This window comes from Myotis myotis, unplaced genomic scaffold (genome assembly GCF_014108235.1).
Source record: "Myotis myotis isolate mMyoMyo1 unplaced genomic scaffold, mMyoMyo1.p scaffold_m19_p_7, whole genome shotgun sequence".
Classification (NCBI taxonomy): domain Eukaryota; kingdom Metazoa; phylum Chordata; class Mammalia; order Chiroptera; family Vespertilionidae; genus Myotis; species Myotis myotis.
The window spans coordinates 21,535,799-21,646,306 of NW_023416379.1; the positions used below are offsets into that span (position 1 = coordinate 21,535,799).

At 38.3% G+C, this 110,508-nt stretch overlaps 1 protein-coding gene across 1 annotated transcript; it reads right to left on the reverse strand.

Annotated features, from left to right (window-relative positions):
* Window positions 1-1,605: 1,605 nt before the first annotated feature.
* On the reverse strand, window positions 1,606-81,350 carry MOXD1 (monooxygenase DBH like 1). The gene is made up of 12 exons (XM_036317960.1): window positions 81,024-81,350; window positions 58,821-58,967; window positions 56,725-56,892; window positions 56,513-56,596; window positions 23,885-24,064; window positions 23,267-23,369; window positions 21,501-21,667; window positions 19,312-19,503; window positions 17,752-17,811; window positions 13,601-13,743; window positions 3,476-3,644; window positions 1,606-2,996 (listed from the first exon to the last, which is right to left on the reverse strand). Exons 1-12 carry the CDS (start codon window positions 81,285-81,287, stop codon window positions 2,829-2,831), a joined length of 1,845 nt encoding a protein of 614 aa, XP_036173853.1. The 5' UTR covers window positions 81,288-81,350; the 3' UTR covers window positions 1,606-2,828.
* Between the last annotated feature and the right edge of the window lie 29,158 nt (window positions 81,351-110,508).

A 110,508-nucleotide genomic window follows, 5' to 3' on the forward strand; every position in this document is an offset into this window, starting at 1 on the left:
AGAAGTTCTACAGTAAGCCTGCTAAACTTTGTAACAGTTTTCCAGGACTCTTTATATTTTCCATGCAACACAGCTCTGGCCAAGGGAGTTAAGAATGCTGCCATGAGTCTGTGCAATTGACCACTTTCTGCTCATAAATTGCCAGTTTGACTCTGCTGGATTTGGATACAACTGTCGATCAAGGTCTTGCAGGGCTAAGATGGTCAAACTAACATATAAGCGAGGTTCCTGGTCCAAATAGTCTATGGAAAAGTGATGGTCCATGATGATGAATAAGCTTTTCATTAGCTGAAAGGTTGCAAGAATAGTATTTAAAAAACAAACAAACTCCTATATCCTTCATCCAGAGTCAATTGTCATGATTTTACCATATTTGAATTATCATATTCTCTTTGTAGACAGACAATAGATATAGATTGAATTCTTTTCTAAACTCTTTGAGAATAATTTGAACAAGTTGAAGACATCTAGCAATAATCATCAAAATTCTCAAATATTTATAATTATTAAATAAAAATTCTCAAAAATATATAATTATTACATCTGTACTTGCACTTATGGTAACTTATTGTGAGGAAATATTTATAGATATGAAAGTTTTAATTATAAGAATGCTACCCATAGCAATGTTGATCATATTGAAAAACTGGAAATGGCCAGTATAGCCAACAATAAGCATTTGGTTGAGCAAATTGTATCAGGCAAGTAGATACTACTTGTAAACATCCTCCTGTCTGCCACTCCTCACTGGCCTCTGCAGCCATTAGGGGAAAGTTCAAAACCCCGAATATGTCTGCTGCTGCTGACTGTACCACTCTTCTCACTCCCAGGACTCCTTTGATCCTGTTTGATACCCTTCAGAGAAACTGATCACTCAAGACACCCCCAACCTCACAGGGCCTTGATGAACATTGGTTTCATCATATGTAGGTCTCTCCTCTCCCCACCCTACCTGCTTTAACAATCAAACTGCGGACCATTGTACGTGGAGGCTCCGTTTCCCCTCAGGACCCAGGCACTCAGCCCAGGACAGATGTGACTGGATCCAGCGCAGCAATGACAAGCCTGGGCTGTTCAGGAAGGTCTTCCAATGTTAAGAGCAAACTCAGAATATAATCAGAATCTTACCAAGTCTTCAATAGATAACTTATTCCAATTTCAAATAGAGTCAATTTCTCAAAATTCTATATATTCATAAGAATTTGTAGCAGAACAATGACAGCTTTATTCTTAGCAACATCAACTGAAAAAATCGATTCCCATTTCTCCAAAAAAATGCAAGCTTCCAAAAGCTATGTATCCTTTTCTAGCCAGTATGTTTACCTTCCTTACCAAGAACAATGAAAGCAGATAATATTACATAATTTCCAAAGGAAATCATTCTACTTTGACATCTTAGGTTCAGACGTCCTGAAGGAAAAACAAACATAAAATTTCAGATAGGGAATGTCTGGGATTATCATATTTCTTATATAAATATTTGGATGGAAAAATAATAAAGTCTAATATAGCAGTTATAAAATAAAAAGAAGAAAAGCTAACTATAATATATGCCTCATAAATATTACAGACATTTCATTATGTGGACAAAATTCTTAGAATCAGGAAGGAAACACACCAAAACATAACATTTATTTAAAGGACAATATAGTTGGTATTGAAGACATTGTTTGCTGGGGAGAAAGGGCTTAAACACAGGATAGAAAATGCAAAGTGCTTAATTGATGTGACTGAAAACATCCGTACAAAATCACTTCTCTCTAGGAGTGTACAAGATGCCACACAAAAAGTTACTTTCATTTGGTTTATTCATATGATCCAACTTAAGAAATGAGGAGAGAACACTTAACAAGATTTAGCTGAACTCTACAGAGAGAACCCAAAAACTCAAGATTGTCAGTTGGTAGCAACTGCATTACGGAAAGTTAGTCTGTTACTTAATATAAAAATAAATCTACAATAGCAAGTGTGACTCGGATTGAGCCAGTAGGCAACACGTGTGACCCTGACCGCAGTCAGTGAGGTGCTACGTGGACCTCACACCCTCCTCGGCTGGCTCACACTGTCTGGCCTTTGACCTGGACCCCCAAAAGGACCCGACAGCACAGGGTTGCAGCCAACTACATTTTTTCCTCAGCCTACAATCAGTTAGGTACCAGTTCTCTGTTTCCCACAGCCTCTTTCCTTTCTTCCTTTTTGGTGCCAGAGCTCACGAAAACACTCACCTGGCCAGCGCTGAGCAGGATGCAGACGCACTCTGAGATGGGTTCGGGGTTGTACCAACAGACTCAGATAAATGAAGACATGAAAATGGGCATCATCAAAAAGCACCGAGGTCTGGGGCCCTCGGGGAATTCCCAGAAAAGGACAGGACTGGGTCACACTGAAAGGCAGGGGACCGTTGTTTATGCTCCGGAAGTCACACCCAAAGAGCAATAAAGGGGAAGAAAACTGGAGTGGAGAGCACTTCCTTTGACAGTTTTTAAAAGGAATATAGAAGCCAAGCCAACATTTAAAAATTAAAATAGCAATTACACATGTTTGCATAAATGTAATGCAGAAGGAAATAAAGAATTCTTCTACTTCCGCTTGACTTGGTCCACATTTTGGTCAGGCCAGTTTTGCTTTATTGGTAATGGATACATTTTATCAGCCATGTCTGAGGAAGAGGAGAGAACCCATGCCATCTCTCAGGGAGACTGGGAGAGTGGGGAGGGAGGGAGTAGATGAAAGGGAAGTCTCCACACTCCTCATGCCCCAAGTGTCTTTCACCCGCACATTAAACGAGTTTCCAATCAGAGAAAACATCGTCACCAAGGACCACAGAACTAGGACCAGGAGTGTAGGCCGCTCAGCATGCTGCCCAGGACTGTGAGGCACACCAGCAGCTGAAGAGAGAGGCTTCTGTGCAGGGAAGAGGAAGGAGAGGTGCACACCAAGGGCTCTGTTTTAGAAGGTCTTTCTATATCTGGAGGCAAGGCCGTCATCCCTTGGATCTGAGAGGGAAAGAGCAGACAACGCCAATGAGTGTGTGATCCAAGAGCAGGACTGTGGCCACGCGTGCTCAGTCCTTGCACTTCTGCAGGAATCAAAGGGGCGGGGGCGGGGCACAGAGGGCTGCTGAGGCTGTCAAACATGAGGACAGTCACAACCTTAAGGATTCCGAGGGGGGAAGTGGGGAAGAGGGCCAGGCAGGCTTCTGGGACAGGGGGGATACAAAACAGGCTCCATCGCTTTTTGTAATTCTCATCTCATCCTATTCCTGCTTCACTACAAGTTTAGTTTTAGAATAAATTTTCTCTTTAAAAGGAAAGAAATCAGGAGTTTTTGGTCAACCCCAGGTAACCATAAAACAAATTATCGATGGATCGTTGGATTTATGGGTATTCACCTGTTCCCTAGATTTCACCTGTTGTGGATTCAGGTAAAATGTGACATCTGGTTTCCCCCGAAGATGAAAACAAGCAGGGCTTACCGACCACTCTGCATTGTCGGTCTTGGAGCATCTCACGTTCACCGGCAGGCTCAGGACAAGCTTGTTGAAGGACAGACCTTCCTTTTTAGTCCACTTAAACTTATTCATCGCATCCATGAAGGAAAGGTTTTTATATTGCTTGGGGCTTTTGATAATGAAAGGCCAGGTCCTGAATTTAAAATTAAAAAAAAAACACCCACAATTAGTAATATTCAGAATAAAAGCATTACATGTTTCCATTACTTTTCACTAGATATCATGCTTGTTCATTTTTACAAACAAAGTTGATCTAATGCAACAGCAGTTACTAGAGGAAATACATACCAAATAAGGAGGATGACATGTAAAAAAAATGAAAGTCCCTGTTTTATTGGCAGATGGGTATTACTTTTAGACAATTTTAGCTCTGAAAGCTTCCCCAGAGTCTCACAATTCCTCGCTTATGTGTTTTGGCTCTTGTTAACAATATAACTGCTAACAAACAGTTCTAAATATTAAAATGCTAGTAGTGAAATAAAGAAATGTGTTAGTCCCGGCTGGCATGGCTCAGTGATTGAATGTTGACCTATGAACCGGGAGGTCACTGTTCAATTCCCCATCAGGGTACAGGCCGGAGTTGCGGGATACAGGCCGGAGTTTCGGGCTTCATCCCCAGTGGGGGTTGTGCAGGAGGCAGCCAATCAATGATTCTCTCTCATCATTGATGTTTCTATCTCTCTCTCCCTCTCCCTTCCTCTCTGAAATCAATAAAGATATGTTTAAAAAAAAGAAATGTGTAGCATCTTAAAAAGTACCGTAACTGAGATGGACATTTCAGTTCCATAGAGTTGAGAAGCCTGACCCCTAGTGGCCGCCCTATTCTGGCTTGCTGACCTGGAGATAAATTCAAAAGATTTGAAATTGAAACAATGTTTTTACAATTTTACTGAGAAAAGAAATATTCTTCAGCAATGAGCTTTGCTTCTACTTGCTGCTCTAATAAAACAAACCTGTTAAATGTCCAAGAAAGAAAGAACAAATCAAGAAGAATGGCAAGACCTGCTTGAAAAGTTACTCTTCGTTAAATATATTTATATTATTGATTCCTGAAAGAAGGAAAAGTGTAAGTGCTGATATATAAACAAATTTACATAAATGAATCCATGGGCCTTCCAGTAGATTATCATGGTAACCATCAGGTCTCTGGCTCCCATGATGTTCCAATAATTACCAAATAATTAACCTCCAACTGAGGAATCTATATTTTCATATTTTATCTTCACAACTCCTTCTTTTAAACACATAAACTATTCAGGCACATTGAGTATTATTTTATTAAGGAAATTAAACATCCTTTATTAATTTTTTAGATTTATAAAGTCTTAATGTCTAAAATTGTTTCCTCTATACTCTGGTAAATAATAACAATAAAAAACAATGCATACCAAACGATGATGTTTCTATTCTTCAGTCCTAACTTCCTTTTTACCTTTAATTAAAGTCAATATATCTTTGTTGAGTTTTAAATGCACTATTTTGTACAGAGACTCTAAGGTTAAATGCTATAAAGGAGGAGCAGTCAGCATCACTCTACATTAAGCATATCTATCGATGACCTAGAACCCGTCGCATTTTAATATTTAAACATGCTGTGAAGATTTGTAGGGATGCAATTCAGAATCAGTATAAAGTAAAAACTTGACTTGAAAAGTGCCTATTATGTTTATGTACAATGTCATTTTAAATACAATAAAAGCTACATATAGGTTTTATTGAATATATAATAATTTTAAAATCAAATACTGAAAATTAAATTTACTTTTCAAAAGGTAAGGTGTCTAGCTGGAAAAAAAGAAAATCAACTTCATAGCTAGGGGAATACGGGGCGGGGCGGGAGGGGGGAGGGGTGGTCATAACACACCGCAAGGTGGCACTGGAATCTCTGCTAAGGATCTGAGGTGGCCTAACCCCTCTGAGCTCTCAGCAGACTTGCTGATGAGAATGAATACTGTATTATTGTACTTTGATAAGATCTTAAAAAGCTTTGCTGCTAGGATACATCAGAAAACTAGTATTTCTTGACATGAGGTATAAACACATTTGTTAACTTACTTTTAATAAATGGAAAGGATTTTAAAGGAGAAGCCCAGTGGTTCATATGTGGGAAACAAACAGCATAGCACGACTGAGTAACCTGGGGATGGAGTCACCAACCTCTCTGAGATGGCATCCCTGGCTCACGTTTACTGCCTCCTTTCCATTCCTACTGACTTTGTGCAGGCCCCTACTCTATGACAACATCACACCATCACTTTCAGCCTATCCTACACCACACGTTCAGGTTACCTCTGGAGAAAAGAGGACAAAACAGAAAGAGGAGAAATCCTGAAAAAGTGAACATTTATCCTGAGTACTTTTCCTTATAAGACTAAACCAGAAATAGTTGACCTTGAAATAGCAAGTTCTTCTGCTATCACTGGGACTGGGAATTAGTTAGGAAGACTAGGAATGTTCTAGAAATTAAAACAATTAAATTTCTACACATCTTGGCATACTGTAAATGTCTACCCAGATAAAAATTTGTAAAAGGGTATTATTTATATATTACTGTAGTTGATTAAAATAAATTACATTATATTGTTTAATAATGAGTAATTTTTCTTTGTAAGTTTAATCTAATTGATAAGTTGATTAAAAATGTATACAAAAAAGAAATAAACTTAGACTATCCATAACAATTTGGAGGAAGAAAAAAATGACAATGTTTAGGGATTTACACCCTCTTATTTAAAGTTATACTATTATAAAACTATAATAATTGAATGTGGTATTATATTAAGGCTAAACATGTATAACCATGATACAGAATTCAGAGTCCAGAAATAGTTCATGGTCAAATGATTTTAAACAAACATTCCAGTATAATTCAATGGGAAACGGGTGGGTTTTTTCATCAAATGGTTCTTAAACAACTTGATATCCATAGGAAAAACAATGAACCTTAGTATTTAGCTCATACCACACACAGATATTTATTTAAAATATATCATCAACCAAAATGTAAAACCTAAAACTATAAACTTCTTAGGAAAATAAAACACAGGAGAAAATCTTCATGACCGTGGGTAGGCACAGATTTCTTACACAGGATACCAAAAGCACAAAACAAACCATAAATGATTAAATTGACTTCAAAAATAGAGCTAAAAAAAGAAAATCAAAACACAAAATGGAGGATATTATTTGCAAAAATATACATGACAAAGGACTTATATCCAAAGTATAAAGAACTCTTTAAAAATCTAAAAAAGTCTGATACGTCAATAATAAAATAAATAACCCAACTAAACAATAGACAAAAATTTGAAAAATTAAAGAGGATCATATATAAAAGACCAATAATCATGTGAAAAGAGGCTCACCATTGTTAGTCACAAGGGAAATGGAAAATAAAACCAAAATAAGATATCATACGACATACACATTAAAATAGATGAAATTTAAAATATTGTAAATATTGAAAGAATGTTAAGCCATAGGAGTTCTTGTATATTAATGGTGAGAACATAAAAAGGTCCACCATTTTGTAGAAAATGATGAAAGTCTTATTAAATAAATGTAAACTCTGTATACAATCCAGTGGTTCCACCACTAGGCATTAACTCAGAAAATTGAAGACATATGTCCATACAAAGTCAAATACAGTAATGTTCACAGCAGCTTTCTTCATAATAGCCAGAAACAGAAAACAATACAAATGTCTTTTAACTGGTGAACTGATAAACAAACTTGGGTGTATCCACACAGGGGAATACTGCTCAGCAACAGAAAGGAACGGACTGCTGATACATGTACCAGCGTAGATGAATCTCAGAAACCTCTAGGTCAAGACAACAACAACAAACAAATAAACAAACAAAAAAACAGGCATAAAAGAGCACATACTATATGATCACATTTTTATAAAATCTAGAAAAAATCAAGCTAGTATAGTGACATAAAGCAGATTCACAGTTCCATGGGATTGTCTCCAGATGGGCCTAACAGTGGTCAGCAAACTGTGGCTCGCAAGCCACATGCGGCTCTTTGGCCCCTTGAGTGTGGCTCTTCCACAAAATACCACGTGCGGACGCACACGTACAGTGCGATTGAAACTTCGTGGCCCATGCACATAAGTCTGTATTTTGTGGAAGAGCCACACTCAAGGGGTCAAAGAGCCGCTTGTGGCTCGTGAGCTGCGGTTTGCCGAGCCGCGGTTTGCCGACCACTGCTAGGGGAATGGGTGTTGGGAAGTGCACCGTGAGGCAGTCTCCCTAGTAAGAAGTGAGGGCTGCGGGCTGCAGTGGCTTTGCAGTGGCTGGGACATTCCTCCATGGAGAGGGATGTGGTCCTTACCAGTTAGAAAACTTCCTTGAATAGATTTTTAACAAAATCTGAGGAATGGTGAATCCATGCATTGTAATATAGAGTACACAGCCCCACCTCTATACCCACAGCCCTTTACCATCAAAATATATAAAAGTAGGCACACAATATATATCACCTAAACCTCTAACTGTGGTGTGGCAAGAAAGAAAGCTACTCTCAGATTTTCTTAGAAGGAAGTCAAGAATTCACCTACATTGTGTCAAAGATAAGTTTTAGGGAAAACTGACTCCTCAGAAGTAAGAAATGACATAACCATGCAAACACGGGGAGAAAAGGAAAGTATTTCACACTTCATGCAAAGAGACAGAAAAAGAAACTGACTCTAGAAGAAAATATAAACCAATTATACTGGAGAAAATTCCTACAAGTGTTTCATGTTATTAGCTCATTTAATAAGAACATGAATTCGATTAAACAAGAGCTCAAATAAAAGATGATGAAACAACAGAGTGAGATGAACAGGAAGATAGCAGAACAAAGGAAATAAATTTAGGACAAAACAACTTTAGTAGCAAATACATTTTTAAAAAGCAAGATGCAAAAGAGCACTTCTGAAAAATTATAAAATTCTTGAAAAAAAATCTAAAGTAGATTAGAAAAAAATGTGTAGCTACACTAAAACTTCCCTGAAATGCAAAAAAAGGGGGGGGGGCGGGGGGAGTGAATGTATGCACTGAAAGAACACTTTGTGTCTCAGGAAAATTTGATTCAGATGCTCAACACTGGAATATGTTCAAGTTAACTTATGTGTTCTACAGGTAAAGGACGAATGCTCCCATTCATCCCAAGAGATCTTCTAAGGGGCGGGGAGAGGGGGAGAAGTGAACCCAAAATATCTCCACCCAAATGCTGTCTAAATATAAGTGCAGGAATTCAAAAAATGTAAAAGAACTCAGGGCATAAAGCACCTGGAACCCCTTCTTGATTAAACAACTTGAGAAGAAAATATGATGAATCAAATTAAAGAACTCAAAAATGTAGAAATGAGATAAAGGTTGTGAATTATCACTGAATCTATTTTAAAAGTATAGTTACCTTAAATATTGTTAGAATTGGCTTTTAAAATTAAATGTGAAAATTAAAAATCTTGAAAATACAAAAATTATAACAAATATTTGGAGTTATAGAAAAGGGTGGTTGGAGACAATGTGAAAGTATGAGTGTCCTCTTTATCTTTTACGATCTAAAATTAAAACATGTAGTTTGGGGGAGGGGGAGAGAAAGAAAAAAGATAATAATAACAAAACAAATATAAGAAAATAATCAACAACAAAAAACCCAAAATTTAAAAAATAAGGGGAAAAATGCTAAAAAAACCCCAATCATGTAGTTTTTAAAAAGTGAGTGTGACATTGTAATGCTTTTTACAATCTATTTTCTCAACATTTGTGAGCTCCTTTATTAAATACTGCCTCTTGTGGTTAAAAACAACAGCAACATTTATTTGAAGTTCAACAACTGTTCAGTATCTTTTTCTTCTGATAAAGTAAAACAAAATTAAATGTTAATGTTTTTGTTTAAAACATTGAACAAGTTATAATCTTTATAATAATAAAGATTATATCAATACCTACATAGAAAGATTCTGCAATAACTTTCAATTAATGTTAGTATTTAGTATATTTTTTTTCTACCAGAAGTTGAGGTGATGGCTTTTATCTTCTTTTTGAAACTTTTTCTGCATTACCTAAACTCTTTAATAATAAGCATTTGTGATTTTTACACATTATAAACATAAAGTGATTTTGCCTATAAAGAAAAAGAGAAACACCTCTCTCGGTTCTTTTACAAATAACACAGGAACTTTGCAGCATATGAACCTGCCTGGAACTGCATGGATGTGTGGTGCTGCAGAAAATAGAGAATTCATATAAACTCATTATCTATTCTGTTATCTAATCTTTGTAACTTTTTGCTCTTCTTTAAGCCTTGCCAGATCTGTAGGAGGCAAAGAAAAACTGCATCCTCCAGAACAGACAAATCCTGTAACAGGATATAGTTGTCTCTATTTTCCTACCAAGTCATCCTCTAATCTTAGGATGGCTATGGGATGTTTAAAATGAAATAGGGCACCTAACAAATTATTATATTAAAAGCACAAAATAAGAGATTTAAGGTTACATGTTATATGATATTCCTTTTTAGTACTGTATCCTGAAACCAAATTAGCAATTTTCTTTTAAGTAAAACAGAAAAATCACCCAGACCATTCCTCTCTTTCTGATCTTTTAACCAGTACCTTGTTAGTTTGGCCTCCAATAATATTTATGTCACGGTGATGATGAAAAATATGAAAGTTTGATTTAAAGTCCTGAGGCTTTTTTTCACTCAGAATTTTGAAGAATATTTAACCTGTAGTTAAATGGTTTTAGGTGGGCAATGACATCTCAAAAGTGACCTTGTTCTGTGAAGCCATTTCCCTGTCTCTCCAAGTAATGAAAAACTCCACTTCCTGGGGGTAACCTAAGGCATGGGTATGACCGAGCTTGCTGGGACATGGAAACAGGGCATTTGCAGAGGCTTTACACAGATAAATGCAAAAGAAAATATAAGACTATATCCCAGTGTTTCTAACATGACATTTTATGTATTGTTTTGATTTTTACTATTTTACTAGAGGCCCAGGGCACGAATTCCTGCACAGGTGGGGTCCCTCGGTGTGGCCTGTGGGGATTGGGCGGAAACTGGCAGTCCAACACCACCTGCCACTCCTGCCTGCCACCCCTGCTCATTCCAGCCCCACTGCACCTGCTGCGGGCTTGCACCCAGTCAGTCCTGATCGGGAGAGGCTCACGTCTGTCACCCATCCTGAAGGGCTGTGGTGGGGGGAGGCCGGGATGCAATCAGCCCTCCTGGCGAGCAGTGGGACACCCTTGCCAGCCCAGGACTCAGATCCATCCCATTGATGTTCCCACAGGAGCCACCTGGCGGCTGCTTTTATATTGTTTCTTTCTTGCAGAGCGTCTAGGGAGGGAAAGTGACCGTGGTGCCCTAGGCTGACTTCCAGGAAGCCGGCAGCACTGTCGGGATCCTGCTGGTGGTGCTGGTCCATCGGTGCCTGGCCCATTCTCCAAAGATTGGACTTGCAGGACTACTGAGGGAGGGAGTGGCTGCCGCCTGGTGGTCAGTGTGCATCATAGCAACCGGTTGACCAGTCATTTGGTCATTCGGTCGTTCAGTTGCTTAGGCTTATATATATAGAGATTTCTTTTTAACAAAAGGCATATCCTATAAAATAAAAACCTAATATGCAAATTGACCAAATGGCAAAACGACAGGTGGAATGAAGGGGAGTGGGCCTAAGCCAGCAGTTGGACATCCCCCAAGGGCTCCCGGACTGTGAGAGGGTGCAAGCTGGGCTGAGGGACCTCTCCCCCGCCACCCTACCCGCCCCCCCCCCGTGTGCATGAATTTCATGCAACAGGCGATATATACATATATATATATATATATATATATATATATGTATATATATAATCATAGACCACAATACAAACAGTTTATTGTGAATTACAGAATGTCTTAATTCTCTCAGTTTCCATTTCCTGCCCTATAAAACCAGGATTGCCAAGTCCCGCTCTACCTATTGAAATTGTGTGAAAATAACTTACATGAAATCATGCATCTAAAAATACTTCATAACTACAAACTAATTTACATAAGCATTTTGTTATTTGTATTTTAGTAGATCCAGATTTCTGTTTTGATGGTCACTGGGTTAGGTAAATAGGAACTCAGTACAACACATCTACAAATAATAAGTTTAATTTTTTTTTAAAAGAGTCTTTTTAGTTCATAATTTCTAATCCCTATAATACTTAGAAATAAAAAGTAGACCATAATTGTAGTCTCCATCAGCATCTGAATTGTACCACATCTTCATTGTTTTTTTACCCTCTTCTTAAATATACCCCCTCAAAAATCTATGCATAACTTTTGCCTAATTATACCAGTCTCTTTTAAAAAGTCCTAAGCATTAGAAAATCTTTCCTTATATTAAATAAAATATACACTCCAAAATTTCCACTAGGCACCCTAATTCTTCTCCATTATTTTTTCTACATCTACCTTAATATATCCAAAACAGAATTTTCAATTTTTTCTTCAAACAAGTTTCCCTACACCTATACCAATAGACCATTCACACATCGTCATGTTTCCTTCACTCGTCTTCTTCTATAACCAATTCCTTGTGATGCAATCAAGCAATTCCAGCGAGTGCTACCTTCAAAAGGTAACCTGAAGGTAACCATTTCTCACTAACTCTACTGCCACCACCTTGGTCCAAGGTACCCTTACCTCTCACCTGAGCAACCACAATAGTCCCCAGATTGGTATTATTCTGTCCAATCTTTTCTCAACACAGTAGCCAAATTGACTTTTAAAAAACACACTGCAATGGCTTCTTTTTGCACTTAAAACCCTAAGTTCTTATGCTGCCTATAAAGTCCTACATGATCTGGTCCCACTTGCTGTCAGACCTCCTCACTCATTCCCTACCATATTTCATCTGCTCCAGCCAAACCCACCTTCTTGTTGCTCTTTGAACATGCTAGCTTCATACCCACCATAAGGTCATTACCTGACTCTTCTCTTTGCATAGAGTATACTTGGATATGTTTGCATGGCTGGCTTCTCATCACTTAGGTTTCTGCTCAAAGGTCACTTCCAGCCATAGAGATTGAATGTGTGTGTCCACCCAAAATCCATTATGTTGAAATCCTAACACCCAAGGTGATGTTATTAGGAGATGAGGCCTTTGGAGTCTCTGCCCTCATTTATGGGATTAGTGCCCCTATAAAAGCAGCCCGAGAAAGCCCTCTTGCTCCTTCTGCCCCATGAGGTTACTGCGAAAGGATGACTGTCCATGAGGAAATGGGGCTTCACCAAACACTGATTCTGCCCCGGCTTTGATCTTGGACTTCCCAGCCTCCTGGGCTGTGAGAAATCAGTTTCTGGAGTTGATAAGCCACCCGAACAGACCTAGACTGTTTGTTCAAATGGTGTAGTTTATATTGAACACCGTTTTCCTCCCGGGAGTCTGGAATTTAGGTAATTTGCTAAGGAGACTAGCCCCCAATAAAAACTCTGAGTGCCCAGTCTCTAGTGAGCATACATGTTGTCATAATTTTTTTGTTAATCCTTACCTGAGGATATTTTTCCATTGATTTTTTAGAGGGAGTGGAAGGGAGAGAGAGAGACGGAGAGAAACATCGATGTGAGAGAGACACATCTATAGGTTTGCCTCCTGCATGTACCCTGACCAGGGCCAGGGAACCTGCCACCAAGGTACGTGCTCTTGACCAGAATAGAACCCAGGACCCTTCAGTCCACGGGCCGTGTTGCCATAATTTGATGCTGGTAGAATTAAGTACATTCTGTGTGACTCCACCAGAAAGGGTTTCTTGGGAACTTGCACCTGTTTTCCTGTTGACTTTACCCCATATGCTTTTTTCCTTTTGTTAATGTTCCTTTATATGATTTCACTGTAATTAATATTAGCCATGAGTACAACTATAAATATCTCTGAATCTGGGGGTAGTCCTGGGGACCCTGGACAAAGCAACCAAGAAGCTCACCTGGCCTTCCCAGTTGAAAATACTCAAATAGAACAACACTTAAAGGAATTCCATAACATGGTTATAGATCCAGTATAAAAATAATGTCATCCTGTTCTGAATTATATTGTCCCGACCATGAGCTTCATTTATTACTTACGTGACTGGCCTATAGATCTCCTTAACACCAATGAACTGAAGTTGCTCCATAATGTCTGGGATACTTGCACATCGAGCAAGATTAATTCTTGGGTAATAAAGAAGGTATGAGAGACACATTTCATTCCTGGTGCTTAGTCCTCCCTGCAAATGGAGATGTTTTATTTAGAAAAGTATGTTTGACTAATTGACACTTAGAGCACAGAAACCACCAAGATCATACAGTTCCTTCCAATGCTAAAATGTAATAAATCTTAAAGCTGAAAAATAATCTAAGTGACTATTTATAAATTAATGTGGTGGCTATTATACAATGACTTTACAAATTGCAAAAATATAATGTCTTACTTAATGAGCAAGTCAGGATTGAGTAAAGGGAGAAGCCATTCTACTAATGAGGCTGCAACTAATGCCTCAGTAAATATCATATTTAAATTATTCTTGAGCTGAGGGGGCTATTAGAATTTTACCAAATTGTAGGAAGAAAGCTGGGCCTTTGTAACCTCACATCAACCAGTCACTGCTGGCCGCCCCACTGGAGGGAGTGTAACTTTAAGGGAGGCATTCCCTGACTCCAAGGGCAAGGCCCAATGAGGGATACAGTTGTGAGCTCTTATCGTCTGATATTTTCAGTGGCTGAGGTGTAGCTGTATTGGCCCTGAAAAGGGAGAGTATCCAATCAGAACACCAAAATATACACTAAAATAATAATTTATTATATATTTAGTAAAATATGTTATGAAAACAAAATTATATACAAGGCATACCTTTTGTATGCTAATCTTCAATTCTCCTCTTCCCCACACTAAACAAAGATGATCATCTTGATATTCTGTTTATTATTTTATTGCTTTCATCACACTTTACATTCAGTTCACTGATGTATGTATCCCGAACAATATAATGTTTCCTTTTGTATGTTCTTGAACTTTAGATACATGATAGTCTGGTGCAAATATGCTCTTTTCAAGCAACATTATGTCCTTCAGAATGGCTTTAGTTCATTGATTTTCGTAACTATATACTATTCATATATTATATGAACATATTATGATATATTTATTTGTTTTCCTTTTGATAAATAATTAAGCTGTTCCCCAGTTTTTGTTCCTGGGTTGTTGCATGTTACTATGAATATTTTATATATTCCTCTCCTGGAACACTTCCCACAAAAGTAACCTCAAGGTTAAGTCCACATAGGAATGGAACTGGTTAGAGCATATATCAATCTTCAACTTTACTAAAGAATGCCATTTTTTCCCCCCAAAGTGGTTTTATAAATTTATATTCATCAGCATATGAGGGGTCCAATTTCAGTACATTGGAATTACAATTTTAAATATTGCCAAACTGGTAAGTATAAAATTTCTCATTCTGGTTTACATTTGCATGACCTTGGTTTCAAATGAAACAGAGGATCCTTTCATATGTTTATTATCTGTTTGGGCTTTTATTTTTTGTTCTTTTTCTATTGTATATTTGTTTATGTTACAGATTAATGAAATTTCTTTCAAATGCTGGATAGTAATGCTGTTTTAATCTATGTATTGCAAATTTTTTTTTCGTTTAAAACTTCTTTTCACCTACCTAACCATGATTTTTATAACCAAAAGCTTTAATGTAGTCAAATTAATCAATGTTTTAATTCATAGTTTGTGCTTTTTATGTTTTGTTACAGAGCTCTTACCTACACCAAGTCATAATGATATATTTATATATTTTTCTCCTAAATGTTTTTAAATTTTTCTCTTCACATTTAAATATTTTTAATCTATCTAGAATTGATTTTCTGTATATTGTGCAAGACAAAGACATAATTCTATTTTTTTCATTTGGATACCTAATTGTGTCAGTATTCTTTAATGAAAAGTCCATCCTTTTTTACTTATCGAAATGCCATGTCTATCTTAAACCAAGTTTCCATATAAAGGATTCGTAGGTTTGTTTCCAGGATCTCTACTCTGTTCCACTCTTCTAACTCTGGACCCAAAACACACGAAGAATCCCCATAGCTTTAAAATAAGCCTTCAGAGGTTTGACGTTCTGATCGATGATTCCTCTCTCTGGATCTGTTTTTGTTCACCAGTTTATGTTGTTCATTATATTCTATAAATGAGTGAGATATGTGATATTTACCTTTCTCTGACTGAGGGAAGGTAGGGGAGGGCGGGGGTAAGGAGGGGAGACCAACTAAAGGACTTGTATGCATGCATATAAGCCTAACCAATGGACACAGACAACAGGGGGGTGAGGGCATGAGTGGGGTAGTAATGGGAGGATAAGGACACATATGTAATATCTTAATCAATAAAGAAATTAAAAGTAAAAAAATAATAATAAATAAATAAATAAATAAATAAAATAAAATAAGCCTTCACCTCCAATAGTTTGTTTCTCATCTTGTTCTTTTTAGTACTGTCCTGCCTATAATTAACACTTTGCTATTCTATGTAGGTTTTAGAATCAACTTTCTTTATGTAAAAGCTAAAACTGTAAAATATTTAGAAAATTAAACTAGGAGAACAACTGTTGTTATGGCTAGGTGAAGATTTCTTAATACCAAAATCCCAAATCATAAAATCTCTCTGAACTTTTTACTGAAATTGTATCAAATTTATAGACAAATTTAAATAGAAGAATTATTTTTATTTTTTAAAGGGATGATTTTCTTAAAAAAAAGATTTTTATTGATTTCAAAGAGGAAGGGAGAGAGAGAGAGAGAAAGAGTGAGAGAGAGAGAGAAACATCAATGAAAAGAGATGAGAGAACCATTGTTTGGCTGCCTCCTGCATGCCCCTTCCACCTGATCGGGGTCGAGCACACAACCCAGGCATGTGCCCTGACCAGGAACTGAATTGTGACCTCCTTGTTCATAGGTCGACAATCAACCACAGAGCCACCGAGGATGGGAAAGAATTATTTTTATTTTACTAAGTTTTTCTATCCATGAACACAGTGCCTCTTAATTTCTTTAGGTGTTTCTTTAATGTCTTGCAATACAGATTTATAATTTTCTCCAGAGAGATCAAAGATAGCTAACGTTAGATTTTATTTCTATAGAACTTAAGAGTTTTTAATCATATTTTCTTAAATACTAAAGTATAATTAATTTTAGATATTACCAAGTTTGAGATTTTTGATGTAGAAAATTACATATCTGTGAATAAAGTGTTTTTCGCCTCTTGGCTTCTTTTCTAGCCTTGTCTCTCATTTTCTTCTTTCTCGGTGCAATTTTGAATGGAAATAGTGATAATGAATATCCTTGTCATCCTGATTTTCAACAAATACTTCATCAAATTCTTCATTTAGTTTTATATTTGCTATAGATTTTTCATAACCAATTTTTATCTTAAGAAAATTCTCTCTCTTACTCTTGGTTTGCTAAATGTTCCTCTCTTCCCCATGGCTGACTTAAATATTAAACTGAGGCATCTTTTTCCTTCAATATCTTAATTGAAGAATGGCACTAATATATTTTCTAATTTAAAACAATTTGATATTTCTTGGCAAAACCCAAATTGGTCCTAACATTATATTTTTACATAATGCATTTTTTTATAACGCAGGACCTGACAATACTTTGTCAAAGAGATTTCCATCAGGTACATATTGTTGACCTCATACTGCCATTCTTAAGTTTAAGATTACGCTAACTTCATAAAATGAGTTGGTGAGAGATGTTTCCCCAGAAAAGATAAGTAAACCATGAATGATCTAATTATTTAATGTTTAGCAGAACTCCCCAGTAAATCTGTTGGGATGGAATTGCTCTTTGTGTCAGAAACCCCAAGGTCATGCAATTTGTTCTTCCTTTAAGAGTCTTGATTCATCTAAGTCCAGATTCATGTAGATGGTCATTAGTAACCACAGGTATTTTATTAATAATATTTGGTGAGGAAAAATTAAAAGACTAAGGGTATCTTTTCATGAAAGAGTCAATAAATTACAATGCAAATATGACCATAGTATCATTAGTTATTCTGATAAAATGCTAAAACAGGTCTGATTTCGCTTTTATGATGTTTCACGTTCAAGACATTCAGGAATTTTGCTTCCCAATGGGAATGTTTTTTAGCTCTTTTCCTTCTAAAACCAAAGTTTATTGCTTCCTCTCTCTCCACAGATAAATTTTAATAATAAAAAATTTCTTACCCAAGTCATCCGGTCTCTATCTTTTGTGTTGTACCGACATTCGGTAATTAGATTATCTCCCTAAAACATAAAAGAATGAGCTTTCAGATTGCAGTTTTGGGCTGTTTTACTTATCTAATACATTTGTAGGCCAACAGTTTAACTTGCTATATGAAGGGATGCATTAAGTAATTTGATTCAAAAGAAGACCCTTGATTATTAAATTCTAGAATAATAAGCAAGCAAACAAGCAAGGTGCGCTGGGTTCAGGCAGGGCTCCCCCATGTTCTAGCTGCATGACCTTAGGTCAGGAAATGAGTCACTGGCTATAATGTGCTCATCTAAAAAATAATAATAAAAATAGCACTTGTTTTTCACAGCTGTTGCAAGGGGATTAAGTGACAAAACACACATTTAATTTTTAGGAGAGATTAAACACTTCATAAATGTTAGCTATAGCTACTAGCTATTGTGATTATCTCTTCATTTACATTATTTTCTTTAAAGGTCTTTAGTCATGTATTTCCTTACAACACAATTATGAGGCAAATTAATAGTAATGTACTTTTCCAGTGTTTTTCAATCTTTTGGACAATTCAGCACACATGGAAAAGAATGATTTTTTAGGCCACCCACTCAGGAAAGTGAACAGGCTACTTACGAACCAAACACAGCACGCCCTCAGGCCTGCTCTCCGTGCCCTGCTCCTCAGGGGGACCAGGGATCAGTATCCCAACACACTTAGACCCTACTCCCAGCACACCAGTTGGGAGACTCTGAGATAACACAATAAAACTGGTTGGAAAGCCTGAGACAAAACAACACAATAAGAGTGTGTAGGATCTTGATAATATCAGTGTTTCTCACACTACATCTTTCTATCCTCAGGGTGTAGCAAGGAAGCTCTGCATGCAGAAATCTCTCATTTCAAAAATAGTATATCAGAACTGTACTTTCAAGAATGAAATAAGGGTAGGAAATTGTATGACGATCTTGATAGTCACGGGATAAAAATTTTTGAAAAAAATGATTGCAAAAAAATTTTTTTAAGCCTTCATTATTGTAGGGCATAAAATTCTCTTCTGCTTCCTCCTGCCATGACCGCAAGTATTGTTGCAAGCAGATTACACAGCACAGCATAATTAGCTATGTCCCAAACACCTTTGCCAAATGAAAGAATTATCCTTATGATGATGTTTACTAAAATGAAACTTCTAAAAAAATATCCTATGGGGTAAGGAATCCCCTGATTTTCCCTTTACCATACTTGCAGCCAAAAGTTTCAACTGGGGAGTCAAATAAGAAAAGAGCAACGCTAATGCTCAGAACCTGATTTTTATATTCTTCTTAAATCAACTTGAAGCGCCCCTGGGAATAGTAAGAAAAATGAGTTTTGATTTTGGAAAACAGATCAAACACATTCCATCTGGGTTGTGCAACACCCGTGGTGGGTGGCTTTAGGAATAAGGATACCATGCACAATTCATTTCACCACTAGAAACCTTGCTAATTATCAGCAGATATATGTCTCGTGACTTTTATAAATTCAGTGGAAAAAAACCAACAATACAACATTCATACTGGTAAGATGGTTCGTTCTTCCTTTAGGTACTGAAACTCCTGGAAATTGAAGTCAAAACTGTCATCATAAGCAAGTAATTTCATTTCTTCCCCTTTGCGAAAGTGACGGAGCCTGATGCCTCTGCCAGCCAGGTGAGCGTGGAGCAGAACAGCAAACACGTGGATCCCGCTTGGCTTTTCAGCTTCCAGAGCCTGCGGGGTGGGGAGTGAGGAGTGGGGAGAGTGGAAAACTTGATTAGCCCAAACAAGTGTGTATTCAGACAGTTCTCATTCAAAGAGACTTGGAGAGACAACTGAGAAGAAAAGCTAAAGCAATTTAAGCGAATGCTTGAGCCACCAAACATGTTGAATTTGGATTTTTCATGACATTCCTATCAGTATTATCATTAGGAAACAATATTTGCTGGAAGAAAAGTAAAGCACTAATGCTACCCAGCTGGCATGGCTCAGTGGTTGAGTGTCAACCAATGAACTAGGAGGCCACTGTTCAATTCCCAGTCAGGGCACATGTCCAGGTTATGGGCTCGATCAGAGAGAGAATCACGGATGGGCAAGAGGCAGCCCATCCGTGATTCTCTCTCACCATTGATGTTTCTATTTCTCTTTCCCTCTCTAAAATCAATAAAAATATCCTATATAATAAAAGGCTAATATGCAAATCAACCGAACAGCAGAATGACCGGTCGCTATGATGTGCAATGACCACCAGGGGGCAGACGATCAACGCAGGAGCTGCCCCCTGGTGGTGAGTTCCCACAGGGGGAGTGTTGCTCAGCCAGAAGCCAGTCTCATGGCTGGTGAGTGCAGCGGCGGTGGCACTCACCTCCACAGTAGTGCTAAGGACCCCTCGGAGGATGTCTGCCTGCCGGCTTAGGCCTGCTACCAGCCTAAGCTGGCAGGCGGACATACCCCAAGGGGTCCTGGGACTGCTAGAGGGCACAGGCCAAGCTGAGCCTCCCCCCCCCCCCCACAGTGCACGAATGTTGTTCACCGGGCCTCTAATTTAAGAAAAAAAAGAACTAATTCTGACTGAAGATTTACCAGATCACTCTTAAATGTTATCTTTCTTTTTCCTTCTTTTAGGAGCTAAAGAGGAAGTCAAGACTCCTGGCAAAAATATCCCAGTATGTTAGTAACCTGCAAATTCAAACTCTTAAAAGGAGAAATTATTCCACACTAACAGATAAGAAAACCAAGCGGGAGAGGGGCATTAAATGACTTGCCCATGGTCCTACAGCTAGTAAGTGATGCCATGGCTATCTGAATTCTGGTCAAAATAACTCAGAAGAATATGTTTCCACTTTATCAGCCTGCCACACTCCCTACAACTATGCCAGCTTTTAATTCATAAAGAATACGATCCATCTTGAAGCACTTTCATTGAAAAGAACTATACATGGAAGCAGCCATTGTTAAATATTTATACACTAGAGGCCCAATGCATGAAATCCGTGCACGAGTAGCTTCCCTAATGGCTGCCTGCTGCCGGCAAGGGCCTCCCTTCATTCCGCGCTGCCCCCTGGTGGTCAGTGCACATCATAGCGAGCAATTGAACTCCCGGTCAGTCAAACTCCTGAGGGGACACTCTGCATATTAGGCTTTTATATATAAAGATGTACTTGTCTTGTCCAATATGTATTTTATGTTAGTTATTCTTGCTCTTTGGATAAAGAAGGGGGGAAAACGATGAAGCAAAGAAAAGAGAAAAAAATTGAAAATGGATAATGAAAAAAACAAATAGAGATGAAAGGTAAAGTTGACAAATGAAAACTACACAAATGGAAAAAGAAATTTTAAAGGATAAAGTAAAGTGTCCAATATGAAATAAACAAAAGAGGTGGGGCTAGAAAGGAAAACACACTGAAAGTCATCCTTGTCTTTAGAATTCTATTCCTGTAGCCTTCAAGATTTAAAAAAGCAATCAAAGTAAAAAAGCAATCATACTACTGGTAAGTAGTATGAAAATGGTTTTTTAAGATTAGTGACCACAAGGCCCATCTGCCTTGTTCATCACTAGTAATGACTACTGTCCCAGTTTAATTATTAATACTACCCCCATTTACTCTAAAAGGTACCCTAATTTGAATCACAAGAAAAATATTAATAATGAACAAGCATGGAATTTTCCAGTTTTCTAAGAGCATTGATTAATCTGTAAAGAGCAGCACATAGATGAAGATGAAGCATACCTCTTCCAGGCATTCCAGAGTGCAGTGACCCTCGGACTGGAACTCGGGCATACCGGGAGGGATCGTGTGGAAGAGGCTTACCCAGAGGCCAGCCTCTATCACCCCGGCATCATATTTCCTTGTATCTATTGTGTGAAATAACCTCAGTCCCGAATTATCTATTAAGCCTAAAACAAGAGCAAATAAATAAAAGTGAGTTTTCATTCTTAAAAGTAATTCCCTATATTTAGTTGAAGTGGTTCCTTCATTTTCCCTAAAAATCTCACAAGGAAAAGGAATATAAGCAAAGATTGATGGAAGACAACATTCGGCTTCACAAATGGAAATTGAAAGTCAAGTTGCCATATTGCCTGCATACCACAGGAGAAATGTTTGCGTTGTCTATCTGACATATTCCACAATTATCTAACATGAAGACAGAATCCTAAGGTCATTCATTAAAATGTAGAAGAACTCAATAAAAGTCTTATATTGTTTTCAGGTGCCGTTCAGTGATATTTACATAAAGGTGAAAATTGTTTGGTCCAGAAGCCATCTGCTGATGGAGAAAACTATTAATTGCTAACTTTCTTTATAGTGTGTCATCATTCTTTCAGTTGTTCAACAGTTATTCAATCAACATTAATGGAGACTTTATTATGTAAAAAGCACTACAATAAGCATTGTGGAATGAAAGACGAATAACGCACATTCCTCGCTGTGACATAGTTAAAAGGAGGGAAATTATGAATCCCAAACTTCATAAATCTGTCCCATTAATTTTGAAATTAGTTGACTCCTTCCTATAGTGGCAATGTACTACCTATAAGTACTAAATTGACCCTTTGGATCAATTAGCATATATATATTTTATTATTAATTGGTATGATTATTTTATTATTTTTCTTTATACTATAATTTCCACAGATGGAAACAGTGTCTGTTTTTCACAAACATTATATCATTAAGCACAGACCCAGCACATAGTTGGTGGTCAGTATTTGCTGAATAATTGCATGAATCAGTGTATAATGAAAACTTTATTAACTTGCAATTTTTGGTTTTGGAATATTACATAAGTGAATTCAGAAATCAAATGTAAATAATTGCTGCTCTTCATTTTAATATCCTATCGCACAGTATTTCTGTATAATTACTTTTTGCGTATACTTATGGTTTCCTATCACATAAAAAAATACTATTTTCGCCGTAACTGGTTTGGCTCAGTGGATAGAGCGTCGGCCTGTGGACTCAAGGGTCCCAGGTTCGATTCCGGTCAAGGGCATGTACCTTGGTTCAGGCACATCCCCAGTAGGAGGTGTGCAGGAGGCAGCTGATCGATGTTTCTAACTCTCTATCCCTCTTCCTTCCTCTCTGTAAAAAAAATCAATAAAATATATTTAAAAAAAAATACTATTTTCTAGTGTGATGAATGGTAGTTTTACATATGTATAGATAGAAAATGTTTCACAAGCATCCTCTATTTGGAGCTAATTTACATGACAAAGGGGGGGGAAAGTCTATTCTTCTACTTCCTGGTATTATGAAAATGGTTTTTTAAGATTAGTGACCACAAGGCCCATCTGCCTTGTTCATCACTAGTAATGACTATTGTCCCCGTTTAATTATTATTAGTACCCCCATTTACTCTATAAAGTACCCTAATTTGAATCACAACATATAAGTTAATTCTTTCTAACAATGGATGCTATTTTGTTTCAACTCTAAGACAGAAGTTACAAAACTTTGTAAAAATCATAGGTAGAATATATAAAAAATAAACTCACCTTCCTCATATGTCGGATTGTCATAATGAACTTCCAGAAGCACATAACGAGGATCTAACGGAGTGCCGAGGGACAACCCAACATGAGGTGGATAGGAAAAAGCCTAAATTAGGAAAATTTCATGAGAAATTGCCCTGTGAAAGTCCCTGAAAGTTCTACTCTTCTCAAAAATCAACTATTCTCAAAGAGATTTCAACATACTGAAACTCCAACAATCTATCGTTGATAAAATAAAATGACTTAAAAAAAATTACTTTCCTTGGAAAGGAGAATAAGCCACCCTCATATCAAAAATAGTGTATGGAACTCTAGCCAGTTTTGCTCAGGGGATAGAGCATCAGCTTGCAAGTCCCGGGTTTGATTCTGGTCAGGGGCACATGCCCGGGGTTGTGGGCTCGATCCCCAGTAGGGAGTGTGCAGGAGACAGTCGATCAATGATTCTCTCTCATTATTGATGTTTCTATCTCTCTCCCCCTCACCCTTCCTCTCTGAAATCAATAAAAATATATATTTTTAAAAAGAATAGTGTATAAAGCTTTACTTATAAGCACATATTGGAATCATAGCGGGAAAAATGATCACTTAAGTGTGTTACATCTCAGTAATCATTAGCCCCACCTCTCCACCAATGGCCCAGGCAAAAATCACGGTCTCGCAGGTGTGGAAGGCGTCGGGCATGTTAGGGTGGTAGCACTCATGGCCGTAGTCCAGAACACTGTCGTTCAAGTTGCTGTTGCACTGATAGACCAGGATGTGATGGACCAGACTCTCATGGCCTCTCTGTATCACTGGCTCAACCTACACATGCACAAAGCAGAGGGAGGATGGGATGAATTAAATCTGTAATACTACCAACAGTAAAAAGTATATACCATTTGCAACAGCATGGATGGAACTGGAGAGCATTATGCTAAGTGAAATAAGCCAGTCAGAGAAAGATAAATATCGCATGATCTCACTCATTTATGGAATTTAATGAACAACATAAACTGATGAACAAAAACAGATCTAGAGACAGAGAAGCATCGATCAGACTGTCAAACCTCAGAGGGAAGGTAGGGGAGGGTGGGGATAAGGGGGAGAGATCAACCAAAGGGACTTGCATGCACGCATATAAGCCCAACCAATGGACACAAACAACAGGGGGGTGAGGGCATGAATGGGGGGGTGGGGGGCAATGGAGGGAAAAGAACACATATGTAATACTTTAATCAATAAAGAAAAAATAATAGTAAAATAAAATAATAAAAAAGTATATGGAAACTCTTTGTACTTTCTGTGTTATTTTCTGTAAACCTAAGCTCTAAGAAATAAAGTCTATTAATTAAAACAAAAATAAATAAATAAATAAATAAATAAATAAATAAATAAATAAATAAGTAAATCTGCCTACCACATCACAAAAACATCAAATTAGCATAAATGATTATCAGTTTTCAAGAAATGGTGTTCTCCAAGCATGTAAAGGTTATATGGTTCAGGAATAATTTGTTGTGAAGATGATAATGACGATGATGATGATGATGATGATGATGATGACAACCATGGCAACAGTACAGAGGAGATAAGCGTTTATCCAAGAATCATAGGACTTGACTAATCTGTTGTTTCTTTAACTCACCTTTGTTTCCCTTGCCACTCTGCATAATAGATGTTTCAAAACTTGCTTTCCCTCTTCTAGGCCAAACTTTTTCCTGGCTCTTCTTTAGCCTCCCTCTCTCCCACCTCAAAATGTTATCTTCACTAATCCCTACTGGAGATGATAGATATCTCATTCATCTATTTATCTATCTTTCTGATGCTGAGCATAGAGCTGGACACAAAGTAAAGCTCAATAATGGATATTTTTATTTTAGGATTTAGAAACAAATTCTATTTTCTCTAATAGTAAAATTAGAATGTGGGAGAGATGCAAAAGAAAACATTGTCGTGATGTGCTCCTGTGATACCTCTCAAATCAGAAGAGGGGAGGTAGAAACCAGTGAAAATAGAATAAGCAAGGAAGCTAGCCCTCAGGGTGAAAGCACGGTCCATGAGAGCATGCTCCTTCCATCCTCCCTTCTGTGAGTTCCCCTCGTAACCCTCTCCCACTTCAGTCCAGGAGCTCGGAGAGAGCAAGCATATCCTCACCTCACAAAGAGCCTTATATCCAGGGCAAGTGCGTGAACCCTGTACTCAGCCTGGCTGCGTCGCTGGTGTTCCAATCGGTCACATGGTCCTCTAAGCCTTCTGTTTGTCTGACACAGAGTCCCCGCTGTGCTCCTAAATTTCCAAAAGGCTCTCTGTGTTAGGGCTCATCCACATTTATGCTTGTAGCCTCCACTACCCAAATGCAGGTAATGCATTTTGAAACTCTTGCTTGTTCTCTGCTTCAGACATGCATGCAAAGATGAAGTGTGTTCAGCTATTTTCTCCTAAGGCTTTCCTACAGAGTTTTCTACAGAGTTTTTACCATTTTTAAAAAATAGTAAAATCCAAGCAGCAGAAGAGGGAAATGGTACATAGTAGGTAGAGATCTGAATTAAGGCAGTCAGGGACTTGAGTTTTTAAATCCAATTTTATTTTGTGTTGCAAGTAAGTCATGCCGTACTTAACATATCACATTTTTAACATCACATACACAGAAATGACATTGTGCATGGCTTTGTCAGCACTTGTCTTTAAAACACTGTGTGTCCTGAAGGCAGAAACAATTTTTTTTTTGCTTGGAAATGACAGTTATGATTCAAGCATGGTTGCATAATACACAATGATTACACAAAAGGGTAACCCAGAATGTCCATTGGATTTTAGTTTCCACATGTAGTTTAAGCTTTCTTGTGAGACTTGGTTTATTTGGCCACCTCAGTACTCCAAGGGGGACAGGGCCCTGCTAATACGTACACAGTAAGATATTTAGGCACATGCGAGCTTTTTGCTAAGTGTCTTAAAAGTTCAGGAAGAACCTGTAGGTTGTACTGCGTTCTACAAGGTAGGTCCTGGGAAGGAGTTGTTAGGACAAAATAGTTGGCTGTTGCCAAGGCAGCCACAGAAACTAGTAGTCTTCATTGAGGCAAGAGTGAGCTAAGAGTGCATGCAGAAATGTGAGGCTGGGTGGTGCCTGACATTAAGATGCTTAAAAAATGGGCGAGGAGCCTAAATAGGCACTTCTCCAAAGAGGACATACAGATTGCCAATAGGCATATGAAAAGATGCTCAATGTCACTAATCATCAGAGAAATGCAAATTTAAAGCACAATGAGATATTACCTCACACCTGTCAGAACGGCAACCATCAATAAATCAACCAACAACAAGTACTGGCGCGAATGTGGAGAAAAGGGAACCCTTGTGCACTGCTGGTGGGAATGCAGACTGGTGCAGCCACTGTGGAAAGCAGTACAGAGTTACCTCCAAAAATTAAAAATGGAACCTCCTTATGACCCAATGATTCTACTACTGGGAACTTACCCTAAGAAACTTGAAACACTAATTCGAATTAATATATGCATCCCTATGTTCATTGCAGTGTTATTTACAATAACCAAGATTTGGAAGCAGCCCAAGCCCCCATCAGCAGATGAGTGGATAAAAAAAAGCTATGGTACATTTGCACAATGGAATACTACTTGGCCATAAAAAGAACATCTTACCCTTTGCAACAGCATGGGTGGACCTGGAGAGCATTATGCAAAGTGAAATAAGCCAGTGAGAGAAAGACAAGTACCATATGATTTCGCTCATATGTGGAATCTAAAGAACAAAATGAACCAGCAAGACAAACAGTGACAGACTCATAAAGGACAGGCTGACAGCTATTGGGGGGGAGGGAGGATGTTATAGGGGGGATAAATGGTAATGTATGGAGACTTGACTTGGGGTGTTGAACACACAATACATTCTACAGATGATGTGTTGTAGAACTGTGCACCTGAAACCTGTATAATTTTGTTAACCAATGTCCCCCCCCCCAAGTAAATTCAATAAAAAGAAAAGAAAAAAGATGCCGCAAATAAACTTCTTCTTCTTCTTTTTTTTTTTTTCAGAGAAAGGCTTCTCTTATTCATGAAAGATGGAGAAAACGTAGATGAAATGTTCCATAAACACCAATAAAGAGGAAAAGAGTATTCTGTCCCTATTATGTTACAACTGGTTTCATCTCTTTTCTCTCATTACTCTGAATGACAGCTTGAATTTCACTGAACAATCATAATAGAATGCTTGAAAATTAACATATACCATAGCTGCAAAATTAATACTTTTTCATCTCAGCCCCAGGTAAAAAAACTGCAAAAATACAAAGCAAACCTTACATGTAATGACAGTGCAAGATAAGAGCTTCAACACCGTTTATAAGATTGTGCTAATTCTTTTAACTCTAAAGAAATGCATAGAAGAGTAAATAAATTAAATTACACTTATATAAGAAACTATCTTGTTATTTAAACTTGCATATATAGAGTTCAAAGGTGTAAGACAAACTATTTAATTTTGCTTTATATAAACACAAAAATGGTAAATATATTTGGGAGCAAAAGAAGCTTTTGCTAAGTACCAACATAATGGACTAAATCAACCAGATTGCATATAAAAGAGTTTCTTTCAAAAGTTCCATTAAAAGTAAAGGCACAAGTAACCTTAATTAAATAAGAAGCATACAGTCCCACAGAGCTTTTTTCCAGGCTTACAGTCTGGGGATGCCAGTGGATCACTCCCAGTCCCCAAATGATGGCTGCTAGTTACCTTCTGCTTCCTCAACCAGTTCCACAAACATCGGAAGCAGTCCTGGCCCTGGGCTGATATTCTTCTTCAGCTCAAGTAACTTTGAGCACTGTCTGAGGAAGGAGAGGGTGGCACACAAGTGCTCCCCAGCACATCCTACTCGTTGGCTGCATGCAAGTGTTAAACACCATTCTTTCTTGTCTACTCAGTACCTGTCCGTGGGAAACAGACTTTCCCTTTTGCATCACTGTGGTGTTTGAAACAATGGTGCAGCTGTGCATTTTTGTATTCAAAATATTTCTGAGAAAAATAAGGCTGCGATGAACCCGTGCTATAAGGAGCAGCACTTCAAAAGGGTGCCCTATTTTGCTCACTTCGCAGATGTCACATTATTATCACAATCAAGTGCGAATGCCAAGGGCTGCTTCTTTTCAAAAAATACGAAACTTACAGAAATTGTCAAAAAAGGTATGGCAACATAAAGTATATAAATATAGATAAACTGGTCTTTCTGGGGCTGAAATGCACATTTCAATTTTTTTTTAGGCTGCCTCTAGGATTGCAGAAGAAATAAATACCAATGAATATAAAGCAGTGCATGAAGTGGGTGGTAATGACACAAACACCTGATGACGTATTGAAGCATGTTACTCATCACTGTGTTCTTGAGCACATAAGTGGGATTTACAGGCCCATCTTCGTATGCAACAGATGCCAGGCGAGGATGGCTTGGCCGCTGGAGGTTAGCTATTAACCTCGGTGCATAGTAAAGGAACAGCCCAGGAACCAAAACAGATGAAAGAGAAGGAGAGAAAAGAAGAGCTGCTAAGAATGGCCATGACCAAGGTGGAAATTAACATTGACCATAAAACTGAACCTGGAAAGTGAAAAGCTCCAATATGTATACTGTTCCCTGTGACCCGTCCTCTTCTCTTACCCTCTTTATCCAGGTCAAATGTGTCTAGCACACTCCCTGTGACACAAACCCTGCTTAATGACTGTTTATTGAATGGAAGTGAGTAAATACTCCCCTTTCTCTGAAGCCTTCATCAATAAGCCAAGTCATCAAATTCAAATTCATTCATTTCTTGATTGTCTCAATTCCTTAGACCAACCCTGCGTTGCACTTCAGCAACCCCACTGTCACTGTCCCACCCGGGGCTACACTCCTGAAATTCTCTTTCCATCCTGCTTCCCTGCTCTTTTAGTTCTTTCACCCCTTCCAGTCACTCAATCTCCCACTTTTTCCTAGGAGACAACTTGAACTACTTACTCACCAGGTCCTCACAATTGACCCAGGTACTCACAACTGTGAATCAATCCTGTAATCTGCCCCTTCTGAAGGGGTATTGAAGATACTTTCACAACCATGCATATAAGACCTCAAAACTCCGGATTCGCACTTGAGGCCTCCATGCATCAGTCTTTCTTTCTTTTGCTCTGCCTTCTGTTCCTTGGGCATAACCTGTTTGGTGCAGGATACAATTTCCAGGGAATGGGAGAACTTTGTTCCCATTGCAAGCCTTTAAAAATCTGTACATACTTCCTAATCAGCTCTCAGTAAATGACTCAATTATTTTGGTGAGAGAGGAAGGAATGTCTATCTACTCTAGCTACATGAGGCTAGTTGGGTTCACAGGCCAATGCTCTAATCACTGAGCCAAACCAGCCAGTGCCAAATATGTATATTTTATACGTAGGTCATAATTGTCCCTCCATTTGTTTGTGACATGAACTTATCACAAATATCCATGCTCCCCTTTAAATGATTGAGATTAAGTAGGTTTCATTATCTATAGCTAAATACATGTGTACTAGTATTTTGCTTTTGTTTTTATTTTGTGGAGCAAAAAAGGGGGGAAATCTCTTTCTTGACTTGTTTAAATACACTAAACTCAGCGTGAGAAAAACAGGAGGTTATTAGAGGACTTACAAACAATTTCCCTATACTTATTTTCCAGGTCTACCCATTTAAGATGTTGCTTGTTGAAACATGAGTGGAACATAGCTCTCCACAAACAACTTGCAATTCAATAACTTAAAATTAAAACAAAAGGAGAGAAGTGATGGGTGGACTCTGTAATGAGCTGGAAATTTTGTAAATTCCCATCACTTTTATTCCTGTCTGTTCTTGTTCCTGGCATCAGGCTTTACACAGTCACCTGAGGCACAGGTTGCTATCCAAGTAAGAGCCAGTAAACCATTTCCCACAGAGGTTATCCAAAGAGCAGCTGGCTTATTATACATTTTATAGATGCAGAAAATTAAATACATGTAAGTTAAGAAACTTGCCCAAGTGTCAGAGGCCAGATCCTGACCACTGGTGGCACTGGCTCAGGCGTCAGTGCTCCTAACCACACACTGACACAGGCGTATCTTTACTAACAGGATCATAGGTGGGGCAGTGCCAGTGCTCCACCAAGATCACTTCAGTGTACCCATCACCCATAAATGAATGAATGAATGAATGAATAAGATTTATTTATTCATTAATTTATGGGTGCCTTATTTCTAATCACTTGCACCTTGACTCTCCTCAGAGGCCTGGTCTTGGGCTCACCTCGCAGAGAGCAAGAAGTACTAGAAAATGTATATTCCTCTGGGGAAGAGGAAAGGTAAGGGAGTATGAGTGTCCAGTGATCCTGTGTCAGAGGAGGCAAATTCTAAACATATTTTATGTTATCCATCTGTGCTATGGACTGAATATTTGTGTCCACCCCCAGAAGATGTATATTGAAATTCTAACCCTCAAGGTGATGGTATTAGAAGATGAAGCCAGTGGTAGGGCATGAAGGCAGATCCTTCATAAGCAGGGTTAGTATCCTTACAAAAGAGAGTCCAGAGAGCTCCCCCACCCCTTCTACCAAGTGAAGACCCGGTGAGAAGACAGCCATTGATGAGGAAGCAGTCCTCACTTGACACCAAATCTGCAGGTGACTTGATCTTGGACCCCAGTCTCCAGAACTCTGAGAAATCCATTTCTGTTGTTTATAAGCCACCAAGTCTGTCCTACTTCAGTTTTAGCAGCTTGGACAGACTAAGACAATGAGATTAGTTTGAAGCCGAAACTACCATGCCATCACACCCTTGCTCTACATTCTTCCCTTCCCTGGCCTTTCCCTCCCCACAAGTGTTTTCTCCTGGCACTTCCTCAATCAATCATTTGTACATAAATCCTTGTCTCGAGGGACTGTATCTGGGAACCCAACCTGAGACAAGTAACTTCATGAAAAAGCATTTTTAAATCACATTTTCTTGGGTTTCAATCTTGCTCCATTTCATTCATTCACTCACTCACTCACTCATTTATGCATTTACATATTCTCAACAAATATATCTGCAAATATTATTATTACAAGTTGGATTCTGGATTTATTAATACATTTTTGTAATACTGTGTGCATATAGATAACAAACATGTCTATACAAGTAATCCATTCACAAGTTCCAGTCGTTTAAAAATCTAAGTTTAAGGTGTGAATGTTACATTGAGACAAAGAATATTGCCATGATCAAATCTTTTATTGCCAAGCATGAAATATAGTATATTTATGTGTGCCATGTCAATTTATTTCAGATTTGATTTTCAAATTTGTATGTATAAGACTGAGATGTATTTTCTCTAGAGATCTTTTCCTGAACTATGACCCTTTCTCCAAAAGAAATTTAGCTACATTGACACTTCTTATGTGTGTGTACAATTCTAAATATAAACTCTCCGTATCATTTTGATCTGAAAATCTTCTCTCTCAGTAAATGTCATTCATTCATGCACTCAACTAACAAACAAAAAAACAAAACAAATAGTAACACCTATATATCTACCTACAATGTGTTCTTTGTTAGGTGCCAAGGGAGGAAATAAAAAATGCATCCACCATGAATCTGACAGTCATACAGTTCATATTCTAGAGCAGTAGAAAAGCTCAAGCCAGAGAATGGTACTTTCTGGTCGCCTTTCAGCATCAATTTCCCAGAAAGCCTTCCTACCAGGATCCTGAATTTCTTAGTCATACCATTCGACTAAGAATGATTCCCCCTTCTCTTGATTGGCCTAAACCCATCTATGTGATTCCATCTTGACATGAGCTTAAATTGGCCCAATCACAGGACTTTTATGTGGTGGCTCATGGGAGAGCTGTCCTCTCCTGGCCCCTGGATGTGAGAGTTGGGGCTGCCATTTCTCTACCATAAGAGAAGACAAATTAAGGGTGAAGAAAACACAATGTTAAGGGCAAAGCTGAAAATGAAGTTGCAGCTCTTGAAACATGTAAACCTCTGGACAAAAGGATTTGTTTGAAATAAACCCAAACAACACTCAGGTGAAATAAAAATGGGTTTGGTGCTGATAGTAATTACCGACAATTATGTTCTTCAGTCACCTTTTGTTTCTTTCCTCTCTTTAGACAAATAATGAAAACTGAAATAAGTACCCAAATTTGGATTAAGTTAGAAGCTTTGTTATTTCAGACTTCTGAAAATAATATAAAAAAGAGTTCCCAATAAATAGCTAAGTTCTATAATGTGTTTGAAAACTGAATTTTTTTCTTGAGAAAGCAGACTATTTAAAACATGTCAAAGTAATATGACTCATTCTGTTTCATATTTTTCATCTTCAAAATGTCCTCAGGTTAGTCTCCAGTCATAGCAATCAACTAGTCCACACCTCCTATTCATCCTACCTGAATCATACATACTAAGAGCCACCTGCTAATCTTCTTGGGTGTTTAGATGCTCCATTTGGACAATGCTTCTGGACAATACTCTGTATTCCAAACAGACAACTTCCCCAAATCAGAACTTTTTACCTTGTTAATCTGACTGATAATATTCAGTGGATTCACACCACCCATCCTGTAGTTGATCAAGTTCACACTTTTTTTTCTGAGACTCGGGGCTCCCTGCCACTGGCTGTGTGTAACCTACACAGTCCCATATGCATGAATTCTCAGTCACGGGAATCCCTTCCCTTTATACACCATGTTCAGTCTGACCTCCATGATTTCTTTCACACTGTTTCTCCACCCAATAATCCTCTTATTCAACTTTGCTTATTAAAATCCTACTCATTCTTGAAAGCCCAGGTTTTGTTTTCACTGGATGCTCTCTCTGATTATTTTGGCTCACATTTGCCTTGCTTCTCTGAACTTCTTTCAGGAGGCAGTACTATGTGGTAGCTTGAAACCAAAGACTTGGTTTGGAATCCAACCTCTGGTGCTCACAAGCTGTGTGACCTGAGGCAAATCGCTTAACCTTACTGAAACTCCATTGTTCTTTAAAATTTATAAGATGGAAATACAAATCAACTCAATCTATTATAAAAAAAATAAAGGGGAAAATGTGTCCAGCATATAATAATTTATAGTAAGCAGTTGAAAACTATACTCAGTTCTATACAGTTAGCACATATATATTTTTTTATTGAATGCAATTATTTCATATGTGAATTTTTTTCTCCTTAATTGGAGTAGCAACTCATTGTTTCACCACTTGCTGACAACTCATTACCTGAAGCAGACTTTTTCAAAGCCTTTATTATTTGTGTGTTATAATTAGGAATATATATAATATCAAGACTAGATCTTGCTTGTTATTCTTTTACATGCTATTGCTTACATCTTTATAGGTGCAAGCTGCTTTTAAGTAAAAATTTGAATTATTTTTGCCCAGCCTCAGTGGCTCAGTGGTTGTACATTGACCTAAGAACCAGGAGGTCAAAGTTCAATTTTTGGTCAGGGCATATGCCCGGGTTGCGGGCTCAATCAGTAGATAACCAATCAATGATTCTCGCTCAACATTGATGTTTCTCTCTCTCTCCCTCTGAAATCAATAAAAATTTCAATTCTTTTTAAGGTTAACCTGCATGTCAAAATCTGGTAACTCGTGGCATTAGAAGTACATACAGTTCAAAAGCATATAAAGTAGGCATGACTTTGCTGTTTCATACTGCAGAGAAATGGTTCGGAGAACTTTCCCAATAGTTTTATTGGTCACATGCTCTTTAATGAACAACACCTACCTCAAAGGTGTGAGTATATCTGGATTTCTGCCAGTCCTATGCAAGGTACCGAGACTGCATGGTCCAACATGTTTTATGGAGAATGAAAATTGCAGAAATGGGAAACATCTTACAGGATTATCATTCCACATCTCAGAATAACAGGCAAAACAGACTGTGCAGTAAAATGCATGCACACTTCAATTCCATTTTACGTGACCCATTCTCTCATCCGAGAGAAGTGATATAAAAATTGAGAGAAAAGAATTAGAAGCAACACTCCGATGAGCTAAGAAAAGTAAACACTAAATTACCAAAACAGTGGAGAAAATATTTGCAGCATTTATGTCAAACAAAGGGCTAATACCCTTAACACAAAAAACCATCAGCGAAAATGGACAAAGTACATGAACAAAAAGTTCATAGCAAAGAGATTACAGAGAAAAAGATGTTAAAAGTCATTCATAATCAAATAAATGAAAAATGAAAAGGACATGCATTTTCCACTTATCAGATTGACAATATTTTAAAAGTTTGTTAATAGGCAATGTTGGAGATTGTTAGGGGCTGAATGTTATATCTCCCAAATTAATATATTGAAGCCCCAACCATCTACAAGCCAAGAGAAGAGACCTCAAAATGAAACCTATCATACTGGCACCTTGAGCTTGGACTTCCCAGCCTCCAAAACATGAGAAATAAATTTCTGTAGTTTAAAGCCACCTAGTCTTTGGAATTTTGTTATGGCAGCCTAAGCAAACTAATATAGAGAGAAAGTATGTATTGGCATAAAACTTGAAATTAACGGGTGCTGATTAAATTATGTTTACATTCAGATAATGGACTACCACACAATCATAAAAGAATAAGATAGATCTATACATAATGAAGTACACTATTTCCAAAGAGATACTGCTAAGTAAAAGGAAGTATCAAAATATATAGTGTAATCCCATTAGGGTCTAAAAACCAAACAAGAAATAACCACACAAAGACATAAAGGTACGTGATTGCATATATATAGAAAATTTCAGAAAAAAATATGTTTTTGGGAAGTGAAATGTGAGTGCTAGAAGTTAGAGATATTTGCTTTTCACTTTGTGGCTTTCTATATTTGAATTTTTTACAGTGAACAAATATTAATTTTAGAATATATTTTTAAATTCTGGTTTCATCACTTACTAGTTGACTGGCCTCTGACAAGTTAATTAAACATGAATCTCTAATTTCCTACCTCACAATGTGATCATGAGAATTACATGAGATATTAGAAAACCCCCCACAGTGCATGGTATATACAAAGTATTCATCAAATATAGTTCTTGTATTTCCCATCTATAATGCTGTTACATGTGTATTGTATTTATGCTATTCTATCATACTTAATTTTATAATACAGTCTCCAAAAACCTTTGAAATTTTTTTCTCTCCATATAGTATAATATGATCTCTTTTCTTTCATAATATTTTAAATTAAAATTGTTATTTCGAGCAATAAATGACCAAGATGGATTTGGGACCAGGTTTCCAGATCAACATGTTGTTACTCTGAACACTCAATTATATCCATTGAGTTTTTAGGCCCTTAAAATAATTTTAAACGTTTTCTTCCCCAAACTGCTCTCAAGACTTCACAGCCAATGGCAGATGTCACCCCTGAGCAGGCACAGCTCCTGCTGGGAAGGTCCCAGAAATGACACCAAGACCTTTCCTTGGTTCTGCATCAAACATTTTCTATCTCTCTGGATTGTTTTTTGCTTTTTGGTCTCCTTTGAAGTTACAGTCTGCTTTTGTTGTTGTTGTGTACGGGGTTCTTCTTTTTTTATGGTTTAAAGGCCTAATAATTCCATCTACGAAAGGACAGAAACTCAATTACTAACAGATGATCCTCATGATAAAACTCCACAGACCCAAATTAGAGGAAAGAAAAAAAATAGTTTTTAATTTAGCCCAATATCACTTACATATAAAAATAGCCAATTTAATCTTGCATATTTTTTTTAATCTTGCATATTTTAAATCTAACTTTACAAAACCTATTTTCACATCCTGAAACTTCTAATGCCCGTGTTTATATATAATTTATCATAATAATTTTGGCAGTTTAAAATAAAGCATATTATTTTAGCATTTATTCATCATAATTTAAGGATTGTATTTCCTGATGAAATTTAATAAATGGGCCATCTTCTTTGTCTTCTGAGAGAAGGAAAATAATCATTCTCTAAGCCACAACATAGCATTGCTTTAGAACTGGTAATAAACGCAGGTCTTCAAATCATGATTTACTACACTGAATTTTGTATCCTTCTATGAAGTGTCTACAAGTAGCACAGCAAAACTGTTCTGTTCAGCCCTTAAATTAGATAACTAATCCACAGTGCCACAAGTTCAAAGTTCATGTGTTACAGGGATAAGATAGATGTTTCTGAAAATTGTTTAAAGCTCGCCATCATTGACTTGAGTCTAGATTTGAATCATTCATTCAACAAACATTCAGTAGGCAGCACGGTTAGGAACTGTGCCCAGGGCTGAAGACCCAAGGCTGAGAGGGGCACAAGCGTCAGGGGGCTCAAGTTTTATGGTCAGGTAGAAAGATGAGTCCTATGGAAAATGTATGGGTGCTATGGTATCAATAATAGCTACCATTTGTATTTATATGTACCATGCCCGTTACACATGCTATCACATTTCATTTCATCTTTATACACTCCTAAGGCAGGCATCACTGCCTTCTTTTCACAGACAAGAAAATTGAGACACAGTTAAGTACACTGAGCATACTCACACAGCTGCTGAGTGGCAGACTTGAGTTTGCACCTAAGGTTAACTGGCTTCAGTCCCGTTCTCTGGGGAACTGTGCTTGCCTCACTTTCTTATCTGTACCGGCCACAGTGGGAGTGTATAGATGGGAGGTATGATTAAAACAGGATTGGAATAAGGCTCAAAATAACTTGGCACTTTAATGTTATAGTGTTTTTATGGGAATTTTGCCCTCTGGTTGTAAAAGGAATGATAAAGAAATGAGAAAAACTATGCTTGGTCTCACAGAATTTGTGACTAATCGTTACTCCAATTAAGAAATACTGTCATTTAGTGATGCCCTCATGGCTCAGTGGTTGAGTGTCGACCTATGGTTCAATTCCCAGTCAGGGCACATGCCCGGGCTCAACCCCATGTGGGGCATGCAGGAGGCAGCTGATCAATGATTCTCTCTCATCATTGATGTTTCTAACTCCTTCTCCCTCTCCCTTCCTCTCTGAAATCAATAAAAATATATTTTTAAAAATTTATACATATAAAGAAGTAAATAGTCTTTTATACGTCAGGAAAGTTAAACAAATAAATGAATACCAGTGGATGACTTCTGTAATTCTATCTCCTCTCTTTTTATCTGTGTATGTAAACATGAGGCCTCCATAAAAGAAGTCCTCATTTGTAAGGCAATTCCATGAAAAAGTGCCAACAACAAACTGAACTCTGTCTGAGGCTATGACTGAGTTAAACCGTGGTCTTCTGTGGGTGAATCGCACTATAGGTAGATAACTCCATTCAAGGAAGTCTTTGCTTAGCTTCATAAAGAGGCGCACACCTAATTCTCCTGCTGCCTTCCAGCTATTTGAATAAGTAAGTCTTCTCTAGATGTGGGTTCCTGGAGAACAAAGCAAATGACTTATTAAGCTTTGGGGTTATTTGTTTGCTTTTGATTTAATTTGAAAAGTTCATAGCCAGAGAAAATAACATAACACCATATATCAACTACACAGAATTAATTAACATCTTGTTATTTTTACTCTGTTCTTCAACTTTGCCCCCACTAACCCAGCACATTTCTCTGTTTCACTAGGTACTCGATGGTGACCAGAATCGCCAAACTCCTACATGGAGGTGGCTCTCAAGGACAAACTCAGCGGTCATTAGTCTGAATAGGTTTAATCTGTTATTGATTTTTCCTATATATATGTCAGCCATCACCTTCAAATTAAACTGAAAATGACTTTTGTGATTAATATTTTTTATCAGAGTTTAAATATTCTCAGGTCTGCAGTCATAGAAATCACACTAAAAATGGATTTACTTATGAAGGAAACATAAAAAGCATGGGTGATTTATTTCAGATTTTTCTCCATCAGATAAAAGCTACACTCAATCTAAACTTCCTAATTTACAACCTTCATAGGTATTCAAAGAGAAATTTGTGGTTTACGAAATGTGGCCAATCTCTTTTCTTGGCAGTTGAAAGAAGAAACCTACAAATGATCTGATAAATGAGTTATAAAATGGTTCCAAAAGAGACCTCATCATCTTCTCTACCCCATAAACCATTACTTCCTTTAGATTTTTATTAAAGTTCTAACCCCTAAAATCAAATGTTTTGCCAAGTGTTTGAACTTCTACCTCCAGAACAACCCTGTGTGCATTCTTTCCTTACTTCCAAGGCCACTGTTCTAGTTGAGACTGCCTTTTCCTCTCATATATACTGTCCTAATATGTCCTGGATAATGTCTTGGCTCTAATTTTCTGTACCCTAAACTCTACAATGAATCATGCCATTCCTCCCACAAAACCCAATAGTTCCACTTTGCCTCAAGAGAAACTTGCTTCTTGGCCTACTATCCATGCTCTCAGCAATCCTGTTACAAGACCCTGCGCCCCCCCCCCCCCACACACACACACACCAAATTACCAAGAGTATCTGTTCTCTGTGCCTTTGATCATGGCATTCCAGGCTTCTCAGATCTGAATGTGGCAAAACGGAACTTTATCTATCAGAACTTGAGCTGTCACCAGAAGGATAGCTAGATGTTCTGAACGCCCCTTCCTTGAAAAACACCTGGATTCTCAAAACTTAAAACAAATATGCCTTGATATGTATTGATCAGTTCAGTAAGAAAGTAAGGAAAATTTCCCGAACTAAAAATAAAAAAAAATTAAAATTGAAATCAAAGTGATAAACAAAAACAGAAACTAAGGCTCCTGTGAGAATGTGTATCTACTGGTCACAAGGATAGGTTGATCCAATGATGGGGGGTGGGGGAGACTTAACTTGACACACACCCCCTCTCCTTGCACCCTTCATTTACACATAGAACCTGGGCCCTCCAAGTTGATACAACTCCAGTGAAGTGGTGGACTAAAAAAACAAAACAACAACAACAACAACAAAAAAACCTCAACTGCTAGTAAAGGTAGACAATGAAAAAAAATCTGTCTGTCTCCTTCACAGTTCTCAGTTACTGGTGGACTGAATATTTATGCTCCCCCCAAATCCATATGCTGAAGACCTAGCTTCCAATGTGATAGTATTTAAAAATGGAGGGGGTAAAAATAAAGATGGGGCTTTTGAGAGGTAATTAAGATTAGATGAGGTCATAAGGGTGGGGCCCTCATGATGGGATTTATGCCTTAATAAGAAACCAGACAGCTTGCCCTCCACTCTCACACAAAGAGGTCATATAGGCACACAGTGAAATGGTACCCACCTATAAGCCAAGAAGAGCCTCAGAATGAAACCTATCTGGCCAGCACCTTAATCTTTGTTCCAACATAGGTTAATCTGAAAATAATCATGCTGCATGAAACCAGCCAGACAATACAAAGTATATATAATATGATTTCATTTTTTAAATAAAATTCTGTCTAGCCTACAGAACAGTAAGATATATTTTCTGTTGTTTACCAGTCTATGGTATTTTGTTAAGGTAACCAAGCTGACTAAGAGCTGGGTAGAAAAAAATAATAACAAAATTCTCCCCTGGAGATGTGTAAACATAGGTCCACCCTATGTGACAGTAGGATTTGAATTTATAGGCCCGAATGGTTAGGGAAATTCAAACCAAGAAAATAAAGAATCTGCCCTAACCAGTTTGGCTCAGTGGATAGAGTGTCAGCCTGCGGACTGAAAGCTCCCAGGTTCGATTCCAGTCAAGGGCATGTACCTTGGTTGCAGGCACATCCCCAGTAGGAGGGGTGCAGGAGGCAGCTGATCGATGTTTCTCTCTCATCAATGTTACTAACTCTCTATCTCTCTCCCTTCCTCTCTGTAAAAAATCAATAAAATACACTAAAAAAAAAAAGAAAAGAAAATAAAGAATCCCTCATGGGTTACCTCCCCTGGCTTTTGGCAAAAGCACATACAAATATAATACTTCCTGGAAGAAGTGTCCTCAGTTCAGTATCTTGTGATTCCCATAAATTAGGTTGATTTGGTAAAACTTATCAAGCACTTGGGGAAACAGGAGACTATCTACAACATATTTAAATTTCCAAGGACTTGAGTTATTGAAATTATCAAACATAAAATAGACAATAACTATATATACATATATCATAAATGTTCTTTTCTTTAAATTATTTTTTTAAAAAGGATTTGGAAAGATAAGCAAGAAATATGAAGACTGACAGCATATTTGAAAAAACAGAATATAATTTCTAAAAATACAAAATAATTGGAATTTAAAACTCTATGATTTGAATATCATATTAAAAGCCATTTAAGGAAGAATTAGTAAATATGATAGTAGCATTCTGACCTCAAAGTTCTCCAAGACAATACAATTAGCAGAAGGGCTAAAATTTTAGAAGACTGACTATTCCAAGTGTTGAGGAGAACAAAAGCACCTGAAACAACCCTACATCATGGCCGGAAATGTAAAATGGTGCAACTACTTTGGAAAACAGTTTGGCAGTTTTTAAAAATGTTAAAAACATTGAATACCCTCTGACCCAGCAGTTCCATTCCTAGGTATACACCCAAGAGAAAAGAAAGCATACAGTCATAGAAAGACTTGTACACAAATGTTCACAGCAGCTTTATTATAACAGCTCCAAAGTAAAAACTGCATAAGTATCCATCAAGTGAATGGATAAACAGACTGTGCTATATCCATATAATGGAATTCGATTCAACAATAAAAGAATTAACTATTAAAACATATGAGCATGCTGTTACATTGTTTTGAATAAACCTCAAGATAATTATACTGAATAAAAGGAAGCAGACTAGACAAAGTACATTATGATTCTATTATATAAAATTATACAAAACTAATCTATAGTGACAGAAAGCAGATATATGGTTGTGTGGGAATAGAGGGAGGAAGGAATGAGAGAGATTACAGAGCCATGGTGATATTTGGGGGACGTGCTTACATTTTTAGTGTGATGATAATTTCAGAAGTGAACACATAGATCAGAACTTATCAATTATACATTTAAATATGTACAATTTGTAATCCATATACTTGAACAAAACTGTTAAAAATAACACCGGATAATAACACTCTGCTCCCTTTAGAATGGCTAAAACATAAAGCACTGGTAATATCAAGGACACAGGGCAACTCAAACTGTTGGAAAACTGTATTGTTTCTGGGCTCAGCCTGTTTCTTGGGCCAATCCCAAGACCAGGCCTCAACTGGCCGTCTAGTTTCTATCCTCTCATTTGGAACCTTGCTACCACCATTTGAACGAGCTCAATCTAGGCTTCTGGAAAATGGGATACTATACAGGAGAGCCCACTTCCCAGGGAGGCCTTCTAGACCAGCTTACAAAGGGCTGACTCCCAACCCAATGAAAGATCTCAGCCATCAGTAAAGAACTGCCTACACAACCCAGGCTGATTATAGACCTACTAGAGCAGTGGTTCTCAACCTCCTGGCCCTTTAAATACAGTTCCTCAAGTTGTGACCCAACAGTAAAATTATTTTTGTTGCTACTTCATAACTGTAATGTTGCTACTGTTATGAATCGTAATGTAAATATCTGATATGCAGGATGGTCTTAGGCGACCCCTGTGAAAGGGCCGTTCGACCGCCAAAGGGGTCACAACCCACAGGTTGAGAACCGCTGTACTAGAGGCTAGAAGCCCAGTGTACGAAATTCGTGCACAGGAGGGTGGGGGTCCCTCAGCCTGGCATGCACCCTCTTGAAATCCGGGACCCCTTGGGGGATGTTGAACTGCCGGCAGTCGGACATCCCTCTCACAATCCGGGACGCTGGCCCCTAACTGCTCTCCTGCCTGCCTGATCGCCCCTAACCACTCACCTGCCTGCCTGATTGCCCTTAACTGCCTCTGCCTGCCCGCCTGATCACCCTTAACCACTTGCCTACCTGATCGCCCCTAACTGCCTCTGCCTGCCTCTCTGATTGCCCCTAACCACTTGCTGGGGGGCTGCCGGCCAGGGTGAGGGGCCGTGGTCATTCTGGTCTCTGATCATTCTGGTCGTTCCACCATTTCGGTTGCTGGTCTTTTATTATATAGGATTTTATTATATAGGATGAGTAAGTAAAGCAATAAACATAAGCCCCTGGCCAATCTGTAAACTATAATACATGTGCATTTACTTAAAGCCTTTAAATTGGGGGTGGTTTGGTAAATAGCAATAACTCACTGATATAAATGAATAAAAAATTATGGTATAATCACTATACAAAGATGAAAATGCACACACTATTTTCTACCCACAACAGCATGGGTGACTCACATATCGTGTTGAGCAAAAGATGCCACACACTGAAGAGCACTATTGTCTGATTCTCTCTACATAAAGTTCACAACTGGCAAAATTAATAAAAGGATTTTTAAAAGAGGAATTGGTAAAGAATTGAACAGTAAATTCTCCAAAGAGGAAATATAAATGAAAAGAGCCCCAGTCTTACTAGCAGTCTGCAAAAACCAAGCCAAAACTATCTTAAATATTTATTTCACCCATCAGTAGGCAATAAGTTGAAAAGACTGAAATATTCAGTATTTGAGAGGGAATGAGGAAATATGTACACAGTTACTAGAGTGTGAATTTTAGAAAGTAATCTGATCAATATATTAAAATTTGGAATGTATATAACCTTTACTCAATGCATTTAGGAATCTATCCTACAGAAATGAAACCACTAATACATTAGAGCATACTTACAAGAATATTTACTGTTTACAGCAGCAAAAAATAAAATCACCAATATGTGTATCAGTGTGGATGGCTGCAAAAATTGTGCTTTTTTAATACATAATAAGGGAATTATGTAAATATTAAAATAAATGTGTTATTATGTTTTGACTTATAATGATAGGAGTGGTAATTTCAAAAAGCAAATTTCAAAGTAATATATGTAGTGATCTTTTGTTTTTAAAAAAGAAGAGAGATTTACTCAATAAAATCCTATATAATTTTATAAATGTTTTCTTGAGCATAAAGTTATAAAAGATTACAAATTCATCTATTGACATTGGTTACCTCAGGGAAGTAAAATTTGGAGGAAGGAGGATGCCATAATTTATTTTATACACTTTTCACTTTTTTCTTGTAGCAAGTACCTATTACATTGAAAATTAAAGAAAAACACAAGTTACCAAGTGCTTCTAAAAAATTCCCAGAATTTTCAATAAAATAAAAATAAGAATATCAATTGCTTGATTAAACACAGTTTTCAAATCTTATGTCAAATCAGCACAGGTAGACACACACATCACACATCATACAAAATAGACCAAAGAAAAGGAGAAAAAAAATAAGCATTCTCTTGAGAAACAGTGTACAGAACAAATTCCTTAATCTCTCACATGATGAGACAAATTAAACCACTGTGATCTCTTTTCAAGATAAGTGAAAGCCAGTCCAGGAGACTATCATATCACATATGAATTTCATATGATTATTAATTCAAGCTGAAGAAGAAATTAATTATTCCATAAAATATTTTTTAGCACTTGGAATAAATATACTTGGAAATTATGTGACCAAACCAACAATCTGTTGGAAAATTTAATTTGCTATATGGGTGGAAAAAATTACTCAGAGTACTGACATTTCCTGTTTATCATAAAAAAGGAACTTAGTTCTCTAACCTTATAAATTTAATTCAATTGTGTCTCTTATGACATCTTGCCTTACATAACAAATAAGACACATTTGGCAGGCCAGCTTACAAGAGCTAAGCTTTATCTTAAAGGTAAATATAGAAATAAAAAGCTAACATAGTGAAAATAGTTAAAGTTATAAAGGAACTATTATGGCATATAAAAATCCAGTTGGATATAAACAAATATATTTCAATGTTTACCTCTTTTTAATGTCTCAAAAAATCAGTGAAATCAAAGTGAGTTTCACAACTGCTTTAAGTTACTAAATAATTACAAACACTCTAAAAATTCTTTCATTGTAGATTATTAGAGGATGACAGAGTAGAAAGGGATATAAAGTTTGGGTAAGTTATTTGCCTTGATATGGTTTTACATTTCACATGTTGAAAGAGAGGTACCAACAGGTAATAGCAATTTGGAATTTATGACCTAAACTTGAATCCCAGTTTCAATTAATTAACTGGATAAAAAGGGCAGTTTTTTCAATAGCCCTCATTTTCTGTAGCAATAGTATCAAGTTGACAAAAGCAAACAGAAGGTTTAGAGTATCAGAGTAAAAACAAAAAAGTTACTATTGAATGATAATATTTCACGTCTATCTTGCCTCGGATGCATTATGACCATTTCAAATAATTTTCACAGTAATCTTATGAATGAAATTGATAGTATATCAATTTTGCCAATAAGCAAATGGAGAATCCAAGTTCTACAGAGTATTTAAGTTACTCGAGGTCACATACGTGGTAAATGACAGAGCCAGGATTTACTAGTAAAACCAGCTCTAAGTGACCAGAAAGACAGGGCTCTCCAAACTTAGGCCCATGGAAGTTAAGTAAATTGTGCAAGTCCCCACTGCTAGACTAAGTAAATGATGCTTTATAATACTAAATCCTCTGTGACATTAGGAAAGACTTATTTTCTGAGCCTGTTTCCTCATCTGCGAAATGGCATTAGTAGTGAATAAAGCACTTACATAATGAGCAATCAGCAAATATTTGCTTTCTAAAATTCAAATTTTTAAAGTACTTTCAGAGTAATTTTGTTATTTCCATTTTATGTGGATATATGCTGATACCAAGTTCACAACAACCAATACTATGACCTGTTATTGAATGTGCCCATTGTTATGATGAACTGTGTTCAGTTTCCACCCAAAAGAACTGATTTTGCCTTGAAGTCAAAATTAGCTATTATGGAGAAGATGCCCAATTTCATTAATAAAGATGGTTTTAGAAAACCTATGGAATTGTTTTGTAATTACAAAAAGCATACCTCTTTGGAGGGTGGTTGTAAAACAGCATTTTTTTTTCAAATCTTGGGCCATAAATAAATAAATGATATCTTGAAATAGATCTTTATTAGGCCCATGATTCAATAAACCAAAAAGCTAAAAGATACAAATCTCTTCTATAAAGAATCCTACATACATTGCATATATTTAAACTATTAAAACACATGACTAACATTGACAATGGGAATGGACAAACTCAATAGTCCAATCACTTCTAGAGAACACGCCTTGATTGCCACAAGGACTCTGAGGCCATCTCTCTCTTCGGAGGAACTGCTTGCAGCTTTTCTTTAAAGAACTAAATGGTTACATGCATATGTGTGCAATTAAGAGGTAGCCTGGATTTCTATTTCGGAGAGTATGACGCAACTTGCCAGAGTATTAACGTGAAGGAAAACTGGTAAATTCATGTTGAGGGATAAAGCTACACAATGGTATCATTCAAGATGAAATCAGTGACCCATTTAGGTACTAAACACCACAGTCTGCAGTCCCTTTCAATATTTCACACTAGGGGCTTTGGTATGGATAAGGCATTCTCCCATCAAAAAATGCAGTTGCCCTGACAACAAGTCACTGCAGGGATTCTGCATTCTCATCTGACATAACTAGACTGTGGATTTAAAGTTCAGCCGGCAGCTGCTGGCTGGCTCTAGCACAAGCAGATGCTGCTCGTAGCATCAAGTATTCTTTGCCACATGTGCGACCATATGGAGCTTCGGCACACACCAATGTGTAATACTTCCGAACTTTAACAAGGAAGCCAGGTTCCTGTTTTTCCATGTTTTCCGCATACCTAAAAGTCATATTTTGAGGTTAAGCCAGCAAACATGCTCATTCGTGTTTATTTTTAAAATATATGACATTCCTCAGGGAAAAGTATACAAATAAACTATCAACATTGGGCAAGTGACTGAACCTCCCTGGGCTTCAGTGTCCTTGTCTGCAAAACGAGGATAATACCACCTGCTTCCTGCGGGTTTTATAAAGATTGACGATGCACAAAACATACAGGGCTCTCATAAACATTGTCTTATCATCTGATTTTACTTTTGCACTTAAATGCATAAACAGAGAGGTGGCCTCCTAGCCATCCTCACCACACACCTCAGATTCATCTAGTGGTACTTTCCCCAAATGATTTTTCCCATATGGCATGGGACTGCCCTCCACTGTCCTCTCCTTTCTTTTTGCCTATACTATGTACTTTCATGCCAATGTTTGCTCTCTAGCTTTAAGGTTTCTCTATTACTCAGTGTACCTCTTCTCCCCATCTAGACAGAAAGGTCCTGGGGGGAGTAGGGGGCGGAGAAGCCTATGTCTTATATTGCCTCATATATGACAGAAGACATAGCACTGAGCACTGTCCATAGCAGGCACTCACTAGACACTCACTGTTCATTCTTCTTTGTAATTTAGAAGTAGTGTGAAGGGGTATTTTCAGCAGCTTTAGCTATATAGTGTATGAAGTGCACATCTGATTTCTGAAAAATACCACAAAGCAAGCGCTTTTCCTATATTCTCAGTATTTCCTCACACTAAGCTAAAGGCTGAGAGGCTATGGGTAGCATTTCTATTCTGATTAATAGTTATTTACATGGTTTTACCTTCACTTAATATTTAAAATTCCACATTCAGAGAAATCCAGTGAGACTTCAGTGATGAAAAGATCTCTTTATTGGCAATGGAATGCATTTAAAGTGAGCAAGGTCGCCTTCAGTATACAATTTCTAAAATAGGTCCATTACATTATAAGCATTAACGTGTAGAGTTAACTTTGATGTATATATTTCACTAGAACACAAATCTTTTTCCCTTCATAAAAGTATCCCTTATATCTGAATTAGTTCATGGTGAAATTTTATAATGAAAGTCAGCTGCAACTCCAGGAAACAGCTGGTGTTTTGCCTCTTCAATTCCACAAAGAAATATGCAATGCATCAAGGAATAAACTGTCTCAAAACCATAAATTGCTTAAATCTTCTTCATGTGCAGACAACTAACAGTGCATCTTATGGTCGATGTTCAATGTGTGTTCAATTTTACAATATTTTTTGAATTAAAAAAAACAATGTATTACTCAAAAAATGTGTATTCATGCTACTAAAAATATAAAGGGTGTTTTGCTAGATGCTATAAAATAGAACTTAAATACAGTATCCTGGGAAATTATAGTAAATATAAAACAATGATTCTCAACCAGGGAGTTTGTAATAAAATCACTTGGGGAACTTTTCCAAAAGACAGCAACAACCAACACCAATGGAAAGGCTTTGACCCCACACCTAAAGATTCTTTTCAGGTGAGTATGATGTACACCCTAGGTTAAGAATCAAGATAAATAGCCTGGCCAGCATGGCTCAGTGGTTAAGCATTAGCCTATGAACCAAAAGGTCTCTGTTCGATTCCGGGTCATAGCACATTCCTGGGTTGCACTCGATCCCCAGTAGGGGGTGTGCAGGAGTCAGCTGATCAATGATTCTCTCTCATCATTGATGTTTCTATCTCTCACTCCCTCCTTATCTGAAATCAATAGAAATGTATTTTTAAAAAAGAATCAAGAAAAACACAATGACTCAAAAAAACAAGACTCAACCATAACATTTTTGACATGTGAGTGCAATATTTTTCTTCATAAAATAGATATCCAAGGTGTCCCTCCAAAAATATATTCACACTTAACAGCTGATAGCTCAATTGATGTTTATTTTCAGATTTAACCCATTGGCCCCTTTGAGATGCCAACACTCCTAGTTCCCTTTCCAACAACATGGTTCTTGTTTTTATGGTACTTTCTCAGGAATTTTGCCAAAAATTAACTTCCAAGTGAAAATGCTAGTATTTTTTCTCAAAATTCCCTTTTTATAGACCCTTTTGGTGAAGGGGAACAAAATAGGTCATTACTATTATTTTCACTTAACTCCAAAGAGGATTATAATTCAGTTTAAACAGAAGGCTATGAATTGTTTCCAATGACGTGTCCAATACAAGACGTGTCCTTAGCAGGCTATCTTCTTGCCACTGAAATTACTTCCAAATCTTTTCTCCCTCATGTCATTTTGTAGCCATATGTATAATTTTTTGCCTAATCATCCTAATTCTAATTTTATTTAACTGACTTTCTAAATCACAAGTGAAACAGTATGTATCAGCCCTTGTTAACAAGCATTTTCTATCCCCACGAGTGAAGAGAGCAGGCTCTGTGTGCTCAAATACCATCTGACTAGATTTAGGTTAATTCGCAGTATCTCTGAGCTGGATATACCTCTGCAAGGTTCTGGTGGGATCTGTTCATGTAGCCATTGGTCTATGTGCTGATTCTGTAGGACACACAGTAGCCTGGATTCTGAGAAGCATATTCAAAGGGCCAGTGGCCGGATATAAGCTATCAGACATTTCCCACGTAAATGATTTTTCATTGTAGCATATATCATCTGGAAAAATCATAAGGCTTGAACTAGTAGAAATTGTATAGAGAAAGGTCCAGCAGTTTTGCTAAGAAGATCTGTGTCCACTCTTAGCTCTGCTTCACATAATTTGTGTAATATTAAGCAATTCACTTACTAACGCCATGTCTCAGTGTGTGCATCTGGAAAGTGGTGGTAATTCAACTGACCTCGTGGGAGGCTGTGAAACTCTAGCAAGATAATGTATTAAAGTAGCAAAAAAACTTTCATACTTCCCTGTATGAAAGTAAGTCATTCATATCTTAATATTACCAAACTTCTTAATCTTATTACACCATCAACATCTAGAATTCAACATAAATGTCTTAACACTCTTTCAATAAAATTGTTAATAAAATGATTTACAATTTTTATACTTAATAATTATTAATAAATGTGCTAATGCTTTTCAATCTAGTCATCCAACCTTTGAACTACTTTAAAAAGATGTACTAAATTAGGGAGAGAGTTCAGTGGTAAAAGAAGAATAAACAAAAGTAAATATATATTTTTATGTCTGTTGAAAATGGCATTATGAAAGGCCATAGAGTGGAAGGCTAATGGGTGAGCTTGGAATGAGAAAGAATATTTCCCAGAGGATAGTCACCAGCTGGGTTTTATCCTCACTTAGACAAGAACAGGAGGAAATTAGCTTAAATTTCATTTGGTTTATAACAATGGAAGCAAGCTATGAAATCTAACTCCCAAGGAATCTTTTCTTCAAAATAAAATAGAGACTTACTGCCTACCATAGTTTCAATGCAGTCCTATTCAAAGTATGAGAAAATACTAGATGGAGTTTAAGTTGTCCATCTCTATAATCCCCATCGAGAGAAGAAAACAAGCAATTACAAGCCTATTACGTAACAGGTGTTTTCACTTGTATTCATTTCATCTTCACTGGAAATTATTTTTCATACTTCACAAATGAAGACACAAACTCTGAGAATTTAGCTCGCCCAGGGTAATTGAGCCAATAGAAAGCAGAGTTAGACTATACCCCTACTTATCTTCAGAGCCCATCCTGGACACTATACCAACCTGTAAGCCTTGCTCACCTTGGCACTCTTAATTTCTATTCTATATAAAATTACATTATTTTGAAGATTTAGATTATTTACTTATTTATTTAGATTTATGTTATTTAAATTATTTCCAAGATTTAGAGGTACATGAAGCCAACATAAATTGGGAATATAGCTAGTACTTACTGAGCTATCTAATAATACTAGAGGCCCAGCACACAATTAAAATCACATGAGGAGGCACCCCGCAGGTCGTCGCGGGAGTCAGGCTGGATTGGTGCCGTGGGCGGCTGGGACCCGCGCCTGACTTCCACCGCAGGCCTGCCCTGCCCCCCTGCCTGTGTTCACTCCAGAGCTCTCTGAGCCGGCACGATGCAAGCCTCACCTGTGTGCACAACCTCCTCCTGTCTGGTCGTGACCCGTTACAGCCTAATTTGAATATTACCTCTTTATAGATAAAGATAGAGATAGAGGTAGAGATAGAGATGATAGAGATAGAGATAGAGATAGAGATAGAGATAGAGATAGAGATAGATAGATAGATAGATAGATGAAAGATAGATAGATAGATAGATAGATAGATAGATAGATAGATAGATAGATAGATAGATGATAGATAGATAGATAGATATAGATAGAAAGATAGATATGCCAAACATAGAACTCTAAAAGATATCTAATTTAATGATGACTGCCACCAGTTGAGACAAGTTATTACTATTATTATTATTCCCATTTTCAGGTGGAAATAAAAGCCTCAGAACATATGCTAAGAAAGCCCATGCCCAAGAGACTAAAGAAGGAGGCCTTTTAACCCAAGGGAGGCAGTGGAGTCCTATGCATTTCACCCTGCCATGCCCAGGGACAGCGAAAAGCAAGCATATCAGGAACTCAGACCACAGAGCATCCAAACCACAACACAGATTTCACTTCTAGTTTGTAGCAAGTCATAAATATTTACAAGTGAAAAGAGCCAATGGAAATCATCTGGTCCAGTCCCTTTATTTTACAGACAGGGAATTGGAGAACCAGTGTGAGGTTAAGCACTTTCTCTAGGGTCAGAAAGATAATTAGTGACAGAGTTAACAATAAATCACTTCCATGAAAAGACATGCTTTCAACGTGAATTCAATTACCTTGTACCCTCAAGTGGTTATTAAGAACACCCATGTAGCTAGACAATCGCCAGTATTTCTGTGAAGTAGATGTAACCCAAGAGAATCTAAAAAGAACTTTGCAAAATTGAGCAAGCTAAGTCAACAATTTTTAAAATGTGCTAATTTTAGTCAACCCAAAGTTACAGTATCAGCCATGTAAATGCCCAAGTATTTTCATCTCTTCTCTAGCAGATAAAAGAAATATAAAATTTCATTCACACTTGGATATAAGGGTATAATTATTTTTGTTTTTATAAACTGTGGATGACAAATTCCCAAAGAAGAGGATTCTTTTGCATTTATAGCATAACTTTTCCTAGAGGTCAATAATGACAAAATCACAGGTGCCAGTGGTAATGAATTGGTATTAAGAATTCAATAACCAAATAGAGTGTTACAAATGCTTAAAGGGAGTGGGAAAGTATTTTCACATGAGGCCTCTTTGAAAGTTAATTCCTTTCAACAAACTAAATAAATCTGCCTAAAGATTCACAGATTTGCCTTTAGGAAATACTAAATTAGTAAAAGACAGAGAGGAAATATCGGTAAGCCAAAAGAAGTCATACAAAGTTAAAATGGAAATGGGTAAAAATACAAACAACCACTCAGTCAAGAGTCAATAGCAAATACCTACTAATCTGCCACATAATAAAGTGAAACAGAAGGTGAACACATGAAAAAACAACGAGAACTAAAGAGGAGAGTCTGTGGAAATGCATCCTGATGACAAACAGAAAAGCTATTTCCCTCAGGGGGAAAAGCACATCAATTAAAATATATTTTGCAGTATTTCATGGGGGTGGGGAGGAAGAAGATATACTGACAGAGAAGAGATGATTCTAACAGTTGTCAAATCATGTAGTTTGAAATTTAGAATTCCCACAACTTGCTAAGTTTAACCCTGAAATCTTATACATTTTCAGAAATAGAAACCCTCTCTCATACTTGACATTTCAGAATGTGTCAATGCTAAAATTTGGCATTTAATGGTGTCATTTTAGTAAAAAGAAGAGAAACTGGGCTGGGCTGCAATGTCCATTTAACGTAGCATCTAAAGTCAAGTGTTCATACTATGAGTCTCGTATAGGAAAATCAATTTTGAATGACTATTTCATGGATATATAGTACCCTGCTTCAAGGACATTTCATGGTTATTCAATGACAATTATGCTTAGATTTCCTTGTCCTAGGAACTGTTCCCCAATTAAATCATTCAGATTTATGAATGCCACCAACAGAAAAGAATAGTAGCATCTAATTTCGTGGCAAGAAAGACGTTCTGTTCAGTAGCAAGTAGAAAGCATAGCCATTTCTTTCCTTCCTGCATCTATTGGTGAGGATGATTGACAGTGTTTGTTCACCTCAACTTCAGATTTCTCCACAACAGGTGATTCTCAAGATGGTCTCCCTAAATGCAATGAGTGACATTCTAGGTTTTATTTGAAACTCTGACTGTCTGGAAAGTGTTGGCTTGTTTAAGATTCCTCAGCAACCAGAGACCTAACAAGATGATCAACAGATTAACAATTGTGTATTGTTAGTGATTTGCATAAATTTATTTAATTACTTTATTTAACAAACACTGTGTACCAGACACTGTTCTAATTACTTACAAACATTAAACCTCTTTGACTCACTTAATGCTCATAAGAACTCTATTGGGTAAGAACTATTATGCCCATGTTCCAGATGAGAAAAACTGAGGTTCAGGGAAGTAAATAATTTTCCCTAGGATACAGCTGATAAAAGTAACCCTGTCTTAAAACTCAGTAATGGTCAGTCAACCTTTTTGCATGATGCTCTATCCTTTTCTGGGCCTCCTCACTAAATAATTCTCAATGAAAAATCATTCAGCATGCAACACTGAAGACAAATGGCCTAAATAATAATAGTTGGACTTATTAAGAGCTTTCTGTGTGTCAGATACTGTGCTTAGTGTTAACAATTTTATAAAAAAGAACTGATGTTTATTCTTCAGGATAAACAATCATATAAAGAAGGTACCATTACCATTTAAATGACAAAGTTAAGCTGTGGATGACAGTTAACTTTCCACAGTTAAACAACTAATAAAGGAAAGAGAGGATTCAACCCTGGCTCTTTGGAATGAAGAACCCACCTACTTACCATGAATCTGTTCCTTTAAGAAGAGATGACTAAGAAATGGTGATTCAGTCTGGCTATTTTTCCTTTTTTCCTCTTTAACATCATATGCCATAAACAACTATTTATTATTATTGAATAGGACATATCATGTTAAAACAGATGAGTTAGGTGTTTACTTTATCTCTGAGAATTTCCTAATAATTATCTTCAAAAAAAAGGAGTGTGCTAAACTAATTGATAACCCCAGCTTCTATCAGAGGATACCCAATCCTTACTGGTAGGTGATAACAATAATAATATTACTAAAGAAAATGGAAATAATCACTTCCCTCCAAAATTTTAAATTTAGGGTAAAGTCCCATATTTGGCAAAGCTTAATTAGGGTCATGTTTATTGCATAGGAAGAGATCAGCTGGACAGTGGGTCTCATGACAGAGAGACAGAGATGAGCTCATATTAGAAGTGTGGTTTTAATATAAATTACCAAGAATTTTCAGTTTTACAATATCTATATCTGTATGCAAGTGGTCCATGCTGTCATATGACAATACAAACATTTTCAAGTCACAATTTTAAACATTTGTACAAGATCAAAATACAAATCAAAAACTAGGAGTCTCAAGTAAATAGAAATCACCAATAATTTTTATTATAATACCGTCTTTAGTGCAGATGAAAGTATTTATCTTTGTCATTTTATAATTTTAGAAATTATTTACCATATATCATACTTTTAGTAGTAAATATTTTTTATCATTACATGATTAAAATTTAAATTAATAATGTAATGAATATTTTGAATTTTAGTAATTTCATTAAATATATTCATGATCATGGCACTGATTTTTTAATCTGCTTAGCTTTATAATTTTTATTACAACTAAAAAGTGTACTATCAACATTAAACTGCAATTACAAACTTTTTCTTGGTTTGAAATAGAGTGCAGACAATAAAATTGATTTCTCACAATACTACTCTAATCAGTATGTTCTTGAAACTCACTTCAAGTGACATACAACATAATATAATATGAAAACAATATTCTTTTTTCTGAGAAAGTACCTTGGTTTGTATCAGAGAAGGACGGAGGCTTTTGGATATAGCGATCTGTAAGACCTATGCTAAGGAATAATTAGCATTTAGCGAATGGCTTTTCAAAACATAGGAGTCTTTAATTCTATGAAAAAGATATACTTTTCTTATATTTTATAAATCATCTCTGCTAAGGAAAAAAGAATGAAAAGGAGGTAAGTTCTTAAGATAACTTCTAAATCTATGAATTTTACTATAGAAATTCATTAAAATTATTGTCAACTGCCATAGGCTACAAATTAAAACTCAAAAGTTACACAACCTAAATGTTGGAATTTACTTTTCCAGTAAACCTTCTTGGTCTTTTTTGTATATTATCCTACTTGAATTCATTTTTAAATTAAATGTCTCATAAAACTTAATGAACTTTAAGATATTTTAGGGTTTAACAAGCTCAGGAATTTATTATAAGCAGTATTCTTAAATAATAATAGAACTTTAAAATCTGGCCACCAACCCTCTGCCCTGCAAAAATGAAGGCTCATCTCTGACCTGTTGCCCTTCCCTCAAATCCCCTTTGCTGGGGTAAAGAACTTTTGCCCTTTTATAAACTTCCAAACACTGCAAAAGATGTTCCAAAGCCTTTCAAGTCACTGAGAGTCCTCTTGATACCTAGTAAAGACAGCAATGTAGACCAAAGAAATACTTAATTCTAAGCACACCCTTAGATATAGATGCTCACACATCTGAGTATTACTAGGATGTGCTTGTCAAGGGACATCTACTAAAAATTCTTAGATGAGATACCAAGCAAATGTCCTACGTGGAGGTCAGAATACATGCTCCCTTAAATGTAGACAATTATTTTTATTTCATTCAACTTAATCATGAACATTAATAAGGAAAGGATAAAAATGAATTAGTTTAAGTGATTAAAGACTTTGCATCCTATCAAATGAATCAAGCACTTATTTTGTGAAACATTTGTTCTTATTTCTGAACCTATGGTTTTTTATATGTCCCTTAAGTGAGGTTCCAGTTAAATTTACTGCAAATGACACACAGTAGTATATGCTTACAGTTTATAAAGTGTGGGGCAAAAGTAAGTTTATAGTCATTCGTATGGAAAATAACACAATAATTAATAAATAATAATACAAGAATACATTCTGTGTTTTGTGGATTCACAACTGTAAGCCTACTTTTGCCCCACACTGTATAACTACAGCATTCTCTTTTCTAAGAAAGACTTTTCCTTGGTATCAGGAAAGAACTTAGGCACTGTATTAATATGTAAAGCTAGAATTTGCATTTCCCTTTTACAAGTAAGAAGCAGAAAAATTACATTGTACAGAGGTAAATGACTCATCTGCAGTCATATCAATGCTGTCTTCTGGTGGCAAAAATATTCTACGAATATTTAGATCAACTTACTAATTCAGTAAACATTTCTCAACCTGCTCCTCTTGCCTCTCTAAGTAGTTATGAATCATTCTGTAAATGAAAAGCAGGTATGTGCCACAGGACCAATATATTAGAAAATGACAAATTTATGTCATTTCTTAGAATACACTCAGTATTTCCATTCTTACCAAAATGCTTTGAGGTTGGTAGGGAAAGTGTTATAACTGACCACACCTTTTGCAGATGAAGAAATCGGGGCCTACAATGCACATTACCTCAGAGAGAATTACCTGAGACACAGTTAATTAAAGAGTCGACCTGCGAATCATACCTATATATTTCCCTCTAGATTCCAGAATCGACAAGTTTACTCCTTTCTCACATCCACACTATTTCATTACCTAGTCTGAGGGCTGGCAAAAAGTTGGCAATGTCTGGCCTCCCAAATGTTTACAGTGTTTGATATGCACTATTTCATTCTATCTTATTCCTTCCTGTGTCTTGGTCCTGACTCCTACCAAGTCAGTTTGGTTGAGACCATGGATATCTTCAGCCACCGTGGAAGAGCCAAATAGTTACCTAGCACAGAGCCAAGGACCTGTGGGGGTTTTTAAATACTTGTTCATTCACCAACTACAGGCAAAAGTTTTGGGAGATCTATCCCTGAGGGAGTGGGGGGAATTATATGCCACAGGCAAACTAGGCTTATTTACTACACAATTCTGTATTTTTTAACTTCTGTATAAATTCACTAATTTTCTTGTTTTCCTAGTTTCAAAAATACTGTAACTGTTATTTTTATGAGAATATTCAGTATTTTCAATGAAGCAGATATTCTCAAACAATTTTGGTGGGGAATGGAACCTTCCTGGATATAATTTATCAATGCATAAATATATTATTTTAAATTGGAATTCCAACAAATCCAATTTTAGAAGTGTTGTCTAAGAAATAACTAGAGCTGTTTAAATGCATCCCAAAACTTTTCCTTCAACATGTATAATTTAGGACAAAAATCCAGAAGACTAGCTACAATCCAGGCCTTCTCCTTAAATTCAGTGACTCTCAAGGCAGTGTGTGTGTGTCAGATAAGCCAGTTCCTTGTTCTCTGAATAACTTTCACAAAATGGAAAACCACTTCTGTATATGTTTTACCATTGTCATTTTTAGAACAATTTCTACTCCATTCAAACAAATTCAGTTTAGCCTGTGAGTGAGTCACATACCTTTATTACATGATGCTTTTCCTGAAACACAGGAATCTTAAACATTTGGCACCAATATGTTGTACCTTTGTTTGGGACGGGGACCTGTCTTAATAAAAAGGGGGGGAGAACACAAAGTCACATTCTCTTGACAAGCGATTAAATACAAGTAAAAGTTCTTCTACACTTTCAATAATCCCACTCCTACAGTCATAAAACCTGAAGTAACTTACGTTCTGATTTACCAGCTCAAAGTATGGTATGGCTGTAGGCAACACATTGGTTTTCTCAGGATTCAGCAGCCGCAGACTCTTGGTGCCACGATTGGAGCTGTGGTACTTGGGACCGTCTTCTCCCACGTCTTCATGGTGGTAGGCCCAGATCACTTTCACAGTGCTCTCCTGCGATCAGACATGGACACAATTATCTCAGGAGAAGTGAATAAAAGAGAACAATAACATTTGGAATTCTCTACCATTAATTGTGTAAATCTAATTTGATCATTAAGTATCCAAATAGACAAGTGTGTGCGTGTGTGTGTGTGTGTGTGTGTGTGTGTGTGTGTGTGTGTGTGTGTGTGTGTGTTTGGGGGCGGGGAGGGAGGGGACAGAAATTGTCTCTCTCAACAGGCAAGATTATGTGTTCCAAAGCACAGTGAAAGACAACTGACAAGTAGGTATGCTTTCACGCATTCAGAAACTACAAATCATTGTCATGCTAAACCTCCAAACCAGCAATTGGTAGTTACCAAGCAAATATTCTTGTTAACCAGCAGAGATTTTGGAAAATTAAAAGCTGTTTTGATGCCACAGACAATTTAGGGAAAATAAATAAATATAATGGAAATTAAAATTATTTTCCAGGTCAGAGTTTTTACTTTCACAGGCACTAGCCCAGTTATATGTGTGAATTTACATAAAATGCAAATACAGGAGGAACTTCTGATTCTGAGTTTGTTTGTTAACCTTGAATCTATTTAATAGTCACTTTATGAATCTTGGGACTTTCTAAGGAATCAGTCCATTATTCATTTTGATTTTAGAAGTTCATGAAGGTGAATCAGTTACAAATCAGATGAACTGCTGTATTCCAACTAAAGGAAGTACTGTCATAGGACATTGGTTTCCATTTAGTAACCAAGAGAGATTGCCCAAAAAGTGGTGGGGCTGGAAGGAGGGTTTGCTGGGTATAAAGGAATTATTTAGTTATTCCCCACCCCCGCCCCCCGTAGATAAAGGTGTCTTTGTCAGATCTTTGTAATAAGAACTTTGAAAATAAATAATACAGCAAATGCTATTTATTTTAAAAGTTATATTCTTGCTCTAGCAGCTTTGTCTCAGGGGATAGAACATCAGTCTGTGAACTGAGGGGTCCCAGGTTCGATTCCAGGCAAGGGCATATACCTCGGTTGCAGGTTTAATCCCGAGCCCTGGTGGGGCACATGCAGGAGGCAACCAATCTATGTGTCTCTCTCACATCGATGTTTCTCTTTCTGTTTCTCCCACTCTCTGCTAGTCTCTCTTGAAATCAACAGAAAAATATCCTTGGGTAAGGATAAAAAAAAGCTATATTCTTTCTTAATAAGTCAAATGACTATGATTATTATTCCATTAAAGTATAAAAAGTGATCCATGTCTTTGCATGTGTTTTTTCTTCCTCTTTTACTCTTTAAGCTGGATGTTAACCAAAACAGCTTCAGATTTTTACATTCCTATTTGTAAAGCTTTGATTTACCAAATAAAAGAGATAATTTTACTGGTCCTTACAAAGTGAAATTGATCTAAGATATTTGTGGAAACTCCCAAAGTACCACATGAATTATATAGCCTCTAAATATTTAATTTTCATATGTATAAAGATATTACTTTTTGCATGAGATCTGCCAATAAGAAATCTTGTGTAATATGTTGATAGGCAATTTTAATCAGTTTACTATTCATCTTAATTTTAGAAGTTTACTAAGATGAACCAGTTACAAATCAGAGGAATTATATTCAGGATCATATTTCTCTCTCCTGTAATACATTTCTCACAATCCTTATTGTCTATTTTCAAACATGATAGAGAAGCAAAAACTCTTTTGAAAGTCAATACACTCTTCATACAGCTCTTCAAAGTTTGAGATTAACACAAAAATTGCCTTTATTGATATTTATAGTCTTAGATTTTGGGCGGCTAAGAAAGAGAATTCTAGAACATTCCCCCAAAGACTATGTGACTTAGTTATCAAAGATAATTTTTAAATATTTGTTCCTTTTATTCTGGAAAGGGTTTTACAACTGTAAGTGTACAATTTATTCATGCATGCATTCCCTTGGAGACTCCTTACCGTTATGGTCTTGTCATTGATGTCACATGTATGCAGTTCTCTGGTAAATTCAATTACTGTGTGTGTGCTATTTTCCATGGCATAGTCTAGGTGATAATCTTGCTGTGCATCTTTTTTCAACTCTCTATTTTCATTTGTGAAATAATCCTGTAGAAAATATGGGGGGGAAGTCAGTATATCCTAAATTCAGAAAGAAACGCGTTTAGATTAAGAGAACCTTTAAAAACTGATTCTGGGTTTGCCTATTACATAATCCTGTATCTGTAGGCATTTTCTAAGTCCTGGAATTTTCTAAGGGTCTGGGGGGGGTCCCAATTAGAGAATCAATTCCCTAGGAAATTGGCCCATTTTCAACTTCTGGACCTTCAGGAAAAGGCAGTATGGATGTATAATACCATAAAGCATCAAAAGAGATGGAACATTCGAGATCACTAAGTGTGAAATTGTTTGCCCCAAAGTGAAATAGCTAGTTCATGGCAAAGCAAGAACTAGCCCTACTATTTTCCTGGATGGAGTGTCCCTTCTGCACTTAAGCAAGGAGACCCATCCTTACAATGATAGGCTGTTTTAGTGTGAGCTTTAATGGTATATTAAAATGAAATATAATGAAAAGTAAAACAAATAAACTAGCTGAATTATAAGATATTGAAAAACTAGGGAAGTTTTGTTTTTGTGGATCAGCTGTAACTTTTGTACTAAACTTCTTCAATGGTATACAGTTCACTTCTAGGAGGCAGACAGATGCATCAGAGAGGGCATGAACTTTGAAAACAAATGACTAGGAGTTGACCCCAGCCCTCCCTTAAATGCCTGAAGAACTGTTAAAGTCAAACTGTGAGCTCTTATTCTAACATTAGTAAAAGGGGGATAATATATAATATGCCCCACTTTATGGATTTTGAAAGATAAATAAATGAAATAGCATATGAGGGTGTGTGTGAATGCCTACCATGGTTAGTGCCCATTTAATGACATTTCCTTCCCTCTTCTAAATTGTAATTTTTCCCCCAAAATATTTCCCTATGCCTTTTACCATTAGCTTACTATATTGAGAGTTACAAAGATCGTATTGTTAATTTTCATCACTTATAGACACAAATTTTGCCTTAACTATTCTGGTTTTTCAGTACATAATGATGCTTTATTTTTGGTAAATCACTAAGAATTTTTTTAGAATATACATAATGAAATATAATTATACTAACCTTTACTAACACTAAAATTAAATTTGAAGAAATGATTGCTATGTTTGGGAGAGAAGATACAGTATACAAGGAAAAACACCTTAAACCATCAATAAATTTGGAACTTTTATTCCTACTACCTTAATATCATGTGTGTGTAAATTTGACATCCAGGATCCCAGATCTAGACATTGTTCAAATCCAACATTATTGGCAATGCTCAGAGCCTAACTTTTTCACTCTAGTAACAACTATAATTTATTGAGAACATACTATGCCCTGAGCCCACTTTAAGCATTTTACATGCATTAACTCATTTAATCTTCATATCAAGTCTATAAGATAAAACTCTATTTCACAAACGAAGACACTGAAGCACAAAGAGGTGAAGCATCTTGCCCAGGACCACATAGTGGGTAAGTGGTAGTAAAGCCAGTATTCAAACGCAGGCAGCCTGTTCTAACTGTAGCAACCACTTTTGGAAGAGTATAGCTTAGTTCATTTTTCTATGAAAAAAAATGTACATATCAGGTTTTTCACATAAAACCTTACTTTTCCTACTGCTAAAGTTGGGGTTTGTAAAAAACATATATATTTTGAGAACTGGCTGCAATTGTGAAAGCAATTCAAATGAAATATTACTATGAAACTGTGATTTTTCCCACTTTTAATTACACAGATTTTCAATATGTAAATGAAACAACAGTGTCTATAGACAACATGGAATTTAGAGAAATGAACTGTGCTTTATACTAAGCTCACATTTCATTACATGAATCAAGCAATCACAGTTTCACAAACAAAAAGAATACAGTACAAAATGTAATCAGTTTGAAGAGTAGAATAATTACCCTTGTCTTACAAACATGTTTCCAAAACCATTAGTCTCTCAAACTATCCAGCTGGCTTGCCAATTCTCCATTTGTTCTGTTTCCATTCATCAATACCAATTCCTTCCAGCTATTCTACTTTTTCTGGCTTTTCAGATAACCTCGCTCTGAGAAAGAAAATGGAAGAAGCTTCCCTCAGGTCTCACTAAAAATCCTAGGGTTCATCTGCCCTGTGTAACCTGCTAACTTTTCATTTTTTGTAAATGTTCACTATATAGAACAGACAGCTGCCAATTATGTTGAGATTCCAGACTCCTGGAAAAATGCGATTGTCTAAAAGAGCTAATATCTCCGACCTTCATGAGGGAAACATGAATGGATTTAATTAACACTAAAATTGAAATGCAAAACATTCCATTACAATTTTGTTCCCATTTTTCAAAATTTAAGGCTTATTTGAAAGCATCTTCATATTAGCTGTCCAACTAGTATTATTAGTTACATGTCTACTTCAGGGGGCCCCTTATTAATGCTCAAAAATCCATGTTACTCTCTTGCTGTTTTCTCAGGAAACCACCCAAGACAAGTATCATAAACCTTCTCTATACAAGATGCCAACACTTCCCCACTCTCAGTTTATGATCATACATCTCATTTTATTGAGAGAATTTCGGTGAGTACTCACACCATGCCTTATTTCTATCCTAATATCTGCTTTATGAAATCATAAAACATACTTAATCTAAATGAAATCCTGCCCAGCTGACGTGGCTCAGTGGTTGACCAACAACCTATGAACCAGGAGATCACGGTTCAATTCCCAATAAGGGCATATGCCCAGGTTGTGGGCTTGGTCCCCAGTGTGGGGCCTGCAGGAGGGAGCTGATCAATGATTTGCTCTCGTCACTGATGTTTCTATCTTTCTCTCCCTTTCTCTCTGAAATCAATAAAAATATATTTTAAAAAATAAGAAGAAAAGAAAAGGAATCCTAAATAGAGAAAATTAAAACAAGGAGCAGATGGGACAAGTAGGAAACAAGTAGATGTAAATGAAATGAAAAAGAAACATTAAAATAGATCCTACATACATAAAAAAGTTATTATGCACACCTTGATATATAAAACTTGGATAATTTAGATGAGGAACAGACAAACTCCGCAAAAAACACAAACCAGCAACTTAGTCAGAAAAAGAGATACTCTAAATAGCCCTACAATCTACTCATGGGTAAAAAACCTTCCTACAAAGAAAATTCTAAGCCAAAGTTCTTTTACTTGATATTTTGTCAAATATTATTTAAGGAAAAGATAATATCAATCCTTCTCAAACTCTTCTAGGAAATAAAAAGGAAAGAGCACTTTCCAACTCATTTTTTGATGCTAGCATTACCCTGATACCAGAACAAAGGCATTACAAGAAAATTTACAGATCACTTTCTTTCATGAGCCTACCTGCAAATTTTTTTAAAAATGTATATTAGCAAATAGTTATATATAAAAAAGGATACTATATCATGACCATGCAGGGTTGGTTCAACATTAGAAAATCAATGCAATTCATTGTATCAAAAGTCTAAAAAAGAAAACCATATGATCATCTTGATAAATGCAGCAAAAACATTTGAAACATTCATCCATAGTTAAATCTCTCAGTAAACTATCAATAGAAGGGTATTGCCTTAAACTTATAAAAGGCATCTATAAAAACCTTACAGCTAACATCATACTTAATGATGAAAGACTGAATTCTTCCCCCTCTAAATTTGGGACAAGTAAATCCTGGAAACAAGGTAAGAATATCCACATTCTCCACTTCTAGAAGCCTCTACTATTCATTGCCCACCTCTGATATCTGTCTCTATCATTCCCATCCCCTAACTTGGACATTAAAGTTCTCTTTGACATTATACTCCTTTATCTTCATATTCCTTCCTTTGGGAAACTCATCCACTCCATGAGTTCCCAATCATCACCTTTATTCAGTATCGCATATCCAAAAGTCTATTGGATACCTTCACCTGGAAGTCTTATTGTCATCTCAAGTGCACTATATCCAAAATTATATTCACCTTCAATCTGTAAGCTTATTTTCTTTACTTACACTGCCCTTCCCCAAGCCATCCAAATTCAAAACCACAGTCTTATTTAACTTCTTTTTCTATTACAACTTCACGGATAGCCCCCGCTCCTATCATGCCTTCCTTTGAAAAAAAAAAAAATAACCCACCTTTTACTTCCACTCCATTACAGCTTCTCCTGTCTCAGTTTAGACTCTACCGCCTACATATTTCTGTCAGGTTCTTCCTTCAAAGTTATTCTCAGTGTGTCAATAGATCTAATTCAACAGTCTACAGTACAAAGTTCTGTAACTTAGATGAAGTTTCTCTAAAATTTAGTCTCACTTGATTTTCCAGATGTCTATCATTAATCTTACCACATGATCTTTATTATCAATTTTTTATTCCCCTTAAATACTCTGCCTTTTCCCAGCTCTTTCCTTTTGTTTACATTGTTCCCATCTATCTCCCCTGCCCTCCTCCCCGCACTGAGATTCCTCTCCACTAACTCCATCCATTGAAGTACTTGCTTCTCTTGAGACCCATGACTTTATCTCCTCTGTAAAGTTTTCTTTGATCATTCCCACTGGAAGTGACCATTCCCTTTCTGAATCCGTATTCTTCTACCTGCACTCTCATGTAGGATGCAATATATTCTAGGCACAGCACTATCTTCTCAGCCATGAGACAACTGCCCAGAAATAGATACCTAATCTTGTTAACCCAGTTATTAATTTGTAACTTTAGAGTAGTTGTTTACATTGTAAATAGAACAAAAAGAGGGAGACAACAGATTATTTTTTCACTTGCTTTCAATTATATTTACATATGGTTAAGATCTGAAGTGGAATGTGTTTAACCAGATGTTAGAATGAATTTGGGTCTGCATGATCTGCCATGCAAACACATCTGGCACTGAACTCTGGGGATCTTGTTACAACCTTTTAGGCCCTAAATGGACATGAATCTTATGAAACTGACATCAGCATTTAGGGGGGGGGAAGCTCATGCATGCAAAGGGTCTTTGAAATCCTTTTACACTGGGATGGCATTCCCTACTTATTTTAAAGGGAAGAAAAAACAGATCTGAGAGAGAGAAACTATGTTTTAGAATGTTTTCTAATGTTAATTTATATATTCGATGTCTAACAGAGTCACTTGCACAGAGCAGAGGCTCATTAAGTATGCATAATTTTAAAAGGAGTGTACCGTGCTTTTCCTTTAGCTAATTCTAAATGAAAATAAAAAATAAGAACCATCTTCTAATATTCACATATTTGTGATAAAGGAATAACTTGGTGGGAGCAAAATGTTCCCCAGTAGCACCTCTTTTCTTCCTTCACCTTGTGTTAATAAAATACATGGTCTATAATCAAACACATTCTTAATGAAGTTGATATTATACAATAAAAAATGGCATATTCGCAAACCTTAGAAGAACTAATAAGTGTTGCAAGAGGAGAGAAAAAAAGCCAGGTACCAAATTTCCTATCATTCAACTATTATTGCCTGGAGGAAGAAAGAAGTAGGGGAGGGAGGGAAAAAAGGGAAAAGAAAGAGGAAAAGAAAATAAGTCACTCAAATACCTGTCAATCTTAAAAATCCTTCATGCAGACTGGCTAAACCTTCAAAGGTATGTTTAGTGAGTTTAAGAGTTTCCTGACAGTGTGACAAAGGGACAAAATTAGTCAAATAAATCATTGAGTGAAATAGTTATTTGTAACTATCATCCTGTAGGGTGAAAAAATAGAGAATGAATTGACAGTAAAACATCAACCAACTAAGAGTTTGAATATCGATAACATCACTTATAAATTTATATTCACAAAACCATATGGTACTTATGAAATATTTTTTAAAAAATTTCCCAAGTCATTTTTACTAATTTTCACCTTTGGGATTAGAACCGAATGGTGTCTCTCACCCCTACTCCCAGTCCCGAAAAAGCCATGTATGCAAGTGCCAGGCTGAGGGGCAGGAGGGGGAGCCTGGGCGGCCTCGGCCAGACCAGCCCGGCCCCAGCAGCGCCGCTTGGCCAGGGCCTGGCCCCGTGACAGTTCTCGGAGGGCGGAGGAGCCTCCACACGGAGGGTCCCCAGTGGTCTTGCTTCTCGTCGCTCCTGACGGCTTCCGTGCCACTGCTCGCGGGACATGGGTTGCGTGGAAGTAGCGGGGCGGCTGGAGAGCAGGCAGGGAGAGGAGGTGGACATTTTTCTACATAAAAATGGTTGTTCGGGAGAACCAAGATGGCGGCATAGGTTAACGCCGGAGTTTGCTGCCTTGAACAACTACTTCAAAAGTGAAACTAAAAAACGGAATGGACATCACCCAGAACCACAGGAACGCTGGCTGAGTGGAAGTCCTACAACTAGGAGGAAAGAGAAACGCATACGGACACTCAGAGGAGGCGCAGTGCTGAAGTCAAATTCTGAGGTGCGGAGTGCGTGGAGCGGGCTGGCGGCGGAGGGCGCGGTTGGTGTTTTCAATCGGGAGGGAGTCGAAGACTCTGAGCTCCAGATCCGGGTGAGTCTCTAGGGACCCAGACTCAAACGGGAGAAGCGGGACTGTCTGGCTTCGGTCAGAGCGAGTGCAGCTTTCTCTCCGAGCTTTGCAGCGGGTGCTGGGACTCAGAGAGGCAGAGCCCCTGGGGACAGGACTGAGAGCCGCCATAACTGCTCTCTCCGGCCCACCCTGTTGATCCTGTGCGAACCGCCCCGCCCAAGCCCTGCACACAGGCATTTGCCGGATAGCCTCAGGCAAAGGCTAGATTAGCACCTCCCTAGAGGACAGAAGTTCTCTCACTGCTGACACAGCTGATTCTCATAGCCACTTGGCCTGGAGGTCAAACCCTCCCTGGTATTAGCTACAACAATCAAGGTTTAACTATAAGACTGCGCACAAAGACCACTAGGGGGTGCACCAAGGAAGCATAACAAAATGCGGAGACAAAGAAACAGGACAAAATTGTCAATGGAAGATATAGCGTTCAGAACCACACTTTTAAGGACTCTCAAGAACTGTTTAGAAGCCGCCGATAAACTTAATGAGATCTACAAGAAAACTAATGAGACCCTCGATGCTATATTGGGGAACCAACTAGAAATTAAGCATACACGGACTGAAATAACGAATATTATACAGACTCCCGACAGCAGACCAGAGGAGCGCAAAAATCAAGTCAATGATTTGAAATGCGAGGAAGCAAAAAACACCCAACCGGAAAAGCAAAATGAAAAAAGAATCCAAAAATGTGAGGATAGTGTAAGGAGCCTCTGGGACAGCTTCAAGCGTACCAACATCAGAATTATAGGGGTGCCAGAAGATGAGAGAGAGCAGGATATTGAAAACCTATTTGAAGAAATAATGACAGAAAACTTCCCCCACCTGGTGAAAGAAATGGACTTACAGGTCCAAGAAGCGCGGAGAACCCCAAACAAAAGGAATCCAAAGAGGACCACACCAAGACACATCATAATTAAAATGCCAAGAGCAAAAGATAAAGAGAGAATCTTAAAAACAGCAAGAGAAAGAAACTCAGTTACCTACAAGGGAATACCCATACGACTGTCAGCTGATTTCTCAACAGAAACTTTGCAGGCCAGAAGGGAGTGGCAAGAAATATTCAAAGTGATGAATACCAAGAACCTACAACCAAGATTACTTTATCCAGCAAAGCTATCATTCAGAATTGAAGGTCAGATAAAGAGCTTCACAGATAAGGAAAAGCTAAAGGAGTTCATCACCACCAAACCAGGATTATATGAAGTGCTGAAAGGTATCCTTTAAGAAGAGGAAGAGGAAGAGGAAGAAAAAGGTAAAGATACAAATTATGAACAACAAATATGCATCTATCAACAAGTGAATCTAAGAATCAAGTGAATAAATAATCTGATGAACAGAATGAACTGGTGATTATAATAGAATCAGGGACATAGAAAGGGAATGGACTGACTATTCTTGGGGGGAGAAGGGGTGTGGGAGATGCGGGAAGAGACTGGACAAAAATCGTGCACCTATGGATGAGGACAGTGGGTGGGGAGTGAGGGCGGAGGGTGGGGCGGGAACTGGGAGGAGGGGAGTTATGGGGGGGAAAAAAGAGGAACAAATGTAATAATCTGAACAATAAAGATTTAATTAAAAAAAAAAAAATTCCCAAGTCATTTTTACTAATTTTCACCTTTGGGATTAGAACCGAATGGTGTCTCTCACCCCCACTCCCAGTCCCATTTAGCAAATGGACCCAGAGGCAGCCCTACTGTAAATCCATGGTGAAGGCCATTCCTCTGTTGTCTTCCTATAGTGCTTGATATTCCAGGACTTTTCAAATAAAAATAGGAATTTGACCACAGTGCACTCTCAGTGCACAATGGCACAGCAGCCATTATAAAAATCCAATTGTGTGATCTGTATTAAATATATTGTATATTTCATAAGTATCACATAAAATACTGATAAATAAAAGTAGGCTCCAATTAATTGTCATTAAAAACAAACTCTGAAGGCAAGAGCATTGAGGAGGATTTGGAGAGTCGTGATTGTGCAGGGGCTTTGTAAGAGTTTAAGAATAAAAATATGAAGATGCTTTAATTATGTAAATATAAAAGCTGGCACACAGAAGCCTTTCTTCGTTGCACTTACTCAGTTGTAACGTTCTGTGAAGTGGGATGTGAAGTAATATTACCCGAGATCAATGGCTTTTATGTGGAGGTCAATCATTCCAGCACAAATATCTGCATTAAGATCAGCTTCAATATGAATCATCATTGAGACAGTTTTGTTTTTATTGTAGATTATCACATTAATTAAAAAGTATAAACAGTATTTACACTTTTTAAAGATAAAATATTACCTATTACCCTTGAAAATCTAAGTTAATAATTAAACTCTGGCAATAAAGTTAGTCTATAGTTGTGTCATAAAAAATATTACTCCTAAAACATGTTCTCACAGGTTATTTTTTCTTTTGAACATTTTGTGCTTTGAAAAAATTATGAAATATATCATTAAGGTTTCAAACTGCTGTGTGGCAACAGTAAAGTCGGCATTAGCAAAAGTTGGCATTTATCATTAAGCATGAGAGCACTACAACTGGCTGCCACTTTCCAGCTAACGTAACAGCCCCCCAAACGCTAGCTTTTATATTCTACAAGATTGCTATGACCTCTTGTTAAAAAACATGATTGCACAGATGTTAAATGGCTCTCACTCATTGTCAGCCTTTTCTTCTCTCTTGAATGCAATCTCTGTAACAGAAGAGAGCTCTGACTGGTGCTATGTTAAACAGGATAAAGTGAAAACTCAATGGTGTAATAGAAGATATGAATACACTGCTGGTCAGCCTGGAGAACTGAATGTAAGCACAGCTGCGGGGAAAACCTTGAGAAAAATGTTGCCATCTGTCATCACTTTCTTCAACAGGTGCTTGCAGTTTTTCTTCTTTTTCTACATCTCAAAGGCCTGTTCCTTCAAGCATTTGCTTGTAATAGCAATTTCTATAAGTATCATGGTGATTAAATAATGTTGATAGTAAAGTGATAAATATTTTCGTGGTAGAGGGAATCTTTGGTGCTAAAAAATAATGAAACTATAAACAAACTATATAAACAATCTTCAGAATTTCAAGATCAACCGATTTTAATGTTATTTCTTCACTAATCTTAGAAATTTGAACAAAATGTCAAAATGGAAGGGGCTTGCCTCCTAAAAACCACTTCAAATAAAGCTGAACTCTAGATCTAATAAGGGATCAGTTAAACAGCTATCAGAATGCCAAAATCTGAGCACTGTTAGCTTGCATTCCATGGAGGGGCCCACCTGAGCAATCTGTTTGTTCTCTAAGTGCCACCTTTGAAAATACACATCCTTAATTCTCTCCCACAATCATCTCATCCTCATTTTATTGTAATCTGATACTGTTCTAAAGTTATAGAAGTATCAGAGATACAGTGAAAAATTTAAAATTTGACTCTTTAACAGTAAACTTCAATAAAAAAGCAACTTCAGACCTTACTATTGAAATAAAAAAATTATTTTACCTTCATCCTATCCCCTCACCATAATTTTTAGAAAATTTTAGATGACATCTCTTTACTGTCTATGACCAGTTTATGCAAGGAATAAATTTTGAGAAGAAAGCTCTTTTCTTCCTTCATCACTCCTTTCCTCTTCTTCTTTCTTCCAACACATATTTTATTGAGTGACTACTGTTCCTCAGCCTGTTTTGTAAGGCTAATGGCACATGATTGTACAAGATAGTAGATAAAGTCCCTCCCATAATAAGACTTATTGTTTAGTTGGGGGAGAGTGTTTTTTAAACTTAAATAACAATATAACAATAAACGTTTAGATAGTAAGTGCTTATAGGAAAATAAAACAGAGATTATAGGAAGGGAGTGGAAAGCCTTCAGGTTGAGTCATCAGAAAAGTCCCCGCTGAGGCAATGATACTCACTCTGATGAATGGACTACAATTAGAAGCCAGCCACACACAAAAAAGTGTGGAGGAAGTAGATTCCAGAAAGACAGAGCAGCTATTGGAAAGGACCTGAAGTGAGGGTGAGTTTATCCAATTTGATGAAGCAAATAAGAGCTGGTGTGACTGAACTATAGTGGTAGGACGAGTACATGCAGTGAACAAGGATCAGCTGAGGTCCCAGATGTGACACCTTGTAGGTCATTATAGAGAATTCAAATACTAGGCTTACATAAAAAATATCTGAGCTTTAAGCAGCAAGTGGCATATTCTGATTGACATGAAAAATATATGTACGTGTGTGTGTGTGTGTGTGTGTGTGTGTGTGTGTGTGTGTGTGTGTTACTGTGGCTACGGAGTAGAGAATGATGAGAAGAAGGAATAAGAGTGGTGATCAGAAAGATAATTAGGCAGTGGTCCTAGAAGTTCCAGCTAGAGTGGTGGCAGGTTAAAAACAAGACCGTTTCACAGCAGCTAATGTCCTCCCTTCTATTAATTTCTTGAATAACCTAAAAGCATGAATATGGGGTAAAATTATTTTCAACATCATACTCAAGTTGCAAGATAACCTGAAGGCTACCTAAATCCTAGCTCCCACTAAAGGAGGATTTCTCTCAAAAATATTTCTTAAGAGATGATCACAGTATTTAATGCCTCCACTGACAAAGTTCATAAACTTACAACCTCAGAAAGCAAATCCTTTAAGTTAAATACCTCTGATTGTCAGAAATGTATTTCTCATGTCTTCTCAGTAAGTTACCTACAAGGGAGTACCCATACGACTGTCAGCTGATTTCTCAACAGAAACCATGCAGGCCAGAAGAGAGTGGCAAGAAATATTCAAAGTGATGAACAGCAAGAACCTATAACCAAGATTACTTTATCCAGCAAAGCTATCATTCAGAATAGAAGGTCAGATAAAGAGCTTCACAGATAAGAAAAAGCTAAAGGAGTTCATCACCACCAAACCAGCATTATATGAAATGCTGAAAGGTATTTTTTAAGAAGAGGAAGAAGAAAAAGGAACTCTTACCATTTACCACAGCATGGATGGAACTGGAGAGCATTGTGCTAAGTCAAATAAGCCAGTCAGAGAAGGATAAATACCACATGATCTCACTCATTTGTGGAATATAATGAACAACATAAACTGATGAACAAGGACTGATCCAGAGACGGAGAGGCATTGATTGGACTGTCAGGCCTTGGAGGGAAGGTAGGGGAGGGTGGGGGTAAGGGGGAAAGATCAACCAAAGGACTTATATGCAAGCATATAGGCCTAACCAATGGACATGGACAACAGGGGGGTGAGAGCATGAGGGGGAGGGGGGGAGGGGGGAGGGGGTAATGTGGGGATAAGGACACATATGTAAAATCTTAATCAATAAAAACATATATATATATATATATATATTAATGATGTCTTCTACCCTTTCATGTATATTAACGGGGTCTTTTTTCTTCCTTCTGGGCTTGAGGAAGACTGTCCACTCTTTCAGACAATCATCATGTCTTTCCTATTGTTCTTTCTCCAGGTACAACGTTGCCACCTTTTCCCATTATTCTGGTACCTAATTTCCAGAGATTTCAACCATCCTTGTAACCCCCCTGTAGACTTCTACAGTTCACCCACACATTCTTTAAAAATGTTATTCTAAAAGGTTTCTTCTGGTTTAATTAACTAGTACAGAATGAATATTATCAGTATTATAGTATCAACATTACTTTCCTTGATATACGAAGTAGAGTTTACAGGCTAATATTGCATCTCTGGGTTTAGCAAGCACATCGTTTGAGTTTAAAATGAACTAATAGTTATATCTTTTTCATATGGATTCCAATTAAGTCCAATTTTACACTTTTTGTGCACACACAACCAATTTTTTAACTAAGTGTTTAACTTTATTTGTATTCTCATTGAACTTTTAACTTTGTTTCCTTTCATTATTTTAAGATATCACTTTCTTTTTATTCCTCACTCTTTAGCCTAATGTAGCCAGTTTGTTATCAACATATTTTGGGTATACATGTTTAAATATCTATGATTGTAACTAATTCAACTTTATTAGTCCATCTTCTATAAGGACATCATGAGAAACACTGATAATTACCTATCATCAGATGCACCATTTATTTACTATCCCAATTATTGGCCCCACAAATCAAATGCAAAAGAAAGTGCAATCTTGTCAGTATAATCTATGATTACGGAAACTCTCTAGTTGTTAGGGATTGCAAAGTGTTCACAAACCAATTGCTTAAAGTTTGTCCTCAAATTTTCCCCAAAATTTCTATCAATCTCCCCTATCTATACATTTAACAGACACCTTTTCCCACGTTGAAAAGCTGGAACACTTATTTCCATGTAATCTTTTGATGACATTTTACTAAGTGATTAATTCATTATATTATATCTTTTATTTATTAAGTACTTTCAATGTTACAATATTTCATTTCACTTATTCCTCACAAAACCCCCATGAATGATGTTACATTATCTCCCCAGTTACTGTATAACTGGGACTACAAAGGGAATATAGTCAATTTTATTGTAATAACTTTGGTCATTGATGGCTTTTAGACCTATGGTGATTGCATCATAAGGTATACACATGTTGAATCACTATGTTGTACACCTGAAATTAATATAACACTGTATGTCAACTATACTTTAATAAATCTATACTAATAAAAGAGTAATATGCTAATTAGACCAGACATCTTCCGGACGTCCTTCCAGACAAAGACACGGTTGTGGGGGCTGAGGCAGAGGCAGTTAGGGGCAATCAGGCAGGCAAGCAGGTGAGCGCTTAGGAACCAGTGGTCCTGGATTGCGAGAGGGATGTCCGACTGCGGTTTAGGCCTGATCCCAGCAATCAGACATCCCCTGAGGGGTCCCGGGTTGGAGAGGGTGCAGGCAGGCTGAGGGACACCCCCACCCCCGCACGAATTTCGTGCACCAGGCCTCTAGTAAGTAAATAAAATGGGCAAGAGGGTCAGATTTAAAACAACAAAAACCATGCATTAGAGATCATGATTCCCTTCTTCATAAGAAACTGTCACTTAGAAAGGTTAAGGAATTTGCTGAGGGCAACATAATGAATGAGCAGCAAGCTGTGCTGGGATTTCTACAATGACCTCCTGCTTTTAACCACTCAGTAGTTATCCAGCAGGTGTTTTGGGGGGACTTGCCAAGCACAGGGACTTGTTCCTGGTACCTCGGAAGATGTGGCAGCCATCAACTTGTAAAAAATACTAATTACATACTGCTCCTGCTACTTTTCCTCTTTCTCCCTCCTGCAACTATAGCTGTGGGCATTTCACTGCTTTAGAGAATGTGGGAAGGGAAAGGCTAGGTGTTTATATAACTGGAGAAACACTTGAGGAGAATTTTCTTTCCAAGTACAAAGGGAGTCCATTTTGTTACTGTTAATTCTAATAAAAAACTTAGAGCAGGACACTTTCCTTGGCTTAAATACAGGCTGAAAATTACCTGGGACATCCCTTTAGTAATGTTCCACTGATGCCTTGTGATGATATATAACATATATTTTAGCCTTGGTGTGGGCAAATATTCCTGTTGCTTAGATATACAGCAGCTTGTACCAACTGACTAAAGGTGTGCGAGAATGATAGAGGGCTAGGAGGAGGAGAGAGATTTCTGGTTCAGCCTATTTTGAAATACATCACTACCCACAGTTCTTCCATCACTACTCATTTATGTAGAATTATCAATCAACTCATTAAACTCATCTCACAATTTTTTCCATTCTAGGAAAACCGCTTTATTTTTGTTTTTACAAAATAATCTTAAATACCAAATATTAGCTGTTGCTTCAAACATCAAATTGTCTCTCTGGCTTGCTTTGCATGGAGTCCTACTTTGCATTCCCATGCCCCACGCCTGGGATCTTCCAGTCTTCTCCACGTGGACCACAAAGGAATCACCTATTCCTACCAAAGAGCCTGGCCACACAAGGTCAGTAGTTCCTGAACTTGTATGTACACTAGAATCACTGGGGAAACTTAAAAATATATTAATGTCTGTGTCCTCTGCCCCCCTCCCCAAGAGATTGTGATTTAATTGGCATGGGGAAGAGAAAGGATTTTCTGGACATTAAAAAAGTTAAAAAAAAACACACCAAGTGATTCTAATGTGCAGACAAATTTCAGAACACCTGACATAGGCAGTGTCTTTCCCAGTTCTCAGTTCTCTGTTAGCTCTGACTACCCATCACTAGACTTTAATCTGCCACAGCATAAATCTACCTTGGCCTTGACCAAAGGTATCCAAAGTACCAGGAGTCCTAGCTTCTATATGGTTTTTATCTACCATGAGTTTCCTTGTACGAGTGAGTTTCAGTACATGGACTTTGCCAGGGGAGGAGGAAAAAAGAAACTAGCAATTTATTTTTATCTAAGAAATTAATCTTTGAAAATTTTAGTTTAAAAATTGCCTAAAAGATGGAAATCTTCCCCAGACACATGTGGTTTTGTTGGTCTAGCTTCTCAAAATCTATAAGCTCTCTAAGATTATAGAAGATGAGAAAGAACACCAGGTAGAAGAGAAAAACACTCACACCTAGTATTAAAAACTTCTATAAAATCACCAAGTCTCTAGATCAAAGCTTGAAAGACTCTAGCTGAGCTTACTAAACATCTATGTAACAATGCCACAGAAATAGAAAAGAGAGCTCATGCGGTTCAGACACATTTGAAAAAGTATTAATTATATTTCCTCCAGGTAGGCAGTTTCCTATATTCAAGGTCTACTGAGTTCTTTGATGCCCATGCCAGACAATCTTCTGGGTAGTATATAACATTTTGAATTGTAAACACGATGGTTAATCTTGAAAATAACCTTAAAAACTTGGGATACTTGTTTTCCTTCATGTTTTGATTATAAGCACCTTATTTGAAATAGCCACACTGGCCTTTAACACATTACCCGATTCTAATTCTTGGCACAGCACTTATCACTTTCTGATATTTTTGTTGCTCATTTATTTATTTGTTTGCCCCTACCCCCCCCCCCATCAAAATATAAGCTCCATAATACCACTAACTTTATCTCACTCAATGCTATGTCTGCAGCATCTAGAACATGTTCAATAAACCTTCAGTAAATATTGATGGAATAAACGAACGAGCATTCCAACATTCACTGTCTATAGGTGAGTATTTTACTGAAATAGCAAAAGTCACAAATGATCCCCAAGCTGTATGACCTAGAAGCTCAGGATTATACATCTACAAAACGGAAGGAATAAGATATTGACATCACAGGGCTACTGTGAGAATTACATGAGACAACACACTTTAAGGACTTACCTTCATGTATGGTTGGTTACATTAAGAACTCAGTGATGAAAAATCGTATCATAGAAATGTACATCTACGACATTTATAGTGAAACAAAAGTAGCAAAAAATACTATGATTTTTTTCTAATCAATCTGTTTTAAAATGTATTTTATTACACATATCCTTTCACTATTCAGGAAGAGAACTGGGATATGTTTTTTGTAACCTACAGTTTGCTTGCAAGAGAAGAAAGAACATCAAACTGGAACTCAGTGGGCAACAAGCAATTTACTTAATATCTACCCCAAACTTGGTTTTGTCACCTTTAAAATGGGAGGGAGATCATTGGGAGATTTGAGGGTAATATCTTATGGAACTCCAATCAACCAAACTCTGAGCTCTTGAGAGGCAACAAATAAATACATAAACCATCAACATTTAACCTGTAAAAGCAAGAGCTGTTTGAAGGTTTTCTTATAATTTTTGCTTACATTAGATCAATAAGAAGACTTCAATAGCAAACTAAATTTGGACTATTCATTATTTGTATAGCACTCAGCTATATAATTCCAAATTTAGAATTAGCAAAAATCATCTACTTGAAATTATTTTGCAAAATTCCCTGCTTATGCGCTATACATTGTCCTTAGGAGTAGCTTCTGTGTTTTTTGTCTACTGTAGAATTCAACAAGTTACAAAGACATGCGTTTGGAAGAGGCTTCCTGGAGAAATATTTTTCTCTTTAAAAGTTCTGTATTAGTTATTGTTTTAAAGTTACAATAAACAGCAATGTGTGGCACCTTCATGCAGTTTTTTTTAACACATGGATCAAACATTTCGAGAAACAGGATGATGTATAATGAATTCGTCCCTTTTGCCGGCAACTTTATTTTAATGGGGCTCTATTACAAATGATGAATCAATAAACTACCATTTACTTTCTTTGAAGTGGAATCTTGCGTCTCCTTTCAAGAATTCAGAAATTGCCGTTGGTTGCCTGAAGCCTTGAACTGTGCCAGTCAATGCAGGTGCATTGTTCCCTTGGCTGTTAGGTCTGTGGGTGTCCTCGGGCGGGCGGGCATGAAACCATCTGCTCTGCCAGGGAGAGCCACACACTGAAGACTATCGCCCTGTGTCAAGCATTACACTAGCCATGTGTCCATATTACTAATGCACAAAGCACGGCGTTGGGAGAAGTCCCTTTGTCACCTGGCTGTTTGGAGGGGGGCGGGGGCATAATCCAAAGGTTTACAAATATCTCTTTACAAAGCCCCCCTGAGCTGTGGCAGGGTTGCACACTCTCTTCATCTTTCCCTCCAGCTTTTCAATTTGCTTTCGAAACATTTCTTTGTTGCCCTTGGCTAGGGAGCACTTAAAAGAAGCACATCTTTAACCACAAAGAGTGCTCACTGTTTTCTGTGATTTCAAATCAGTTCCAAGCACTTCCTCAGCCCCTTAGCGAACAGCCGGGCAGCAATTACCCTGCTGCTGAATGAAGACTTACTTCTCATCACAGAGAGGCTTCAGTGTTAGACACAGCCAACAAGCAAGGCTGTAACAAATGATGACACATATTTCAGCCTCCATACCGATTTACACCCCCAAAGGAAGAGTGAATCAATTTTGTGCAAATTCAATAGCACATCCGACAATGCTGCCCTCTTCTCTAACTCGCACAAACTGGTCATTCATCAACCCAGATCACTTGTCTCCAATGGGGACTTACAGTTGCTAAGTGGCTCCGGTGGGTGGGATTGCTCAGTGTCAAAGAGGGGCAAAGTACAAGGAAAGGACACGATCCATCAGGGAAGTGAGCGTTGACTTAACTCATTGAGACAAAATTGTGAGCTTTTCAAAAGCCAATGCCAAAAGAAGGACTGCTTCCCACCCCCACCCCTGGCAATTCTGTGAAAGATAGTGTAGAAAGTGACCTCAGCAGCATCCCAGGAGTAAAGTTTCCCCAAGTGTAAGCCACTCCTGAATAATTTATCTGATAGAGTACACTGAGACAGGCTTCACTTCACAACCACATTTCTCTCTCCTCTTCCCCATTTTGATAGTACCCAACGATTATACACCATTTCAGGAAATATCTCCAGACAGGGTCCGAGGGTTACAAAATGGGCAGAGCAAATTATCATAATGCCTCCTCTCTGGGGATAGTAAGTCTGTTGCCCTTTAAGGGGCTTACTAAATCTAGGTTTTCATTCCACCAACCCACAAGCAAATGTCACACTGCCCTCTGGAGGTAGTTTCATTGGGTGGTTGGCAACCATGGGACTAGATGGGTTGCAGAGATTCAGAACTCATCTGGGGGGTGGGGACAGAAAGACAATGGAGAAATTATCAACTGTTCACTAATTTCTTATAGTAGTGGAGTAGTGTGTGTGTGAGGGGGAGTGGAGGGAGAGGCAGAGAGAGAGATAGGAAAAGGAAAGAAGGTGAATAAGTAAACATTGCCTCCAAATCTCAGCAGTGTCAAGAGAGTACATGCATATAGACAGGTGGCAAGTGTGTAGGATGGGTGTGGGAGAATGTCTATTCCACAGATGGCCACTCATATGTTTCATTCCCATGTGACCTCCATACAATGTGATGTTGAGGTGGTGTCTCTGTTCCCTCTTGAATCCTGTGGGACTGGGATGACAGCAGAGGACACTCTACAGGACTCAAAGACTAAGTTGAAAAGGTTGTACAGTTTCCACAGGGGCCTCTTGGAATGCTCACTCTTGTGACCCAGCCCCTGTGCTGTGAGGAAGCCCAGAAGCTGCATGCAGAGGCAGGTTCCCACCATGGTACCAACTGAGGTCCCTGACAACAGCCAACGTCAACGGCCAGGCAAGCAAGCCGGTGAAGCAAGCCTTCAGATGATTCCAACCACTCACTTGGAGGTGACACGAAGTGGAGCAGAAATCTGTCCCCACTAAAACCTGCTCACACTGCAGATCTGTGAGCAAAATAAGTGTTATCCTTGGATTAAGCCAGTATTTTGGGGTGGTTTGTTAAACAACAATCAATAACCAAAACAGTAGATGAGGGCCCCTCTGACATTGGGCAGAATGTTCTTGGTACAGAATAAACCTGGCCTGAAAGGAAATGGACCCCACCTCTCTGCCTCTCATGGATTCTCCTTATTGAGGTTGATTCTTTATTAACATTAACTTTTTTCCTCTTGGTCGCAGACTAAGTTGTCCACAGGATCTATCTGAACGGAAACCATGTATGCATATGAACATTACATGGTGCTTTGTACAAACTTGAATTGTGGCCAGTATTTAGCAGTCAGAAGATTTTACTGCACAGACACACAATTAAATTTCTGTCTTGTCTCAAAAAACAAAACAAACAAACAAACAGTAGAACTGGCAATACTTTATTTGCATTCACACATAACAGTAATTCGCTGGCACAAACTGGTTTCCTCAATCACTTCTACGCTGTGGCATTACATCCTGCTTGTTCCACTCAAGCCCATCACTCTTTTACATTCGCTCTCTGACCTCTACAGGCATTTGGATTTGTAACATCTACTAGTAGTTAGCCTAGTTAGCCAACAATTCTCTACCTGGTTGGTTGGAACTTACTCTTATGCAGTTATTCAGCAGTTACCATTCCAGTGAAAATAAGTTAAAATATTCAGAAAAATAAAATTCAGAATAATAAAAGAACAAAAAAATCTAAAAGTCAAGTCTATAAAACAAGAAAGGATGGCCCTGGCTGGTGTTGCTCAGTGGGTTGAGAGTCATTCCATGGACCAAAAGGTTGCTGGTTCGATTCCCAGTTAGGCACATACCCAGGTTGCTGATTCAATCCCTGGTCAAGGTGTGTATAGGAGGCAACTACCAATGTTTCTCTCTCTCTCTCTCTCTCTCTCTCTCTCTCTCTCTCTCTCTCTCTCTATTTCTGTCTCTCTAAAATCAAATTTAAAAAGCATGTTTAAAAAAAAAAAAGAAAGGATGAAATCAAATAATAAGCCACAAGGGGAGGTGACTGGGATGTCATCTTAGGTTATCATACAGCCTGATACCATCTCCCACTACCAGTAGCTGCTGCACATGCAAAGATGCCCTAAAAGCCAGTGCTTTTGTTTCATTGTTTCACATAAAGTCTGTTCTTCCTGGAAGTAATATTACACAAAATCCAAAGTCTACTATTGGAATCGCATATGTTATGATTAGGAACACTATTTACCTTGGGTATAGTCACAGAGAATAAATACCCATATCACACCACTGCATGAAGACTCTCAAACAATTTATACAAAGAAGATTTAATGCCAACTGTTAGAAAATGGAATCACCCAGCTTGGTCTTTAATGTCTTTAATTTTATTAGAGGTTTTTAATACATTGTCTTTGAACTTAATTGATTAGCATAATCTTACTGTAACTTATATGTCCTAAAATGATTAGGTTGTTTAAGGAAATGAAATAGTAAAAAATATCAGGCAACTAAGAAAATTATCTTTATACATGAAAATAAGAATTTTTTCCTTAGGAATAAAAATAGAGGGAAAATCCTATTTCTTGCTCATTAAATAAATATATTGGGAAAGTGTCCATTTTAAGGTTTATCTCATAATGATACGTATTCACTAATTATTTTAAGAAAAGTTCTATGGTTCAAAATCAGCCTAAATAGCACTTAATTAATTCTTATGCAATCTTTATAAAAGAACCACCAACAGTGTGAAAACACGTCAGTTTAACAAAGTCTATGCTTGAGGTGGGCCCATTATGGCATGTTGAAACAGGATTCTACTCTTGGCCTTTCATTTAATATCAAATTGAGTGGGTTTTCTAGAAATGCTCCTCCTTTGAGAAAAACAGTATCAAGTTATCTTTGATAGTACACCCTGTTTTATGATATTAACTTAATAAGATTTACTATGTCCCCTTGAATAAAACATGCAAGGATAGTTAAGGGGCATTTAACCCTTACTACCCTGAAAAAAAAAAAAGAAACCTACATAAAGCTTTGACTCAGATAGCTATTTATATCGGGTACTATCTATCTACTCATATTATAAGAGAGTTAAGTTATTCAGCTAGTGAGGCCTGTGTTTGGGGTCAAATTTGTGGTTTACAAATTTAATGTCTGAGATGCTGCAGCAGAAGAAAATTTATACATCAATGACTTCAACTGAGTGTAGTCCTCATAAAACTTTATTTTATTGGAGTTGTAGAGTACTTAGTTTGGGAAGAAAGGATTAATTTATGGGGGAAAATTAGAGAAGAGGGTGGTTATGAAGTTTTAATTGCTATCATTTTCTTTATTTCTGGCCAATGTGAGTAGCTCAGTGCCAGAATTAGGGTTCAAATTTGATGGCATGTTAGTCAGAACATTGTAGAAATCAAACTTAGAAGCCAGGAATACAATTACTGAGAAATGCACATTGAAATTTATGGGGTACATCGATTTTAACATCATCAAAGCCTAAAACAATGCCAAAACAAACAGGAGTTTTTATCGGAATCAAGAGACTTTTAGCAAAGGGCAGTATCTTTGGATAAACTTTGATAAGTAACAACGGATGTGTATTCACTATGCTGTTATGTCACCGTGGAAAAATGTGCAAAGGTTGGTCAACATCAAATAAACAAAGATTTCCAGAGAACCTAACTATGTACTCATTCTGGTCATCTCACAATTCTTCCTTCTTGTTTTGTTTATAAAGACATCTACGAATAGGCAGCGTCTCTCCTGGGACTTGTCCAAAACCAATCGCCAGCTGCCAAATTAGCTTTACTAGCTATTAAAGTAAGCGAAAAAGTTTTGCCACTTGATGGGGGATTTTGCCTGGGGCTCTAGGTTTTGCAGATCTTTAACAGCGGCTCTCGGACTAGCAACATCCTAAAGGAATCTTGGAGACTTACCTTCATCTCTCTGAAAAAGTAGCTGGTACCAGCCGCGCCTGGGATTTCCCAAATAGCCCTGATTTGGGGAGTTCTCTCAGAGACCCCGACCCCAGGCAGCAGGTCAGCCAAGTGCTTAAAACTCTCTGGCCCCTCTGACGCTGAGAGCCGTCAGTTAGGTCCCCAAAGCCGGGGCCCCTCTCCTTTCCCATCTGCAACAAAGGGGGGTGCAGGCAGGTGGCAGGCGGAGGTCTATTCAGTGGGGTGCTGGGGACAGGGCAGTGCTCAGAAACGGAAAACTGCCTGGAGTCACCCGTGCTCGGCTTCCCGGGGCGCAAACTCGGAGCCGGGAGCGGGGCGGCGGGCGTGGGCTCCGGGTGCAGGAGCGGAGCGCGACCGGGAGCGTGCGCCGGGCTGCGCGGCCGTCTCGGTGGCCCGGCTGGTCCTGGCACCCGCGCCCGCTCCGGGTCGGGACGGGACGGGGCGGGGATCGGGGGACGCTTACCTGGAGGTAGGGTCGCCCCTGGGCCACCCCGCCCACCACGATGTCCGCCGCAGCCATGGCCCCGGTGGGCGAGAAGCCGAAGCCCACGTAGCCGGCTGTGCGCACCTCGAGGCGGAAGGCGAGCCGCGCGTCCCGCGGGCCCCAGCTCAGCCAGTACTTGCCCTCCGAGTCGAGGAGGGTGCGGTGCGGGAAGGTCCGGCCCGAGCCCCCCGCGGTCGCGCCGGGGAGCAGCGCCCACAGCAGGAGTAGCCACCGGCCGCACATCCTCCGCGCTCCTGTCCCGCAGGCACCTGGGCTCCCGCCGACTGGCGAGCGGGGAGGAGGCACGAGGGGTGGCGGCCAGCGTGAGCCTGGGCCGGGACCGCCCTCCGCCCGCGCCCCCCGCCCCCCGCCCGCGGGGAGGGGCAGGACCCGCGCTCCCGCCCAGGCCGTCGGGCCAGGTCCTGCCGGCTCTCCCCCTGTCTCTCCCTGGCCGCCAGGCCACCTGCCGCCCCGCACCCCCGATGGGGTCCCCGAGGTCTGGATTGGGTGGGAAGGGAAGCGCGGGGCGTCCTGAAAGGAGAGGAGGAGGCAGACGGAGAGGAGGAGGGAGCGTGCTCGGGCGGGGAGGGTGCGGACACTCGCTGGGGACGTGGGGCCCAGGGAAAGTAGGAGTTCCAGGGTAACTGCTTAACACCTTTCTAGCCATTGCTGTTGACTTTCAGGAGCCTTTGTACCCTGCGATGGTGACCCTACCCCGTGGAGGGACAGGACTCACCTCCAGCGCATTTCCCTCACCCTTTCCCCTGTTGGGGCCCCAAGTCCGGGGAAGTCTTGTTCTTGACCTCAGTACTCAGCATCCTGATGCTTGCCTTCCACCTGGGTTTGGTGTGGTTGGGTTGGATGAGTTTGGTTTGGTTTTGAGGGGACAATTCTGCCTGACTACTTTGCCATCGGCAGAGTAGGTCGTGATTAAAGCACCATTTGGCAGTTAGATGTTAATTTGAAATCCTTTTTTCTTGCTAAAGTGTTTTTGCCTCTACCTTTGACCGCAGCACTCCTGTCTTCAGAAGGCTAATTACTGAACCGTGGTAACTGTAAATTACCTCTACTTATTCACTTACTTATACTCTGCCATGTTTCCAAAAATAGTCCTAAAGTGGCTCACAAAAATACAAACAATAGAAAAATAATATGAGAGGATAGATGAAAAAAATGTGGGTAAGAAGAATACTACAAATATGCACCATTTACTCTGGGTTCAGAAGCTCCACATCATTCTCTTCAAGACATCTTTCAGTGGCTTCTTTTTTTGGCTCCTGTTTTCTGTTTCCATTTCTTTCCCCACCCCATAACTCTTCCAGCCCGGAAGATGAGTGTCTGGAAGACAACCATCATGTGGATCTGCTTACCGGGGAGTTCCAAGGGTTACCTGGGAAGGGACTCATCCCAAGGAGAGAGGGGTTTAGGTCCACAGTGTTAGCCAGGGACAATAGGCCAACATCAGAGAAGAGTGATGTCGAAACCTTGGGAAAAGGCAAGAAATAAAAGAGTCGTGGAAGCCTTAAAAGAACAGAGACATTGAGAATATGAACTATCAACAACCACAGGGCCCACTGGACAGACATTAGGACAGCAGCATCAGTTGCTGCAATCTAAGAGCTACAACCTTAGAACTGAGTGTCTGCAGATACCAGGGACTCGGTTCCTACTGCTGGCTCAGCCATGAAGAGGAGAATATATATAGAGAGAAACAAATGGTGGACATGAAAGCCAAGAAGAATGCTCATCATAGGGGGGGTGGGGGGGGGAGACAGGATTTCAGGGAGTTAAGTTACTCCAAAGTGATCAAAGATCAACTTCTTGTTTTGTGACCCTACTTTTGTTCTTAGCATAGAGGAGCCTGGAACACATGGCTCTATCTGCTTCCTGGGGCTCATTATGCAAATCCCAAATTCACATGTAGAATCTACCCTCTTTTACTGTTCTAGTTTCACCTTTCATCACTTTTATGTCCTTCACGCATTGCCCTCCAGAACATGACCACTACTTTGAGAATTCTCAACGGAGAGTCCTCTCTTTCATTCGCATCACTGCGCCTTTTCAGATGGTGCACTCTGCCAGGATTGCCTCTTCTCCCCTCTGTTCTTGGAAGTATTTTCCCATCCTCCTCTCACCCTTCATGGTGGTGCCTGTGGAAGGGTCTGTGCAGGCCTCACATCGCGCCCTAACACTTCAGTGTCTGTCTGTGTGCTCCTTGCCCTCCCGTAGCCTGTCTAGGTCAGGAACAGCTTCTGGTGCCTTGTTTTAAACCTATTGCCAAGACTAGGGACCAGCATGCAAGAGAGGTTTAAAAACAGTTGTAGGAAGAGTGAATGCATTTCCTGATCCTCCTGGAAGAGGAGGATTATGGGGGAAATCTTGGCCCCCAGATATGATTGAATATTTTTTTTCTGCATTTGTATGAGGCAAAAACATGACAGAAGAGGATACATAAATATACAAAAGAGAAAGTTATAATGGTCTTTATTCTTTCTTTAGGTAAAAGCAGGTCGTTGAGTGTGAAGGGATTGTCTTTTGTTGGTCTATGACTGGAATTGCATCTAAAATACTCTGAGTGCTCAAGAAGTATTAAAATTATATAATCATTTTAAGAACTGGTCAACAAACAGAATATTATTAGCATAATTCATACTCAAGAGACCCACTCTGCTTTGGTTTAAATTACCACAATAAATGAAAACAAAAGAAAATGTTTTCTAAATGTGCTTCATAAGCTGCCTGGCTTCCCTAGGTCAAAACCAACTCCCCACTCAATTGCATAGTGGTCTCAGTTTACCAATTTGAAGTTAATTTTTATATAACTGCCTGTCTTAAATCTGTAAAGAAAGCATAGATCCATTGAAAGCTTGGGGTACAATGAGGGGAGAAGGGGGGCAGATGTAATAATTTCAAACAATAAAGAATTATTTAAAAAAAAAAAGCTTGGGGTATATGGCAGAGAAAAGAAATCTGTGGTAAAGGTTTTCAATTTTCTTTTTTTTATAACAAACATTGTTGCTTGTTAAGGAAATTTTTTTTAAGTATGAATAAGGAAGTAAACTAAAAAAAAAAATCACCTTAAATTCCACCATCCAATAATAACCATGAGTATATTCTGAAAACATCCTTCGAGAACCTAGATCCATCAAAGCCTTGAAAGAACAGCCTATTGGACAATAATTTGTAACGAAACAGGTGAATTAATTTTGTAAAATTCCACCTGAAACAGAGTGGCGTTACAATTCCAGTTACAATATTTTTGTGGATTTTTTTTCTCTCCACATGTATCCAAAAAAGAAACAGAGTAGGCAAAACTAGATATTCAGTGAGTTTTTATTTAAATTCCAAACATTCACCCAAATTACTCATTCTTAAAATGAATCATTTTCTCACACTTTCGATCAGGAACTTTGAATGTAATGTTTATTTTGGATCTTCACCCATTCTGATCCACAGCTTTGGACCAGCCAGTGTGACTGCACCCGTGCTGAGCTTCTTCACCCTGGTTTATTTATGTTTCCACAGTCATCAACTGCAAGTGGTGGGGGGGGGGGGGGGGGGGGAGAAAGCCCAACAGACAGTAACAAGCCAATGCACAGTTGCTTGGTATGAATGAACTAGGATTGTCTGAAATTAGTTACTTCTTATGTAAATAGGGGAGTATCATAATTTTCTGTCTACTTGTACCTAAGGTGCAACAATAATACTAAATATTTATAAAGTTCCTGTCTTCTAGGGAGCTCAAAGAGAAATATTTATATAAGTGATCTCAGCACGTCTCCAACATTAAAATAGGAAAGCTGCGGCATTTCCTCACTTTCTCCTCTTTTAACTGTGCTTCTTGTGTGGATAGGTGACTGGTTCAAGTTAATGCTATGAGTCAGTGGCAGAAAAGCCAGAAATAGAAGTTTGGTTGCTTTCCTTTTTTTTTTTTTTTAACTGCATATTTTCTCTAGCTCTCACCTCATCTCCAATGAAAAAATATAAATTTTAAAGCCACCAGGTCATCACCATGAAACATTCTTTCACTAGGGCTGATTTTTTCACATGAGCAAGATGCTATGGCCGAAACCGGTTTGGCTCAGTGGATAGAGCATCGGCCTGCGGACTGAAAGGTCCCAGGTTCGATTCCGGTCAAGGCATGTTCCTTGGTTGCGGGCACATCCCCAGTGGGGAGTGTGCAGGAGGCAGCTGGTCGATGTTTCTCTCTCATCGATGTTTCTAACTCTCTATCTCTCTCCTTTCCTCTCTGTAAAAACTCAATAAAATATATATTTAAAAAAAAAAAAAAAAAGATGCTATGATCCACTAGCAACCCAATGTTATATTCCTCATTTTAATAATGGATGATACTAATGATGATTATGGTATGGATAAAGAAGGTAAAGCTATCTAACGTACATTGATGTTTATTAGCCAGAGAGTGAGATGGCCTTACTGAGTTCTTGAAATTATTCTGAAATTGAATGCCAGTTGACATTGAAAATCACTCTTAGTCTCTTTCATATGAAAATAACAGCAAGCAAACCACTTTCTCTGTGCAAAAGCTATACTTTAGTATTATCTGTAAGGTATGTTCCGAAATAAAGCTGTTTGAACTTAAATTAAGTATGGGAAAGAGAAAATAATACTTTTTAAAATCACTAATGATCATTCGTTAAAATTTTCTTTTTTAAGGAGCCATGATGTATATGGATAACATGGTAGGAAAGAAACTGATATACTAGTAGTCAGTCTATGTTATTGTAAATCCATGTTTATAAAATTGCTTGGGTATTGATGAGAGCAATAGGCCCTGGCATTGTGCTCTGTATCAGAGTGATGTTTATGAAAGATAACCAGCTCCCCAGCATTTTGACCAATTTCACTTCTATGGGGATGAGGCAACTGAAGCTGTCAGTGATTCTGGGAGAAGAAGTGAGGAGTAATATAATAATGCTGAGTTGGTCCCAGGAAATGTCAGCTTTAAAAGGAATCTTAGGGACCCTCTCTGTAGTCCATGCTTTCATCTTACAGATGAGGAAAGCAAGTCCTAGAGAGAAGTGAATTGTTCAAAATTATAATTTTTAAATAGACAAAAGGAAGAAGGTTTGTTGCCTGGCGCAATTAACAACAATGTCTGGGTCCTTCCACTTCCTCCTCTTAACATTTATTCTTCTGGGTGTCTCTTGGTATTTGCTTAAAACAAGTTTTAACTTACATAAACATTTTGGGAGAAAGAGTAGAGCAGAAGAAGGCATTGTGAATACATTGATATTCTCCCCAAGTGTAGGACTCCCTAGACATTACCATTCTGGATTTGGCATTTAACTACATGTGCTTCTCTGAGTTTATACTTCTGCTGGTGGTCCAATGCAGAAAATTCTGCTAGTGGCCCAATGCAAGAGTAGGCCGTCCTTCCCCTGGCTGCTGGTACCAGCTTTACCTCTGGCACCCAGGACCTAGGCTTCCCTACAGCCCCCAGGACCTGGGCTTCCCTTACAGCCCTGGCTTTGTCTGGAAGGTCTTCCGGAAGGACGTCCAGAAGAATGTCTGGTCTAATTAGCATATTATGCTTTTATTATTATAGATAGATATCAATTTAAAGAAAAGTCTACATGCTTAGCTGAAATGAGCAGCCAGCATCAGAACTGAATACAAATTTAGCTCCACACTGAGATGATCCAGTACTACCTGATTCTTATATTCCACAAGTGGTTTTGGAAAAATTTAAAGCAATTATGTACTACAATTGTAAAAAAACACACATAAAAATTAGAAATATCAATATAAAAATTTAATTATCCAAAACATAATTAAAGTCATTACAATTATTACTAGGCATAATACATAATGAAAAGAGGTTCCCTTAAGTGGAAAACTGGAATAATTTGCAATTATTTTTTCATATGGAAACTGGCAAATATAATAAGACATAGTTTGAGAATAAGTGTTAAACAGGGCATTGGAACTTTCTAATCAATACTAAGATAAGGGGGAAAAATGTGTGTGCTTATTTCTTATGCTGCAAGATTTTACTTCCTCTCATTTTTAAATCTACACTCTAGTCTCAACTCTTTGGAAATTTCCACATTTAAAAATCCAAATTAGAAATTAAAGATTGATTAAACTAGTCTTACATAAATGCAATTTGGTTCCTAAAAGACATCTTTTACCTTACTCTAGATAATTAAAAAAAAGACTAAATTTTAAACCAAATAATTAGATTGACTGCCACTGCTAAAATTAACCAGACAATTGCTGTCACCTCTCTTACAGTAGAGTTTGCCCAAACAGTCTGTCAAAACCCCAGGCTATTATAAAATTAGCCTTAAAAGTAAAACTATCAATCATAATAATAATAATACAGGAGCATAACAGGTGGGTAACTTCTAGGGAGCCCTGAACTTGGGGGAGAATATCAGTGTGTGTCTTCTTCCTCCTGACTCCTTTTTCCAACGTGTTTATTGAAGTCAGGATTTGATAAAAACCAGTTCCAACGGTGATCTTGAGACACCAAAGGAATAAAGAATAACTGTTGAGGATATGCGAGGAGACAGATATTGCTAGTCTTAGGAGTAAAACAACCATAATAGTAATGATAATGCTAAATAATCAGAATAATAATATACTTATTGAGTATGGAAGGTATATTACATGGATTGTATCATTTAATCTTTACAATAACTTTATGAGATCGGTAGCATCTTCTCTCCATTTGGAGGAACTAGAAGAAAATTGCTTTTCAGTTATATAACAGCAAAAGCAGTAGGATCTTCTCTCAACTATGAAGGAAGAAATGTCTTGTAATATTAAATTATTAATGCCCTAAAACATATATATTGGAAAATGTACAACTCTATTTGTAGTATTTTTATTGAGTACAAATAAACAAACAAACAAAAACACAGAAAGCCAAATTGCTACAGAAGTTTGGACCTTTTTTTGATATAAATTTCAAAAATTGTATGTGGTTACTGAGTTCCCATAGAGTGGCTATATACTAAAGTTGGTCCTATGGAAATGGGACATAAAAATTTAATGTTAAAAAGGTCATGATGGGGATTTCATGTGAAGAGGGGAAATGAGTTTGAGTGAATTGAGTAAAGTGAGTCATCTTTTAAAAAATGTTTCTGTTATTCTCTCTCTCTCTCTCTCTCTCTCTCTCTCTCTCTCTCTCTCACACACACACACACACACATACACACACACACTAAAGTTAGTGAATTATTCTCGCTAAGGGGAATAGTAATTATTAATCCATTCTTCTTTCAGATGGGAGGGAAAGGAGAGCTAGACATGTTGAAAATTTAAACTTCATGCAACATAAGTTGCATGAGAGATGTCTTATAAGGAACAATGTAGAAAAAATAAGTAATTAGCTCCCTTTCTTAAGTGTATAATCAGTGCTCAGCATTCCCAGCAGCATAAAGTTATGGAGAAAATTGCCAGGATCACATTTATTCAGACTGCAGATTTATTATGTGACTCCTAGTGACACTACAGAGTGAAAGCATTTAGGTAATTCACCCTGTGACTACAGTGTTAACCAGTTAGTGGATATAAAATATTTTGAAAACTTAATTTTAAAAAGAAAAACGTTCTTTAAAAAATAGGCAAATAATGTTTTATTGTTGCTACTTACATCGCAGGACTAACCTAACAAAATCTAAGGGAGTACTAGTAAAACATATCATGATTCAGGTTATAAACCAGAGAAATCAAAACACTATTTCTGTGACTCCAATACTGCTAAATAGCTTTTTTGACTAGCATAAAGAATGTATTGGTTTGAAAATATTTCAAAAATAATCCTCGTGAGGTAAGTTTATCCATATAGGAGGCCTAAGTATTCCAGAGAAGGGGACTGGCCTAGCCTAGGGATCACTTTGCCTCCAATAAGGAGGAGTCAGGTAATCAGAACCATCTGCTGCTCTGTTCTTCCTTCCTCTTTAAAGGTAATGCGTCAATTCACTCTTGCAGAAATTCCTGAATCAATATATTTGCCAAGGAAATAATAAGCAATACTGAGTAAAGAACTTTCATTCCCTAATTCACTGTGAGAGTAAACACCATGTGATAAAATGCATGTTATTTGAGGGCAGCAAAGTTAGGCAAAATGACAAGTCACTTGGTAATGATTTCTTAAAGTACTAGAGGCCTGGTGCATGAAAATTCATGCACTCGGGGGGTCCCTCAGCCTGGCCTGCACCCTCTCGCAGTCCAGGATGCCTTGGGAATGTCCAACTGATGGTTGGCAGTCAGACTTCCCTCTGGCAGCCTGGGAGCCCTCAGGGGATGTCCGACTAACGGCTTAGGCCTGCTCCCCACACGGGCTTATGCCGTTAGTTGGACATCCTTAGTGCTGCCAGGAGAGGCTCCTGCCACCACCGCTGCTCTGGCCAGTCATGAGCCTGCTTCTGGCTGAGCAGCACTTCTCCTGTGGAAGTGCACTGACCACCAGGGGGCAGCTCCTATGTTGAGTGTCTGCCCCCTGGTGGTCAGTGCACATCATTGTGACCAGTCACTCCTGGTCATTCAGCCATTAGGGTCAATTTGGATATTACCCTTTTATTATATAGGATATTTATTGTCAATTCTGAACAACCTATGGCCCCGCTAATATGAAAAACTTACTTAAAATGTGTTAGTCATCCTATATAATAAAATCCTAATATGCTAAGCATCTGGTCGTCTGGTCAGCCATTCAACCAATCAAAGTGTAATATGCTAATGATATGCTTAGGCCACTCAACTGCTTGCTATGATGTGCACTGACCACCAGGGGGCAGATGCTCTGGCTGGTAGGTTAGCTTGCTGCTGGGGTCTGGCCGATTGGGACTGAGTGAGAGGGCTGGACATGCCCTGGAGCCCTCCCGTAGTCCCTTCCATCTGGCCAACCTCCCGCATCCCTTCCTGGCCCCAATTTTGCACTGATGGGGTCCGTTGGCCTGGCCTGTGCCCTCTCACAATCCAGGACCTCTCAGGAAATGTCAGAGAGCCGGTTTCAACCCAATCCCGCCGGCCAGGCTGAGGGACCCAATGGTGCATGAATTCATGCACCAGGCCTCTAGTTGGTAATAATACAGAAGCTTGAAAATACTGGTAGCTCTTCACAAAAGGCTGGATAAAGCAAACTTTTCCCTTATAGAATGTATGCTGTGAACATTTCTTTTTATGAAATATTTGAAGAGCATTTTTATATTTTAAACTGTTTAAAACAATTTCAAGCTGTTTAAATTAGTGTGGATTCTGTATGTTCCTTTGGTGGCCAAGAATGAAAAAAGAGAGAACTAGGAAAAAGCAACAGATTGAACCCCACTGAGTCAGAAGAGTGGGTGATGTGTAAAAACGAGAGGGACAAGAGTGACAGCAGGCTGCCAGAATCCTGTCAACATCAAGCACATGGCCTCAGCCCACAGTATCTCACCCTCTCCCAGACGGCTGGGTTCAAGGAAACTCTCCATTGCTTATGGTCATCGCCTTAACTTGGCTAGTGTTTGGTGTTTCACAATAGAGCTTTGAAACCAAGAGAGAAGAAGCTTGGGATGTTCCAACAGGAAACAGAAACTTAAATAGATGAACCAAGACAGCTCTACACAACTAATATAGATATTATGAGAGAGAAGACAAGCTAGTACCAAGAGATGATATAGCAGAGTTCATCTAAAGATCCAGCCTGAAAAGAAAAGTTAACGATTAAAATGAAATGTTAATGCCTATGTGAGATATGATATCTGATACGTAAGGCATCCTCTGTGCAATTTTGGTTAGAAGAAAGATCAGCATCTTTGGGACAAATTTTAGGTTGGGGAACAGCAGAACTTTAAAATCAGAAAATCTAAGAAACTTGTAATTTTTATAGAAAAGAACAGTTTACAATTAAGACAAATTACTAAACTATTAAAGAGAAATGTTTACAGTATACATTCTATGATGAATATTTTTTATTCAGTCTTTTGTGAGTAACTAGCAGTATGTACAAGCTTCTATATTTTACCGATAATTAAAAATTATTAGAGCAGTTGATTTTCATGAAAGCTTCTAAACAAGTAAACAGAAAACAATTTGACATGTATTCTGAAGCAAAACCTTTCTAAGAAACCATCATGTTTACACAGCCCTGTAAATATTAATCCCTTTAAATATTTTTGCTTGAAAATTGTATTTACATTTAAATTGCTTTCCAGGATGTTATTTTATTCATTTATTCACAAGTCCTTTTGATAACCTATTCTGTGTCCATACTTCTAGACACTGGGGATATCTTGCTGAACAAAACTCATTAAAAAAAAAAAATCTGTTCTCTCATGGACCTTGAATTCTAGTGATTTAAGTAACTCAAGAAGTATTAGATAAAGAATCAAATTATAGGTACTCAAAACCTGACACTTTTTTCCCTTTTGAGTTGGACATAGGACACATTTTTCTTCAATTTAAAACCATTTTTGAAATACTATTACTTTCTTATTTTGAGTTCTTTCAAAAGAAAGAACACAATAAGGGCCCACATCCACCTAAATAAATAGTGTTGAAATGTTTTGCTCCATGTGGTAAGAATTATTGGAACATGGAGAGTAACTAAAACAAAGCAAAAATTTGGGGGCAGAGTATTTATATAAGAGAGAACTACATCAAGATACTTTCAGTAGAGCCAAGACACAAAGTTTAAACCACCATAAAGAAATAATGTGTCCAAGCACTAAAGAAACAAATGGAAAAAAATAATAAAAGCATGTACAACATTATTGAGTAAAAAACAAAACAAATGGAGATGTCTCATTCTAAGCAGGACTAGAGTATAATGCCCACAGAGGTCTGAAATGCTGATGCCTTTTGTTGTGATGCCCTAAAGCATAGGTTTAAAATTATGGTGTTAATTTATTAGGAAGCAAATTCAATCATCCAAATGAATGTTGGGTATGACCTTTTGAATTAGCTTTGTTATATAAAATTTTCATCTCCTCCTGTTTTATATTTACTCAACTTGCTTCACACACAAATATTCCTCCCTTCTCTCTCTCTCTCTCTCTCTCTCTCTCTCTCTCTCTCTCTCTCTCTCTCTCTCTCTCTTTCCCTTCCTCCTTCCCTCCCTCTTCCTTCCTGCTTGCTTTCTACATGCAGATTATACCAATAGGTAACAAGATACGGGTTCAAATTGTTTTTTAAAGTTGCAACATCGATTTGGGAGCAGTGAGTGACCAGGAGTTGAATCTCAACCCTGCCATTTGCCACCTATGCAAACTTAGGAAAGTTAACTTTGTGCTTCATTATTTCATGGCTTATAAAATGTGGATAAAATTAATAGTTATAGGATTGTTAGGATTACATGAACTCATACTTACAAAGGTCAGGATGTGCTATATAAGTACATACTGAGCAAGATAAATAAAAAACCTAAAGGTAAAACTGGACTTCACTCCTAGAAATAATTCCTCTAGGACATAACCATGAAAATTAATCAAGCCACCTGTTTCTGCACAACAAATATATTCTATTTCAGGAATTGAAATTGATTCCTTTTGTCCATTTAGTTCACATTTGTAAATAAAAATTCCAAAATGTATCCATTGTTTACATTCCATTTGTCATTAATAAAAGGCAGGATTGTTTCTGAAATTAGATATCAGCAGAGAAGTAGAAGAAAAGTGAAGAAGTGACTATAAGTGACATACAGGAAAGCAGACGAAAACATTTAAAAACCTTGTAATGAGAAGCATGCAGAGTCCTGTTGGCCTCGGCTGACTCCAATAAGAGAAGTGGTCTACTTCAGCATGTCGCTAACTGTAAACACAGAGGTGCAGAGTTCCAGGAACAAACAACATCAAAGGCAAAGGGAAAGTGTGATGGGGTGAAGGAGCCCCACCCAACCTTCCTGGATGAGCTGGGTTTCACATCATTTTCCAGCAGACCAGCCAAACCAGCAGCTTTAACCCTAAGTGTAAACGTTCACCAACTCTGGCAGACATGCCTGCAAGTACAGTTACAGGCAGTTATGCTTGGGGATCAAGGAGCTCACTGAAATTAGAGACAGACCTTTCATTCCCTTGTCTCTTTGAGTGGTGACTTGAGTTTGGCTTGGATGAATAAAGCCCCTCTCAGACTCGCAGACTGCCCCTAAGGCTTTGACATCACTGGCAAAGCATTCTCCGCATCACGTTGCCCTCTGACCTAATGGGAAAAGCTGAAAGAGTTCTGAGATAACTACCCATTTGTAAGAAAGTTAAAGCACAAGTCTATGGGCCTAAGGAACCATTTTGAACTGGTCATTAATTTTGGAAATTTAAAAAGTGAATGTCTTGGGTTATTTTTATTGATCCTTAATTGTTAGATTTACTAAATCACTTTTCGATATCTACTCTCAATAAAATAAAATAAATGGATAAGTAAAATGTGAAGCAAGAATAAAGGTTGAAGTGTTTTTATTTATAGTTATCAAGAAAAGGCTGGTATTTCCTGTGAGATCAAGAAAAATGTAGCTTCTTGGTGTGGTACCGAAAGGTAGTTCCATTTGTCTATGACGACATCACAGGATCACTCTTGGGATACATAACTCTCCCTGCCAATGGCCAACCAGCAGCCTTGTCTTGAATGTACACATTTCTGAACATGGAGTCTTTCTAATCAATTAATTTAAATTGTGAAAACTTCCTGGCACATATATATTTTAGGGCAAGTTTGTCAATTTTTGCAAGTCTTCTGCAGTAGAGAATTTGTAGAGAATTGCCATCTTAATATTGATCCTTCCAATTCATAAACATGAAATGCCTCTCCATCTATTTAGATAGATCTGTAAGTTTTCTGTGTATACATCTTGTACTTCTTTTGTAAAATTTGTTCCTAAGTATTTAATTCTTATTGATAAAATTGTGAGTGGAACTGTTTTGTTTTTTTTTTTTCAGATTGTTGTAGTATACAGACACAACATCAATTTCTGTATATTAATCTTGTATCCAACCTGGCTGAACTTGTTTATTAGTTCTAATAAAATCCTTGGGGTTTTCTGAATACCTGATCATATCATCTGAATAAATACAATTGTACTCTTCCTTTCCAAACTAAATACCTTTTACTTCTTGCTATAACCTCTAATACAATGTTGAAAGAATTAATGAGTGGTGACTCTTGCCTTGTTCCTGATTTTAGGATAGAAATATATAGTCTTTCATCATTAAATACCATGTTAGATATAGATATTTTATAGATGCCCTTTATCAAGTTTTGGAAGTCTCTTTCTATTTCTAATTTGTTGAGATTTTTAATAAAAATCATAAATAGCATTGACTTTGTCAAGCCTTTGTCTGTGTCTACTGAAATGATCATATGGTGTCTTGTCCAGCTCTATGGTTGTTTTTTAGGGAGAGGATTTACCTGCCTCCTCACTCTGACATGCCACCATACGAGGCCCTTATGGGATTGTAATTTTGATTATTATATATTATTTATTCCTAGTTTGTGGTTATTATTCATTTGAAACCTGACTTATCGTTTTTATGTTTATTTTTCTTTTACTATTTTACTACATTAGATTTTGATTCTCATAATCCTTTAGTGTGAAATACTAAGTGTTCAATTCTATAGTTTATGGCTTTTTTTGATTCTCATAATGTCTTTTTCCTTGAATGCTTTATAATTTTCTAGTGTATGCTCATATATATTAAGCATATACTACCTAGGGAAAAAGTTTTTCCCACCTGAACTCGGGCAAATAAAGATGGCACTAAAGGTTTTCTTTTCTCAGTGGACAGATTTTTTTCTAGTCCCACTTTTGCTAAGGGTATAACTATTTCAGGGTTCCAGCTATACCTTTAGGTTTTTACTCCAAATCCCCATCTTTTGGGGATCTAAGCCTTAGATATTAGTAACTGCTATCGTTGGAAGATTGTGCCGCAGACCCAAGAAGATGAAGACCAGCAAACCCCTTGGGGGTTAACTATTAATTTCATGATGTTTAGCACTAAGGTATTTTTTAGTTTCCTCTGTTTTCCCTTATTTCTTGAGTACACACCTAAGTGTATACAGCAGTGCTGTATCTAGTTTTCAAAATGGCCTTCAATGATATTCAGTTCTTGGCATTCACATCCTTGTGAATTTTCTTCCACACTGAATCATGATCGACTCTTGCACCCATTAGGATAATGTGGAAATAACATGTGTGTTTTCCAAGGGTAGGTCATAAAACTTTGCAGCTCCCATCTTGGCCTCTTTTAAGGATTGCTTGCTCTAGGGCAGTGGTCGGCAAACTCGTTAGTCAACAGAGCCAAATATCAACAGTACAACGATTGAAATTTCTTTTGAGAGCCAAATGTTTTAAACTTAAACTATATAGGTAGGTACATTGTTATTAACTTAATTAGGGTACTCCTAAGCTGGCCTTTGCTAAAAAATATCCTCAATCTGATTGAGGTACGTTTGCTGAGGTCGACCCCTTCCAACTCTCCCATCCACACTCGTCTTGTATGCTTGTTTCAGATAGAGGAGTGTGGATGGGAGAGTTGGAAGGGGTCGACCTCAGTGAATGTACCTCAAAACAATGTACCTCCCGCACGCTTTATATCCCACAGCCCGCCTGCACCGCATCTCCCATTGCCCGACCGACACCCCCCACTTCTTCTAACGCCACTTCTTCAAAATAGACTCTCCCAGGCCCAAAACCGACTTCTGTGCATGGGCCACGAAGTTTCAATCGCACTGTACGTGCGTGCCCGCATGTGGTATTTTGTGGAAGAGCCACACTCCAGGGGCCAAAGAGCCGCATGTGGCTTGCGAGCCGCAGTTTGCCGACCACTGCTCTAGGGAAACCAGCCTCATGTTGTAGGGACGTTCAAGCAGCCTGCAGAGAGGCCCACATGGGGAAACACTGAGGCTTCCCACCTACAAGCAGCATCAACTTCCCAGCTCCGTGAGGGAGTCACCTTGGAAGCAGATCTCAGTGATGCCGCGTCTGAATTTCTGATCTACAAAAACTGAGAGACAATTAACGTTTCCTGTTGTTTTAATCCACTAAGTAATTTGTTATACAGAAATAGAAATCAAATACAGGTGGACTTAGCGTATCTACATCTAAAAATATTTTCTGAAGGGAATGTTCACAATTTTTTAGCCCATCAGAGTCCCAGAAACAGAAGTACTGGCTGTGCAATAAACACAGATGCTCTCCTGCCTCAAAGTTTTTTTCACTTGCTAGTCCCTTCCCTGGTCATCTTATCTAAATTTTCAAGCCTTTCTCTCATATTTCTTACCCTCTTTCCCAGCTTTCCCACCCCTCCTTAGCACTTATCACTATTAAACATACTAATAATTTTATTTTATTTTTTAAATCTTTATTATTGAAAGTATTACATAGGTCCTCCTTTTCCCCTCATTACTAGTAACCTCCTCCAGCCTCCTCCACAGGCCCTCACTACCCCACTGTCTGTGTCCACGGGTTATGCATATATGCATGCAAGTTCATTGGTTGATCTCTTCCCACCCACCCTCCCCTGCCTTCCTTCTGAGGTTCAACAGTTTGTTCATGCTTTTATGTCTCTGGGTCTATTTTTGATCATCAGTTTATTTGGTTCATTAGATTCCACATATGAGTGAGATCATATGATACTTATCTTTCTCAGCATAATACTCTCCAGGTTCATCCATGCTGTTGCAAATGGTAAGAGTTCTTTCTTTTTTTTTTATTATCTCATAGTATTCCTTTGTGTAAATGTACCACAGATTTTTTTTATCCACTCATCTGCTGATGGGCACTTAGGCTGTTTCCAAATCTTAGCTATTGTAAATTGTGCTGCTATGACCATAGGGGTTTTGAGCTTCTTGGGATATATTCCTAGAAATGGGATCACTGGGTCAAATGGCAGTTCCATATTTAATTTTTGGAGGAAACTCCATACTGTCTTCCTTCCATAGTGGCTGCACCAGTCTGCATTTCCACCAGCAGTGCAAGAGGGTTCCCTTTTCTCCACAACCTCACCAACACTTGTCCTTTGATGATTTGTTGATGATAGCCACTCTGACAGGTGTAAGGTAATATCTCATTGTCGTTTTGATTTGCATCTCTCAGATGATTAGTGACTTTTGTTGTGGAGTGCGAGCAACAGAATGACCAGAACTCCAGACTGATTAAAATTTAGAGAGCCTTTATTGACTGGCCAGTGTCTGCTCCTCCACTCGGGAAGCCCAAGAGAGAAGCAGCCCCGACCATCTGCAGAGTCTAATATTTAAAGGGGACAACTACATCCATGTTCAGGTTCCCATAGCAAGCAAAGCCAAGTTACAAAAGCTGATTGTGTATTTTTAGCCAAGCTATTCATCCTCCTCCTGTTATTCATTTCTGGGTAACTTAAAGGTAAGGACTATTCTTAATTTTGACCTGTCTGTTCTTTGTGGGCCATAGCTCCGGTGTGGGAGCTCAGTTCCTAGAAACTTTGCACAGGCTGTCAGGCTGCTGAGGTGGCTAGGTAATTAAGCGGGACTAAACATTTTCCGACTCTCTAACACTTTGAGCATTTTTTCATATGTCTCTTGACTTTCTGTATGTCCACTTTGGAGAAGTATCTATTTAGGTCCTTTGCCCATTTTTAAATTGGATTGTTTTTCTTCCTTTTGTTAGGTTGTATGCGTTTCTTATATATTTTGGAGATTAACTCCTTATTGGATGTATCATTGGCAAATATGTTCTCCCATGTAGTGGGCTCTCTTGTTATTTTGTTGATGGTTTCTTTTACAGTGCTGAAACATTTTATTTTGATGTAGTCCCATTTGTTTATTTTCTCCTTAGTTTCCATTGTCCTAGGAGATGTATCAGTAAACATATTGCTATGAGAGATGTCTGAGATTTTGGCGCCTATGGTTTTTTCTGAGATTTTTATGGTTTCACGCCTTACATTTAAGTCTTTTATCCATTTTGAGTTTATTGTTGTGTATGGTATAAGTTGGTGGTTGCATGAAAAGTTCTTAACACAATGCCTGGTCCCCAGTAAGTACAGTTATAAATGTTAGCTATTAAAGATGATGTGTATCATCACAATAATTATAAATAATTGTCATAAATACCACAGGGCCAAGAACTAAAATCAAGAAAAAGTCAAATGAAAGGAGCTAAATGCATAGTATGAGCAAGGGTTGATTTCTGTATATTGTTCAAAAGCCCAAATCTTTAGTAAAGTTTGATGTAATACAAAGTATCTATATAAAACTTTGGAAAACAAGTAGATGAGGTGGTGCTCAGGTGTTGAGGAAAAGAAAACTAGAGAAAAACTATAGCAATCAGTAGAGCAAAGAGGCAGCAACACAAATCAAGAAGTAATTAAGTTTGCTCAGGAATCATTGAAATAACTGGAGAAAATACTGGATTTCCAAAACAACCTAGAATGGAGATTCAAGCTATTTTATTTGGATATTAATGTAAAAGATGGCCCCAATATCCTGAAAAACTTGGGAAAATTTGAGTTGCATAGATATAGCTATAGATGTTTATATCTATACTAGAGGCCTGGGGCATGAAGTTCATGCACTGGGGGGGCGGGGAGGACTCCTCAACCCAGCCTGAACCCTCTCACAGCCTGGGACCCCTCAGGGGATGTCTGCCTCCCGGCTTAGGCCCACATCCCTCTTGCAGTCTGGGACCCCTTGCTCCTTACCACCCGCCTGTTCATACTTCTTACCGCTCAGCTCGCTGATCCTTAGCACTGCCGTGGAGGCAGGAGAGGCTCCCGCCACCGCCGCTGTGCTCCCCAGTAGTGAGCCTGGCTTCTGGCTGAGTGGTGCTCCCCCTGTGGGAGCGCACTGACCACCAGGGGGCAGCTCCTGCATTGAGCATCTGCCCCCTGATGGTCAGTGCACATTATAACGACTGGTCGACCGGTCGTTCTGGTCGTTCTGCCATTTGATCACTGGGCTTTTATTATATAGGATAGAAAAAATTGAGGGAGGCTATAAAACAAACAATATCTATTGGGACAGGGATAACTGGAAACCTTCAGTTGTCTACTTTCTATATTTTTACATTGTTTAAAATTAAGCATAGGCTATCTTTATGAACATGAAAATTAATAAAGATATTTTCATGATCATTGTTTGTATTGCTATAAAATCTTAACCTAGGGGTTATTTAGTTTAAGTTGTTGTTTAGAAGGTATAAACTTTATCATTCTCACTCCCTCTGCTGGCTGACCAAGAGAGCAAGGAAGAAACATTAACTCTGGTGGGGAACAGAACAGTAGCACACCACCTTTAGAGGCTGTTGATTGCAGAATGAGGACCGTATTGCTGGTCATTTCTTAGTCTGAAGGGAACCTCGTGACTCTTAGTGTAGGTAGTTTTTCCTGGAGAATTCTAAGTATAAAGACAATTCAGAACGTTTCAACTGCTGTTCCCCTAAGTCCCACCAATGGTTCTTAGGTATGGTGATTTTTATTTTTTATTTGATAGGTAGGTTGATAACTTCCATTTATCAAGTGAGAAAATCTCTTTCTTTCCTGTGTCTGTCTGGATTTTTGCAGGAAACAGAGTGTGTTGCATAAGCAAAGCCTCTGGTCGCTTTGCACCAGCAGATGTTCTGCCTTCAAGGAAAGCCATCGTCTCCTGGATCCCCATGTTAAACACATGCCCACAGGCATACCAGGAGACCGTGGGTTGATGATAATTCCAGTGTGCTCTCCTGGGGCCCATTTTCTCCCCCAAGCTTCCAGAGCTCTTCCTTCCTGCCCCAGGTCCCTGGACTTAAAATGGCACTGGCTGCCTCACCTAAGGTATGTCCATGGCCCTGCTGATTGAGACTTGGCCTGTGCTCCCCGAGACACCTTACATGCTTTCATTTCTGCTGTCCCCTGCCTGAGATCCTCACTGTGTAATATGCGGCCTCACCCCCAGCATTGACTTCTTTCTAAGCCAATTAGAAAGCATTGTCCTCTCTCTGTGTCCAGCTTCCAAAGAGAAGTTTTCACAGCAAATAGCCCGGTGGCAATCCATTATGGTCTTCCCTTTCCTTTCTAGTGCAACCTCATGTTCTAAAATGAACCACTCAAGCCCTGTTGATGAGTCTAACTGCCAGACAGTTGAATTACTGCTGGGGATTTCCCCCCAAGGTGCCTCTTAGCCCTCCTTGAAATCTTTCTTCATGTCTACATTCACAATCCTGCTCACTCTTCTCAGTCTGTCCATTGGCGTATCTCCTTTTGAAGAAACCAAAACTCTGAACTGATTTCAAGATCATTTATAGGGATGTTATGCTAATTGCCTTCTAACATTCTGTGACAGAGATGCTTTCATGGCCTGTTTGGCAATGTACATAGACACCCTTCAAAAAGATGTCAGCTGTGGTCAGAGGAGGGCTTATGAATTACCATGTTGTTAATGAAGCTTAATCTTTAGGGGCTCTCACTTGCTCCTATTCTAAGACTTGCTGTGTTCTCCGGGTAGCTAGGGAAGAAGAAGTGGCCCTGTCTATGAGCAGGAGGCAGGAAGTACTGCCTAGCTTGGTGGCCACCCTCTACAATCTGGGGGTGGTACTGGAACTGCAGTGGGACTAGCAGGCTGCCAGCAATACTTCCATATCATCCTAGGCCCCCAGATACAACTTCAGATTCTTGGAGCCTATCTATGACCACAGGAGAAAGACTAAGGGATATCTCCCTGACCGCGGGCCACTATGACCCAGGATTCAAGATTATTTTCTGTCCACAATCTCAATTACTACTGCCCAGAGGGAAGAAGGGACAGCAAAGACCTAACCAAAGTGGACCACCTGCTGTGCAGGAGCCATGAGAGTCCATACCCAGTGTTGTCGACAGGCAGGAGTTTCCCAGGATTTTCCTGATCACTGCCTGAGTAAGATTCCAATGTGGCATTACCAGTAATGTAGGATGAAATTGCAAGAAAGCTTTCTGATCCCTCAATTTCCATCTATCATGATAGAAGAAATATTTAATTATATTTATAGTCTTTCTAGAGAAAAAAAATTACAAGATTGTTTTATGTAGAGATAATCTAAGTGTGTGCAGCCCAAAAATGTAGAAAAAAATTGTTAAAGAGGTATTAGGCAGATCATCATTGTCATCGTCCTCGTCATCATCATCATGACATTATTTTTCTAGATTTTGTGATGTTTCTGCTATTTAACTTGCCCAATGCAATTTTTTTCTTACATTGTGATGGTTATCACGAGGAGAAATGAGCAAAGTCTGTTCCTCTGGTGGTTTCAGTGTGGAATTGAAGTCACTACCCACTAAAGAGAATCTTAATAAAAGAGAACTGCCTCTTTGCTGGTAAAGGGAGTGGCCTAGGGAGTGGGTGAGAGAATGTCAGCGTAAACTTAGAAGTTCTGTATTCAATTATAGTGTTCTCATTCTTTTTGAGATCCTCTAGTTGTGTATTATAACTTAAGTGGAGACAACCACTTAGTTTTATCCCCTTAAAATATTGTTATTGGAAAGCTATTTGTAAAAAAAAAGAAGGCTATTTATCCTCTTCCTGTTAACTACTTTCTTAACAGCCCCATTAGTTTAAAGAAATTACAAGGGCAAAGAAGCTAAGAGTCTGGAGAACTTAGTATAATCAATGACGCAAGTAAAAGTAGAGTCCCCATCCAACAGATAAAATTGTGCCACTGTAGTGTGTTTGCCTGTGTGTGTCTCTGTGTGTTGTTTCTCCTCAATAATTGTTTCAGTAAAAAAAGAAAAAGAATAATGCCTCCCAAATAGTATTGTCCTTATATAAAAGACAATTATACCATTAAATTAGATAATTTGTAAATAATCTTAAGCAGAGAAACAAAAATAAAAAGTATTGCACCCTAGCCAGTTTTTCTCAGTGGTTAGAGTGTGTGCCCATGGACGGAAGGATCCCAGGTTCAAAGCTAAATCCCTGCTGCATGCAATGGGAGGCAATAGATGTATCTCTCTCACATTGATGTTTCTCTCTGTCTCTCGCCCTATCTTCCAGTCTCTCTCTAAAAAAAAAAAAAAGCACTGGAAAAATATCCTCCCGTGAGGATTAACAATAACAACGACAGAAAGTATTGAAAGTAAGGAACTGAGATTTTTTTTTTGTTCACAGCTAATGATTCATCCAACAAAAAGTCACTTTCTCTTTGCTCTGTCCCATAGAGCTCAAGGAGGATTTTTAAAAAGAAGAATACAAATGTCATATTGGAATCATTAAGTGGGATCTGTTGGCCTTTTAATTTGCTCTTAATACAATTTAAAAACAAGAGTAAGTAGTACTGATGCCATTGTAATAACCTAGTTATTATTTTTTTAAAAGGGTGACCAAATAATATAGCCATGTAATTTATACAGTTTTGCCAAAAGCTACATTTAATATTCTCCAAGTCTGTCCCCCATCGATTGATGGGGGGAGGGACTGGAGAAAGGCAGTTTAGATGCAGGTCCACTGGTCTAAGTGACATGGGAAAATGCTTCCCCTCAATCACACCTGGAAACAGGTAATTGGACAGGATGGGCATGGCCAGCAAGCAAGCGAAATCTAAGCATACAAACTTCGACAAAGGAGCCATACTCTCTTGGCTCCATGGCGTCTGGCTCCTGGGACTTCCGTTGCAGGGGTACACTCCCCTGTGCCCCGCATGGCTCATGGACAACTGGGGCACCACAGATGGACTAACGGACTTTAGTCTGGCCTGAATGCTGAGCCACACCTGGCTTCAACATGGCATGAAAACTCTGGACACTTGCCCTGTTTCTGACTCTGCTGAACTCCCAGCTGCCCCTCTTTCAGGACGGGCTTAGGGGAATACGAGATCACAATCCAGGGAATGTAACTCCATGCAAATAAAGCTTTCTTCTTTTTTTGGTTAATCCTCACCTGAGGATATTTTTCCATTGATTTTCAGAGAGAATGGAAGAGACAGGAAAAGACAGAAATATCGATGTGAGAGAAACACATTGATTGGTTGCCTCCTGCACGCACCCTGAGCAGGAACCGGGCTGGGGAGGAGCCTGCAACCAAGGTATGTGCCCTTGACCGGAATCGAACCCGGGACCCTTTGGTCCACAGGCCGAGGCTCTATTCGCTGAGCCACCTGGCTAGGGCATAAAGCCTTTCCCCACATTCCATCTTCCCATGGGGACTTCTGAAAATGCTTCTTTCAGTGGCATCCCAAGAACCTCACTCCCCCAAATAACAGGGGAGCTTCGTCCTCTGGCAACATTACCACTTTGGAAATTGTAAGTAGCTTTAGGAATTAGGAAAGGGTAGACCTTTAAGCACTTTTCTTTCTTTAGTCAGAAATGACTGGCACAACCTCACCCTCATTCTCTGAGGCACGTAACTATCAACTCTTAGAAAAGCAAGTCAGCAAAAGCCATGGATCTCAAAGACCCTTCCATACATGTGTCCTCTAGCCATGTTCAATGTAAACCAAACATTGTATAGTGGAAGATAACACCTGCTTTGTTTTGATAAAATCCATATTACTTTGTCATTGTGTAATATATTTGGGATTAAAGTTTGCTCCTTATTAGAACTATTTAGGAAGAAAATAAGCCAAGAAGACCCCAAATCAAAAATGCTATTTGCTGCGAGTGATCACATTCCTCTCTGAAATACCCTTCTTCCCCTCCATCTGAGAGGGTTAGCTTGACACGTAAGCACAAGGCAGGGGTCCAAGGGAAAATAAAGGCAGGTGGAACATAGGCAGAGGTAGACACGGCAGTTTGAGCAGCCTATTCACAGAAACCAACCAAGCAGGAATAACAAAACGGTTTGGGACTCAAAGTGGGAGGCCTGTGAAACTAGGGAGGGTCTGCAACAATAAGGTGAACTGACTCATAGGAACACGGAAAGTTCAGGTCCATTGCTGGGCAAGAACAATTGAGGGAATCAATCAGGTGATGACGTGGATAGAAAGAGAGCAATTTTGTAGCAAATATATATCCCTAGACTACAAGGCTTCGAGGGGCAGCCCATCATTTGGCCCCTCCTCCCCGTGCAGGGAGTCTGAATCTGCTTGTAATAAATTTTCCACACTTTTGCTTAAATCTTCTGGACCGTGGAGCTCGTTCTTCAGCATCTCGAGACACAACTCCAGGAAAACACCTCGGCTCACCGTTCTGGTTATCATATCTACACTTTAAAAATTACAGAAAGATTAATAGATTTTTGTAATGCAATCAATGTTGAATTGTTATCTAAGAGGCTAAGTAAGTGCTTAGGATACAAGCCAAGTCGAGGAACCAGAAATGCCTAAGAAAAGTTCAATTGTGATGGATTTACACGGCATTTCAAAATAAGAACACATAGGACAAAAACAACTTAATTTCATTTTTTATGTGAGTTTTATGACCTTTTGAAAAAATAAATTTAAAAAATTACACATGGAGTTGTCATCACAATCTTTTTCATATTTGAAGCTTCAACAGTCTCAGTTCGAGCCCTGGATACAAAAATTCTAAACACTGAGGGTTAAAGCATCAAAGACGAAAGCTAGTACACTCACAACTATTTACATTGCAAAAGCTTTGCCTTTCTGCAAGAACATGCACTCTCCCAAACACTAACCTCTCTTTACAAGGTTATGCTTATTAGCTGGGATTTGTAGCTCAATAGCAACACTGTTCATCCTTGGTTCAATTCAGATTGTAATTTCTTTTTAAACTACCTGACCCTTATAATCATACGGTGAGTAGGTTTGATCATTCATCTTCCCCAGGCCAAGTACTTGGTCTGAACACAGAGTCACTTGTATTTCTGAAACCTCTCAGCATCATGATGATTAGGGTAAAAACTGTTGGGGAAAGTTTGAAAGAAACCTTTCATACAACGGTTTTATTGTCTTGTTCTTTTTCTGGAACTAATATTTCGATGGCAAAAATAAAAGTCTTCCTAAATACAAGGATGAAGTTTTAAGAGATGATCTTTGTTCCTAATTAAGTATGGAAGCTATTTTATTGTCCCCCATGTTAGAAATTGCTGAATAAGACTGCTTTTGCTTTTGCTCAGGGTCCAATAGTTATTTAGCACTCAGCAGATGCTTGAATGAATGAATGAATGAATGAATGACTCTACCCAACCTCACGTCGCTAGCCTGAAGCTGTATCATGCCTCATGGTATTAAAATGTTGCATTAGTGTCTGACTTCATGACTGAAGCACCACAGTCCACAGCACCAATGTTGCCCAAATTGGATTACAGGTTGGAGGAAAGTAAATCCTGAGCAAATTGCCTAGACTTGACATCTGCCCATTCCTGAACCAATCACTGAGGCAAAAGGAATGTGATTAGGCTGGCTGGTTTACGTAAAGCAGTGGGGACCAACTCTGGAGTTAGGATGGAGTCAACTCCACCCAAGGCACATGGCTGCTACCCAACAGAGAGAATATTCCAAAGGAAAGTGTGTGACCATTTAGAACTGACATATAATTTCTACTTTCAGTCTGACTCATTAAAGGGGGTCAAATAGATGGTGACAGAAGATGATTTGACTTTGGGTGGTGAGCACATAATGTGATATACAGATCATGTATCATATAAATGATTGCTTGAAACCTATATAATTTTATCAACCAATGTCATCCCAATTAATTTAATAATAATAAAAAGAACCCAGTTTGAAAGCAACCAGAGAAAAATGATGGAAAACAACATGGTGGAAAATAGGAAACCAACAATTCAAATAACTGTATTTCTCATTAGGAACTATGGAGGCCATATTAAAGTAGAACAAAATGTATACAGTACTGAAAGAACTTTCCATCCAGAATTCTAAATCTAGTGAAAATATACTTCAGAGATAAAGGTGAAATAAAGACATTCTCATATAAAAAAATCAAGACTGATAAACATAACTTTTGAGTTAGAAATAATTCTCTATCTCTTAAGATTTAAAGAAAATCTCCTTTAAATTGGTTTAAATAAAACAAAAGGCATTTAGTTACATTTGGCACTATGCTCGTTTTTAAGGAAGTAACCCTAAGGTAGGGTCTCACCTTTGTGTTTCAGATTCTATTTAGACATTGAGCAGCTGACCGGTCTTGAGTGTTTCTTAAACAGTTAATAATGCTATTTCCAGAGAGGTATTAAATAAAAAGTGGTGACCTTATGCAGAGTATGGTTAATATCTCCTGCATATTTTTTAAGAAATAGTTTGTTAATTAAATGTCATAAAAATATTCTTCTAACAGTTTCCTTATAGATCTTTTATGCATGCTTGAGTAAAACATGCATTCTCTCATTTGGAGGTGCATGTATTTTATGTATCAATTAAATCAATTTAGTTTATTGTGTTCTAAATATTTTGCTACTTGAGATAAAAATTGAGAGGTATATGAACTACAATCTAGTAGGTTTTTCCATTTTTCCCTGTAGTTCTATTAATTTTGAATTTTTTGCTGGAATTGTTATCCCTTTTAATGTTGGATTTTTTTTTTTTTTTGGAATTGTTATCCCTGCCTCATTAGTTGAAACTTTTATTATTTTTAGACACGTTTTATTCCTATTAAGGCTTTTTACCTTAGTATTTATAAGGACTAGTATTTTTTTTAATCCTCACCCAAGGATATTTTTCCATTGATTTTTAGAAAGAGTGGAGGAGACAGGGAAAGACAGAGAGAAATATCGATATGAGAAACACATTGATTGGTTGCCTCCTGCATGAGCCCTGACCAGGCCCAGGCTGGGGAGGAGCCTGCAACCCAACCAACAGGTGGTTAAACAAACTGTCAGGCATCTATGACATAGCCTTTAAAAATGGACTATGGTGTACTTGATATACACAACATGGATGAATTTCCAGAGAATTATGCTGAATAATAATAATAAAAGCTAAAAGGTTACATACCATACAATTCCAGTTATATAATATTAAGGAAATAATCCTAATATATAAAGAGCCAGGGTCCGTCACGACCTAAAAGTCCAGATGGATGACTGAACACCAGGCGAGGGTCCCAGCCGGCGCTGCGCAAGTCGGTCCTGGGTCCCGGTGGCCTGTGGCAGGAGTCGCTCGCGAGGTGGTGGGAGGGAGCTGTGGGAACGGAGCCATGCTGCGATTGGACCGGCCTCTTCGTCCCTCCCCCCACCCGCAGGCTCTGGGTAACCAGAGCCATGCTGCGATCTGGGAATCTTGAACCCTCCCCCACCAGCCCGCAGGCTCAGGGAACCAGAGCCATGCTGTGATCAGACTGGCCTCTTGGACCCTCCCCCACCAGCCTGTAGGCCCAGGGACCCAGAGCCATGCTGCGATGGGACTGGACCTAACCCAAGGGGTCCAGGAATGTGAGCGCGTGCAGGCTGGGCTGAGAGACCACCCCCTACCCCCCCACCCCAGTGCATGAATTTTTGTGCACCGGGCCTCTAGTGAAATTATAAAAATGGAGAACAAATTATGTTTGCCAAGGATGAATGAGGGGGTTAGGGAGGAAACACAGTGGCTGTGGCTATGTAAGGGCAACAGGAGAGGTCTTTATGCTGGAATGTTCTGCATCTTAACTGTATCAATGTCCTGTTGTGATATTGCACTAGTTTTGCAAGATGTTGTCATTGGAGGAACTTTGGTGAGAGGTACATGAGCGGAATCTCTGTATTGTTTCTTACATTTGAAAATAAAAGTGTATCTCAGAATACAAGTTTAATTTAAAATATTAGCATTATACTTAGTTTATACTTTATAGAGAAGGGGCTCTTTATTTTAAATGTTCATGCCATTTCAAAGGAAAGTCTTGGTCAGTTGCCTCCATTCCTGGCTTGATAAAGGTTTAATGCAACATAGAAAACTCCTAAATTACTAAGAAAAATATTTGATCTTAGCTCAGGAAAAGATACAGAGACAACAGGGGAGCCCTAATTTAGAATATCCTGTTGCATCAAAGATAGAATTAATATAAATGATATATGATGGTTGTCTTACTAAATTTTGGTATAGAGCCCGCCACAAAATAAATGTTAAAATTATAGTAGCCTTTGGGGCAATTAAAACATTGAATTTGGCACTGGAAAGAGGTTGGATGTGGTCAGGCACATTGAAAACACCTTTAAATGAACTTAAAATGACCATAACACCTAGATGTGGAAGTAACATATACTATTCTCCACTAAATTATAATTTGGCCTTTTGTTTCTGGAATCATTATTCACCAAAGGATCAGCTTTGACCTGAGACCTTCTCATGATCAGGCCTTTAGCTACGTGAGTTACTAAAAGCTTGTATCTCCCTGTTGGGTTTAAATGTCTATTTCCTAGAGCTGTAAACGGGGCTCTCCTTATCCCAGTCTGACTTCGTATTTCAGATCTACCATGAAACAGCTGGTATAAAACTCAGAGGATGTTAGAAATCAAAACTAGTATCAGTAAATCTTTGTTGAGACTCAATGACTGCATTTCTAAGTTTTCCTCCAATGCTAACAGGTTTTGGACTTAGCAACGACTGTCAAACAGTACTTACAGTAAACACTTAAAAATTTGTACTTTGGGTTGCCAAAGTGGGAATTAAGGCCCTTTCAAGTTTATTTAAAGACTCAGTTCGGTTCTAGCAGACTCCCTCTAAAACAAGCAAGGGTGTTATGTGTGCAACAACTGCACAGGAAATCTGGTTTTGCCTTCCGCCACTTACATTTTCAGCAGAAATGCCATCACGGCACAAAACCTACAGGAATCCCACTCTGAGTAATTGAGTAACCAACCTCTTAAAAACTTGCCAGAAGCAACAGTGTCTATAAAAACGTATGTAGTGTGTCAGTTATTCGGATCTATTTCTGCCCTTCAAATTAGGATTATTTGGAGAAAAATATGGCATTATACAATTTTCATTTGTTAACCAAATGATTGCCAAAACCAAGCATTAAGATGGACATACTGACATAGTATGTGAATTATAAGAAATGGGTCAAATGAGCCATTAAGCGGGTATTCTTTATTCCCTTTTGATTAAAAAAAAATTGCTAAGGGATAGGGTAGGGTTAAATTAGACACATTTTAAAGAGCATTTTGCCAGGAGCATTCGTCATGCATTGGCTTTGAATGCATCCTAAAGAAATATAGGTTCCAAATCCCCCTTGTTCTTTCCCTTCTTCCCAATGCTCTGTGCTTTATTGGGAGCAATAATTCTGCAAAAGTCCCATAAACGTCAGTCCTATCAGGACGCCCTACCTCTGAATCCAGATGCTGCCACCAAAAGAAGGCAGGCTCCTTTTTTGGAGACATTACAGATTGCCTTTCAAATTAACCACTCTTGAGAAAATTATCAATTTTTTGGTAGTCTGTTAATGGAGCAAAGAAAATGAAATTCAGTTACTTGGTAAGGAGGGAAGAGGATACACAGGAAGCCAGTCCCTAAGAGGGAATGGTCCCAGAGTCTCAGGTGCCAGACAGTCTGAGTGGTGATCTTTCTTCTGTGCCTCCTTCCTCTCCCACCCACCATTTTCTTTCTTGCCTACACACCCAAGTGTTTTTCACATGCTGAACGCCAAAAACTCCTGAGGGCAGAGAACATATTCTTTTGGTTCACTCTTATATTCTGTGCCCAGGAATGTAACAGCCTGGCACAAAGTAAGTGCCCAATTAAGCCAGCAAATGTTTATTGAGCAACTATGGAAAGAGAAAACAGTTAGGTGCTTGGGCCTCCATGTTGGTATATATAGACTTTGTTCTGATTGGAAAAATTGACATACCATTTAGAAGCAGTGCTTCTAAATTTTTCCCATCAAAGAACCCCTAATGAAAGAAGAAAATTCTGGGAGGCCTTCTGCTTCACGTAGTTGATGGTCTTTCTGCATTTCAGTGTTTCATTACCGCAACATCACTGCGTCCTTCTGAAGTGTGTGTCCTCTGTATTGCAGGGAAGCCAGGAACTACTCTTCCCAGACTCCCCTTCACCTCTGGTTCTAAGTCAGATGGACCAATGAGAGGTATCCCCAGAGGAAAGGGGAGTCTGAAGCGAAGGGCAGGCTTCCCGATCTCTTGCAGGCCACCTGCTCTGGTGCTCTGACAGCCAAGCAGGCTGGTGGCAGCCCCCCTTGAGTCACTGGTGTTACTGCTACAAGCTGAGGAGGCACGAACGTCCAATGTTTGGAGATTCAGTGACTCGGGGCCATCCTTGCTGCTGCTACACTCACCTTCGTGGCCTGCCCTTCTGGTGCAGGTAGAAGCTCAGAAGCCCGTATACTGAGACACTTTTCTTTTACATCAAGTGGCTATTTCCCTGACTGAATCCTGACTAGAGATGCTAAAGTAGTTTAAATCATCATGAAGAGAGAACGGAGTTTTCCCAGTCTGATTAACTTAGTGAATGAGCTTCACTGCGACCATGGACCTTGGGGAACCCTGCTGATCCTGTGTGTTTGCATCCAGGTGGTCTCTTTGCTACTACCTGTGCTACAGTGTTTTGGGACACAAAGTCCTAAATGTATGGGGGAAATGGTCTTCTCTTCATTGACTTATGAACTGTAACTGGGCAATGTTAAGTAGACAGGTCATGCATTTTGTCAAAGAAGGGGCACCACATACATGTTTCAGCCTTACTGGTGTACATTTTACT

Excerpts from the sequence above, each read along its gene's own strand:
- MOXD1 (XM_036317960.1), bottom strand. The coding sequence starts at position 81,287 with ATGTGCGGCCGGTGGCTACTCCTGCTGTGGGCGCTGCTCCCCGGCGCG. Across the intron at positions 19,504-21,500 it reads CTCTGGAATGCCTGGAAGAG|GCTCTGGAAGCTGAAAAGCC; the intron begins GTATGCTTCATC and ends CCCACCCCGCAG. Across the intron at positions 17,812-19,311 it reads AAGAACGAACCATCTTACCA|GGAGATAATCTAATTACCGA; the intron begins GTATGAATGTTG and ends TTTATGTTTTAG.